The 122,552-nt window shown below is 45.3% G+C and overlaps 3 protein-coding genes across 5 annotated transcripts; 2 read left to right on the forward strand and 1 right to left on the reverse strand.

Annotated features, from left to right (window-relative positions):
* Window positions 1-74,313: 74,313 nt before the first annotated feature.
* Window positions 74,314-88,136, forward strand: LOC108925432 (palmitoyltransferase ZDHHC15B-like). Of its 3 annotated transcripts, none has more exons than XR_001965407.2 (13): window positions 74,314-74,465; window positions 74,957-74,983; window positions 75,147-75,241; window positions 75,690-75,810; window positions 76,499-76,568; window positions 77,629-77,661; window positions 77,791-77,911; window positions 78,245-78,377; window positions 79,152-79,278; window positions 79,732-79,844; window positions 86,330-86,402; window positions 86,545-86,890; window positions 87,049-88,136. XR_001965407.2 is itself a non-coding variant. In XM_018737340.2 (13 exons), exons 4-12 carry the CDS (start codon window positions 75,182-75,184, stop codon window positions 86,371-86,373), a joined length of 822 nt encoding a protein of 273 aa, XP_018592856.1. In that variant the 5' UTR covers window positions 74,410-74,465; window positions 74,655-74,714; window positions 74,957-74,983; window positions 75,147-75,181; the 3' UTR covers window positions 86,374-86,402; window positions 86,545-88,136. The 3 variants fall into 3 exon arrangements, 2 of the variants coding, with proteins under 2 accessions (XP_018592855.1, XP_018592856.1); XM_018737340.2 differs by adding an exon at window positions 74,655-74,714 and having other exon boundaries at window positions 74,410-74,465; window positions 86,545-88,136; XM_018737339.2 differs by having other exon boundaries at window positions 86,545-88,136.
* Window positions 88,137-88,227: 91 nt separating this feature from the next.
* On the reverse strand, window positions 88,228-94,517 carry LOC108925433 (uracil phosphoribosyltransferase homolog). The gene is made up of 8 exons (XM_018737342.2): window positions 94,377-94,517; window positions 93,610-93,916; window positions 92,638-92,680; window positions 92,069-92,138; window positions 91,901-91,963; window positions 91,245-91,406; window positions 89,568-89,666; window positions 88,228-89,481 (listed from the first exon to the last, which is right to left on the reverse strand). The coding sequence occupies exons 2-8, from the start codon at window positions 93,873-93,875 to the stop codon at window positions 89,375-89,377; spliced, it is 810 nt and encodes a 269-aa protein (XP_018592858.1). The 5' UTR covers window positions 93,876-93,916; window positions 94,377-94,517; the 3' UTR covers window positions 88,228-89,374.
* A 2,391-nt stretch (window positions 94,518-96,908) lies between these two features.
* On the forward strand, window positions 96,909-121,333 carry LOC114912128 (ATP-binding cassette sub-family B member 7, mitochondrial-like; the record flags this gene model as incomplete). The annotated part of the gene is given in 16 exon segments (XM_029257489.1): window positions 96,909-96,944; window positions 97,211-97,297; window positions 99,306-99,425; window positions 106,078-106,210; window positions 108,566-108,834; window positions 112,807-112,895; window positions 113,004-113,091; window positions 115,466-115,640; window positions 115,922-116,079; window positions 117,251-117,260; window positions 117,263-117,413; window positions 117,851-117,980; window positions 118,326-118,368; window positions 118,371-118,496; window positions 119,208-119,311; window positions 120,997-121,333. Coding segments are annotated over 16 exon segments (1,884 nt in total), but the record flags the coding sequence as incomplete, so codon positions are not given.
* Between the last annotated feature and the right edge of the window lie 1,219 nt (window positions 121,334-122,552).

Consider the following 122,552-nt stretch of genomic DNA (forward strand, 5'->3'; position numbering starts at 1 on the left):
CTGTTACAGGTTTCCTTAAGGGGTGGATTTTAGCCACTTTATCAATTTTAACTGTGACCAGACTTTCGGAAAGGATACGCCCGGGGAGCTGTGTGTCACGAGCTGAACCATGTAAATGGAACTGCTGCTCACCTACATTTTCTCTATAGCAACTCACAATGTTAAACAACCGTCAGTGATTTACTCACTGATACAGCTGAGTAAATTTTACTGTCAGTGCAGGATAAGTACTTTGTTCAAGGGTTCTGCAGCAAGAGGTGGGATTCAAACCTGCAACTTCCTAATCTACAAGCAGCAGGTCCAAGCACTTGCTGCCCTATATGCACCCACCTTAGATGGTGAAGTGTTAGAGTTGTAGTTACTATAGTGAATAACCACGGTAAGGAGGTACTTTAACAACCTCTACGGGGCAGTGTTTTTGGAGGATGAGAAACAACGAGGAAAGAGCGCGTGAATATTCTTGGTCCGAAGGGGGCCGCAGTCCGTCCTCAGCTGAAAGTGCGTCCGCGTGTGACGGCCTGTCTTCTCATCAGTGACGGCTTGATGCGGAGCAACAGTTGGGAGATCCGTGAGCCGTGCGATCCGTGTCAGCCATAAAATTTCGTGCTAGTAAAATTTTGATTTTAATTTTTTTCCCCGTTATACCTACATCTGTTACTGGTCAGCAGAATTTTATAGTTGACATGGCGGATTTATGGGTGCCGAGAGAAAATCTCAGAGTAGAAAATATTCCCATATGGCGAGGACCTTTCTGGACAATATATAACAAAGATAATGACCCCGGAGCAGAGCTTTCGGCAGGTTGTGAAGGAGGTCAATGTGATACTTAAAGTGACGGTACGCCTTTGATGGCTGGCAGTCGCCTCAAGATTTAGGAGCGTGTTTGATTCCTCAGCCATGGCGCAACATTTATTCTTAAGCGTTCACATGATGGCACAATGTCTGAGCCGAACACAGCACGCGGTTTTGTCAGGCCATCTCGGTGTTCAAGCTGACTGGACCTGCCGACGTGTTCCTGGTTCCTAAAGCACTTTCTCAAGCACTTCTTGGCGGATAACATGGCGGAGAATTCACACCCCGGTGCCAGTTTTTGCAACATCATTTTTCAAAGCTTCATCACCATGTGCTCTGAGGTATATTTCCTGAACAGTTTTTGCATTTATTGTTACATCCTTTCTCATATGTGGTCATGTGAATGTTATGCTGACACACTTCCTGTCAGCCATTTTGTTGTCTGCAAGATGGCGGGAAGGCTTTCTGCTTCAGATACTGTAAAAAGTAGTACATCTGGGATGGAAAATGATGAGAGTTGATGTTCCGGATGCTGGATTTGATGATATTAGCTATGTTTTAGAACAGGATTCTTCAGAAATAGATGATTGCACAGACAGCGATTTTGCCCAAGTGGAACCCAGTGCTGCTGGTGATGGTGAATAAAGATTGTAAGGGTTTCTCTGCAGATCAAGAAGAACAAGGTGGTGTTCTTCTGTTGTCAGAAGATGGTAACACTAAATTAGGTAGTTCATTTGATTGTGGATTTTTTGATGTTTGTTTTTGGTGGGGGGTGCGGTGGCGCAGTGGGTTGGACCGCAGTCCTGCTCTCCGGTGGGTCTGGGGTTCAAGTCCCGCTTGGGGTGCCTTGCGGCGGACTGGCGTCCTGTCCTGGGTGTGTCCCCTTCCCCCTCCGGCCTTACGCCCTGTGTTACCGGGTAGGCTCCGGTTCCCCGTGACCCCGTAAGGGACATGCGGTTCTGAAAATGTGTGTGTGTGTGTGTTTTTGGTTGTGTATTTTATTGATAACTTTATTAACACACACACACTTTCTGAACCACTTGTCCCATACAGGGTCATGGGGTACTGGAGCCTACCCAGCAACTCAGGGCATGGGGCTGGAGGGGGAGGGGACACACCCAGGACAGGACGCCAGTCCATTGCAAGGCACCCCAAGCAGGACTTGAACCCCAGACCCACCAGAGAGCAGGACCCGGTCCAACCTACTGCGCCACCACACCCCATCAACTTTATTAAATAAAGTTTAATTAAGAAAAAAAAAACACTAAATTAGGTAGCGTGGAACCACAGACACAACCACCTGCTGATGGTATTGCTGACGTAGAGCAACATGACAGTAATCATAACGACCGTGATGGCAGCTGATCTTGAGCAGATCCAAAGCGGACAACACCCTTGTGCGTTTGCACATGTTTGTTATTTGCTCAGTAAAAACAAGGTAACTTGCATCTGGAGCTCTGAAACAGCAAATGGTGAAAAATTCACCTGTATGTTAACCAGTGTGGGATTCCCTAGGAGGTAAAATCAGTGTGGAAGCAGAAGCAGGTCACAAATGAGCAAAGGAGATTCTGTTTTGACTCAGGTTGCCTTTTGTTGAATCACTGAACGCTTTTTTTCATTTTGGGAGGGAAAGACACGTTTCGCTGAAGGATGGGAGACGGAACCAGTGGGAAAGCAGGTGATCTGGTGACACGAAGACACGTCCTGTCATCAGGGCCGTGTGCGGGAGGGACGGAGCCCGTGGTGTCGTTGCTGGAGCGCTTACAGCCAGGCGGCAGGCGAGCAAGCGAGCTCTGCCTTCAGAGGAAATTCCAGCTCCCCGAGAATGATATCATCTGCTCTTATTTTACCTTTGTCGAGCCGCGCGCGGAAAATGATCTCCTCTGTGAGCTATTTGCAGAGCTGGATTTCGTGTTATTTTATTCCGTCGCAGAGACATAACAGTCCGGTTCTGTGCTCCGCGCAGGTGGTCCCACGGCCGCGTTCAAGGGCAGGCTGCGCGCGGGGCCCCGGCTCCCGGGGACGCTGACAAATGCATGGGAATTTAGGTAACGGTGTAGCATTTCACCGCCTGCTTTCCTCAGCCACCCCCTGCGAAGATAGCACTAATTTATTCATTTGTTTTTGCTCTCAGGGGCACAAACGGAGCTCGGCGCCGCCGAGAAGTCTTCACCTTGTTTTGCAGGCGTGTTGGAAAAGCAGTGCTTTTTGAGGAAACCAATGTACATTTGAAAAAGCTTCCCTGAGATACCAGGGCTGTGGTGGAGTGCAGATTCCCTGCATAAAGTGTCTGTCTCGAACCCCCAGACACCCACCCCATTTGGCTTCGGAAAGCTGTGGTTTGAACATTAATTATTCCAACCCCGGCTTGTGGTTCATGAGTTTCCTGAAACGTCTGATCAAATTTTACCAAGAGTTTTTAAAGCTTATACGTTTCAACCCCAAGCCCAGGATAGGAATGGCGGAGTTTCTCACCGTGTTACATCACCAGCACCACAGAAGCTTAGTCCCTTATTCTGAGCATGTATAATGCTGTGATCTCTGGATCAGCTGGAAGGAACCTGGACTGTTCATAGAGTTGTTTGTAGAGGTTAGGGTTTTGGCCATTTCTCTCTTATGCACAGATCAACGTGCTCAAGTAGTGGGATGTTCTGGAAGTTTCGTTTTGTGTTGTTCATCCCGGTATGTTGCCCAAACCTGCGAGACCTTTCAGCTTGGTGCCGCGTGATCATTGTGTCCATGACTGACAGTCCTTGATGCGGCGTTCTTGGAAAACCACAACAAGGCTTTCCGAAGGAACGGCGGCACTGTTTTTTTTCCCCCGTTTTGGCAGCACAATTTGCATGTGGAGATGAGTTCAGGGCTCCCGCTGTCACACACCACTTCCCGGTGTCTCTGGACCTCATCGCCACGCCGCCAGCTCTGGCGTGTGCGCGATGGTGAGCTCGGAGAGTGAGAAAACAGCTCACCAGTAGAGAGTGTGTTATTCTTTGTGCAACAGAGAGCAGGAATCTACCCTCCAACAGATGTTAGGAGCCCTTTGTAGGAACCTTGGCTCAGGGCCCAACTCTACCTATCTTCACAACTATTTACATGGCGATCCAGCTGCTGTTTCTTTTTTTCTCCCTCCCTCTCCGCCTTTGCATTTCACTGAGTGGTATTCTAGAACAGCACCCCCAAGCCTTTGAAATGAACAAGCCGTGTCAGACTTTCTAAGCAAATTCCAATGCAAACTGAACCAGGGTTCAAGGCTCCGTGGCTCATTAACACTGTCGGACCTGTGCGCAGTTGCACAATGGTGAGCATGCATCTTAGAATAAATTCTACAGCCTTAACACGTCTCTGTTAGTCCACACAACCTGCTTCGCGTTCACAGTTTTACTTCATCTGTTTTATTCCGGTGGCTGTATATCAATGTTGATATGATAAAAAATAAGCCCAAAGATCCGTTGAGTCTTTCATTGTTCGGGTAGAAGACTCTTCCACTCCACAGGGTCCTTTGAAACCACAGCAGTGGTTTGCCAGGCTACTGATGACTATCTGTTGGCTCGTTGCACACATGTATACGTAGAGGTAACCCTAAAGTAGATGAATGGGCAGCGTTTCGGCGCTTTCTCTCACATGTCAGACCTCAACAGTGCTGCTCTTTCACTGCGTTGTGCTGCTTTACTGCACATTAGCTGAAGCCATTAAGCCGCTGCAAGTTCCTGGATCTGGACACGAAGGGGGGGCTTGTGGGCGGCTGCATGGGGGGCATGGATTTCCCGGAGCAGGGCGACACGGCGCACAAACCTCAGCAGTGCTGAGAACTCCTGGTTCCCACTGCTGATGCTGTTGTGGTGCCTTGGCTTGTAAGGGAGCGACTGAACAATGAACAGATTGCATCTGACTGAAGAGAATGACAGGGTTTAATTAGACACCCGACATGTTTCCAATCACCTTAATTCAGAGCACTGAAATATGTTTGTAATTTGCATTTAAAACAGTAAGGCCTGTGCCCCAGGACCTGGGTCTACAAGTGATGGTTCTGGATAACATGTATTCCTTCTCCGCTTGTGTCCCTAATTCTGACCAGTTGTTCAGTTTATGTAGCTTCACTGAACCGCTGCATCTGCACCGCGGTAAACCATTTACAGCAGTTACCGAAAAGCAAGACGACAAAAATATTGGTCTTGCATTATAAATGAACTGCTTCCCTCAAAGCGACGCACGGTGTGTTCGCCGAGACCACATCCAGTGTGTTTTATGAACCTCGCACTGTCCTTTCGCTTGAGCTTGGCCTCGAAAAAGGTGGCAGTGGGGGTGTTGGGGGTGGCGGCGGCGGTGTTGGGGGGGCCGAAAGTGTGTGGATTCACCAGCAGGTGGCGCTAAAATGTCCCCTATTTCCTGAAGAACAAACGCCAACATCTTGCTTGGGTTGCCTTGAAATCATAGACTGTCAGAGCAAGACAAATGGAGACACATTAGTTAATTACTATGGAAAGTTCAATCAGGGGTAAGTCATCGTTTGAAGTTCCCTTTATTTTTAGACATTCCAGCGTCGCACAATGCGGAGCCCGAAGCAGCTCCAACCTGCCGCCTTCTGCCTTGGCCGGATCGCTTCTCTCTGCATCTTTAATCATCTGGCCTCCAGCCTTCCACCCCACTTGTGTTTTCCCATTGTTGTTACAAGTGCGTTCTTCACCCGCCGATGGCACATCACCTGCAGTCGCTGGAAGCCAGAATGATTTAGGGTCTCTGCATTTCTACGCTCCTCCATACATGTAACGGGAAAGACCTTTTGTGTCTCCTTCTCTTTACATAGAGATTGTTGCATTTCAGTGTATTGAAAAAGTGCTGATGCGTGGAACTCGACGCCGCCGAGAAAGGAAGGTTCGGCGCTGTTTTAACGGTGTTCTCAACATTTTTGTCCATTTCAGGAAACTGTGAAATTGGTAAAAGGTGGAAGAATAGAAAAAAAAAAAACTCTTAGGTGATTCTGGCAGATCAAATTCCCACAGTACATATGGCAGTTCAGTGAAAATTCTGGAAATCATCATGTCATATTCAAGAGACCTACATACCACTGTCCAGCACCATGTTCTCATGGACAGGCGAACTGTCTGGAAAATAGAGAGCATAGGATGGACACGCTGGTTGCCTCAAGGAACACATCTACATTTATTCATTTAGCTGATGCTTTTCTCCAAAATGACTTACAATGTTGAGGTTGCAATTATTTACCCATTCATACAGCTGGGTAATTTTACCTGGAGCAATTTAGGGTAAGTACATTGCTCAGGGGTACTACAGTTGAAGGTAGGAATGAAACCTCCAGCCTTCGGGTCCAAAAGCAGCAGCTCTAACCACTACACTACCAGCTGCCCCTAGTAACACACTGCGAAGATTCCAAGTAAGGTGTGATATTAATATATGGTTTAATTACAGTAAAACGATATACAGGAGATGTTCCAAACATCCTGCGAATTGCTTCAAATCGACGTACACGCATGGAATTGATGAGAGCAACAGATGAGCTTTACACTGTCCATCATGGAAAACCAGCCTTTGCTGCACATATCCAAAATACTGGGGAATAATATAAAAGAAGCTCAGACCCATATTTTTTGTTTATTGTAGAATAAAGCAACTAAAACTGGATGAATAAATCCAACAAGTGAAAAGATATGATTTATAACGGAGCGCTGGGAATCCGCTGATTTGCTGGCAGGTCGGGCTTGTTTTGGTGTCCGAATTCTTTATGATCATAACATTTGCACTTTACTGCTGTGCTCTTCTGCAGCAGACTGCTGCCATGCGCTGTTGTCCATCTTCAGAAGTACAGCATACTTAATGAAAAGTTCCCCTCTAGTGAAGGCTTATTTTGATTTAACGAAAAAGTTTTTTGAAAAATTAAAATCATTCTTATATACAGAGCTGCAGTTTAAGACACAACCTGTTGGACACGTAGCTCAAAAAGAAGCTGCCAATTTCTATGAACGTCGACTAGCTGCTCATCCTTTATCACTTTACACTTCAGGCACAGCAAGTAACAGTGCTGCCGCACAGCACCTGGGTGGTGCGAGAGGATGTGGGTTCGATCCCCACTCAGTCTGTGTGGAGTTTGCATGTTCTCCCCATGTCTGTGTGGGTTTCCCCTGGGTGCTCTGGTTTCCTCCCACAGTCCAGAGAGATGCTGTTCAGGTGGACCAGTGTCTCTAAAATCACCCATAGTGTGTGTGTGTGTGTGAGTGACAGAGAGAAAGTGTGTTTCACTGGTATGTGGATGAGTGACCCATTGTAAGTAGTGTACCTAATGTTGTAAGTCGCCTTGGGAGAATAAGGTGTGTGGATTGATAACACATTTAGTGTTCAGTGGATGTCACTTTGGAGAAAAGTGTCTGCTAAATGAATAAATACATCAAAATTTTATTATTTGCCTCCTTGAAATAAGATTTTTCCTCTGAGCTGTGTGAACTCTAACTAAACCACCGGGCCCAAAACCCAGTTTGACAATTCATTCAGTTTTGAACCCCCCAGTGGAATGAAAAAGGTTGAATCTCAGCTCTCTGAAACGATTCCTCTGCATTCAAAAGATTTGTTTTTGTGTACAACGAATGTTCAGCAGTGAGTCCATATCCAAATCTGTCCTTATCCTGTGGTCTTTTCAACAGGGGAGAAATATGAACCAGATTATGCAAAATAAGCAATTTTTAAACCACCATCTATAACCACACACATTGTTTGAACTGCTTGTCCCGTACAGGGTTGCAGGGAGCCAAAGTCTAACCTGGCAACACAGGGCATAAGGCCGGAGAGGGAAGGGGACACACCCAGGGCGGGACGCCAGTCCACCGCAAGGCACCCCAAGCAGGACTTGAACCCCAGACCCACCGGAGAGCAGGACCCAGTTCAACCTACTGCGCTACTGCTCCCCCCTCATCTGTAACCAGCTGAGAGGCTAATAGGAAAGGATATATCTAAATATATAATAATAATAACAACAAAAAGATTATTATTATTATTATTATGGGAGGGCGCAATAGCGCAGAAGGTTTGGCTGGGTCCTCCTCTCTGGGGGGTCTGGGGTTTGAGTCCCACTTGAGGTGCCTTGCGACGGACTGGTGTCCCGTCCTGGGTGTGTCCCCTCCCCCTCCAGCCTTATACCCTGTGTTACTGGGTTAGGCTCCGGCTCGCCGCGACCCGGTTTGGGACAAGCGGCTTCAGCAAATGTCTGCCTGTCTATTATCATTATTATACGTTAAATGATGAGCAACACCTGAAACTCAGCCAATGGTTTGAGTGTGTCATTGTCTATTGTTCCAAAGGCTCTCCATTCTGCATTTAGTCGGCCTTTCGGGACACGGCAGCGCAGCTGGCATCAATGAGCCCAGAGTGGAGCGGACGTCTGAGTTCACTGCTAGAAGATCACAGTCCCACGGTGGATCAGCCCAAGAGATAATGCAAACAAAGATTATTTCCCAAAGATTAGATTCCTGGAAATCTGCTGATCATTGTCTTGAAAAGGAGCTGACAGCTTGTGCTGGATTATGTGTCTTCGCGAGCGGCACAAGTTATCCCTTATTTGTTGTCTAACAAGAGCTTAACGTACTGATGTAATCGTATTCAGCGCTGGCACTTTCTGGCCCTCCTCTTTCTGTTTGGTGGAATAAAATTACTCAACTTGTAAAAGGCAGAAAAACCTGCGAGCCAGATGTTTCTGAGCAGCGATGAAAGCGCAGAGTGACGTAAGCGTTTGACAAAAATGCTCGGAGAGAAATTAATCCTGGACTTGACTTTCCATGACCAAAGCTATTGTTTTGTTTGTCTTCGGCTTATTTTTCAATTTCTCCCCTTGACTTTATTTGATTTTGAAACGTCCGCGGCGAAAGTGAGCGTTAGGCGGAAAAACAAGCGGCGCATGTCGAATTTATGGGCGCTCATGTGGGTTTGCTCTGGCGCTTTATTTTACGATACTCTTCGCCGCAGAAGACAAACAAACAAACGTATGGGACGTGAGCACAGCGGGCGGAAAAGATGAAGGCGCACAAAGAGCGGAAAGCGGATATACATCTATATACGGCAGGACGGGAATCCGATCGTCCTCCGACGGCTCTGAAAAGGCGCAGTGTGCTTCGGATTAATTGCGATAGTTTTTTCCCTCCTTTAATTACAGAACAAGCCGTGTCCTTGAAGCCCATGAAAGTGATCGACAGTATTACAAATCCCACTGGGCATGTAACATGTGGTTAGGATTTTGGAGCTGTGGTTGTCTCCCCTGCCAAAAATCAAATAATATCACAGAGCCTTCAGTATCACTGCTCTTTTAAATAGTACAAAATCTTAACAGATGGACGTTCCTCCACGCAAAGCTCAAAAGAGAGATGCGTGAAGGTTTAAGGCGCTGAGATATTTGCTCAGAAAGTCCCTCTCAGCAGAGGAGCATCCTCCCAGTTGGCATCGCTCACGGTCATTGTTTTCAAATGACCAATAAGGACTTTTTCTTTCGGCACTCTGTAATCCCCGAGGACGGTTCCGAGCGGGGTGATACCACGTTTCGGGGCCAACTTTCCCTCCAGAAAAAAACAAGATTGAAGAGGCCCCTTCAAGATTTCCGATTTCGTGTTTTCATCCCGGTGAGGTGTGATTCAGTTGTTAGTCGTTTTCAACAGATTTCTTTTTTTTTCAGACAAGAAGGTGCTCCATGGAATGGGGGTGCGGTGTCACAGTGGGCTTGGCTGGGTCCTGCTTGCTGATGGGTCTGGGGTTCAAGTCCTGCTTGGGGTGCCTTGCGATGGACTGGCATCCCGTCCTGGGTGCGTCCCCTCCCCCTTCACCCTTATGCCCTGTGTTGCCGGGTTAGGCTCCGGTTCACCGTGACCCTGCTTGGGATAAGTGGTTTCAGTCAGTGTGTGTGGGTACTCCATGGGAAGCAAAGGTTTGTGCTACTGGCATGACTATACATGGTATGGAAGATGGACTAATGTGCTGGCAAGGGTCAGTATTTCAGGAAAGAGGAGCTATCAAGAGCAGGAAGGGCCTTGGGCCTGGAAGGGAGCGATGGGTGTGAAACCATTGTCTCAGGCTGACACCACACTTGGCCAAGACTCTCTGTTGACTGGACCTGAGAAGCAGAACTGCCTGTGACAAATGAGTTTGGCATTTTAAACTCTGGAAAGCTGACGGAGCTTTGACGCGGCAGGCTGCGTGCAGGACGTGGCGGGGACTTGCCGTGAACGCGCGTGTTCCGCGTTAAACCGGCCGTGGCGTTTCACAAGCCATGACCGCAACCTGACCGAAAAGAGCAGCGCTTTATCGTCTTTGCGACTACATTTTGTGTGGAAATGCAAAAACCGAAACGCTGAAGCTCTTCCCAGGCCTGCTGTGTGGGGTCACCATGTCTGATGGGCCATGTGGTGAACGCGCGCCTGCTGTGCGCTGTCGTCCAGAGTTGGGTGGTCAGTCAGTCAACAGCTGACTTTGGGGTTTTAGGCACGAGAAAAGCCGCTCACATGGATCACTTTCAAAGGCCCAAACTCAAAGCCCCTGGGGTCCCCCGGCTCCACAAAGACACCTGTTGTTCCACTTTTAAAGGGGTATTTAAATGGATCAGTCTGTTTCAGGACTGGAAAAAAACAAATATGGACAAGATGAATAGGGCAATATTCAATTAGGAGATGTAAGACTAACTCGGAATTTTTTACCATCTTCATTTAACCGTGCGGTGCTCAGGAAGCTGGTACACCTACACATATACTCATACTGTGTACAGAACAAGCACACATACAGATTGGAGTGTATAGAAAATCGTAACACACTCTAGGGTCTACACCTCCTCACCACGCTGGTAACCCACACACGCACACATTTTCTGAAACCACTTGTCCCATGCGGGGTCACGGGGGAGCTGGAGCCTAACCCGGCAACACAGGGCATAAGGCTGGAGGGGGAGGGGGACACACCCGGGATGGGACGCCAGTCCATCACAAGGCACCCTAAGCAGGACTTGAACCCCAGACCCACCGGAGAGGAGGACCCGGTGAAATCCACCGCGCCCCCCATGCCACCCTAACCCATTCATCTAGTTACCATGACTCCCCTTCTGAACACTGAGAAAGGACTTGCACTGGAGTGAGAGACAAAGAAGGGGTAAGGCCATTCTTGTTTCCTCTTACACGGCACCTAACCTAGCCCAAGAGGTCCGGAATGAAGATCATTAAATCACAAGCCCCCAGTCATTCTCCTCTGATCCCGGAAATCAGCGCATTTGTCACAACGCCTTTTTAACGCGTTTCTCTATGTAGAAGGTCCACTGCTTTATGTATTCAGCATTGGTTCTGTCCGCTTTGGACTCTGCAGCCGACCGCAGAAAACTGGTGGTCCTTGAATGTTTCACATTATGGTTCACAGCTCATGACAAAGCAGTATGGAAGATGAAGATGAAGCTCTTTGGAAGGGACAGTACTGTTTTGATGTCCTCTGCAGAAGCTAGGATTTCCCATGTGTTGTGGAATCTCAGACCCTGTTGACTTCTGGTCTGGGAATCTTCTTTGATAAAATTAATTGGTATTTTCAAAAGTGATACATCTGCCACGGTCAGGGCATGGTGTTTGGGAGTTGTCCCGAAGTTGATGGATCAGTCAAAGCCTTTCATGTTGAGACGGTTCTCACAGACTTTATTTTTGACTGAGTGGCGGCAACAAGCACTGCGATCCGCAACAACCACACTACTGAGTTTGGATATAAGTGACCGTGGATCTAAGTGTCTGAGGACAATTTGAATATACTGGGAAGAAAGCAGAATCTAAGATTCCCTTCTGTTGTGGATCGAAGTGTGGAGGAGCGGAGATTCTCCAGCACTTGTGGCCCAGGTTGAGTGGAACCGTGGAGCTGAGCAGTAGACTGCAGTATCTCCTGGAACTGATGGGCAGCTCCCATCGACAGTCATCGACATGCCGTGTCACCCGGTCCCTTTGAACCCGCAACTTGAGACAGTCCCGTGTGAACAGTCTCGGCCAGGACACACGGTTTCACGCAGGCGTGGGCTGCGAATGCACCAGGGCCCAAATGTGTTTTCTACTCTCCTGTGATGTACAGCTCCGACCCAGAAAGGCATAGACTCGGACGTGTGGCTGAACGGGTTCTGTTCTTCGGGTGGAACCCCTGCAAGTAACCATGAAGGACAGGGATAATGGTTTGCTCCATAAGCCCCGTCTGGCCAGGCTTACATCATGCACACACTACCAGGCATCTTTACTTACTGCTGGTTCAATGTCTTTACTCTACATTCTAGGCACTGATAAAAAACTGACTGGAAATGTTGGAGTTCCGTTTAGCATGTGAGACATTACGGTTGAGTTTGCCACCAAAAGACGAGATGCGTGAAGCATCCTTTGTAGTGGTGAAGAACATAGATTAATAGTCTGAACATTGATGCTTCAAGGTTAAAGATGGATCCTCTTATAATACCCTTGAATAAGGTGCTTAAGGTACTTGGAGGAATTAACCCCCCCTCTGTCTCTCAGAGCTGCTGAATCCTTTTCAGCACTCAAGAAGGACCTCAGGGTACATCTCTTTTGTACCACCTTTTCTCCTGATCCCCTAACACCTCCATAAATCTATATCACAGCATCTGTCACGATGATCTTTGCATTTCCCGTCAATTCCACATGCAGCAATTCGTTCAATGTGCAGTGGCGAAATCGGTGGAATCGCTCAAACGGACCTCGATTCGGCAATAGTGTGTCTGCATGTAAAGCTCCTGTCCTGTTGGTGAAATGCACTTTTGTTCATTCTGAGCAGTGCATGGCTTGGGAGAAAAATGCACATGAATTAATGTTCACATAGGTGTACTGAAGCAGAATGGTCTCAGTAATATATCCAATTCCATGTGCAGGTGTTGCCTCTGGACCCAAAAGTCACAGGTTCGAATCCTGTCTCCAGCTATAGCACCCTTCTGTAAGGTACCCTGGATTTCTCTGGCTCAAAAAAAGAAACTACCCAAGAGTATCAATAGCTGTAAATTGCTTAGGAGGAATGTGAGTTAAAGTCAAGAAACTCCGTTTTCCAAGAATTACTTTAAAAAATGGATTTTAATCTTTGAAAAAGGTGCTAATTGTTAAATGGGGATGACCAATCTTGAATTTTCACAAATATTATAAGCTTATTGTGCTGGGTGCGTTCAGGCTCAACAAGTGGGGAAGCGGGCAGGGTTGCTGCCTTTCGATGCAAAGGTTGTAGGTTTAAGTCCCATCTCCTCCTGTACTATCCTTGATCAAGGTAACTGTTCCAGAAAAAAAAAATACTCAGCTGTATAACCGTAGGTAGTCAGTCGCTGCCGTCAACATTTATTTACTGACTTCCTCGTGCTCCGCATGCCGGAATAAGTAAGACTTTGAGTTGCCATGCAGATGGAGTGGAGCGTACACTTCCACATAGGACTTTTACACTGTTAATTACAGTTTTAAGGCACACAACTGCGGTCACCTTTTCCCGTCCCAGAAGGCCGTTGTCTGCAGTTTGAAAATGGCTAATTAAGAGTGACTCAAGTTTGCTGAGGAAAGATGGGATTAAGTGCGGTCTAAGCCTTTCCAGGGGAACGGACAGATATTGAGAGCTGCAGTAATTTGATAAGGAGCCGCCTGCCCGCACAAAGGGCGGCTCGGAAAAAAAAAAAAAAAAAACAGACAGGGAGCTTTGTTTAAGCGCCAGAAGGATTTATAGAATCAAGGAGAAGTTTTCATTTCCTTGTTAGAGCCAATGTACAGAGGATTAGGGGAAGAAACTGTGGAAAAAGATACAGGCGGCCACCAAAAACGACTCTTTAAGAAACCTAATGTCCTTCACCTTGGGGGGGGGGCATGTATTTCTTTTTCACGTTTTCATCATGGCGCCATTTTTCAGACGCAAACGCCGCGTTGCCTCGACATCGTGATTCTTACGCTGACAAACCGCAAAGCTTTTTCTTTTCGTCTCTGTCGCGCGTACGGTCCTTTTATCCGTAGCTACAAGACGGTGATGCCAGAACAGTGGTATTGACTAGGGCTCCTATGTGTTTTAACCCACCTCTGTTCCTCCCTTGACTTACCTTGAAAACCACGTGAGGGGCCGCTATGGGTCAGGTCTGACTCGGCACCTTGAGTGCACGCGTGAATATGTTTTATGATTGTGAAATAGAATGAGCCCCCAGTCTGCCCAGCCCTCATCGACATTCCTCAGTTGATGCTGCCCAGTGTACAGCAGAGTCTTCGTAGAGCTGGAATACGGGAACCTCTCTTCCGCTACGGCCAGAAAATAACACAAATATTACATTAAATGTTAAATTACAGAAGGGGGCGGGCGCGGTGGTGCAGCAGGTTCGGTCAGGTCCTGCTCTCTAGTGGGTCTGGGGTTCAAGTCCTGCTTGGGGTGCCTTGTGATGGACTGCCATCCCGCCCTGGGTGTGTCCCCTGCGCCCCATGTTGCCAGGTTAAGCTCCGGTTTGCCACAACCCCACTTGGGATAAGTGTTTTCAGACTGTGTGTGTGTTATATTGCACATTTTTTCTGGCTTTATTGATTCCAAATTGTTGAATGATGTCGAATAATGGATAAACCTTTACGCGGCTTGTCGTGTGATGTACCCTGGTTCACGCGGTGGAATGTGACTAACGGACTGTACTCTAGAATCATGTGTCTGCATCCAAATCTCTCCTTCCGTTGATGTTGTGTTGTTCTCTGAGACGCACCTCACTTTGGAGAAAAGAATGCTCGATGACTAAATATAAATACAAATTATAAATATAAATATATTGAAATCCATGTGCGAGTCTTGCTCACAATTTTTCAAATGATAAAGACTGGAATAGTTGGGCCTTTTGTTAATGGTAACATGCTTGTCTTTGTGTTTTTCACGTCCACTGCTAGGATAGTAGGGGGTGTGGTGGCGCAGCGGGTTTGACTGGGTCCTGCTTTCCGGTGGGTCTGGGGTTTGAGTCCCGCTTGGGGTGCCCTGTGATGGACTGGCGTCCCGTCCTGGGTGTGTCTCTTGCGTCCCGTGTTGCCGGGTTGGGCTCCAGTTTGCTGCGACTCCGCTTGGGACAAGTGCTTTCAGACAACGTGTGTGTGTACTAGTCTAGTGATACTGAACAACAACATCCATATCTGGACATACTTTCTGATTATGTTAAATGTCCCTGCTGTGTGCCTGCTGGCGCTGTCACACAGGCCGTGTGTGAGCTGTGAAACACGAGCTGCGGCGACACACCGGCCAGAGTCACGGTCCAGAACGGGGAAGTGCGCCCGCCCCAGAGTCTGAAGTTCCAGCTTGTAGGGGCCAGTGAGTGGATCAGCGCCACTTCCTTCTGGCCTTCAGACCTCATCCTCTCTGTAAACTCACAGCAGCCCACAGAGGATGAAACCGGGGCCCCGGGCTACTCTGCTTCTCATTCTACCCAGCTCTGCCTTCATGAAAATAACTGCTTAAATTCTAAGTGACCCCAGCTGATGTGTGTGCAGGTTTATGTGTAGCTCAGGCGCCCACCATATCTTATATACCTTGCTCCAAAGCAACTTACAATGTTCAGCTACTTACAGTGATTTACCCGTTTTTCAAGCTGAGTCATTTTTACTGTATGATTTCAAAGTGGTTACAGTCGCCACCTTGCGCTCATGGGATCCACTTTTTACCTGTTTACCTTGGTCGAGTATTCTACAACAGTGCATAAGAGCAAGGAGGCGACTGTAACCACTGCGCCACCTGCTGGTCGTAATTAAAATTTCAGATCTGAAGGAACGCAGCTGCCGAGGACCAGGGTTGGCCATAGCCGCAGCAGATAAAGAGGAATGCGCAGCCTTGGGCAGATGAAGCTCTGCTCAGCGGGGGAGGGGGGGGGGGGGTGTGCCACGGTGACAGCATAATGACTTTTCCATGGCTGCGGCGGTTAATTAGCCGTGCATTATGGAGGCTGAACCTTGCAACAATGCGATTTGTCTTCCATATGTCCTCGGCTGCTCATTACTTGAAGGCAGCAGGATTTTCCAGTGCGCTGATGGGATTTTCCATGTGCGAGTGGAGGAACGTTCATCATTGTTTGTGTATTGTAGTCTGCATCGGGGAACCTTTCATGTGGCTCCGCCCGGAGTCGGGGGATGCTGTCAGCCTATGGATTTAAGTAAATATTTTGCAGAGCGGCGTTTGGACTTGCCGGCATTTTCCACCTGCCACCAGCGGTCCGAGTGACAGCCTTCAGAGCGCAAGCCCGGATCTGTATCACGCATCTGGGCAGGCGGGGGGGTCCCGGGGCTACTTGCTAATGCTACTTGCTGCATAATCTTTTTCCATGTAAAACACTGTAAAAGAACCTAATTTACATTTATTTATTTAGCAGACGCTTTTCACCAAAGCAACTTCCAATGAGCTCTATGTAGTGTTATCAGCCCACACACCTTATTCACCGCGGTGACTTACACTGCTTGATACACTACTTACACTGGGTCACTCATCTATACGTCAGTGTAACACACTCTCTCTGTCACTCACACACGTCTTTGGAGTGTGGGAGGAAACCAGAGCACTCTGAGGAAACCCATGCAGACACAGGGAAAACATGCAAACTCCACACAGACTGAGCAGGGATCGAACCCACATCCTCTTGCCCCACCTTTGACTTTATTGTCAAAGGTCCTACAGTATATGAAAGATAATGGAATGAAAGTGGATACTGAGCACTCACTTTTTTGGCTATATGCACACATATTAACATCTGCGCATCTATAATACATACATCCAGCTGGAATTTATTTTTTGTTTTCAGGGGCACAGAACTACTTACGGTAGTACTAGGTAGGTATTCAGGCTTGTCTGAATATCGGAAAGACCTCCCCCCTCCCATCACCCCTGTTATGCCTAGTCTTTATTTAGTTCATACCTTAGTTCTCTGAGATTATGAATTGCGATGAAGGCATTCACTGTCCGGAGTCCGGAGAATTTTCCATCCACCACAATTGGTTTTATGATAAATATATCGGTGTTTATGGAAAGATCCAAATGAGACTAAACCTTTTAGTAAAAGGCAGGATGATTTACTTACACTTTGTCATAATTTACTAAAATGGACCTGTTAGAAACCTTTTAATGAATGAAATATTAAATGACTATTAAATAATGAACAGGTCCCCCACTATGCAACTGTGAGACTAAACTGTCATTAGAATTCCACAGACTGCCGTCAAAAGCACGTGCGACTCAAACCTCTGCTTGTATCTTCATGTGTTCATCTGTCTTTTGTACTGTGTGTACTTTGGGCTCACTGCTGAGTGGAAGGGAGCGAGAGGGTACCTCAGACCAGCATCATCCGTGTGGAAATGACCCCGCGATCCCTTCCCTGTCTCAACTGGTAAGTTTCAGCATCTACCCTCCCAGACACAACATGATGCCAAAGCACTGGAACCATCAGCTGGGCCTTCATTCTCCTTCAGCGGTTTTGGTTCTGTTGGTGGTCCACTAAAGCTCACAGTTTTGAGGCCTCCTATTTTTTTTAGTTTTAGTTTTAGTGGGTGTGGTGGCGGAGCAGGTTTGGCTGGGTCCTGCTCTTTGGTGGGTCTGGGGTTCAAGTCCTTCTGGGGGTGCCTTGTGCTGGACTGGTGTCCCATCCTGGGTGTGTCCTCTCTCCTTCCAGCCTTACGTCTTTCGTTGCTGGGTTAGGCTCTGGCTTGCCGCAACCCCACTTGGGACAAGAGCTTTCAGTGAGTGTGAGTTTTATTACCTTATTTTTCGCAACAGACAAATAGGTGCACACTACAAAGGGTGCAAGTGAGGATACCAAATGTTCCAGAGTAGGTGTGAACAGGGCCCTAATGGGCAGGAGGTGAAGACATCTACGCTGCCTTTGTCCTGTTACAGTGGATTTACTGTGCGATACAACTGATATGTTTCGGGAAATTCATAGCGCTGCTGTGTCACAGTGCCTGGACGTGGATTCAATCCTCGCTCAGTCTATGTAGAGTTTGCATGTTCTCCCGGTGTCTGTGTGGGTTCCCTCTGGGTGCTCTGGTTTCCTCCCACAGTCCAAAGACATGCTGTTCAGGTTCACCCATAGTGTGTGAGTGACAGAGAGAGTGTGTTGCACTGATGTATGGATGAGCGACCCAGTGTAAATAGTGTATCTAGCAGTGTAAGTCACCTTGGTGAATAAGGTGTGTGGGCTGACAACACTACATAGAGTTCATTGGAAGTCGCTTTGGAGAAAAGTGTCTGATAAATAAATAAATGTAAAATTTAAATGTAAATTTGAGGGAATTAGCCTTCACTGGGTACAGCCTACTTCAGTGCATTGAACCTCTGCCCCAAAGTTATCAGGTACACTTGCCCTTTGGGATTACCACGTTACCTTCCAGATTGATTCTAATCAAAATTTGACAAAAGTCAAGGGACAGTGTCCGAAATTCATTAAATCGCCTTCTTTTGGAAGTATAAACACTGCATAAAATAGCATAAAGTAGAGATAAAATATACAAAACACTGCATATCTTGGGAACAGGCCCTGGTTCTGCTGGCCCCCCTGTGTATATCTGTTTTTGCGGATTAATGATTTCCTGTTTAGAACAGTGAATGATGACTGTGTTCCCTCCTTAATCATTCTTTGCTTTTCAACAGTTGGTTTAGAAAGACAGTCGGTCGAATTTCTACGTTACTACTGCACTCTCTTCTGCCTTGCCATGAATCAATGAAACGCTGCACTGGAGCATCTCCAACTATTTTCATAGAGCCACAATTCAATAATTCAGCTTCAATGTGCTGCTTTAATAGCACATTAATCCTACTAGAAAAAGCAGAAAAAAGAAGCAACCCGGCAGGACCATGGATGGATACCCCTGCCATACACGGACAAGGCAGGATCTTCTGTCTCTAAATTAAAAAAGGCACACTTACACATAACTGTGTGACAAAATACATGTCTATTTTAGATTTATACAGATCATAATAGAGGAAAAATAAAATTTACAAAAAAGTTTTTTTTTATATGTCACTATGGTAATAAATGAACACTGTACACCCACAACAGAGGGGGAGGTGGTGCAGCGGGTTTGGCCAGGTCCTGCTGTCCGGCTGGTCTGGGGTTTGAGTCCTGCTTGGGGTATCTTGTGACAGACTAGCATCTCGTCCTGGGAGTGTCCCCTCCCCCTCCAGCCTTGCACACAGGCAATGTGTGTGTGTACACCCACAGAACACAAGTTCTTAGCAACTGAAAACTAATCTACTTTCAGTGAAGTTTGTTAAGGGAAGAAACAGGTATAGACTATTTACTGTATGGACTGATGGTTCATTTCATAGAAAATGTCATCTAAAAATCCACAACATTTCAAAGTGATGGTTTACTGATGTGTCATACCATGTTTACATATTGTATAACACCAGTTCTCAAGGTGTTATTATTATTATTATTATTATTATTATGCCCAGCCACTGACACTTGGATTTCTTCTCCCTCGATGTCGTGCCCTCCGCCTTGGGGCAACGAGGAACACCTACCACGGATCAGGGGAACGCAGCATAAAAGGGTGGCATGGAGCACAGTCAGACGCTGAACCTAGTTCAGCCCTGCTACTCGCTCGCATCTCTACAGCTTCTGTTCTTCTCCTGACCTTCCTGTCCTTGTTCCCATTCCTCGCCCTCTCTCCTTAATCCCAGTTCCCTCCTCGTGTCCCTGACCTTTTAGCTCGTACTTTTGATTTACAGTTTTGGATTCTCCTGATAATGACATTCGCTCCTTAGTGACCCACGCCTGTATTACTGACCACGACTTTTGGATTACCCCCAATCAAGGACGCCTTAGCTCTGCTGATTCACGTCCCAGTGAGAACCATGACAATAGGTTCCGCCTCGAACTTAGACCCAGCAGAGCATGCTCTCAGCCACCTGACCAGCGCTTTCCGGGACCTGGTAAATGCACTACAGTCACCGGGCCTGGCCACAAGTGCCAGCCCGGCCCCAGAGGACCTGAACCACACAGCAGCCGTCGCACCTGCACCCCCCCTCTGAACATGACCCCTGGTTGGCCACCCCAGTGAGGTATGATGGTACCCCTTCCTGCCGTGCGGGCTTTCTTCTGCAGTGCGAACTTGTGCTTGCCAGCCTCCCACAGGTTTACCGCTCTCATCAGAGCCGAGTGACTTATCCGATCTCCCTGACGGGCCGTACTCTCGATTGGGCCACCGCCACCTGGGGGAGGCGTTCTCAGGACTCATACAAGGACTTCGAAGCCCGTTTCCAGGCAGTGTTTGGACTCCTGCACCGCGATCAGGTCGCCAGCGAGCGCCTGTTGGACCTGGAGCAAGGCGACTGCACGGCCTCCGATTATGCGTTGGAATTCAGGATGCTGGCCGAGCTCAGCAGGTGGGACTTGACCGCCCTGGTTGCCTCCTTTCGGCGCGGACTGAATCGCAAGTTACAAAAGGAGCTCACGTTTCAGGGAGAGAAGTGGACGCTGGACTGGTTTATTGAGGCTGCCGTCACACTTGACAACCTCGCCCGGGACCACAAGCCCTGCCCGAGACCAGTTTCGGCGACATGTTCCCTGTCGCAGAAAGAATCTGAACCCATGCAGCTGTGGCATGGCCGCCTCACTGCAGAAGAATGGCAGCAAAGACTCTGAAGTAGCTTGTGTCTCTACTGCAGAGACCCGGGGCACCTCCTGGTTGATTGCCCAGTCCGCCCCGGGCCCCAGGTTAGTGGTATGCTCCAATGTAACCGTCTCGCTGTTTCTGTGGTGGTCTCGTGGGGGGAAGCACTCGGTGATAACCCAAACATTGGTGGACTCTGGGGCGGCCAGGTGTTTCATGGACACAGGGTTTGCGACCACACACCATGTGCCCACGCACCGGTGCAAAATTTGGATGAGGGTGAGTGCACTGAACGGACAGCCTTTAGGCCATGGGTTTGTCGACTCCCAGACTGAACCTCTCCACCTGGGGGTAGGGGCCTGCCACAGGGAGAGCTTGCAGTTTTACTTTATCATGGCTCCCGAGACCCCGGTGATCCTAGGTTTTCCCTGGCTGGTCCTGCATGACCCAATCTTCCAGTGGAACACAGGAGAATTGATGTCCTGGGGCCTGCAGTGTGAGAGGACCTGTTTAAGGCTGCCATGCAGCGCCACTTTGGTCGAGCGTTCCAACTCTCTCCCGCAGGTACCCATACCCCCTGAATATCAGTGGGAGTTCTGCTGTCAGCTCGCTCAGGCCGAAGCTACAGAACCAGAACCCCTGGTAAGACCGCAGGGAAACAATACGTATCCCCTAGTATGGAAGCGACCATACTGCAGTGGGCTCATGACCATGCAGCAGTGGGGCACCCAGGGTATAGCAATACCCAAGCCCTCCTCCAGAAGCACTTTTGGTGGCCATCTCTGCCCGACAACATCCAGGACTATGTCAGGGCGTGCCCAGTATGCGCCCAAGCCAAGCCGTCGACCCAGAAGCTGGCTGGGCTCCTTGAACCACTGCCAGTACCCAATTGTCCCTGGTCCCACATTGCCTTGGACTTCCTAGTGGACCTTCCTGCCTCGGACGGTAAGACCACTGTAATGACCGTGGTGGATAGGTTTTCCAAAGCTTGCCGTCTGGTACCCCTCCCCAAGCTCCCGACAGCACTAGAAATTGCGGAATTCTTATTCCTCCATGTGTTTCGCCTCTTCGGGTTACCGGAAGACATAATGTTTGACCTAGGGCCACAATTCACCTCCCAGCTATGGAAAGCATTCTGGCAGAAGCTGAGCGTATCCATGAGCCTGACGTCAGGGTACCATCCGCAGGCAAATGGGCAAGTGGAACGGCTCCAACAGGACATCAGCAGGTTCTTGCGAAGCTACTGCACGGAGCAGCCACAGCAGTGGGTGAGATGTCTACTGTGGGCCGAAAACACACATAATGCCCTGCCATATGCGTCCACTGGCTGTTCTCCGTTTCAGTTAGGGTACCAGCCCCCACTATTTCCATGGCAACCCGGCTCCAACGACGTTCCAGCGGTCGATGCATGGTACCAGGCCAGCGCCGAGGTCTGCCAGACCGTTCGGCGGCACCTCCTTCACAGCCATACCCAGGTAAAACGGCAGGCTGACCGCAAGAGGCGACAACTCACAATCTTGCTTGGGCAGAGAGTCTGGCTGTCCACCAGGGGACTCCGGGGGGTTTACTTCTCCAAAAAACTCGGTTCCCGGTACGTTGGGTCATTCAAGGTCCTCCGCCGAGTCACTCCGGTCTCTTATCGCCTCCAGCTGCCTCCGCACCTGAAGACCCATCTGACCTTCCACACATTGTTCCTCAAGCCTTGCGTCGCGTCGCTACACCAACCACCACTGGACTCACCTCCTCTGCTCCCGTTGCAGGATGGAGGCTCCCCCCCACCTATGCGGTGTGGGTGCTCCTAGATTCCCGCCAGAGGGTTACTGCCCGGAGGAACAGTTTGGGTGGCGGCATGTGACATTCTAGACCCGACCTGATCATGGCTTTCCACAGGGACCATCCAGATCGTCCCGCGCCCCAACCCCGGGGGCGTCTGCTGGGTCGTCGCATCGCCGCTCGTGGAGGTGAGGGTACTGTAGTGCCCTCCGGCCTCAGCGCGACAAGGAACACCTACCACGGATCAGGGGAATGCAGCATAAAAGGGAGGCATGGAGCACAGTCAGACGCTGAACCTAGTTCAGCCCTGCTACTCGCTCGCATCTCTACAGCTTGTGTTCTTCTCCTGACCCTCCCGTCCTTGTTCCTATTCCTCGCCCTCTCTCCTTAATCCCAGTTCCCTCCTCGTGTCCCCAACCTTTCGGCTCGTACTTTTGATTTACGGTTTTGGATTCTCCTGATAATGACATTCGCTCCTTAGTGACCCACACCTCTATTACAGACCACGACTTTTGGATTACCCCAGATCAAGGATGCCTCGGCTCTGCGCTTGGGTCTGGCGACTCATGTCCTGGTGAGAACCATGACACTCGATTTTTGTTTCGGAGTTTTTTCTTCCTTTCCTCCGTGGCCAGTAGGGATACTTATAACTTTATAAAAGTATTGATAATATATTATACTAGTTCTGTAGTTTATTTGTTTCCTTGTCTCATGTATTTGTTTCTTTGCCCTATGTCTGTGTTTAAGTGCTCTGTGTTACTGCATGAGAAGAGCGCTCCAAAAAAATAAATTGAATTGAATTGCATTGAATTGGGGGGTGCGGTGGCACAGTGGGTTGGGCCACAGTCCTGCTCTCCAGTGGGTCTGGGGTTCGAGTCCCGCTTGGGGTGCCTTGCGACGGACTGGCGTCCTGTCCTGGGTGTGTCCCCTCCCCCTCCGGCCTTACGCCCTGTGTTACCGGGTAGGCTCCGGTTCCCCGCGACCCTGTATGGGACAAGCGGTTCTGAAAATGTGTGTGTGTGTGTGTGTGTGCATTGAATTGAATTATTTAGCAAAGTCTGTACAATTATTTTCCAGGAAAATCTGGCACCCATAAATTTCAGCACCCCTATTGCGAAGGATTCTGTTTGCCTGTTTATTAAGCCGGCTGTGAGGCAGAGGTGGGTCAGGATACCATGAATAGGTTCAATGCCTTCGCAGGTACAATCTGTGCTGAAAATCTTCTGAAGTGCTGATGACATGATAATTTATGTCTTCCCAGAGCTGGAGAGCAGTCGGAGAGCGGTGAGGAAAGACGAATGTGGGACAGGATGGCTAAGGGAAGCAGGCCGGGCCCTCTAATCCCTGGGGCAGATAATGGCTGGGCTACGGTAGGTGTGTGGATCCACACGGACGAGGCTCACCGCACGACAGTCGCCGCTTTGAAGCTGTGGCACGAGGGATATAAAAGCAAAGGACCAGGGGGATACCACGTTCATTAAAGCGAACAGAACGAAACCAAGCGCCGTGTTAATAAGAGCCATTAAGGTACCTTTGTGTACCTCTGCCTCTCTGGTCAGTACACGAGAGACGGGCAACAATATTTCCTGCTCTTCTCCTGTTCCTTTCAAAGATCTTTTTTTCCCCATGTCAAGTATTTTCGACCGCACTGGTAAGCTTTCCGCAACCACAGACTTTACGAAACATCCACTCACACATGTTTGGCCCTTGGCTGTAGAAAATTCATAATGAAGAGAGATAAGTAAATCAATTTGCTCTAAGAGCTTAACGCAAGCTGCTTGGCCAAAGGGGGATTTTTAATGATCAGAAGATTATATTAATGCAAGCCAGTTAAAGTTTAATATAGGATCGTTTTTTCAAAGTAATAAATTAGGTCCCATGTAGAACGCAGCTTGAATCGTAAGGGGTGACCACCCATGGAGTTTTCACAAACAATATTAGCATAACCTTTAGGCCGTTCTGAAGGTATCCTTTTTTCCGGAACGGATTTCTGAATAATTCATAACAACAGGATCTTCCCAAGGTAAGACTGAAATCACACAGGGGGTGACCAGCCCCAGTGCGCTGCTCATTTGCTCAGTACCCTATTTACACTGTTTTTCTGGTGATTGTGCCCCCCATATTTCCCTTTTTTAAAACAAATGCATGAGGTGTGTACGACGATAACATGAGCGGATTTGGAAACCACATTTATCGTGTTCAGTCTCGAGGTTCACATGGTAAATCCTCAGCTTTTCGCTCTTGCTCTAGCTCAGCTTTGGAAACTGTACCTTCGTACAACACACGTGGACACACGGCCCGTCCCGTTGGGAAACGCACATCCTGCTCAACAGGTTGCTTTCCTCAACTTCTCCCACATTCTCTGATCTGCAGTGATATATTGATTAAAATAACCCCGGGGCTCTAATCCCCGAAGCACCGTTTAACATTTCTCATACTAATGCATTTATCAGACTTATCTATGGAGGTCGACTTATGCCGTTTCCGCAGTGGCCAGAGTTAACTACGCAATCAGGCGGCATTACATCTGTTTTTGAGATAAAAGCAAGTCCATTAGTTTAATGGAACTCCGGTCCTCTATATCACAGGTTCCTGAAAGAACACGGTAGCTTGTCAGACATTTTTTTTTCCCTGCGTGGCTTTGAAATGCCTATGAAAGAACAGAGTGATCTGCAGTGATTGCTCCTGTAAAGACAGGCTGTGTTTAAGCTCAGGGGCCGCGGAGCTTGGGGGGGGAGGGGTGTGGTTGGGCCTGCATCGGCCTCATGAGCTCAGCAGATGTTGCGACTTTTTATATATTTATTTCTTTCCGTGAGCGAACCGCTCAGCGGTTCTCATGGCAGCGCGGGCCTTTGCGTGCGCGGCCGCCGTGTGCCCCCCGCTGTTTACTGTTACTCATGTCAAGCTGCAGAGACGTTAACCTGCAAGGTGCCCGTAGCTGATGATGTCCAGGACCGATAGAAATATCGGTTTACATTCGAAAAAAAAATGAGGCTATTAGCCAAGGGTGTGAATTTAATGTTTGTCTTTGGAGTGCATGCTGGAACTGAAGGTTATCTATAGCTCTGTAATTAAAACCACCTTTCTGTTTTTCTCCACCTCTTTCTGGTGATTTCATTATTTTCGTCTGGCTGGGTTACGGAAAACAGATGTCCCGCAGATTCTTCGAGAATTCTTTTCCTACGCATCTGTCGATGGATGGCGGGTTGATGACCTTTTGTTTGTCTGCGAGGGCAGCCGCTTTCGAATTTATCGACTCGCTCTTCGTATCAGCAAGTGTTCGCTACTATAGAATGGGCCCGAGATGCGTGATGGAAGTTTGTGAAGTTCATTCGCATGTGCCCAGAGCGAGTCGGCACGGGACAGAATTAATCTCTACTTTAGTACCTTGTAAAAATGTTTAGCTATCCAATCAATTACAAAATGTTTTCACTTGGCGTGCTTTGCCGACATTGGGAATTACAGACCAAAATATATACGATCTGAACCAGAGTGAAAGCACAGTGTGGCTTGGAAGAAAGGATAAATCAGAAGAATCATCTCCAGCCAGAATTTCTTCCAGCAGCGTTATAAGTGCAATAATACTTCATAATAAAAATGCGCCACATTTTCTGAATATATCACACCGAGTGTAAGCTATAAACACTTAAATAATGTTAATGAGATCTGCAGGGAAACCAATGGGACAGTATAGCTGTTAACTGGGCACCCTTGACAAGTTCAGCAATGTTAGTCGTTTTGGTGGCTGGGGGTCAAATGCTTCTGCTTGTTCCCGTTCGGTCTTTTCGAGGTCTCCCCCCCGACACCATCGCCTTCCACGTGTGACCATCCGGTTGTTGCTGTTTTAATTCTGGGTGCTGTCCCTCTGCTGTCCTGGGGTTCCGCTGCAACATAGGGGTTGGACTCGGTTTGCAAAGATGAGCCAGAATCTGTCCAAAATGTTCCAGGATCCCCTCTGCACAACGTAAAAAAGGAATGAAAAAATGTGTCATAGCAAAACAACATATATACACACACATTTTCAGAACCGCTCGTCCCATACGGGGTCACAGAGCCAACACAGGGCGTAAGGCCGGAGGGGGAAGGGACACACCCAGGACAGGACGCCAGTCCGTCGCAAGGCACCCCAAGCAGGACTCGAACCCCAGACCCACCAGAGAGCAGGACTGCAGTCCAACCCACTGCGCCAACGCGCTCCCTACAAAACGACATATAATGCAGATAATTTTTCCACATAACACAGATTTTTTTATCATATAACGACCACATTTTTCCTTTAAGCAACAATGGAAAATGTTGTTAATGCAGGCAGATCATACATTAAAGGACCCAAAAGTATGCGGACCCATTTGGGCTTTCATATTTTTGATGGGGGGCACCTTAGATTCTATCTGGTCAACCTTTAATCATACTTGGAATGAATGAACTGGGGGAATTGTAAAAAGCTGTGCTGTGCTCTATAAATTTACATTTGATGCAAAAAACACACACCAAGCAACATAATACTGTAGCAGCAAAGAGCTGACATGCTTTGTGCGTTTCGACAACATGGGATGAAATGTTTGATCAGCCACATTTCATTTTCATCTTGAACTTTGTATCTGTCCGTTGCCTTAGCTGTTCAGTTTTCATCGTTATTCTAAGTGTGCTGATTCAATGTATACACCGAAGTAATAAACGTATTATATTTGACATTAAAGGTGTATGTTCCTTTAAGAAAGTCTCTCTCGCTTAGTGGGCAGGGACCATGCAAACTACATCTCACACTGGCACAGTATTTTCTTCCAAATATATTGTACGATCAAAAATCAAGCTAACTTCACGTTTATGCCTTCCTGCTACAGATTATTACAACTTTTCCTCTTTTTTCAGATGTCAGAGATGGTCTCTTAAAAAGAAATGATGAGACCGTATAGATTTCATTACACAATTATTATTAATTTTAGTAATATTTGTCATAACAGTAGTTACATTAGGAGCGAATAATTTATTCTGATCCATGTAATTTATGTCTTCTATGGCACTTGTAAGTGTTTCCATGAGTGCATAAAATTTGGGCTAAAACAGAACCTCTCACAGCAATTTGGGGACTGATTTACAGTTTTGGTAGCATTGCACAAATGAAGGAAACAGTATAATTACAGTGCTGTGCCCAGTTTCTTGTCACAGTCAGTACTGCAGGCTGAGTTAGGGCTGCTTTGTTACACTTTCTTCACAAAGGTCCACTGGCCACATTTGGAAGAGCAGAGAATGTACTGAATCATTTTTTTACCCAAATGTTATTACAATTATGGATTTATTCCTAATGTGATCTGGATTCACATCCTGGCTGTGCTACGATGGCCGCTTGGGTGACTAAGGCTGTTTCTTCTTCCTCTTGCTGCCTAGAGCAACGCTCAAGAGAGGCAAGAGTCAAGGGAATAGCGCCATCCTGGAGCGCCTTCATACCTGCCAGTGCAGCATGCAGCCCTTAGAGTGACAAGAGGAGGGTGACTCACAGCATCTACATCAGAGGCAGTTTGTTTTAAAGTTAATTTAAATTACTTCTGCCAGTTGAAATTTTTTCTGAGCTCAGTATCAAAACAAACTCATCACAGACAAACTGGTGGAGCGCTTCAAATGGTCCCTTTGTCCAAAAGGGTTTTTAGAAATCGCGTGACAAAACACAGAGGAGCGCAAGGACTGTCATGCTTTCCATGAGTTAATGCTCAGAACGCAAGTGCGGAGACCTTCTGAGAACCGTTTGAAGCACAACGGAGAAGGATCTGAGTCCAAAGGGGCGTGGTCACTATTCCAACGCGAGGGTCGAGATCCGAAGGGTCACGGGTTCGATGAAAAGGTCGTAGTCCAAAGAATCGTGCTTGTGGTTCGAAGAGCGAGGGTCCAGATGCAAGGGTCAAATAACAAAGAGAACAGGGGGAAGGGAGAGGTTTCTCGATGGGATTCCGCAATCACTGCGGGTAGGTCTCCTTCTTTTAAAGGGTGCTGTATTTAGGTGCAGATGTTTGTCATGTGTCTGGGATTAACTGATTACTTCCCGCTGTGGTCCTCTGGAGTGTTTTCTCCAGAGGTCGTGACAAGGAGTGCACTTTGTGAGTCCTTGAGTGCGATGCTTGTGACACTAGGAAAGCGCTGTATTTAGTAAGTGCGGGAAGTACAAATGACACAACAAACAACACATCCCTGATACTAACACATGACATGAGGGAGAGAGGGTCAAAATGAAACTTTGCATTGACTGACGTTTACTGCTCTCAAGGTGCTGAATAACCTTGTTTTGGACAACATCTTGTGAAAGAATCTTCTGGATGTTTCAGATTCCCTCCTCCAGGATTCCAAGAGGGAGGAAACCACTGAGGCAGAGTGGACGCCCTGCTGGAGACACGGAGACCCCATAATTCAAAGATTGATGACAAGTTATCATTGCAGACAGTCCCTTTGAAAAGCCACCCGTATGCAATGGGTGATGGACGACGGAAGCAACTCTACTGCGCCTGATATGGACACTTCGAGTTGATTCGTACTCTGAATGATGACGGTTCAGGGCGAAGGGGGCAGATTTATTCTCCACAAAGGGAGTCCAAGCCGAGCCACGGTGGGCGGCCCTGGAGGCCCCAGAGCTCCGGGTCCACTGGGAAAAGCCTGATCGCTCCAGGCCCTGCCAAGGCCTTGTCTCGCTCTGCATCACTCATCTCTGCCGATGACGCGTTACCAAGAGCCCCTTGTGCTCTGGAGGAGCGAGGCGAGCAGGAGAGGGAGGAACTCTGCAGGCTGTAATTTATCTCCATGAAACGCATGGTTCATCAAAACACTGTACAATATTGAGCCATTGGCCAGATGACTCTGTGCTTCTGCAACGCTTTTTAAACTCACTGCAATGCACACTCGGTGCATGTCGCTCACAGTCAGACATAATTCAAAACATGCGTGCGATCATGGCATGCCTGTAAGTAATGGTAAGGCACAGTGCTCTGCGCTCATATAGCCGTAGTTCGGGTTAACTTAGGGCACTGAAATCTCCGCTGATTTTCGAGGCAGTAAAGAACTGCACTCTGAAACATTAAATACATTTATTTTGCACAATTGCATGGACAGGTTTCAGCATGATGTGTTTTTCAGCTGATGCCAGTCTGCTGCTTTGTATCTATGCAAATGTACAAAACAAATTTATATTTACAGTTATCATACATATAGCAGACACTTTTCTCCAAAGCAACTTCCAACAAACGCTATGTAGTGTTATCAGCCCACACACCTTATTCACTAAGGTGACTTACACTGCTAGATACACTACTTGCAATGGGTCACTCATCCATACATCAGTGGAACACACTCTCTCTGTCACTCACACACTATGGGGGAACCTGAACAGCATCTCTTTGGAGTGTGGGAGAAAACCCACGCAGACATGGGGAAAACATGCAAACTCCGCACAGGCTGAATGGGGATCGAACCCATGTCCTCTCACACCACCCAGGTGCTGTGAGACAGCAGTGCTACTTGGTCTGCACCTTGCCACCCATTCACTGTGCCCCTGTGCCAAGTACAGTGAATTTCTGTCATACCACTGTATACATTACTGTCACGCAAAACCGACGACGCCGGGACGGCTGGACCCAAGTGCAGGATCGTTCATCTGGAATCAAGGGGTCAGATGAGTTCTTGTTGTTGGGGACAGGCGAAGGGTTGGTCTATCTGTGGTCAGAGTGAAAGCAAGGATCCAAGGACGTGGTCAGGGGTCGAAGCAAAGGGTCGGTCGATTGGCGGTCAGAGTGAGAGCGAGGATCCAAGGATGTGGTCAGGGGACGAAGCGAAGGGTCGAAAACTGGAGAATGGATACAGGAAACAAGGAATGTGGAATAGCAGGACATAGCGCAGGAGAACAGTTGTCTCAAATGAGATTCCGCAAGTGTATGAGGAGGGTCATTTAAAGGTGAGTGGTCAATCAGGTGCTTGATTGGTGTCAGGTGCTGTCAATTGTGGTGCGGGCATAGACGTGACAATCACATAGGTGGGTGCACACAGATGCCCAGTTTTTTAAAAAATTATTAAAGAGATAACATAGTTAACGTTTCTGAAAGGGACGAGTGAGTCCAAAAGAGGCGGGTTTCGAGACCCTTCTTGAATGTTGAGAGGAAGGTCATTCCACCACATCGCAGGGAGAACTGAAAAACTTTGTGCTTTTGATTTTGGACCCTTTGTGTTGGGACCTCTTTCAAATAGTTCTGTGTTCATTGATGCTGTCCTTTATCATCTCTAATAGTGTGCAAGTGAAAAATGGACACTCTCGATAGCGGGCCATATACTATCGCGGCACCATGAAATCAAATAAAGATTTGCGTGTATTGGCCAGCAAATCTGTGAATTCCACTGAAACATATTAATTATAATCAGTTGCAATTGAATAATTTCATCAGAACAGCATTTCATGACAAAAAAGCATAAATATCTCGCTTGAATGTGGACTTTTTGATTAGGAAAGAACGCCTGCGTTTATTTTCATGAACTCACAGAAAGCACTTGTCTTTAACATGTTAGATCAAAGTTTCATATGATATGTGAGCGCCGACACTGTTAAGGAACAAATTACTGTCTCAGCTCGGCTTTAATGTAGTGCGCTGTTTGATAATTGGAAAAAATATGAACTGTTATTGTTTGGTTGCCATGGGGATGCGCCGTTATTCACGTGAAATGTGTCCGACTCACAACTCGAGTTTATGTTCTATTTTCAGATAAAAAGGTAAGTTTTGAAGCACAGCGCATATCCGAGGTCTTTAAATCATGTGAAGAACGCTGAACACGCAGAACTAATTAGACAACAATTTTTCGGACTCCTCACTCGCCGGGCTTTGCGCTGTTCTCATGGGAATATGACCCCGGTGCATCCTTTCGAAAATGTGTTACTACGTAAACACCGCCACCAAAACTTCGTATGAGTAATTTATGATCCCTCCCTAGACTTTTCTCTTAAATGTTTTATTTAGAGTTAAATGAATTATTCAGTCATCTTTTACGTTCAGTTTTACAGTCCTCAGATATGCTCCTTCTGCCAGAAAAGTAGTGTTTCTCCTTATAGGAAAAATCATCAGAACTGGAAGTGAAGCTGCGAAGATTTTTTGCCATTTGCTTCGGAGAACAAAGTTTAGTAACGGGCAGTGAAATACGCTATAAACGTGACAATAAAACATGTGGACATGTCTCTTTAAAACAACTGTACAAGCAATAAATGCAACAGAAATGCAAGAGAATGCGTTGTTTTGCTGCACTCATTTTTCGGGATGCCATTTACTATGGTGCTGGAAGCAGACATGTGCAGCCTACACAAGGCGTACGGTCCTGCCAGCCGCATCGAGAAGCTAACTAAGAGGTTAATAAGGAAATGGCTGTGATAACGTGCTACTGTTCAGGGAGAAGCCCTTTATTATTATTCTCACAATGTGCAAAAGGCTCTGGGTTGGACACTGGATGACCTTAACTTTCAAGTGTCAAGGGAAACAATTAAAGTACTGAATTGTGCTACGTTTCCTTCCCCCTTCTCCCCACCGCACAGAGGAACCGCAGAATTCCCACACCTAGGAGAACAGGGATCAGGAAGGTTTAGATTCCAGCTGAAGTCATGGGCAGCTGCAATGGCTCGGCCCTAGGGCCTGGAGGTCTGGGGGGCAACGTGGCAAAGCCAGGGCTGGCCCACGGTAAGACATCAGGTCTGAGCGTGAGACAGATCATCATCCCACAGCTCAGTGCCACTTGGCTTGCGTGCGATAAGGATGAATGGGGCTGGCCAAGTGTGCAAAGGAACGCACATCACGAGCTGACAGGGGCAAGAATAGCTTTTGGGTCTCGGAGGAGATGCACTAGATCATTTTATACGGTCCTACAGTAGTCAGGGGAGTAGCCTGTGTTGTGTGTTCTACACTCATCCTTAAACATTTACGCAGTGTAATAACCAGCTTGGAGTAACAGACCAAGCAGTGAGAAGCCCATTTACCAGTATCATGAGCTTTGTTAAAGCTGAACATCTATGAATGGGCATTGGCATTGAGCATCTTCAGCCTCCAAACTGCTCCGTGCTAGATTTTCCACCTGGGCATTAAATCATCTTTTCATCCTGTGTATATTAATGAAAAATCTCAGATGAGCCAAATTAATTGCAACCTTCTATAGCAGTAAAAATATTCTTAAACACTGGAAAAAATAACTGCCTTGAAGTTAATTTTCCTAGTAGAACGGAGGAGTTATTTTTGAACGGCTTGCTATATAATTCCAGAACAACTCGCTTTAATTCAAATTACATAGTATGACTTACACTGTGCTGACACAGAGGCGAGTTAAGACCAGTACAGGTCTAAAAGTTTGTTTTTCATTCATTGTCTTTTTCATATTAGTATGTGGAAGCATCATAATTATTTTTATCTGTAATTAAAAAGAAAAATATTGGGGTGTTCTTTTTATGGTCTGCTTTGGAGTATATAAAATATTAAGTGAATGAAAGTCACCTCCTTTTCAAAAGTGGTCGAACAGAATTGATAAGAAGCTTTTAAAACTTAAGAATATTACAAGATTACTAGATAAAAGTCACAAATTTTAGAAGCTACAGTATGTCAAACTGATCCTGTAAACATTTTAGACTGTCTGCTTTATTAGGTTTAAGCATCTGCTAATGCTGTTATTTTACCACTTGTTTTACTGGCCTGTTTTGATGAGACAACCTGGGAAATTCAGCTCAGCACTTTGTCTTTTCCAGGCTGCCTTCACACTTTAATGCTTGAAGTATTTTCATTTGATATCAAAAAAAGTTCATCCTTGTCAGGGAGTTCAGAAATATTATCAAAATTTTGCCATAGATTTGGGCAAACATACATTTTTAAGACACCTTGCTGACACATTCATTTATTGATAAATACTCAAATATTTTCCAATATTAAAAATGTTTCTGAATTTTGTATAGGATAAGGCCAAAGAAAATATCCCTGGGAGAGTCACAACAGCATGTTCCTCTCAGCGAGATTTTTTTCCCTTAACATTAAAAAATTAGTTTTGTGTAATTTATTGCCCCTAGTGGTGAGACAAAATATTCACTCATTAAAAAGAAATAAAAACATCTTGAAATCGATAAAATAAAAGGTTGGCCTTTCAGATGGTAAAGGGCTAAAATATTATGTCGAACATCACAAAACCATTATCCTGTATTGTTTTCAAATTGAGATTTTACTTTTGTTATTTGCTTTTTCCTCTTAAAAACAGAAAACTAATTAGAAAAAACTTAAGGTGAAAGTTGAACTTCAAAGTTTAAAGCACCACGACAGGCAAGTTAAACAAAAGATAAAACTGCATATAACTGAGTAATTTAAAAGTACATCTTTTTATTATTTTCTGTTTTCTGGCATTACTAAGCACAACTGTGTCAGTGCTTGTAACTTTTATCTCAATACAGTTCTTCAGATAACCTGGAAAAACACACAAGAAGTTAAACAAACAAAACCGATATATTCAGTAAATACATAATATATTATTTAAACTATGAACAACTGAAGACACTATTATACTCTTTACTGCTCAAACATACTGTCTATACACAGTATATGCACCTAGGCCACTAAAAATTTCAGGAAAATTCCAGTTGTGTTTTAATGTGGTTGTTTTTGAGTATTGGCTTCCACCGCCCATTCTTCAAGAAGTACCATCTGCTCTGCAATGTATGGTGGTGGCAGCATTATGATGCGGGGCTTCTTTTCAACAGCAATAGCTGGGCATCTTGGTGAAACAGAAGGAAGATTGACAAGAAAATACGAAGAAATACTACAAGGCAGCCTGCTTCAGTCTGCTAAAGTGGTGGTATCTATAGACAGCAATCCCTCAATTTGTTCAATTAAACTGTTCCTTAAACAATCCAGATACCAAAATTTTCGGTACCAAAAAACTACTTTTCATTATTTTAATTGGGGAAAAATAATAATGAATTCCCAACCCATCCCAAAAACCAATACAAAACCTTTCCTTATTATCAAGCACTTAATGAGGCTATTAATGAGTGTGTTTCTGAGCAGCGTATTTTGGAAACTAATTGTGTTTTCCTTATATCCTGTAGACAGCAACAAACATTCAATAATAAAATTTATTTTAACAAGATGAGTGCAGACAAGGGGGTACGGTGGCAGAGTGGGTTGGACCGGGTCCTGCTCTCCAGTGGGTCTGGGGTTCGAGTCCCGGTTGAGGTGCCTTGCGGCAGACTGGCGTCTCATCCTGGGTATGTCCCTTAAGCCCTGTGTTACCGGGTAGGCTCCGGTTCCCCAAGACCCCGTATGGGACAAGCGGTTCCGAAAATGTGTGTGTATGAGTGCAGACAATAATTTAAAATAAACAGACAAGGCAATTTACTGCAATGAACTGTTGACACACTCACCGAGTGAAGAAAGGGACATTTATATTTTCATTTATTTATTTAGCGGACGCCTTCTCCAAAGAGACTTCGAATGAACTCTATGTAGTGTCATCAGCCCACACACCCTATTCACCAAGGTGACTTACACTGCTAGATACACTACTTACACTGGATCACTCATCCATACAGCAGTGGAACACACTCTCTCTGTCACTCACACACTATGGGTAAACCTGAACAGCATATCTCTGTAGTGTGGGCAGAAACCAGAGCACCCGGAGGAAACCCACACAGACATGGGGAGAACATGCAAACTCCAACAGTTGACTGGGAGTTGTGGTGCGTGGAGGAGTGTGGAAGACTGACAGTCATTCTTGCACTGCCACTGCACAAAAACAACAAAACAACGTGAACAGGAAAACAACCGGAAACAACTGATTGTGCACTGACGCCAACCACAGAACAATACTGCACTTTCACTTCACTCGCACAATGTGTGACTGTCAAATTTTTTTGGACACGTGGTGGATAAATTTTTTCACACTGATTCTTCATAGATATAAAAAATTGGGTATCAAAAACCAATATCTGTTACTCTGAAAACCTGGATAAGGAAAGTTTGTAAATTGAGGGATGCTTGTATATGGCATAGAGATATACCATTCCCAGTGATATTATTAAGACATTTTAAAAAACACAGCTCAGCTTTATATGCATTCACACTATGCTGTTGGACTCCTTTACAGGAGATTTTCCTGTAAATCCAATGTTTTGAATTTACTTAATTTCCTTCTGTATGCTCCAGGACTTTTATATCTGTGAAAGGGTATCAACAGCTTGGTTTGCCTATGGTGACCTTGGAAGTTTCCATCTTTATCATGGTTGTCATGTGAGATCTTTGCTTACATCATGTTTACTCTGTCTCCTTAGCTAGCTAAGACATCAACTATTGTCATCTTCTTACAGGGTGGTCAGGGTACCCAACCCCACCCATGCACACACACTTCTGTGTTGACATGTTGAAGAAATGAAAACATTCCTCTCAGTTGCTCTGAGGTGCTTCTCCCTTTGTTTTCAGAAGTGCCCTAAGGAGAGCAGCAGGAGGCCGTGGAAAGGAGCTACCTGTTGAACAACCACAAAACTTAATCACCGGTAAATCCCCCCTGCTCCAATCATACCACATAGCGTGGAGGTAGCCTGGTAAGGTAAGTCTGAGCTAAGCTGTGATCATTGACAAGAGAGGCAATTGCCTCATCCAACCCAGGCATGGTCTGTTCTTCAAATCAAAGCGGGCTATTATATGGACTTCTTTGTATGCGCTGTGGGAAAATCTAGCGTCATAAGACCCGAAATGAATGGATTTCTGTGCACGGAAAAACCAAGACAACTATCTAAAATGATTCTCACAATAATAGTCATGCACTTACGAGAGCCTGATGATGTTAGAACAGGACGACTCGTTATTGGAAAAGGGAGGGTGCTGAACACATCATGGCTGAAATGTACAGACCTTTTGGATATCATAGCACTGGTACGTGAATCACGAAGAGTTCAACCTGCAGGACACAGCAGACTGGTTTTCAGTGCAGCTTATTTCATTAATCACTGTCACTCCATGACAAGTCTATCCACAATAACCCAGATAATGCACCTCTTCCTGAGGGTCCTACAGAAGAAAGCCTCTGAAACCTCGGTTAGTAGCCTTCACGTTGCAAGTTTGTCGGACGAGCGCGGCGCCCGTTTTTCCTGGCGGTCGCCGAATGCTGGGAATGTCTCTGACGGTCTCTACCCTGCTGGATGTCCGGCTTGCGACTTGCACGTCAGTCGTTCCTTCTAGTCCGAAGGCCTGCTCAGAGCTTTGGTCTTCGTCTTGACGCCAAGCGGACAAGCGTAGTCTCAGGCCCGCTTGCTTCGCTTCACAAGGACAAGCTGATCTGAGGGCCTCTGTAAGGCTGCCTTACACAGCGTGCAGAAGAGAGGGCAAAAAACAAGTCTGAAACATTTTAATTGGCTTTGGAAAGACAGCTGCGGGACTGCTGTGCTAAGTCAATTAGAGCAGGCGGGAGACTTGCCGGCCTCCTGAACCGCCGTTTCTTCCTATTTTCGCTCGGCCCGACCTGCGAGAACATGCCAGAGAATGCCAGAATATTTTTAGCTCATTAAATCTAACAACTACATTTCACCAGCCCCTGTTCCTCATCTGTCCTTCTGGTCGAACGGACCCTGTAGCTTGTGCCGCGGGAAAAGTGTGGCGCAATAAAACCCAAACACGAAAGCCTTCTGAAATGGTTCTGCGAGACATGTTAGACAGTAACTGTGAACACATGTGCTGGGTGTTTCTCCACACATTGCCCATGAATGTTGTCATGGGGACTATTGTTGGGCCCATGGCCTTCTGCGGGGTCATGGTCGTACCAAGTGCGAATGTGTCACAGCTGGGTGTTCTGCAGAGTTGGGGTGAAGTTGCTGTCTAACCTGAGCATCATCGATCCCACTCTGGTGATTAGAGGGACACTAATCGATGTCACACTTCAGAAAGTATAGAAAGCAGTACAAAGAGTCAAAATCACAGCGGTCAAATACGGAGACAAATCGTCCTGGGTGTTACACATTCCAGAGTGGCAGGCGTAAACTCCAGATTCTCTCATATATTCCTCGCAGTTTTCATATATATCTGTAAAAATATTTTTTAAAAAAAACCCCACTCTTTGGTTCTTTAATCCCAAGGCTTTTATGATTCCCAGGAAGTGCAGAGTCGCCATAGAAATCCAGCGTACGAAACACCAAAACAAAAAAAAACGAAAAAATTAAAAAAAAAACGCAAAATGCATAACGGAGAGAAAATGTGGGAGAAGAAAGAAGCAGGGAAGGGAACAATTGTGAACACTCTCCAAAGGTCAGGGCTGTTGGTGCGGAGAGGAAAAAAACTCACCAAAGTGTCAATGTGGAGCGTGTGACGCATGGGCGGAGCAGGTCTCGCCTGCCGTCGCGAACAGGTCTCGCGGGCTCTCTATTTCTCAAGCCTGACTGCAATTTGGAGCGCGGTAACCGTGGTCCTTCGCGGCCGACTGCCAGCAGCGATCGCGCGTGGGCGGAGGTTCAGCAAACGAGATCTTCAGGATGGACACCCTTGGCCATGCTCAGTCCCCGGGTCTCACTGTGAGGGGTGGGGATAGGGGTGGAGTGGGAGGGAGGGTGATACGCTGTTTAATCGCAACTATCCTCAGTTTCCATCGGCTCAGCGTCGCTGCCTGATTCACCCAAAGGGAGGGCTGGGCTTCCATTGATAGACTAGTAAAGCACTTTGACAAGAAAAGTGTTTTCAATGAATTGTGGCCATAGAAACCAACAAATCAAGACTGGGAGTGAGAACAAATTGAGCCTGAGAACATCAAAGATTCTGCAAAACATGGGGAAATTATTAACACTGTGCTACTCCCGTCTAACAGTAATGGAGTTTTGTTGGTTCTACATTTACATTTATTTATTTAGCAGATGCTTTTCTCCAAAGCGACTTGCAATGAACTCTATGTAGTGTTATCAGCCCTCATACCTTATTCACCGTGGTGACTTACACTGCTAGATACACGACTTACAATGGGTCATTCATCCATACATCAGTGGAACACACTCTCTCTGTCACTCACACACTATAGGTGAACCTGAACAGCATGTCTTTGGACTGTGGGAGGAAACCAGAGCACCCAGAGGAAACCCACACAGACATGGGGAGAACATGCAAACTCCAACAGACTGAGCAGGGATCAAACCCATGTCCTCTCGCACCACCCAGGCACTGTGGCACCGTGCCACCCCATTTTTGGGGGAATGTTTCTTATAATTATTAATCAGAGCAGTTGTGAGGAACAGTGTAGACTGCAGCAGACTTTCTATGGATAATAGCTTTGGGAAAGAAGCTCTTCCTGGCTCTAGTGGTGTCAGCCATTGAATACTATATCTCGGGTCTCAAATTTCTCTTTTTTATTGAATGATGAACACCTTGCATCACTGTGTCAGTTCATCAGGCAGGCAATTACTTGGCGTTCGCAACACAGATCATTCCTTCGGGCATGACGGTCCATTGAACAACTCCTGTGCTCATGCTCACCCCCCATGAGTAAATTGCGGTTCCATCTCGCTCAGCAGTTTCGCACCTCTGTCTCAGAGCTCGGCTTTCCATCTACGCTGCCCGTGAAGAACATTCTCGGTGAAAGTTTATAAGGCTGTTTATGGCACTGTTTTCCCTGCCGGGATCCTGAAGAAGCTGGGCCTCGACTTGCTTTAACCACCCATGAAGCTGTTTATTACTTAATATACTTAATGCATTTTAATTTCCTCTTTGGCGTGCTCAGGTCACACTAAATCACCTCCAAATAGAGAGCGACGGTTTGTTACCCTATACCCAACCGTGACGGCTGCCATCCTGCTGAGATGTTAGAGCCGTTGCTCACACATTTATTTCTGAGCAAGTTTTCGGGTGGAATCCGGTGTAGCTGCCACAGGCTCGTCAAGTTGCTCAGATGAAGACCCGCGCGGCGCTTGCTTTTGCTCCGGTGCACGTGATGACACGAGAATCACTTTCGCTGCAGATGTTGCCAGCCACCTGGCCTTCGGGACGGTGCTGTTGATAAGGGAATTAGGGAATCATATTTGTCGCTGATGAAAGACAGCGCTTTGTGAGCGGGGAGGGACGGCACCGAAAGCCGCGGTCGCGGTTGCGGTTCCACTCGGTCCTGAATTTACGGCTCCCGCTCGCGGCTGAACTTGAGAGCCGTACGGCACTACCCGTGAGGCTCTTCGCAAAGAGCGAGAAGCTGTGGAAACAATGCGGTTCGGCAAAAAAGGACAGAAAGGGGGAGGAAAAAAACACCTCTGGCAAGTGTGGAGAACAGGTGGGTGACTGGGTAGGAGGCTAATAAAGTCATGGTTACCCTGTGTTTTCATGTTCTTATTGCTCGCACTCCCAGAGTTTCCATTGTCTGAAGCCACTGTGGGAAACATTAAGTTTGTAGACCTTTGTTGCTGGTATTTTTCCTCCTCTTGCCTGTTTTTTTTTTTTTTTAAAATACAGAATTATGGGAAACCCTTGCTGTAATAGAACAGTCGGGGGTTGGCTGCGAAACCGAGGGCCGTGGTTCTGTCCCAAGCAGGACTCAGATGAAACGGGGGATGGGGAGAGCTGTGAGCAAGTGTCAGGGAGGGGAGCGCCAGGGAGGTGGGGGGAGCATGAAAAGCCACCAGGGGCCCATCAATGTGTTGCCCTGCCCCGCATCAACGCGAAGCCTCGTCTGTCACCGTGTCGGCACCGGTCCAGCCAGAACTTCTCTTCTCGTGGGTTCTGATCAAGGCAGGGGTGTGCAGGTGTGAGGATGGCCTGGGACGGAGTTTCGAGGGTGGTGGAGAAGCAGACCCAGGTTTCCCTTCGGTCTGCTCATCATCCCATCCACTCCCACCCCGCTCTACCTTTTGTTATACATGGCGGCTGAGAAACCCGGCATCCGTGGAAAGGGAAAAGTGCGGAAAAGTGACACACTGAGCACGCGTGGCGGTAACCAAAACTCAGCTCGCCTTCGTAATCAGACTTGGCAGCTCTCAAAAGAGACATCACGTCTCCTTTCGGGGCGGCAAACACATGAAAAAATGTATTAAACGCGACCGCGACGTTTTAATTTTAATGGCCTGTTTTAGTGTAGCACGTGACACTAATGTGCGAATGAGGCAATCGGTGTCGAGTCACACGGTTCCGCATGAACATTGAGGTGTAATGGGTGTTTGCACACGCCAAGCTGCTGAAAAATTAACTGGAGACTGATGACGTCCCTATGGCCGGTCAAGTCATCGGTACGAGGACACAAGCCTGGGTGTTCAGACAAGTCTTCTGGGCCGTGAGTGCCTTTAAAACAAAGTATATTCAACCACTGCAAACAACACTGAATGACAATAGGTTCAAAGTTTCATTCCTTCACATGTGGGGGTCGCAGGATAAGTGTCTCAGTTAATTACAGTTTTTTTTTTTTTTACTTCCTGTGGTACCTCACTCATTGATCTGCTTTTGTACCCTAGTAATTTCCCATTGCACGTAGCAGACATTTTCATCCAAGAAACATTCTGTGATTACAGTGGTGCTGGAAAGTGTGTAAAGCCTGTACAGTTTTCTGTCTGCATAAATTTGACCTAACATGTGATCAGATCTTCAGATCTGTCATAAAACAAATAGAACCCAATAAAACAAATAACAAACAAAAGGTTATATTTTCATTATATATCATCATGTTAATTCATTGATGATTTCAGTCATTGATTAATGATTGATTTAATGATTTAACGATTGTGGCACAACAAGTAGCACTGCTGTCTTATAGTGCCTGGGTGGTGCGAGAGGACGTGGGTTCGATCCCTACTCAGTCTGTGTGGAGTTTGCATGTTCTTCCTGTGGGTGCTCTGGTTTCCTCCCACACTCCAAAGGCATGCGGTTCAGGTTCACCCATAGTGTGTGAGTGACAGAGAGAGTGTGTTCCACTGATGTATGGATGAGTAACCCATCGTAAGTAATGTATCAAGCAGTGCAAGTCACTTTGGTGAATAAGGTGTGTGGGCTGATAACACTTTATAGAGTTCATTGGAAGTCGCTTTGGAGAAAAGTGTCTGCTAAATAAATAAATGTAAAAGATCCATAAATAATGCAAACCAGTACATATGTGACACCTTTATCCAAGGTGATTTATTATGCTAGATACAGTATAGTCTGTACAATCATTCACCCATCTGTGCAACAGACTAGTGTAATCCACACACTCACTCACCCAGTCACCACTTTACCTGCCTGTGGACTGCGGGAGGAACTAGAGCACCGGTGGAAGCCCAGGCGAACATGGAAAGAACATGAAAACTCCACACAGACTGCGCCGGATCCTAACCCGTGTCCGAACCCACATCCTCGGATATTTGAGGCACCAGCACTACCTGCTGTGCCACTCAGTGAGTAGAGTGTCCTGGATTTTTGAGATTCGGCTATAGACGTAACTGCAGACAACATAATAATGGGTTGTAGTTTCTCTCAAGACGGAACCCAGTCCGGTTTAAAAGGTGTTGTTTCAAAATGTTTGGAAAAGCTTATCCCCTGTGCATGTCACACAGTTCTCGTTGGAAGCATAAAATCTTATTAGGTCATTTATTATCTTATTAGCTGATTTATCAACTTATTAATAAGCTACTTTATTAGCTTATTACTTAATTTATTAGCCAGTTAATTTATCATATTAGCATTAATCTTATCACTACTGTATTAGCAGATGGGAATACTTTTGGTTTCAAATGCCTGATGCTGATGCTGCGAATCCTGTCCCTAAGTGTGGATGATCTGTCTTCTAGAACTCCAAGAGATGCCCGGTCCCACACAGCTCTTATGACCATATTATTTTGAACAACTAGTATTTAGTTGATGCCTTTTCCCAAGGTGATGTAAAAAACCAGATACACAGCTCTACAGTACATTAAATGATCTACCCCTCTCAGCTGCAAAGTATAAATAACATTTAACGGCTATACAAAATGTACATGTGACAGCTCAAGAAGGCTTTTCGTGCGAAACCTCGGCGGACCCCGAGCGAAGGGAGACCGGCCTTGTGCTTTATGACAAACAGCCGTCTCACGTATCATTCTTCCAAAACGGAAGAGGATTCGGCATGAAACAGAGACTCACTTAGGCGTCAGCGTTAAACACGCTGTTGACTAAAACGCATGGAACGGGTAACCGTGTCGAAGCAAGCAAAATTCCAGGAAACTCTTGCTGATGCATTCAGAGAATACCTCGAAACTGGGTGATCCCGGGTTGAGCTCCACCTTCTGCTATAATACCCTTAAATAAGTCACTCACCTTGAATTGATACAGTATAAATGACCATGTTGGCTTAATCAATGTCAGCAGAGTACTACTGTATATTGAATTTTTGATATAAAATGTACAAACGATCAATGTAGAATTGAATTGAATTGTACATTGAATATGTCCGCGTCCACGTCCTGTCCTGTGTATTTATTTACTGTCTTGTACTCTGTTTTGTGTTGCACCGTGGTCTCCAGAGAAACGACATTTCGTTCCATTGTATACAAGCTACATAGAGGAATGACAATTAAAAAAAACTTGAACTTGAATTGTAATTTTCGATGGAGAAAAGGACGAGCAAACTCGATAAATGTAGCGTTTGACATGTTCCAAGGCTAAGAATGGTGGCGTAGCCTAGTCATCGACTAAATGATTTAATGTATTAGCACAAATTTATTCTAAGGGGCGCAATTAAAACATTTAGAACATCTTGTTATTTTCCCTATTGGGATGCAGTTCTTGCTCAGTTAAAACTAACTTGGCTGCACATGGTTGAAAGATGGAAGCAAGTTCCCAGCTACCACATCTGGATGACTGTCCTCTCAGTCATGTGATGCATTCAGTCAAAAACCCTATCAAAGCTGAGCAATTAAAAGCCTGGCTGCAACGAAAACCAAAAATACCAGGATTTCCCACGCTTGACCAAGACCATTTTTAACACTTTTTTCCTGACTAAAAATATTTTTCCCAGACTGAAACTCAGATTTAAATTTGAAATTGGGTGTCTATCACTCATGGCACTTTAGGGATGTAACATCATTATTTCACCTTTATAGAAACCAGTAACACTGATTTATATTAATTACCTTTATTCATTTAGCTGATGCTTTTCCCTGAAGCAACTGACAATGCTAAGGTTACAACTATTCACCCATTTATACAGCTGGGTAATTTTACCAGAGCAATTTAGGGTAAGTATCTTGCTCCAGGGTACTACAGCCAGAGGTGGGGAGTGAACCTACAACCTATGGATCCAAAGGTAACAGCTCTAACCATTACATTACCAGCTACCCCATAACTGCAAGCCAAAAAGCTGAATCACAGGGTGCCAGTTGCTTTTTCCACGTGTGTGTGTGTGTGTGTGTGTGTGTGTGTGTGTGTGTGTGTGTGTGTGTGTGTGTGTGTGTGTGTGTGTGTGTGTGTGTGTGTGTGTGTGTGTGTGTGTGTGTGTGTGTGTGTGTGTGTGTGTGTGTGTGCCCCACTAATACTGCAAAACTCCCAAACGAGTCTCCATAGAGTAGAGCCTCCGCAGTGTCTGCCACTATATAACCGACATAACAGCTATGTAAATGTGCAAAACAGCTGTGGAAAAGGGCTTTATGCACTTTTTTTTTGCTAGAATGTCCCCTTAGAAATGTTTTCCTACTTTTTCTCTCTTTTTATCAGAAGTATAGAAATACCCACCCACTTCTGTCATGTTCGATTGGTTCCCCTCCAAGTATGACATGATACACGTCATCTGGTTCTAGTTAGGGTGGGGCGCCCTGCAAAGATGTGAAAAGTGAATATGAATGTCATTACCGAGCTGATCAAGCCTTATTAACATGTTTAGACACATGTGACACACACGAGAAAACGAACAGCTAGTTCAGATGGACCTGCAGCGGTGCAAAGCGGCGAGTGTGTTTGTAATATATCGAACGTGTGCTCGGGTTCAAGAGGGAACGACTCCTCCCGGTCCCACCCCCTCCTGCTTCTGTTACTGGTATGGTGCTAGTGAACCACATGCTGCACAAATTTCAACACCATTAAAGCGCCCTCTGGTTCCTCTCCAGCAATAAAGCCCAGATTGTTCCGGCAGGGTGGGGGGGCAGCCTGGTCACCCATTGTCCTGTGACCAGGTACGGTTGCTGATGATCCCTCCCCACGCCTGATGCTGTCCCAGTGGGTCAAGCAGCATGGTCTCTGGACCCCCCACCTTTCCCAGAGTATAGAGACCGTACATTCTGAATAGCTGTGTTTCACCAAAGGAAAATCTGTTTTGTTTGGGCACCTGATGAGTTTTTAAAGTCTGACCCATGAATAATGGTGATTATTATCATTATTACTGGCTGAAGCCGCTTGTTCTGAGTGGGGTCGCAGAGAGCCGGAGCCTAACCCGGCAGCACAGGGCACAAGGCTGGAGGCGGGTGGGAACACACCCCAGACAGGAAGCCAGTCCATCACAAGGCACCCCAAGTGGTACTCGAACCCCAGCCCCACCATAGAGCAGGACCCAGCCAAACTCACTTCACCACCCGTATTTTTATTCTTCTTCTTCTTATTATTATTATTATTATTATTATGAACACAGTTTACTGCTCTAAAAAAACCTATGTTCTTAACAGACAACATGTTTAATGACACTGAAGAAAACATTTTAAACATTATATGTTCAAATGCCGTCTCGCAGAAGATGTTAGCTGACGGCTTCTGTAAGAAGCTATTTATTAACCACCCAAAAAGCAACAATATTCTATTTTTTTGCATACAAAAATTTGTCTTCACAGAAATTAATCCATGTGTAATATTGTAATTTCTTCCATAAAACCCTGGAAATGCACATTCTTATTCAGTGTTTTTTTGTATGTATCCTGCACTGCACTTGCATCCTGTCCATGGACTGAAGGGATCAACCCACAGCAAGATCACTCACTCACTTTCTCACACACACACACAGTCTGAAACAGGGTCATGGCAAGCTGGAGCCTAACACGACAACGCAGGGCGAAAGGCTGGAGGGGGAGGGGACACACCCCGGACAGGATGCCAGTCCATTGCAAGGCACCCCAAACAGGACTCAAACCCCAGACCTACCAGAGAACAGACACAAGCCAGACCCGCTGCGCCACCACGCCCCCCCAGCAAGATCCCACTACTGACAAAGTTGCCGAAACATTGTTTATATGCAGTTTCCTCATGTCTGTTCTCGGTGACTCTTTATAAGCCAGTTTACGTTAACCACTTACAGATCAAGTACCTCTATTCCTTCATAGGACATGGTGATCTTCATGAGGTTATCATCAGCTTGCCCTGTAGCATCAGCTTCATCCTGTGACGAATTACAGATGATTGCAGTGCCCTGGGAAATAGGAACCTGTCACGTAAGCAGTTCCTTTTTTGGATTTTCTGCTGAATTTTCACTCTCGGTCTCAGTTCATTGTCCCAGTTCTCATCATCAACTCAGAGACAAAAACATTTTTGAAATACACCTAAAATAACTGGTCTCAAAAATGTATGAAACATGTATTAATTTCAAGAAATATGTAGATTACTAGAGGGGGGCGCATTGGCGCAGTGGGTTGGACTGGGTCCTGCTCTCCGGTGGGTCTGAGGTTCGAGTCCCACTTGGAGTGCCTTGCGATGGACTGGTGTCCCGTCCTGGGTGTGTCCCCTCCCCCCCCAGCATTACGCCCTGAGTTGCCGGGTTAGGCTCCGGTTCCCTGTGACCCCGTATGGGACGAGCGGTTCAGAAAATGTGTGTGTGTGCGTGTGTGTAAATTACTAATATTGAAGATCAACATAATATTATTGTTAATTTTGGGATGATTTTCATATATGTAAATATGAAACTATAAAATACAAGGCAGTCCCTCTGGGAAAACCTCAGAAATGTTTTTCCCCCTATCTGAGTGGATCCCTTCCATTTCTCCTTGGCTTATAGCATATTCAGGGATTGCATAGACTACAAGAAAAATCACAGGGGGACAATGGGAGCCGGAGAGTCTACTGATTGGGTGTCTGCAAAAGCATCAGGTGAACCAGATGGGCGGGGTAAAGGATGGCACAGTGGCAGAGTGAGTAGTGCTGCTGTCTCACAGTGCCTGGGTGGTGTGAGAGGATATGGGTTTGATTCCTGCTTAGTCTGTGTGGAGTTTGCATGTTCTCCCCATGTCTGTGTGGGTTTCATCTGGGTGCTCTGGTTTCCTCCCACACTCCAAAGACATGCTGCTCAGGTTCACCCATAGTGTGTGAGTGAGAGAGAGAGTGTGTTCCGCTGATGTATGGATGAGTGACCCATTGTAAGTAGTGTATCTAGCAGTGTAAGTCACCACGGTGAATAAGGTATGTGGGCTGGTAACACTACATAGAGTTCATTGGAGGTCACTTTGGAGAAAAGTGTCTGCTAAATATATGTAAATCGATGTAATGTAAGATGAAATCAGTTTTTTAAGACGCAGACTCAACCTGTAAGCTAGTCAGCTCAAGTACCTGCAAGCCCACTGATATTGTACTCTGAAGAACAAGACTTTTTTTTTCAGTTAATAAAAAAACACACAGAACTTGCTAACTTATCAATGAATATAGTCAGCTAGACATCAGGAGGCAAGCAATAGCTTACTGTAATACGTAATTTACAGAGAGGATGAGGAGTTCAGCTCGGGGCAAGAGCTTTTCTCAAGGGTACTGCAGCAGGAGGTGGAGTCCGAATCTGGAAGTCTATCTACACTGAGGCTGGGAAGAGTAGTTGTGTGTGTGTGTAGCCTGCATATCTTTCACGGTAAGGGTGCGTGTGTAGCCGGTAAAGATTATAGATCAGGGTGGATGTGTAGGCAGTGTACCTTTTAGGCTGGGGAACCCGATCGCTATTTCCAGAGGGATGTAGTGGTGTGTCACCGGGAAGAGCAGCGCTAAAGTGGAAAATAGATTGCAGCTTCGCTATAATATTACGGAAGTGTGTTCACAGTACTTGGAAGTTACAGTCAAAATTCATTTATAGTAAATGACACACACACACAGTCTGAAACCGCTGATCCCAAGCGGGGTCACGGTGAGCCGAAGCCTAACCCAGCAACACGGGGCGCAAGGCTGGAGGGGGAGGGGACACGCCCAGGATGGGACGTCAGTCCATCGCAAGGCACCCCAAGCAGGACTCGAACCCCAGACCAGCCAGAGAGCAGGACCCGGCCAAACCCGCTGCATCCCCCTAAATGGCAAATACATTTTCAGCATTAATACTCAAAGATTTACTGTAACATTATCGCAGGAAAATAGTTTTTACACAGCCCTGGGTGGACACGGTGTTCAGTTAGTATGAAACAGCGTCCCATTCACCCAGCATAATAAAGTGTGTGCGGACAAAAATAAGCAGCGCACAAAAGGTAATAATTAAAGTCTGCAAACAAGAAAGCTAGATCTTTCATTATTTTCACTGTGTGCACTGGTTTTCAAACATAATTTCATTTTTTAATGATGTTTCCAGAATATGGTCTCCTCGGTTTAGATGGCACACACCCTGAGTCGGGGGAATCCCTGACCACCTGACTGCTGGCTCTCGCATTGTAACTTAATGTACTGTTTATCTTGTTGCTGTGTGGTTCAGTAATATATCATTTAAAAATTTACTTAAAAATTTCAAAATAACGATCTCATACTAAATATTCAGATGGTGAATTTTTTTTAAAAAAATTCATTCAATTTATTGCTATAGATGAGTGCTTGACTCTAGGTAGTGTACTGTACTTTAGTGTATCTAGCACTGTAAGTTACACTGAATGAAAAGGCATCAGCTAAATACTAGAGTATTTTTTGCAAGTCACTTTATATAAAAGCTTATTCTAAATGAATGCATTTAATTTAAATGTAATTGTAAACCCCTTATGTAATGTAGTTTAAATGCTTTGTGTGATGCATCATTTCATTTTTTTGATGGCTTTTGTAAACAGCACTGGGGGGGGGCACGGTGGTGCAGCGGGTTTGGCCGGGTCCTGCTCTCTGGTGGGTCTAGGGTTCGAGTCCTCCTTGGGGTGCCTTGTGATAGACTGGCGTCCCGTCCTGGGCGTGGCCCCTCCCCCTCCAGCCTTCCACCCTGTGTTGCCAGGTTAGGCTCCGATTTGCTGCGACCCTGCTTCGGACAGGTGGTTTCAACCTGTGTGTGTGTGTGTTTTACGAACAGCACCAGGTCACAGCAGCATACAGGCAGAGACGATACGCTGTGAGATCGCGAATGTGTCCACAGGGTCGAAAGATTACAGTATGTCTCAGGTATGATCGCATAGCACTTTATAATAACTTCCATAAGGGTGTCCAGACATTCCAGAACTCATTAGAATTGTCACGTAAATCAAATGTCAATTTTTCAAGTGGGAGAAATTTAAACACTTCGGTGATCCACACGTTTACAGGGAGAAAGTCTGCTTCGACGACAACATTGAGATACATTTCTCCACCAAACGTAAGAGTGGTTTGTCTACGTACCATAACATCATCAATAGAGAAATCTGGGTTGTGATTTAACAAGAGAATAGTCGGGGAGAGATCACATTTTTTGTGAAAGCTTTCTTGGATTCTTGTGTGTACCCCAGTCCAGCAAACTTGTATCTTATCGCATTCCCAGAATAAATGTGTCCAAGTGCTGGGAGAGGCTTTGCGTATAAAACGCAGCTGAGATGTAGTCTGGAACATCACGCGAAGGTGAAATGCAGTGAAGGAGGTTCTGGCTCCAGGGATGGAAGACTTTAGCACGTACAGATGACCATTCATCATCACTAAAAGACAAGTCATTCCATTTTTTTTTTAATTTTTAAAAATTTTTCATTTCGTTTTTAATCATGAATCAATTTTTAAAAATGTCCAGGCCATGGTGACATCCCATCTGGACTATTGCAACTCTTTCCTGTCTGGCCTTCCAGCTGCTGCCATCGCACCTCTGCAGCTGATACAGAACGCTGCTGCATGAGTCGTGTTTGACCTCCCAAAGTGTTCCCATGTATCTCCTCTACTCGTTTCTCTGCCTTGGCTTCATATAGCTGCCCGGATCAAATTTAAGACCCTGGTTATGGCCTACAATTACATCAATAGAACTGCTCCCAGCTATTTATAGGACTTGATCAACGGCTACACCCCAGCCAGACCGTTATACTCCTCCACATCTGCCCGCTTAGTGGTCCCACACACGAAAGGTAAAGCGCGGAGATTCTCGGTTCTGGCTCCGTTGTGGTGGAACGACCTCCCCCTCTCACTCAGAACTGCTGAGACTCTGTCCACCTTGAAAATGGGTCTTAAAAAACTCACCTCTTCCAGACTCACTTCGCCCATCATCTCTTAAGTTCATGTAAGACATAAATGTTCATGCACTATAACTTTAAGATCGTCTTCGATTAAACCTTTACACAGCTACTCTTGTAATGTAACATAAATCTTTATATGTCTCTTCAAAAAAATTACTAGGAAGATGATTTGGAAGCATGGATACTAAGTTGGATAAAGTTTTATGCAGCTACTCGTGCGAAGAACATTGGTTCATATGGTGGAAAGTAACAAACTAGCTGTACTTTAGAATCATGCATCTGCATCTATGTCTCTCTTTCTGCTAATATGATGCTGAGATGTACATCGTTTTGGAGAAACGTGCCTGCTGAATGAATACATGTCAATGTAAATCTCGTTGTTTTTGACTCGCAGTGTACCTATGGGGGGGGGGGGGGGGGGTGCAGTGGCGCAGTGGGTTGGACTGGGTCCTGCTCTCCAGTGGGTCTGGGGTTCAAGTCCCGCTTGGGGTGCCTTGTGATGGACTGGCGTCCCGTCCTGGGTGTGTCCCCTCCCCCTCCGGCCTTACACCCTGTGTTGCCGGGTAGGCTCCGGTTCCCTGCGACCCCGTATGGGACAAGCGGTTCTGAAAGTGTGTGTGTGTGTGTGTGTGTGTGTGTGTGTGTGTACCTATGGCCTCATGTTCAGCCAGTGAACACAGCAAGAGTTTGTACCAGTTCTCTCATTGTCCTTCAGGCAGCTCCATCACATACCTAGTGGCTTGGTAGCCTTTGCTCCAGAGTTACCTGGACAGGTGTGTTAGCTGGATATGCGTGATGACAAAACTCTCGAGCGGGCGAAAGATTCTTCACGCTGCAGAAAACTGCCTCCTCACTGGAATTGCAGTTCCCTACAAGTCAAGAGATCCAGCAGGACCAGCATGTCAGAGGACAAGTACGCAGACTCCAAACACAGTTTACTTAATCTTATTTAGTTTAAGTCATGTTTTCTGGCTTTCAATGGTCCGATTTTTCCTTGCGATTGTTATCATTTATCATTACCACGTTTTCGGCTGACCTCGCGTTCGCGCCAGAAATCTGCAGTCGAGCGGAATCTTCGGTTACTCAATCCGAAACAGGCCCTTGCTGCAGCGTTTGTCCTTGTAATCGTTTATGCAAACAGACATTAAGGCATGATCTGAATAGCTGACATTTTCCCCGCGTCTCGTCCGATTACGTGCGAGGCGAGCTAACAAGAGGTTTAAAACTTGTTTTTCGGGGCTCCAAGTATGCGAGTTCAATGCGAAGCCCGTTGCCGTTCTTCCAGACGCCCTTTGATTCCAGCAGAAAGTAATCACTCTAATTGACCATGGCAACACCGATGGGACGTGCCAGCGAGCGGGGGGAGAGCACAGGATTGGAAATTTGAATCAATATCATTAATCATGCGCAGGAATCTTGTATTATGTGGATCTGCTTCTCATTACCGGTCCGACGGGTGTGTACGCCGAGAGGCCATCACGGGGACAGGCGCACGGCAGGCTGACTCGCCCCTACGGCTGACCGTCTTGCCGATGTCATGGGTGGGGCACCTGCTCTGTGAGCATGAGCGAGTGGGCTTCCGTCCAGCTGGGCAAGGCTAGGGTGGACCACAAGTGCAGGCGGGTGCAGGGGAGGCAGGAAGAAGCTAACGGATACCACCGCCTGCTTTACACACCCTTCCGGTGACCCCAGGTTCCACAATGACAGTGGTTCTACTTGGACTCCGTGGCACGACCATCTGGAGGTTTCAGGTTTGAAACACATGTTGTCGACTCCCCGTATGATGATTTGGCTTGTCTTTTGTCTTTTCATAACTGACAAGAAAAGAATTATTTCTGCAATGAAGGAAGCATCCGTGTCAATATCTGAAGGAACATAGTCTTGATGACTTTTATCATTATCTGCACCGAACTTCTTTTTAACTCACAGTATACTAGTCTTTTTTTAATATTTCTTCTCAAAAGCTTGTCTAATGCAGGGTCGGGGTGATCCAGAGCACATCCTACAATCATAGGGCATGGAGCGGCATACATCTAGGCTGGGACTGCAGCACTCTGCCGGGAAAATACACACAAAGGTCACTTCAAAGTCACCAGTTCACCTGAAATACGTGTCTCTGGACTGCGGGAGGAAACCAGATCACCCAGAGCAAACCCACAAAAACACTGAGAGAACATTCTAATTCCATGCAAACTGTCCCAGAACGAAACCCAGAACTCTGGTTCCAATCCAAGTCACCAGTACTACCCGCTGCGCCACCATGCTGTCCATATTATATATTATGTGTTTGATACGGATTTGACATTGTTAAGTCTGAAAGCATAATATCTGAATGCTGGCCTTGGCACTGCTAATGTACTGAGCTGGTGCACTGCACAAACAACAGCCCGACTGCTGAGGGAAATATGACCAGACATGGATGGTTGGGGTTAGAGTGGTGGGAAAACCAGTGCGAAATCCTCCCAGCAAACAGCAGCACTAACACGCCCAGGTATGAGCGCATTGACACGGCCCTTCGGCGAACGAGTGTCCCAAGTGTCCATCCCCTCGTTCATCCACTGCTCCTGACGTCGACCCCTTGCAGGACATCCGCCACCTCCTTTCTACTCCGGTGACCCTCTTGCTCCCTTGTCCTTCCTGTCCCTCTGTCTGGAAACTTTAAAGGCAAAACAAAATGTGAAAAGGGGCTGTGAGACTGAAGAACTACCTCAAGTGGAAAGTTCTTATGCAAATGCAGTGCGGGGCTGCGAAGGTGGGGGTCTCACGCGGCGATCGTACTGAGTAGCTGCTGGCCGCCGCCACCACGCTGTGTGCTTTGGCAGGAGGCGCGCGCACGGGAGCGGGCCGGGGGGGTTGGGACGTCCCGCGTCTGAAGCCGTGCTGCTGATGTGATATTTTTCTTGGCCGCGTCACCCTGGTGGAAAATACAATGTAACGGCGTTCTCATCGCTGCCCGACCACTCCACTTCTCTTCTTGTTTTTCGCAAATCCCCACCTTTAAAGGCGGCACGGATGGCTCACAACATCTCCCGGCTTCTCTAAAGCCTCCTAAATCCAGTGCTGCCGCTGCTATGGGATGGGCTGCGGCTGTCCACACCTCTGGATCCAAGGTGGCGTAGGGGCGGATGTGTGCTTTTCCTAAGTCCGTGCCGTTGCGTCACCGAAACGTTATTGTGAGTCGACATTATCAGTCATCTCCTCTTATTCTTCGGCTTGGGCATGCGGATCACTGTCAGGCGTTTGGGGAACTTTCCACAGGTGATGCTTGTAATGGACACGTTATCTGGGCTTTAATATGGATTATACCCTCGTTTCATTTCGCAGGAGCCAATATCACTGTTATACCCCTGTCATTCTAGACTGCAGCAATAACTACTGTGGACATAAATATTTCATCTGTATAAGTAATGAGAGAAACGTACCGGGTTTTACCACAACATTTCCCTTTAGACCAGACTAATTCTCTTGTGATATCCTTTTCATATAAACTGTATGTATATACATACATACATACTTACATGCACACACACATTGGGTTATGTTTTAGATGGGATTTTTGTTGGTTTTTCTATTTTTTTCCTTTTTGTTTCTTTATTCTATTTGTTTTGGTTTGTAGTAATACACGCACACACACACACACATATTGGTTGAAACTGCTTGTTCTGAGCAGGGTCACAACGAACCAAAACCTAACCCGGCAACACAGGGCGCAAGGTTAGGAGGGGAGGTTACACACCCAGGATGGGACGCCAGTCCATCGCAAGGCATCCCCAATTCTAAAGCTGAAAAAAAAAAGACTTTAATAGACAATGATTTATAAAAGCGATGCGGCCCATGTCATACATGACAGGGTACGTAGACGTTCCCTAGATGTGCTCATTACGCTTGCAACAAGGTACTTTGGATGTCAGCGTCCAAACAGAACTGTAAAAGCTACGTCACCAACCTTAAAACCATAGTCCTGGAGAGGATTATGTGACATTTACATTATTGTTATTTTAAAAGGCTGAAACAGAAGGCTGGGATTAATTCGACATTACGCATGTTACTGGGACGACTAAATCCAAATTAAATATAAACACGTCTCTTACACTCTTGAAACTTGCAAACCATTTCAGTAACTGTTACCTTTTTGCATTTTGGAGTTCAGTACAATGTGGATTGAAACTTTTTGAAAAATAGCCAGGCATATGATGAATTTTTGGAGTCTTTCAATGAGGAAGTTTTAACCGTTTGGCTATAACAGTCCATGCGGAGAACACAAGTCCCATGTCAAGCTCTTCCCCGTTCTCTCGGAGCAGCCCTTCTTCCAGCGTATTTCAAAAAAGGTCCAGCCTTGAGCCCTGAAACAAGATGAAGCGACACAAATAAAGCGCACAGTCATAACTACACACACAAAGGAAGCAGAGTTGGTTTACTTAATTTGTTATGAAATGCAGTGCTGCCAGACAGTCGCTTAAATGCGGTACCCAAGAGCAACAGCGGGTGGTTGATTGAGTCTTCTTGTGTTTCCTCTGTGTGGACGCACTCTCGAACCCCAGACACGTTAGCTCTTGCTATTCTAGCAAGATGTCACCGGATACGTTATCGCATACCCGGGTTACTGGAAATAAAAGGGTTTGGACAACAAGGGGACATAATGGATCTTATTTGGCCCCGTGTCCCCCATGGGCTCATAATATGAAACCTAATGGTAGCAGTGTTTCCTTTCACAACTCAAGACTTCTGTTTATGTTTGCCAAAAAGTAAAAAAAAAAATAAAAATGCTTTCTTTCTTTCTGCCGAATTGAAGAGTACACATGAAAAAGAAGACAAATGATGTGTCACCTTCATCTTTTATCGCGTCACCCGATCCGGTGAATTTCACAACTTGGAGCGATTACCTCTCCCAAGGACAAAGGGTTCACAGAAATCAAATTGTCCATCAACATGCTGACAGTGGATGAGATTTTGTAGAGAAAATTATTTTTGTGCTTCTGAGTCATTTTGGTTCTTTTTTTTTTTTTTTTTTCCAAAACTCAAGAGTTTAAAAGTAGTTTCCCTCTCAGGATTCGATCCGTTGGCCACGTGTCCAGTCGCTGAACTACAGCATCCATTGTTTGTAGGAAATGGGAGAGGCATTTAGCTCACTGCAGAGCTCAGACTCCTTAGATATGTCATAAACCTCAAGAACACATCTGTCCTTTTGCCGCTGACACGTTCTAGAGCTCAGGGGAAAGTGCTCTACCTCCCACTGGGTACAGAAGTGACAAGTACCGTCTGAGGTGCCATATACTGGAGCTGCTAGCAGTGGGCTGCGGGGTGTTTATGCTGCTAACTGGCTTTTGCAGTCCAAGAGAAACACATTTCTGCCTGCTGAAGAAATGATGTAGTCCATCTTTAACGCTGCTTCCCATCAATGAATCACACACACATTGTAATGTATTTGTGTTTAAATACAGTTTCCTTCAACATGGTCCTGACATCAGCAGTTTGGTTTGCGGTGGTCTTTGGAAACCGCTGTGGTTTTGTAGGGCGTGATGGTTCCTCAGTGGAGGTTTAGCGGCGAACTGGTGGAGAGACACGGAAAGGAGGCATGGAGTCCACCAGCAGGAGAAAAGTTGTGCTGGTAATCAATCTCCAAAAGCCAGAATCCCAGTTGAGTCAGGGAGGCTCATCCAACTCAAGTGGGTGCCAGCTGCTTCTTGACAGCTGGTTCCCTCAGCAGGAAGACAGATATGACTTTATGGCTGGATGTGACACAGGTGGCATAAATCAGTGGCAAAGGCCACTGCAGTGCTAGTAGGATGATGCAGAATTAAAGATGCCATGTGTGAAGTGTGTAGGGTGGCCTGTACTTTGACATGCATGCCAGGGGCCTCTAAACAGTGGCCTTTTGTGAAGGCGTTCATGGGAGTCATGTAGAGCAAGAGTAAAGTCATGTTGGAGAGTGCTCTTCAACAAACTCTAGCAGGATACTTTTCCTGTGGTTCACATAGAAAATGAGATCACTTTATGATTTCGCTTAAGGTCCCTTACTAGTCTGATTTTGCTGAATGCTGGTCAAGTAGGGCATTTGTGCCATGTGCTGCAAAACTGTATGTGGAACCCCATGTGTTGCATCAACAGCGAGAATTAAAATGAAGATTAGATGTTCTGGTGGTCTTGACTTTGGACCCATTAGCCTTATTACTTTTGAGTCCCAGCATTTGGTTGCAACATCTAATGATGGCCACTCCATCTGCTGTACCACAACATCGGCTGGCTGCTTTGCCCAAGGTACCCATGTTTGTCATGTCTGGACTTCAGCTGGCACCCATTGTGTTTTGTTTATTTTTGACCTACAACAAAGTCAATTTTCAGTCGGGTCAACAGAATGGAACCCCATGTTAGATGAAGGACCATCGGCATATAGAATATAATGTAATATGTCACAACAAAACACTGCTGGGTAAGGATACATTAACAAACTGATGAAGAAGACTGACTCTGTCCTTGGAGTTAGGCAGCTGGAGGAATGGTAAAGGAAGCAACTCTTTACAAACAAGTTGTCAGTCAATAAAGAGTTTCCCTACCTATATTCATACTCGCATTAGATGGGTTGGGTACCTGCCATCCTGAGACCAGACATCACACCCATTGTTTCTGAGATAGGGGGGTGCGGTGGCGCAGTGGGTTGGACTACAGTCCTGCTCTCCGGTGGGTCTGGGGTTCAAGTCCCGCTTGGGGTTCCTTGTGATGGACTGGCGTCCCGTCCTGGGTGTGTCCCCTCCCCCTCCGGCCTTACGCCGTGTGTTACCGGGTAGGCTCCGGTTCCCCGTGACCCCGTATGGGACAAGCGGTTCTGAAAATGTGTGTGTGTGTGTGTGTGTGTGTGTGTGTGTGTGTTTCTGAGATCATATGTTCCAAAGCATGCCTTTACTTGTCAAGATATCCTGATGGAATGTTTAAAATTTGTTCATTCAGTTGACAATCTTGTCAAAAGCAACATTTACATGTTTAGCTGACGCTTTTCTCCAAAGTGACTTGCAGTGTTGAGGTTCCAATTATTTACCCATTTACACAGCTGGGTAATTTTACTGGAGCAACTTAGGGTAAGGACCTTGCTCAAGGGGACTACAGCCAGAGGTGAGGGTCAAACCTGCAACCTTTCAGTCCAAAGGCAGTAGCTCAAACCACTACACTACCCACATACATACATACATACATACAACTGTTTGCCAGTTTATACAATTGAGCAATTTTACTGGAGACGTTTAGGGTAAGTACCTTGCTCATGGGCATGATAACAGTCGGTGAGATGTGAACCAGCAGCCATCGGATCTGAAGGCAGTAGCTCTAGGTACTACCGTCATAAAGAATCGCTGCCTGTCTATATATCTGTGGTCTTTGAAATGCAGACTGCAGACTTCAGCTGGTCTTGGCCCAGCTGTAAAGACATGCCAGGTCAAACACTACGATCTGTCTACCCCCCATGTTTATTCCTAATGCATCTCTCAGATTCCTCCACAAGTAGCACAACCAACCGCGGCGGCTGCTTTATTGTAGTAACCCTGAACATGAAAACACAAGGGCATCCGAGAAGGACTCTAATGCAGAGAACATAGCGCTCTATTAGTGGTTTACAGTCCGTGGGCACAGCAGCCTCTGGCTGCCCTCTCCCATTTGGACCGCTGAAGGCCGTTAGCTGGACCACAGATGACCCTGGATTGTGTCTGTATTTGACTCGGCACCCCTGGCTCCTGCTGTGCTCTATCACCATCTTCAACAAGCTTGTACTCTTACCAGTGACCTCACTACCCACGGGCCACCCCTACTGCTGCTGACTCCTACAGCAGGCCTCCTCTGAGCCCTGCGCTCAATAACAACCCTTCATCATTCTCCTGCTCCTCTTCCTCAATTGATATCCATCAGTGAAAAGCAGAGCTGGGGAAAGGCAGCAGAGGGGCTGTAACCTTCCTGGTGAACAAAGCTGGAATGTCACTCAGGTCACTCAGCTGGATCCACAGGGTATTTATGACCATGTAATCTTGGCTGCCAGAGTTTTGTGTGTTTGGTTCAAACGGGACAACCGTAAATTGCCAGAAGCTGTAACTGTGTCAGATGTATTGCACGACTTGGGCCAGTTTCTCCACAGGCAGTGCTGATGTGAGCCCTTCTGTCCTTTGCTTAGAGCTCTTGCCCTTCCCTCCTTTGGCAGACATGAGGACAGCAATGTGCTTCATAACTATGACTCCCCCTGAAGGCCAATAGAGTTGTCTCTTTGCATTAGTGTTTGCACTGACTAACTGAGCACAGTGTTCCAGGGTCCCCTCACACGCACTCTGCACCCCTGGGTAGTGGCTCAGGGTTCCTAATGGCTGTACCCAGCATGGCTCCAGCATGTACCTCAAATACACTCTAAATACACCCAATACGTTCCCCAGATACTCCAACATGCTGCCAACACTCTCTTGCTCCCTCGATGTGAAAATTCCCATGTGAACACACAGAATTCACCACCAATATACACAACAATACACACACACACACACACACACACGAGATACTTTTTATCATTTAAGTTCTTGACAGTGTTAACAAATGGTTCCAGTTTGTTCCAGTAGTCTACAGTGCATAGTTATAAATCATCATGGAAATGTGTATGTTACAAATATTTTGAGTTCTACAAAATGATTCCAGGTATTTATGGTCCTCATTTAAGAGATGTGGCCAGGCCATACTGTTAAGGGCTGAGCAAACGTGAGCATCAGTGTGGGACTGATGTGGTCAGCAGACTAGACATTACTCTGAATGGGTATGTGTCCCCACAAATCACACTCGTTTGCCTTTGCCCACTCTTGTGCGTTGCATCCCTGTAAGCGGTCCGTGAGTGCCAGATGAGTTCTAGTGATCCCAAGCTCGGCCAGCTCTCGGCAATGACCTCACAGAGTAATACCCACTCTTATTTTCTCTGTGGCACCAGACTGGCAGCAGGGCTCCTTGACCTCCCTGTGTGCTGGGTGAGATCCTCTGGCACTTTCATCATGCATTGCATATAAACACGCTGAAATATAAATAACTTCTGTAATTTTGGTAGTATTCATTTTATTTGCCCATCCTTGACTAAGTGAAAAAAGAAAAACAAACAGAGAAGCAGACAGGGAAATAGAAAAATAAATATCAATTTATATAGATAAATAGATATCAATACTTGGAGTAAAACATTTTATAAGAAATATTATATAAAAAAATTGTACTAGAATAACATTTTGAAGGTGGTATGTGAAAAGATATAATTAAAATACTTGACATTATTTTCATATCATAGCCGTTATCGGCACTATACTGTATCAACATATGTCTTAATTTTGGCTTGACGAGAGCCTGGTATAACATCTCCAGAAGCAGACAGTTAAGAAAATAAATATAAAAACAAAGTGGGAAAAATAAATAAGCATCTTGCTTAAAACTATATTTGTGTGTTCATTTATAAAATGCATGTCTGGGTTCATTCATAAATCTAAATGACCTCCTGATTGTACAGAAGGCCAGTGTTTCCAAATTCACTACATTTACTAGCAGTAAGGGCATCACATACACAGCAGCAGCTCCAGCTGTTACACCTTCACTATCTGCACAAGGTCACCTGCAACCTGGGGACAGAGGGATCCCTCTGGACATTTTAATTCCCCGTGGCTGTGGTTCCTACTGTGGCTTCCGCCTTGCAGCATCACGAGGCACGGCACCAGTCACAGAGAATCCATGAGTCAGCAGTTTGGCACAACAGGGGCCTATTGGTGTGGTAAAAACTACAGGGTTTAGTGTAGTACATACTCTGCTGAATTAAGTGTCTATGCTGTTACTGAGTATTTTGTCCATCCATCCATCCATCCATCCATCCATCCATCCATCCATCCATTGTTAACAACTGCATGTCCCGAGTGGGATTGCGGCGAGCCAGAGCCTTACTCAGGAGCACAGGGTACAAGGCTTAAGGGGGAGGGGACACACCCAGGACAGGATGGTGTATTTTATCATCAAACACAATTTAAACATATAGATATATATATCTCCCTCTCACCTCTACATGGGGTGGTGTGCGTGATTCCCTCAAGCTCAGGTCCTCTACCAGAGGGCTTGGAGTTTGAGGGTTCTGCACAGTATATTTGCTGTTCCTAGGACTCCACTCTTCTGGACAGAGGTTTCAGATGTTGCTCCTGGAATCTTCTGGAACCACTCTCCCAGTTTGGGGGTCACAGTCCTGAGTGCTCCTATTACCACTGGGACCACTCTGGACTTCACCTTCCGCATCCATTCCAATTCTTTCTTCAGCTCTCGGTACTTCTCGACCTTCTCATGCTCCTTCTTTATGATGTTGCTGTCACATGGGATTCCTCATCACATTCCACATTACACTCTTCTTCTCCTTGTTGACCACCACTATGTCTAGCTGGTTGGCCAGAAACTGCTTGTCACTTTGGAACTTGAAGTCCCGCAGGATTTCAACTTGAAGTCCCAACTGTCTGCTGTTTTCAACCACCTTTGGTGATGTCTCCCATTTGGACTTGAGGACTTCCAATCCGTAATCTTCACGGATGTTCCTGTACACTAACCCAGCCACTTGGTTATGCCTCTCAGCGTACGCTGTCCCAGCTTGCATCTTGCACTCCGCTACTATGTGCTGGATTGTTTCAAGGGTATCTTTGCACAGCCTGTGCCTAGGGTCTTATCTGCTATGGTTGACCCTGGCCTCTATGGATCTGGTGCTTAGAGCCTGTTCTTGTGCTGCCACGATCAGCACCTCTGTGCTGTCTTTCAGACACGCCTTTTCCAGCCACTGGTAGGATTTCTTGCTGTCAGCCACTCCTTCTTTCTATTGATGGTAGAGCCCGTGGAGGGGCTTAGTTTTCCACAATGTCTCCTCTTCTTCCTCATCACCCTTTGTCTTCTGCTGCCTGAGGTACTCACTTGGTGGTTTGTCCTGGGGGGCCATCTTCTTGATGTACTCTTGGATGCTCCTTATTTCATCCTGGATAGTGGCTCTGACACTCATCAACCCTCGCCCCCCCCTTCTTTTCACTTATTGTACAGCCTCAGGGTGCTGGACTTCAGGTGAAGCCCTCCGTACATTGTAAGGAGTTTTCGTGTCTTGGCATCTACCTCCTCCTGTGGCTAACTTATTATTCCAGCTGAGTATCTGATGACTGGTAGGGCATACACATTGATGGCTTGGATTATATTCCTACCACTGAGCTGGCTTTTCAGGACCTACCTTACTCTCTGGAGGTATTTGGTTGTGGCTGACTTTCTTGTTGCTTCATCATGGTTCCCATTGACTTGTGGGACACCCAGGTACTTGTAGCTGTCCTGTATGTCTGCAATTCTAACTTCTGGTAGCTCCATTCCTTCAGTCCTGATCACCTTCCCTCTTCTTGCTACCATTTGACCACACTTATCCAGTCAAGATGACATCCCAATGTCATCACTGTATATCCTGGTGAGGTGGGTCAGTGAATCAATGCCTTGTTCACTCCTGGCATGCAGCTTGATGTCATCTATGTAGAAGAGGTGGCTCATGGTTACTCCCCTTCTAACCTTGTATCCGTATTCACTCTTTGCAATGATCTGACTGAAGGTGTTCAGGCCTACGCAGAACAGTCCATCACCTTGATAAATGCTGCACTCGATAGTTACTTGTGCCATGGCCTTGGCTTCTAGTGTTGTTTTCCAGAGCTGCATTACATTTATTTACTTAGTAGATGCTTTTCTCCAAGATGACTTCCAATGAACTCTGTGTAGTGTTATCAGGCCACAGACCTTATTTACCAAGCTGACTTACACTGCTAGATGTACTACTTACAAGAGGTCACTGATCCATACATTAGTGGAACACACACACTATGGGTGAACCTGAACAGCATGTTTTTGGACTGTGGAAGGAAACCAGAGCATCTGGAAGAAACCCATGCAGACATGGGGCAAACATGCAAACTCTACACAAACTGAGCAAGACTTGAACCCCTGTCCTCTCACACCACCCACACCCTGTGGAACAGTAGCACTACTCACTGTGCTGCCTGGTGCACCATAGCACAGTGAGCTCTTGAGGAAGGCTATCAGTGTCCCGTTGGCCTTGTATAATGTCAAGCACTCCAGTATCTCTGTGTAGGACATTGAGTCATAGGCTTTCTTGTAATAAATCCAGGCAGTGCTCAAGTTGCTCTGTCTGGTCTTAGAGTCTTGGGTGATTGCTCTATCCACCAGTAGCTGGTGCTTTGACTCTCTGCTGTTTCCAGTTCCTTCTGAGTTTCGCTCATGTACTAACTCATGTACCTGTTCAACATAGCTGCTATGATGCCTGAGAGGAACGTCCATGTTGTGGAGATGCAGGTTATTGGCCAGTAGTTTGAAGGTGTTGTACCCTTGTGGGGATCCTTGCGGGGATCCTTCACAATTAAGGATTGTCCTGACCAATGTTAGCCAGTCTGAATGAGATCCTGATGTTAGCAGTTCATTCATTTGTGCTGCCAGGCATTCATGGAGTGCAGTTAGCTTCTTCAGCCAGCAGGTGTGGATCATGTCAGGTCCTGGTGCTGTCCAGTTCTTCATACTTGACACATGCTGTCGGATGTCTGCCTTTGTGACAATGACTGGTACTTGCTCTGGGAGGTTGCTGTGGTCTGCTCTCAGGTCCACCAGCCACTGGGCAGTGATGTTGTGTGATGCCTCCTTCTCCCATATATCCTTCCAGTATTGCTCAGTATCAACCTTGGGTGGATCTGCTCTTGTGCTGTTAGGGTTAGCAGCTGGCAGTACGCTGCAGATGGTTCTTTGGAGAACAGGCCATTTATTTTCCTGGCCTCTGCTTCTCTAGTGTATCTCTTCAGCCAAGCAGACAGAGCTGTGAGTCTTTGTTCGGCAGTTTCCAGTGCCTCAGTTATGGACATCTTGCTGTACTTCTTTCTCATCCTGGACCTGCCTTTCATCGCACCTTTCTGCATCTCTGTTAGCCAGAGTCACCTGTCTCTCCAGGTTTACTTGATCTTGACCTCCAGTCTTGTTCTCGATGGGGGGGCACTCTTGGAATCTTGTGATCTTGATCTTACAGTCGAACATCTCCAGGATTACTGTTGCTGTGGCATATACAAGTTCATCAGTTTCTGTGATAGTGAGCAGAGCTGTGTTGATGTCTGCGAGCATCTGTTCTGATTGGAGTTTGTCAGTGAGATGGGGGAGTCAGGTCCGGGGATTGACTGTATTAAGTCTGGTCATGATTCTCGTGGATTCGACTGTCATGGTCAGTAGGGTTGTGTCATTTGGTTCTGTAACCCTGCTCTCCTCCATCAGGGGTTGCCCTTCATTTCCATGCTGCTAAGTACCATGGCCATTCTGTTGGAGCTTCTCAATCTCCAGTTCTGGGAGTAGCTTTCTTGTATTGATGTCTGAGCATTGAGCTACCAGGTGCTTCTTGGTTAGTGTGGATGTTGGTCCTCTGCTCATCCATAGTTCCCACATACGGTGCATGTAACCCCTTTCCTTGGGTCTGCTGTTATAGTAGCACTCCATCAATTCCATGCTCTCAGTCCGTGTCCATGAATGTCTTGTTCCAGTAGCCCACTTCTCATCAGGTTGTCCTGGTTCCCCAACACCTGATGCGGACCTTGTTAATCCGGGCGACATCTGAGCCGGTATGGCTTCAGTCAGTTTGGCTCCAGGCAGCATGGTGGTGGAGCAAGTAGCGCTGTTGTTTTACAGCGCTTGGGTGGTGTGAGAGGACATGGGTTCAATCCTGCAGTCTGTGTGGAGTTTGCATGTTCTCCCTGTGTCTGCGTAGGTTTCCTCCCACACTCCAAAGACATGCTGTTCAGGTTCACCCATAGTGTGTGAGTGACAGAGAGAGTGTGTTCCACTGATGTATGGATGAGTGACCCATTGTAAGTAGTGTATCTATCAGTGTAAGGCACCTTGGTGAATAAGGTATGTGGGCTGATAACACTACATAGAGTTCATTAGAAGTTGCTTTGGAGAAAAGCATCTGCTAAACAAATAAATGCAAATGTGGTTATATTTCTCTTGCTCATTTTCCGAGGTAGGCTTGTGCATAGCATTAGAAGTCTAAGCTGTATACAGTATAGTACAGTATAATTCTGAACACAAAGAAAAAACAATTGAATTGCACTTGATAAGTGCTTTCAGAATGAATTAATAAATTAAATATAAATAATTACTGTAATTTTAGTAGTATTAGTTGTCTTTAGCCATGCTTGACTATGTCAAAAAAGAAAAACAGAAAGGGAGACGAGAAATTGAAACAGATAGAAATGAATGAATGAATGAATGAATGAATGAATGATATTTTACTTTCCAAATGAACAAAATATTGAGCTCCTCTAAAATGTTTTGTGAGGCAGATATTATTTTTTAACGTAGACACATGCCTACTTTTGGTCTTTTCATTAATCATTCAGCCAAATCATATTGTCGCAAACCACTTTGCCATAAATTTTGCTCAGAGAATTAAAGAAAAAGCCTGAAATAGTGACTTTTATATTTATTCATTCAGACACTTTTCTCCAGAGTAACTTTGTTGTTTTTAGCTGACACCTTTTCATCTAAGGTGACTCACTATGCTAGATACACAATGATACACAACAGTAGAACACATGACCTACAGCCAATCGTTCATCAATACACTAGATAATACACTGTTACAGACACTATGGGCATTTTAGACTCACCCATTCACTCCTTTGGAGTGTGGAAGGAAACCAGAGCACCTGGAGGAGATCCATGTGAAGACGGAAAGAACTCCCAAACTCCACATGGACTGAGCAGGGAGCCAGCATTGAACCTAAGTCCACTTACACAACTTTGGAGCTGTGATACAACAGCGCTAACTCACTGCATCACAATATAACATGCTGATAATGGCAAAGCTGGAAATGTTTTGACCAGACAGCTCAAGATGTGAGCACTTGGATCAGAGTGACTAAAAGTGCATGGGATACTTGGGTGCCCTTTAGACACCACACACTGAGCAGCACAACTTCTGTTAAAGACTAATGCAGTCTATTGTTGTGAAACAGTCTGAACATCACTCACGTTTCCAGTATCAGAAGGCCACAGATGCGGAGGTGGATGTGGAGGGAGACTGTCAACACGGATGCAGTGGAAAGTCACGGGATCTCTGGGATGACAGCAGCGGAAGCATCTCCTCCCTGAGAAGGTGCTCATTCTCTCAAGAGATGTTTTTCATGTGTACGTTTTTTTTTTACCTGTCAAGAACTTCCTTCTCACTCAGTATAACCACTCGGATGTGAAGTATTTCTGGGAACTTGATCACAGGCGATGAAACCACAATGAAAACGCGAGGATGTACTTTTACCGCCCACCCCATCCCACACCAGATCAGAGCATATTTATAGGATATATTTTTCTGTTGCTCTACTTACTCACAAGCACATGGTTAAATTTAGACTGTGGTCCAATTAAACTTTCCGTGTGCAGAAGGTATTCCAAGCGCCAGGCTCACGAAGAGCATCTCCACTTTGATCCCCCATCACATGTCACTTCTTGTTGGCGCTAAAACGGATTTTCGCTCACGTTTGTTCAGGAATGAAAGTGGTTATGTGCAGCGTTGAGGGATTTGATGGACACTGCATCCACGTGTTGTTCAGCCCTCGCGTCTACACAGCACTTCTGAAGGAGTTTAGTTAACACTGAAAGGGAAGATGAAAGTTCTTAACAGGACAGACTACTGGCTTGTTAATGATGGGAAAATGCATGTGCAGGTGTGTGGCTCAACATGTAAATTTACAGCAGAAGGCAGGGTTACTATGGTGCAGCAGGATGATGACAGGCAGACAAATCTTTTCCAGTTGCTGTAGTTGTCTGTTCAGAGAAGTTTAATGCAATTAAAATTTGCATTTCAAGAACCTTGAATTTCTAGGCATTTCCTAAGATAGTTTCTCTTTTTGGCTTCTCTTTTCAGCAGTCTTGAATAATTTCCTCAAAGTACATTTTATGATACTCTAGGATCAACTTTGAATCAGTAATCATAAACTATCTAGCACCTATTCTAGAAGCTAGAAGCCTTGAAGTGATTCTTCTTTGCTCGAATAACTCCATCAGTTACCTTGTGCAGCGTTAAAATTGTTTAAATTGCATCATATCAGTTGGTGTTTACCCCTCCTTTAGCTTATTCCTTAGTAAAAGTGGGCCTGGACAATGTCTTCAGCATCTGTGGACTATAGCTCTTCCCTGATGGACATTCTGGTCTTTATACAGGCATCCCTCAATATATGTACTCTCTTTATCTGAAATTTCAGCATAATGGCTATTGGCATAAATTTTTGATTTATGTTACAAAAAATCAATAAAACAAAATTTATTTGAAGCAGATCCAAACAAAAAAAAAACACTGAAAGTCATGCATCGTGCAAGCGAAGCAGAAGTCTAGTAATGTACTGCAGTTGGCATGTCTGCATCTAGATCTCCATCTCTTGCTGTCTTAACAATATGAGAGTGTTGCTTTAACAGAGTTTGAAATCATGAGAAGTGTATGAAATTCCCCAGGAGTTCCTGTTGGTCATACTGGGTGAGCTATTTACTTGTATGATTGTAGAGACACCAGTGCAATTTACAAGGGAAGTTTAACAGATGGGGTTTTGGGTATGTTTGCACATTTTAGCAACAGTGTGCAGTTTTAGAAAGTAGTTCACAATAAATGCCAGCAAATCTCTACTTGGTTTATTGCTTATTCTGCAGAGAACTCACACACATTGGCTAAAGCTACTGGTCCCAAGCAGAGTCACGGCGAGCCGGAGCCTAACCCGGCAACACAGGGCCGGGGGCTGGAGGAGGAGGGGACACACCCCGGACAGGGCGCCAGTCCATCACAGGGCACCCCAAGTGGGACTCGAACCCCAGACCCGCCAGAGAGCAGGCCCCCGCCGAGCCCACTGCACCACCCTACCCCCCTGCAGAGAACTGATCAATTAAAAAGCAAAGCGGGAATTACCCCAGAGCTTTAAATGTGCAAGTGTTTTATATTGTGCTGAAATCATTGATTGCTACAGGTTTTTTACAGTGTTCTAGTGATATTTGGGAAAACTGGTTTGTGTTTTGAAGGGGTGCGGTGGCGCAGTGGGTTGGACCACAGTCCTGCTCTCTGGTGGGTCTGGGGTTCGAGTCCCGCTTGGGGTGCCTTGCGACGGACTGGCGTCCCGTCCTGGGTGTGTCCCCTCCCCCTCCGGCCTTACGCCCTGTGTTGCCGGGTAGGCTCCGGTTCCCCGCGACCCTGTATGGGACAAGCGGTTCTGAAAATGTGTGTGTGTGTGTGTGTGTGTGTGTGGTTTGTGTTTTTGAGTGGGTTGAGAACACATTATCTTTCTCCTGTTTAAGATAATTGGAAAGAGGGTGTGAGTATATGAAATTTCCAGATTCACATCATTTTCAGGAACAGATTAATTTCGTAAACTGAGGGATGCCTATGCTAGACTTGTCCACACAGGTCCACTGTAGTCACATTAGAATGGCAAGGACAGGTGGGCAGTCACTGGTAGTTAGACCCCCAGAGGTTTATTTTTCCCTCCTTTTTTACAGATGAGAATTTTTTTTTGGTTTCTCTCCTCAATTGCCAGCTGTCTTATACAGATAGGTTTCTATGTGTCGCCACACCAAAGCGATATTTATATTGTACCGTTTCCATCTCTACTGTACCATTCTTGAAGCTGCGTCACACTGGTGAGAAAAGCAGTAAATAAAAATAAAAAATAAAGTGTCTAAAGGCTGTGACGATAAAAAATCCAGCCCTACTGAAAAGTCCATGACAGCGGAAGACACACTCCACCCCGAGACTCATTTATTTTCTCCTGCACTGGATGAGGCAGCAACCTACCCTGTCATTGTTAATTCTTATGCTCTGTGTGAATTTTGGCAGAAACTGAGTAAGAAGCGCGAATCCGTCAGTTTGGAGGCTTTGAATGCTGTAACGACTTGGGTTTAATAGTGAGACATTTCCAGCCAGATGGAGATGCGCTGTCTGAAAGCAGCTGCTCATCTGGCCCATATGAGTAAGCGCAGTGATATTCTGAAGTCCCGAAGAGTCGAGGCGTAGCTGGAGTGTTGGCTGCTGGTGTGTTTGTTGAGAACCCTATAAAATGGAGAAATGTCATTTTCATAACACCATTCTCACTCGTTCACTATCGTTCGCCACTTGTCCAACTGTGGATTACAGCAGTCTGGAGCCTATCCAGGAAATATATGGTGCACCCTGGATGGGACACCAGTCCATCTCAGACTTGGTGCTATTGTTTTTATATGCTTCTTTGGAAATACTGCTGACATCATGCAATAAACCATGCGCAAACCCGACTGTTTTTAAAAATGTAAAATTTGTTTGTGTCATGATGCCTGAGAAGCAGACTCAGGAGGGATGTCACCCTGGGGGTGCTCAGTTTACATTTATTTATTTAGCAGACACTTTTCTCCAGACCTACTTCCAATCAACTCTATGTAGTGTTATCAGCCCACACACCTTATTCACCAAGGTGACATACACTGATAGATGCACTACTTACACTGGGTCACTCATCCATACAGCAGTGGAACACACTCTCTCCATCACTCACACACTATGAGTGAACATGGACAGCATGTCTTTGGAGTGTGGGAGGAAACCAGAGCACCCACAGAAAGAACATGCAAACTCCACACAGACTGAGTGGCGATCAAACCCACGTCCTCTTGCACCACCCAGGCACTATGAAACAGCAGTGCTACTCACTGTGCCACCGTGCTGCTCAGTTGCACCAGAACACCAGAACTTAATGAATACACTACAAAAGGAATGAAGTACAAACATCGAGTTGTGGATTCGTATCAGCTTTTTACCGCATTTCCCAGGATCCTCATGTAGATTTATTCCGTCACTTCCAAAGTCCCATTCTCACAGTGTTTGTGTTCCAGTCCCGAGTTGTACTACTGTCTGCATCAGTCCTCTGTCCTCTTGTCCCGGTCTCGTGTCCCAGCCCTGACTCACATTATGTAAACACTCAGCACACCTCTTTGCTCCGTATTCCTCGTATCGCATTGGAACTCCATCCTTACTTTGCACTGTGCACTTATATACTATCTATATCCACTCTGCACGTGTGAATATCCCCTTTTTTATGCATTTGGACACACAGCAATACAAGTCGCAATCCGCACTACCACCGGACGTGACAGCGTGATCCTATTATAGCATTCTTGGTTCTGTTGCTCATGATATGACATTAAGTTATTCTTTCTGAATTTGCTTCTGAAGAACAAAGCCAGACATGTATCTGTCTTGTACCTGCTGCTTATTGGTTGATATGCTAAGGCAGGGGTTCCCAGTGGTGATTTTCCCATTGGGCACTGGAGGCAGAGTGCCGAGGGCTGCGAAAGAGGAAAAAAATTAAAAACAAGAAAACATGACCGTGAGACAAATTTAATAAAGCTTAAAACTTCTTAGTTGTATTTCAGAAGCAAAAATTCAAGAATTGTCAGGTATTTGCTAAGAACGTTTCTTTCTTCAGTTTCTCCATCAGTCACATGGTTTAGGGTTATAATAAAGTCCATCATGTCAATGGACATAATTCCATTAGAATTTACCTGGCTTTTTTACATATTTCGGAGGGTTAGGGCTGCAGACACCAGAATCTGGTTCTAGTAATTCCCAAATGCAGGGTTGTGACCTAAATGAGGGTCACCTGGGTATTCCTCTGGGTTACAAGATGTTCTCAAAAAAGAAATATTATAGCGTTATAAAGAGATTATTTCAACAGCAAAATATGAAGTATCATTAAAACAGTGACTAAGGTGGAATAGTTTTGGATTACATTTACATTCATTAATTTATTCAAAAGCAGATGCTTTTCTTCAACGTGACATACATCTTCACAAAGAATACAAAAAGTGCATTACAATAACAGAAAGAGAGATTTGGATGCAGACAGATAATCTGTGAGTACAGCCAATTATAGATTACATACTTTGGTGCATGGTATAAATTAGATATTGATCATATTTACAGTTATTCATTTAACTTATACTCTTCTCCAAAGCAACTTACAATTATATACCCATTTATTCAGGTGTGGTTAATCACTTTGCTCCAAGAGTAGTGCAATAGGAGGAGGGACTCAAACCTGTAACCTTTGGGTCCCAAGGAAACAGCGCTAACCGCTATACTACCAGCTGCCCCTATAAATTGCACCTCTATATAATCCATTATTGTTTGGTATAAAGGGGCATGGTGGTGCAGTGGGTTTTGGCTGGATCCTGCTCTCTGGTGGGTCTGGGGTTCAAGTCCCGCTTGGGGTGCCTTGTGACGGATGGGTGTCCCATCCTGGGTGTGTCCCCTCCCCCTCCAGCCTTGTGCCCTGTGTTGCCGGGTTAGGCTCCGGCTCGTCGTGACCCCAATTGGGGCAAGCAGTTTCAGTCAATGTGTGTGTGTTTGATATAATAATGTCCAAGTCCATTTATACTCAATACTCATACACCAAGCAGACCAGTGAGGGCCTGCTCTTAAGAAACACTATTATTTGAATTATTATTTGAATATTTTATTATTAGCATTTTGATTTCAAATAAAATGTTTAACTTCCATACATTCACAACTGTTCTAGTTAACAGAGCAGGTACTAGTGCTCAGGGTTATCAGGCTAGGAGAGGACTGTGTTTGGGGTAGTCTGGGAACCACACTCTTAGGACATGAGCTGAATGTGACGTTTTAATTATGAAAGTATATTCAGTATTACACCATTTCTGGGACAGAGAAAAGGGGGTCATGTGTTTATTCTCCTGGGTTTTCTCTGCCTGGAGTTCTCACCTTGTTTCTCTGCTCCATCAAGTCTTAAAATGAATGTGTCTCACTTCTGGAAATTGAAATACAAATGCACTTTAATTGCTAGAGCACACATGATTGTCTGTCCAGTGTGTGTGTCCTATGTGACTCTGTCAAGGAACTGCATGTGTGATCGAGTGCTCATGGAGTTAATGAGAAATGAAGAGGAATGAAGGAGGAATAAAGAGGAATGAACTTGGAATGATGGAGGAATGACAGAAGAACAAAGAAGAATGAAGGGGAATGAACATGGAATGAGGGAGAAGTGAAGGAATAATGAAGAGCAATGAAGGAGAAATAAAAAGGAATGCAGGGAGATGAAGAGGAATAATGGAGAAACGAAAGAAGGATAAAGGAGGAATGTAGCGGAATTAAAGTGGAATGGAGGAGGAATAAAGGAGAAATGGAGGAAGGATAAAGGAGGAATGCAGAGGATTAATGTGGAATGAGGGTGGAATAAAGGAGGAATGAAGAGGAATGAAGGAGGAATGAAGGAGGAATAAAGGAGGAATGAAGAGGAGTGAAGGAGGAATGAACAGAAATGAAGAAGGAATAAAGGACGAATGAAGAGGAATGGAGGAGGAATGAAGGAAGAATGAAGGAGGAATAAAGGGGGAATGAAGGAGGAATGACACACAACGAAAAAGGAATGAAGGAGGAAAAAAGGAGGAATGAAGAGGAATAAAGGAGGAATGAAGAGGAGTGAAGGAGGGATGAACAGAAATGAAGAAGGAATAAAGGATGAATGAAGAGGAATGGAGGAGGAATGAAGAATGAATGAAGGAGGAAAAAATGAGGAATGAAGGAGGAAAAATACCTACTTGAACGATGAACCTTGGTGCAGCAAGTGGTAGGTTACAAATTAGGTTTGCTTGAGACTTTCATGTCTGCAGCTATGTCTCCTTCTCTTAATGTAATGCATAAATTGTACTTTTGCTGAGATGTACGTCGCTTTGGACAAAAGCATCTGCTAAATGAATAATGAATAAATGTAAATGTAAATGAATGAAAAGAAATGAAGGGGAATGAAGAGGAATGAAGAAGGAATAAAGGACGAATGAAGGAGGAATGAAGAAGGAATGAAGGAGGAAAAAAAGGAGGAATAAAGAGGAATGAAGGAGGATTGAAGAAGGAATGAAGGACAAATGAAGAGGAATGAAGAGGGAATGCCATATTCCTGTCAGAAAACAACCATCTGGACAGTCCTCTAGAGACGACTACAAGCAGATGGGAATAGAATGTCTGGAAATGTAACAGCATTCATGCAAGTGCGTACACACCACTCGCGCACACACACACACACACACACACACACACACACACACACACACACACACACACACACACACACACAGATTACTTCATGGAAAACTGAACCTTTACAGGACTTTTAAAAAATAATCAAGACTAGTGCTGAATCTTAGTGTTCGCAGGTGGACGACCAAATAGCAGAGCTGGAGATGATTAAATTTCCCTGTTTTCAGTGCTCTGTCCTTTGTCCTCTCATGACATTTACGCCGACATTGATTCTTTCAGCAGACACTTTTCTCCAAAGCAACAGTTAATGATTACATATCTATACAGCAGAGCAAGGTAACACACACCATGGTAAGTGAAAAAGTACTCCCAATAGTGTTTATCGGCAATAATTCAGTTTGTACATGCCTACAAACGGGCAATTTGGAGACACCAATCCACCTGAAACACATATTTGGAAACCAGAGCCTAAATTCACACAAACTCCATACAGAGTGGGGATCAAACCCATGTCCAGCTGCACCATCTAAGCACCCACTTCACCACTGTGCCACCTAAATACAGACCTCAGGCAACGCTGTAAAGTAGAAAAGTGTTTAAGTTCCTTGCACTTGGTGGACGACACACACATCTGGCGCACGTCTCCATTCCAACCCCAGGTAAAGAAACACATTTTACCGTAGATGTCTTAGCTCTGGTGTAATTTTGAGAATTGAAGCTAGTAGGGCTGAAGCTATTCACCTAATCTGCCCCCTCCCCCGACTGACGGCAGAGAGCGTGTCCGAGAATAGGGTCTTCCTGGGGGCATCAGTGACCGGACCCTGTGTCCTCAGGATGCTGCCATGCAAGAGCACTATTACCTCCTGGCTCCCGGCGCTACCGCCACACATGACTTCCGCCTAACCTGGCCCCCTTCCAGTCTCGGCAGCCTGGAATCTGTGGGAACACGCTTCCCCAGCAGCCGGCCTTGGGTTGCGTTCAAACCTGTTGATCTGAGATGTTTGCCTTTCTACATTCTGAGCCGATGCTTTCATTTGGAGACCGTTGCTGTTTTTCCACTCGCGATTGATCTATAGCAGAGCGACCAGCAATGTGCTGATGGACAGCCCATCCCTCTGCAGAGGTGGACAGCTGTCTCGAGCAGAGCAGTCATCGTGGGAGATGAGCTTTGGCAGTTCATTTGTCTCATCGAAGGCTTACCTTGGGCAGATTGGGCTGAGTGGTATGGTGCTCACCTGTGCGGGTGCCTGCGGATCACCAGGCACTGCAGTGTGTGCCAACCACGCTCAGCAAAACAGGGCAATTACCTTGTTTTATGCTCAAGGTGGGGAAATAGTACGAGCCCCACAGATGTGGACATCACACAGTAAAGACGTTTCCAAAAAGGAAAGCGGATTAACTTGTGTGCCAACGCAGGAAACACCCAAGATGACACAGTAATTACCTGGAGGAAGATGCTTATGACTTCTAAACCCTAACTCTAAATCCCGTTCATAACCCCTAACCCCTAATCTTCTCCCTAACCATTAACACACTAACCCATCTGTAATCCCTAACCCTAACATAACCTGGATCCTTAACCCTTAACCCAAACTCCTAACTCTAACCCAACCTCTTACCCCAAACCACCACTATCTGTAAACTCTCACCCCTTCAAATTAACCTTTGACCCTAAGGCTACCCACTAACCCTAACCCCCATCTCTAAACCCTAGCCCCCAAACCTAACCTAACCCCTAATTCTAACCTCTAACCGTAACCCCTAGCTCTAACCTTAATCCATAACACGAACCCCTACCCCTAACCCCCAGCCTAAATCATTGTCCAAGAGTCAGATCATCAAAATAAGAGGCCCACAGGTTTTAAAGTGAAGGATCTCAGAGATGATCTGATGACCTGAAGAAGAGGAGCTGAGCCGATGTACATACCGATGGCACATGGTCACAAAGAGGCCATTGCGTTTGACACCAGCATGCTTACGGTAGATCACGGGAGCGTGTGAGTGCCAGGGCGACTGCCCCGCACCTCTGCACCGCACAATAACAGAGTTTCTCCTGCACCACAGACCTCACGTTCCTAGTCTTGCAGTGACACCTCTTGGTTTAGCATGGCCTGCTATCTCAGGCAATGTCGTCAACTGCCCTCCAAGCGAAGATCGTTTTTTCTTTTGTGTGTGTTTAAAGCAAAAACAGAACAAGACTTTGTAGTCCGGGCCAACCAGTGGAGCATGAACAGTATTTTCGAAAGTTAAATCTTTCCACGAATACACATTTTTCTTTTATGGGCCTCATCAAGTTCGTAGCTATTGTCGGGGCGGCAGGTTCAAAGGCCTGATGTCATGCAGGCCGAGCAAACCGGCACGGCCGGGAGGGGAGCGGGGATCGTTACGCTAATTTGTGCTTTTAAATGCTTCTAACTGGTCATGATGTTTTATTTATTTGTATTATCTATTGCGTGATTGCTTGCATTTTGATATGTGCGCAAAAGAATGACATTTACAAGCGGTTTTACGAGAACCCCGCTGAACTGTTTAAGCTGCATCTGTTAGGCTTTGATGAGATTGGGTTTGTCCGCGGGTTTGTTTAGGATGTGGCAGCAATTTGTCTGCTGTTATTACCTGTGTTATTATACGTTGTGCGGAAACCATATGTGTGGCACTGCTGAGTAATAAACACTTGAGACGATGTGGGGGTACGACGGTTCCCCCAGCGCCCGACAGAGGGAGCTCTCGCAGAGCCACCGCGGCACCTCGCGCTCCCGCTCCTGCCGGTCGTACCAATAGAACGCAGATGTCGCTCAGCCATCAGCCTTTGTAATCGAGCGCCGAGAAGATGGTCGCCCCCGAGGCGCTGTGAACATGGCTCTGTCGGCAGGTTTGAGATGCTGCCAAAGAATATTCTCCTGGATACCTGTTGTTATCATCACGTCTATAGTCTTGTGGTCTTATTATGCCTACGTGTTTGAGCTCTGTTTGTGTAAGTATTTGCACATTTCGGGCTTCATGGTATTTGTTTGGGTGGTACACTGTTAGCTTCATGGCTACGAGCAGGAAGTGTGTGTGTGTGGGGGGGAAATCACTATTAACTAGTCGTTAGCGGATATTAACGGCAAAATTAATCTTTTGTAGTGCGAAGTTTAAAAATTTATCAATATTAATTTGTCAGTGAGTTGAAGGCGTTGTTGGACGAGAGAAAATGAGTCAGCTAGTCGAAGAAATGTCACAAGTAAGGAGTTTCACCTTTTAAAAGTGTCTGAATTTGCCAAATTATTTGGTAGCTATGCACAACTTTTCTGTGAAAATATGTCCAGTATGTTTTTAATTTTAATGTATGAATACCTTCAGGGGGAGCAGTGGTGTCACACAATGCATTTCCTGAAATTTATTTAAATAATTTTTAAAACTGTAATGTCTTGGCAAAGAATATATATATATATAATTCCCCTGAATTGTCTCCTTTGTTTGCAGTCACCATCAGCCACACACTGGAAAAAGGTGAGCTGTTTTTTTTTTTTTTTGGTTCAGCATAAATGGAGGGAAGTGTTTTTCTTGATGTGACGGGCGCTTCTGATGTTTTCGTGCGGCTTTGTGGTGTTTCAACAATGCTGCGAAATGCTGGAAACTGGATTTAGTCTCTCTTTTTGCTTCCCTTCTGCAGTGGCCTACCTCCTCGTGTTCCATGCTTGCTTTGTTATGTTTTCCTGGACCTACTGGAAGTCTATATTTACACCTCCTTTCTCCCCATCAAAGAAGGTAAGAGTACTTCTTAGAATTGGGATGATTTTATTTGAAACATCTGTCAATATCTCACCTGTGTAGTGTTACAAGGGCCTGCACAGCACTTGTGTTACAGTACAGCAGGTAAACATGGCTAATATTAAATGAAGAGGTTGGAAACCTTGTGAGCCTGAGACGTTAGGGTGGCACGGTGGCGCAGTGAGTAGCGCTGCTGTCTCACGGCACCTGGGTGGTGTGAGAGGGTGTGGGTTCGATCCCTGCTCAGTCTGTGTGGAGTTTGCATGTTCTCCCCGTGTCCCCAGTTCAAGGAGATGCTGATCAGGTTTACCCATAGTGTGTGAGTGACCGAGAGAGTGTGTTCCACTGATGTATGGATGAGTGACCCATTGTAAGTAGTGTGTATCTAGCAGTGCTCCCAATATCAGTGTTTGCTGTTGGTTATCTGGGCTGCTTCCTGTCCCAGTTTCAGCTTTCGTACTTGGACAAGGAGAGGTATGAACTGGAAGAGAGGCCCGATGTACAGAAGCAGATCCTCATTGAGATAGCGAGAAAACTTCCCGTCTTCACACGCGCAGCATCTGGAGGCAGGTGACCTCGAAAGAGCGCGGTGGATGATGCTATCCTGACGCACCCTCACTGCATGTCTGCGGAGACATTCTTTTTCCCCCACACTTGTGTAGCCCTCATAAACCTCAAAGGGGTCAAAGAACATTTTAAAAAGTACCAATCCTTTATGTCTCAATTTTATTTCTGTAGCTGCTGAATCAGTCTCAACTTGTAACAGCTTCATTAATCTTGCCATTTTGATGGTATGTATTCACACCAGTGTTGTTTGAGTGGTGTCTGTCATTTTGTAGATGCCTGTGGTGACAGTGGCAAAGGGGTTGTCAGATTACAGTAACTGAGATCCCTAGTCGCTTTGCAGTGATCATTACAAATCTAAAGTATTCTTCACATAATCTCCTCAAACTGTAATCAGTCTGAAATACGACACCACGTTTTCCCTCTGAAACTTTTGGGCCTGGACATATATGCAGCTGGGCCACAATCCTGCTTTTTACTAAATGTTGTACATTTTGTTTGGATCGCACTAGTACTTTTTGGCACTGACAAATATAGAACTGGAACAGCTGCTGGACTGCAGCCCACCGATGGCAGGAAACAGCAGAATCTGTGGCCTGAACACCAGTGATTATGGTTAATCTGTGTATGTAGAGCGAGTAGGTGATGGAATGGCCCCTGCTGGCAACTCACATTCCTCTGTATTTCCAGCTATCAGGTTCTGCGACCGCTGCCAGGTGATAAAGCCAGACCGCTGCCACCACTGCTCTGTCTGCGAAACGTAAGTGTCTCCTCCTCATCCACACCCTCCTGCTTTCATACTGCTCTGTATATCTGAAGAATAAGGGTTGGTGTGCATCCATTTCTTCATGGTTGGTTGGCACAGGGTGACCAGAGAATGTCAGAGGAAACAGGGACTTTTGAACTGGGCGGGTCTGAATCTGGGCTTCGCTCTTGAAGATGACTACTGCTGGTCGAAACCCAGAATTACTCATCGTTGAAAAGCTCAAGACCTTTTCTGTGGCATTTTCTTAAAAGCCAAAAGTGGATTATTGCCTGGAACACTATCAGACACAAGAAGCATTCACAGATCAGTGAGATTCTGGTTGCTCTCTGTCACTGCAGTATGTGACCCAGGCGTGGGCAAGGCAGGCTTTGTACTGCTGGCTTCGGGTGATTTCACTCCTGGAACAGGAACTGCAGGACAGTGATGAAAAGCACAAGGAGTCACTTGTCATATGATAGCCCAGTTAATAATGTGCTCCCTGTTTTCACTGTCCGTCTGGTGCGATTTGGGCTCACTCATGGTGTGTACCGTTCCTAGGTCTGCTTTCCCTTCGCTGTTACCTGTGTGTAACAAGAGAAAGTCATAAAAGCGGGGGTCTTGAGCTGGACACGTATTCCTCATGTGCGACTACTACGAATAACATTGCCTTTTTTTTTGGCAAACATAAGTAAACAGGAAACCATTTCGCAAGACCAACGGTTAAGCCCTGTCAGCCTTTTGAAAGAATCCTGAGCCATGTGAAAGGTCTCTGGATGACTTGCACTTCAGTAGAGAGTTTGTGTCTAGGGTTATCCTTACAACGAAGCACTCATACTTTATTGTAAACGTAACCATGTCCTGTGTATCGACTGTTCTGTTCTGCATATTTAGTGTCCTGCACTCGTCTCACACTGTTGTGTATTTGCGCTTTATGCAGTCTTGCATACTGTTCTGTGTCGCATCATGGTCCTGGAGAAACATCTCATTCCACTGTATACAGGCTGTAAAGAGGAATGACAATAAAAACCCACTGGACATGACTTGATAACAAGGATGTCAAATTTGTTTGTTTCAGGTGTGTCCTCAAAATGGATCATCATTGTCCATGGTAAGCGGTTGTCTACTGTGTGCTGAAAATAGAAGCCTTCTGATCATGTTGAAGATGATCTTTTGCATTCAGGTTGTCTGCACCCCCTCACCAAAAAAAAAAAAAAAAAAAAAATTTCTTCCCTTTTAGGGTAAACAACTGTGTGGGATTTTCCAACTACAAGTTCTTTCTGCTGTTTCTCGCATACTCCATGGTGTACTGCATCTTCATTGCTGCAACATCCTTTCAGTATTTCCTCAAGTTCTGGGTGGTGAGTGCTGTTCCCTTTTTCTTCTACAGTTCACTGTTTGAGAGCGTGCCACGTGACTCAGAGCTCAACGTTCACGTGGTGGATCAACGAATGAAAGGGGTCCGTGAAGCTAATACCCTCATTAGGCCAATGTGGTGTACAGTATTCTGCTGTGCCTTTTGAAGAAAGGGGAGGCAATAGTTAGGCTTTCTTTTAGTGTAATTAAGTTGATTGTATATTGATTATGTCTATATAAACCAGAGGGTGTCGTGACTAGACGGGTTGGGTTAGCTTACCGAAGGTCCTACGTCTGCCTTGATTCTAATACTCACCTCCACCTCCCAACTGTCACAGGGGGAGCTGCCCAATGGTCCGGCCAAGTTCCACGTACTCTTCCTCATGTTCGTGGCCCTCATGTTCTTTGTCAGCCTCATGTTCCTCTTCGGCTACCACTGCTGGCTGGTGGCCAAAAACAGGTCTACTTTGGGTGAGTGGGGAGTGGTCTCTCAGTCTGCCAGCGAGGGGGCTCCATTGACCCCACAGGCTTGAGATGAAAGCTCAGAAGATGCTGGACATCTGAGAGTCTTCAAGTTAAAATAAGCATTTGTTAGAGCAGTGGGTTTAGTTGACTACTGCAGCTTTTAAATATTGAGGTTTTCAAAGTGGTGGCTTGAATCCATCGAATAATACAGAAAAAGTTAAAATTAAGTCAAACTTTTACAGCTATTCTACTTAGGAACAGTTTTCCCACCGTTGTTGTATTTATGACTTTCAGCTACTAAATTCAGCTACTCCAGGTAAGGGGAGAGTTTTGCCCCAGGTGGAGGAGTTCAAGTATCTTGGGGTCTTGTTCACGAGTGAGGGAAGAAGGGAGCATGAGATCGGCCATAGACTGGGAGCAGTGGCAGCAGTTATGCAGTCGCTGTACCGGTCTGTAGTGGTGAAGGGGGAGCTGAGCCATAAGGCGAAGCTCTCCATTTACTGGTCGATCTACGTCCCTACCCTCACCTATGGTCATCAACTCTGGGTGATGACCAAAAGAATAAGATCGCGGATACAAGCGGAGAAATGTAAAAACTTGGGGGCTCTGAGTCAATTTTGCCCAGTGCTGTCCAAAAACAGGCTCAATTGGATGATTTTTTTTTTTTTTTTTTTTTCCCCTTTTTTTGTGCAGCAATCGCCAATACCTGCAGTAGCACAAGTTCACACACGCTAAACTTAACATAACTCTGTGTTCTGACACCCCCCCCCCCCCCCCCAGAGGCCTTCTCAGCTCCCTTTTTCCAGAGTGGACCTGACAAGAATGGTTTCAATCTTGGCTTCCGTAGCAACCTGCTACAGGTCTTTGGAGAAGAGAGGAAACTCTGGCTCCTTCCCATTTTCACAAGGTACGTCTTTTCATTTCATTGTTCCAGCAAAAAGTGTTCTTCATGCCTGGAAGCTGACAGGAGCTGACCTGGCAGGAGATAGCCACAAGTACTGCAGCTCAAGAACTGTATGGCATAGTTACATACATGTTTGCAGCATGTAATTGTCTTTTACCATGATGTAATTTTAAAGCATTGCTAGGTTTTGTTCAGTAATCTCTAAGTTCTAGCCAGATCCCAAAAGCTGAGGCTTCATTATGCTGTTTACTAGATAGTAAAAGGTTCATCTTCAGCACAGTGAGTGTGGGCTGAAGGTGAATACAGGGAGGTAGGAAAGAGTTCACCCTGAAGGGGTATTATGCATCTGTAGACCTCTCCCTTTCATTATGTGACTCTTTGGAGCCACTGTGATGGGACAGTCTCTCTTTGTCTAAGGTCAGTGTATTCACTCGCATATCATCGCTCACTTGGCAGCCTGGGTGACGGTCACTACTTCCCCATGAGGAGCCAGAGTGAATCCCGCAATCCTTTATTAGCTAATGAGGAGCGCTGGGAGGAGGATGGCGGATCAGATGAAGAGGGTGCCGGTAAGTGGAACCTGCCAGCTGGGGGAAGACAGATACTGTTTGGGCCATTTGGATCAAAGGTTCATCTTGCCTGCACCTATCTACCTGAATACAGTTAGTTTAGATGCGTGACCAGAAGCCCTGCTGACTAGAGGCACCCAGAATCTAGCAGGATCATGTGACTGACGAGCGATCTGAGCAATACAGGTGCAACTGAGAAGATCCCACTGCACTTCACATCTAGAAAACCATAAGCATATGTGGGTGCCGAGAGGTCATTGTCCTTCCTCCAGTGAGAGATGTTGGCATATTAGCACATATAGTACATAGGCCAAAGGTGAGACCTTCATATGCTGGTGCTTGGCTTGATTCCTGGGTTCTCGTCACACAAATCTATTGCTTTAGTACTTGCTCCGCGCCGCACATACACAACCCCCCCAAACCTCATAGCAGGTCCCATACAACGAAAACTGATACAATGGTTTGAGAAAACATACATTTTTTTCATCTGTATTATTTAGAAAAATGGCATTTTTGCCTGTTAAGCGGTCATTGTGTGTCCATAATGTGTATTTTATTCTTTAGAACAGCTTAGAAGGTTTGGAAGAGAGACACACACTTGGTGTCACAGATATATATAAAATATATATATGTGTATAAATATATTGGTGTGTGTGTGTGTGTGTATATATATATAAAATTATGATTGACTTTGTGGTTTGATGTACTGTGCTTTTAATGCAAAGGATACTTTACATATATATATCTGTGACACCAAGTGTATCTCTCTTCTATATCCCTCAGTGATCTGTCAATTTTGCTATTTCCTTGCAATTTAACACACTCTTTTACTCTTAACAGAGCAGCTATATATTTCTCACTTCCTATGACAGTGTCAGCCATTCACAACCATCCATTAAGATCAATCTAATACCACAACTAAAGTAAAAATAGTATTACTACTGTTAATTTGTTTAGCTGACACTTTTCTGCATAGCAACATAGTTTTAATCTTCTTACAGTGATTTCCCATTTATACAGGTGGGTAATTTACTGCATCAATTCAAGGTTTGTACCTTGATCAAGGGTACTACAGCAGATGTGGCATTTGAACCTGACTTCTTTTGAGTCCTTACGGAGAGAAACTGCACATGGAATGATTAACTTGATTTAAATCGTATGAACAGCTTTAATAAAATGAATACCCTTATGCTACTGTAAATAGATCTTGCTGTCAAATCAAGATCTAGAGTCATTTGTTAGTAACACTACACAGCACCTCTAATGCCTGATTTATATAATTTTCTTAACCTTCTTCCTGTAGACATTTAGAAAATATCGTTTTATATTTTGAGTAACTTGTTCATATGGAACAAACTAAAAATATTTTTATATAATATACTTTACTCATATATATACTAGGGTCCCCATTGCCTTTGACTGGTCATTCAACACATTGTTTCCGTAACTGAACAGGTAACTTAAATGTCTGAACTGGTGTGACACAAATGTTTAATGTGACAGTGAAGCTGGGTTTCAGCTGTCCTGTATAATGTGTCTTCAACAAATTGAAGACGTATCGCCTTCCTTCGTCCCGTCTTCGAGTACGGAGAGCAAACCTTGAGCTCTGATTACTAAGTGGATCAGTGGCAAGACATCCCTGTGAATGAGTGAGGGGTTTAGAGATACTGAAGTAAACCACACCTCTTGTTTTTCAAGGGGCACAGGTACATCTGTAAGCCTCTTTACAGAGCCTGCTCCTGTTTGAGATCTGTAACTCCGGATTCTGCTTAACACAATCTGCTATGTGTAGTGTAGCAGGTAGCCTAGAGGTGAAGGATGTGTGGCATATGAAGTATACCAGTTCAAGTCCTAGGAAGGTGCGAAACAAAAATGGCTTTAGTTAAATACACACCTGTATAAAGAAGTGGTGCGTTTTTGGATAACAGCCTCAGCTAAGCAGCAAACATGAGGCACGTTGCAAGAATCTGTTACCCATGCAGGGAATAACTGCTCCTGCAAATGTCATTTGTGAAGACAATTATCTAGAAGAATTTCCTTGAAAGGCATTAAAATTATGATTGACTTTGTGGTTTGAATATACTGTGCTTTTAATGCAAAGGATACTTTACCAGTAGCTCAACAGAGAGGGGTTATAAGCATTTACCAATCTGCAATTGAGATTTGCCACATGAGTGTTACTATATCTTTATATATCACATTTAAAAGCAGCTTCTCAAAACACTTTAAAAATTAATGCAAACAGAGAGAGAACATGCAAAATCCCCACAGACTGAGCCAAAAAACTTGTGAGCCACCAAGGCTAGTCATTGTTCTGTCCAGGAGCAAAATAAAGTGACGACAAGATGATGAAAAGGGATATTTAAAGGAGCACACAAAACAATTTTGCAGAAGCAACTTTGAACATGTGGGTCTTCACCCTGGATTTAAAGTTGTCCAGACTAGTTATTATATTCTGGACTTGTTTTCAAATAGATACGGCAGGAATTTTGCGTGTTGTGTGGAGGGTGGGAATGGACTAACCGTTATGGCTTAGGGTTGCTTTAATTTTTTTCCTCATTTAAATTAACGGTGCTTTATTGTTCTTTTTCTGAGAATTGTCTTCATGACCGGATCTTCAAGAATGAATTTCACTCATTATGCAAATATAATTATTCAATTCACAAGAGATGTCAAGAAGGCTAACAGTGTAAAAGATAATCATGGTCTTCATGTTGTTATAGGAAGGCATGCAATTTGTTTGTGGTATAGTTTATTTCACAAATATTCCATGTAAGTAAAACAAGGGGAGAGTATTTTCTGGACTGCCTTCACTTTTCAAAACAAATCAGAGTTAAACTTATAAAGGTATAATGGGGATAAATAATGATCATCTTTATGCAATTCTGCCTCCCTCTAGTGGACATTTACCTCACAGTGGACTTAAAAGGCAAATTTACTTTATCTTCGAGCGCTAAAAGAGCTTTATAATAACTAGATGTCAATGAAAAATTGTTTTGATTATTCCTGAAATGTGCTTCATGAAAAATGCACTGAAACCTAAATATATTAACTGCATTGTATGTCTTCACAGTAAATTTTAAGCCTTAAAAATGCATATTTTCCAGCTCTACATTGTTGTTCTGAAATTTTCATAACGAGTTGTCGACTCACACTTATATGAAAAGCCTTATGTGATCAGAAATTTCTATTCAAAGTACGAGTTTTGCTGATGTTGAACATCACACAAGCGGAGCCTCTCCTGATCAGGTGTCTCATAGCCCTGTACCTGCTCCGTAGCATCTCAGATTTTGTGACTTTTTCCTAAGAAAAAAATCTATTAAAACTTGAGCCCTAAAGTAAAAGTTTTAAAGGAAGTGCTGAAAGAACTTGGAAAAAAAAAAACAAAAGAAACTGTTACATGTCAGTTTAATCGTAATAGTCACCTATCATAATATAAGCCCTAAAGTGCTGAAAAGTTGAAAAGGCAAAGGAAAACCTCACTTGTCTGTTTATTACTTAGTGATAAAAGCTATGCCTTGTATTACTTAGGTTGGGACTAAGTGATAAAAGGTGTAGAATTCTCTCCAAAGGCAAAAGACTAACTTTGCATAATTTGATGTTGTGTATATATTCATCACAAATGATACTTTAAGAGCCTGCGATGAACTGGTGTCCTGTCCAGAGCGTACCTTCCCCCCCCCCCCTCAGCTTTGTGCCCAATGCTCAGTGTGGCTGTGCTCAGGACAAGCGGTTACTAAAAGTGGATGGATGGATGGATGGATGAGAATAAGAATACTTCAATGATTAAAGAAAGTAATTGCTTTAAGTATGGTTGTATTAAACTATTTTATACACTGCATTTAAAAGCGGCTTCTCAAAGCACTTTACAAAAAAGAAAATGCGGTTATAACACTATAGCAATTTAACATAAATGTTGGCATTTAAAAAAATCACTCACTGATCACTGTTGTCCTAATGCAGGGGGGCAGTGCAGTGAGCCTATCCCAGAAGTGCAGGGTACAACCTGATTGGGACACCAGTCCATTGCAAGGCTCTAAGTCCATCTCTCTTTTTTTTTTTTTCCCAGCACACATACACACTAAGACAAAACAATTTAGTTTAACCGGTTCACATGAAGCGCGTCTGGGAGGAAACCAGAGCACTTGGAGGAAACTGACATGAGCATAGCGAGAACGTGCAAACTCCACAAGGGCTTATGAATATATGTACCCTTTTTTTATACAGTGGGCTGATTCGGTATGACACTTTAACCTGATTACTAAATTTACTTCACTTAGTTGTCTCTGACTCAGTGAAAGTCTGTGGATACTGTACTTCTACCATAATAAAATCAACTGCCTATAAGTCTTTGCTACTTCCTCTCACATTGATCGTGTCAGCTAATCACAACCCTCAATTGGGCAAATATATGAAAAAGGAAACGGCACATTCAATATTATCATTTAGATGACACTTCTCTCCAAAGCAACTGTTAAGCTGCTTACTCTGATTTGCTCGTTTATAAAGATAGATCATTTGTGCTGTATCGATTTCAGGGTAATAACCTTGCTCAAGGGCATCATAGCAGGAGATGGGATTCAAGCATACCAACATTTCCTTTAACTTCTAGGAGTAGCCTTGCATAATACATTATTTGTGCACCATAGTAGCACGGTGGCACAGCGAGTAGCGCTGTGTTCGATCCCCATCTGTCAGTGTGGAGTTTGCATGGTCTCCCCGTGTCTGCGTGGGTTTCCCCCCACAGTCCAAAGACATGTTGTTCAGGGTCACCCATAGTGTGTGAGTGACACAGAGTGTGTGTTCCACTGATGTATGGATGAGTGACCCATTGTAAGTAGTGTATCTAGCAGTGAAAGTCACTGCGGTGAATAAGGTGTGTAGGCTGATAATACTACATAGAGTTCTGCTAAATAAATAAATGTAAATGTGCAAGAGTTTTAACCATAAATTGAAATATGTGGCATTATGAAGTTATACAATCCATCATAGTATAAATTAAAATAATAAAAAGAAACTGCATCTCTGAAAACAGCTCAAAAGTATAGTGACTTTATGAGTTCATGCATGTTCTGTTATACTGATCTACCTCACCAGGGCAGGTAACCATCAGGCAATTTATACTGACTGTCAATTCCATTAAATTTTTTATGATTGGAAAACTGATGCTTTATACACGTGCTCAATGTTTTTCCATATGCGCATGGTCAACAAACAGTGCGGGCACACAAGCACATACCTTAGAGGGAGCGCTGCTCTAAACCACAGCAAATTGGCACTGGACAAGCGGTTAGTGTTAATGAATGAAACACAAGCTACAAATAATCAGACACTGTCTAAAACGGCTTGTTCCAAGCGGGGTCGTGGCAAACCGGAGGCTAACCCGGCAACAGAGGGCACAAGGCTGGAGTGGGAGGGGACACACCCAGCATGGGACGCCAGTCCATTGCAAGGCACCCCAAGCAGGACTCGAACCCCAGACCCACCGCATAGCAGGACCACGCCAAGCCCGCTGCACCACTGTGCCCCCCTCACTACAAATAATTTTTGATGAAAATTTTTTTAAATATTTGGGGTTATTATTGTTATGCAGAAAAATACATTTTTTTTGGTGCACTTGTGCCGTATGAACATTGAATTTGTGAATTCTCAAAGATACAAAGATTTCCAGGTTTTTACATTCATTTTAATTGCATTTTCTTCACTGATCTATTTCTAAAACTTGTCTGTTGGAGGTCAAAAATGGCCTTCATTTCTGCCCATCTCCATTAAAGGAAGCAGAACAAACTCTGATGTTGAATGGATACTGAAGGGGCATCGGGTCGCTTTTCGAAGGACACACTGCATATTTTTCATTTATTATTGCTATATCGGAGTTGTACAGAAACCACCCAGCAAATAAACTGAAGTATGTTCCTATTATTACACTGTTTTGACAGCAAGGAGATGATTTATATGCTTTCAAACATGATGTATCAGTTGCTTCCTCAGTACTAGATTTGACATTTACTGTGAAAAACACAGTATAAGGTGAAACACCTTTTTAAAACCTTGTCCCCATGCACTCCTCCATTACACTGCAGCTCACCCTGCTTTTACTGCACTGTCTGATTCTCCCATTTTGTTTATTTTAACTTATGAACATATATTTAGAGACAAATTAAGCTTGTGTCACTAAATATTTAACTGCTGTCAGGAAAAGTGTTTTTAAAAAATGGTGCTCATATTGTAATCACAGGGGCTAATTTGGTTGTGAGTAGTGCTGTGCATTTAAAGGCATGTAACCTTATGTGCAATTGAGATAATGTTCTAAGGGATCAATTTCCAGTATAGTGTCACAAGAGTCTAGATGTGGGAGGAGTGAATTTCCAGTTTAAAGACGTTAATGTTAAACTGTAAGATGTTTATTAAAATATGAAACGTTATCTGTTGTGGTGTGGCTGTGTATGCATGCCTGTTCAGCTGCTGTATCTTATCTCATTCAGCCATTCAGAGGGACCCTTCTGTCACCATAGAGATGGATTCCTAATAGGCTGGGGTGCATTGTTTTCAGATCAGGTGAGTTTTGTTTTTATTTGGCATGTTTCATAAAAGGAGAAATACCTGTCAAGGTGAGCTGTAGATGTCTCTTTGCACACAAGGACACACCCCCTTCTTAGTCACCTGTGTAGACCATTTGTCCCTTTCTCTGATACTGCAGAAATCATTCAAGATGAGTTCAGCATTGAAGCAGTGCAGTTAGATGAAGATGATGATGCTGCAGCTTCTAAGGACTGTGCAGAGTTCAGAAGAATTCCAGACAAGCTGAGAGATGCAAGAAACCAAACGGGTCAAACAAGTACCTTGCTGGGATTGTTCGTAGGGATTATTGTGTACCGGATGTGTTAATACCCGTTCAGTGTCCGCAAAAGGATGAGTATGTGTTTGCGTGTCCTGTGTGAAGGAATACAGGATATTCAGGAGCACTGCTGATTTCCCGTTTCTCTGTACAGGTGAAGCAAACTTGCGTCGCCGTGGACATGAGAAAGCATACTGTATACTGTCAGGTATTTGAACTGTATTTCATGTCTAGTCAAATACCTTCTGTCACTGTTCCCCTTATTATTTTTCCTCCTAAGTGTTCATTTCAAAATAACTGGATTTCTGTGGATGGCTGCAATATGAAGCCAAAACTGATTAGACTTTTGTGATGTGCAATCATCAGACTGCGTGATGCCCAGGGTGTGTGTGAACTGAGCATTGCGCTGACCACACAGGGAGCCCTAACTGCTGCCTCCTGTACTCCTCTCCACTCCACACCGGTGAAGTGCAGCCGACCGCGCTGCCTTCTAGTAGAGATGAACGGGAGTACAACCACCTCCTTCAGTGTCCATCTCAGCCCTAGGGAATTGTGGGATTTGAGCTTGAAGTCATTTCTGTGAGAAACCACCACACTCCAGTCAAGCAATTTATTAGAACATTACTTATGAAAATGATTTAATGAATCGTAAAGCGAGGTCCTTATGAAGAAATGTAAGCCTGGAACTTTTATAACCCATTTCTGTCTTATTCTGAAAGTGGTTTATGACCATGCTTTTGCCATTAGCCTAAATGTTGGAGATGGGTTTTTTCAGTTCATCTCGGGAAACAAGTTAATTCGGTGTTTTTGCAATTTCCTTTCTTTAGCTACCTTAATGTTTATTTTTATAAATAGATGTTTGAATGACCAATGGAAAATTGAGTATTTCTATTTACTAAATACTGTGGCTGTATGAAACGCACATTTTTGACAGTGCATTGCTTTGTTGGAAACGCATCTGTATTAGTGTAAATGACTGCAAAATGAAACCGGGGTAAAATATTCAAATGGAAATGTATTTATTGATAATGTAAATGGTTTTAAAAGGTTGCCTGGTAAGAAATATTACAAATATAAAGTTGTTTTCCTGTATTTTAAATTTTACCTGTGGGATTTATTTACTGCTTTCCTTGTGGTGGGAGATTAGAGCAGGGTTATAAAGAAATTAATAAAGTGTGTATGATTATTTGTAGTGGTGTTTAGGAAAAGGCTCTTCTAATGCATCCTTCCAGATTTTTGAAGCTGTTTTTTTCAGTACTCAGTCTACATGGTTTTACTCAACTTTCTTGAATAAGAGCTGGAGCAACTACAATGTGTATTGTCATTCAGGTCATCTGACGTTGCTACCCTGATGGAAAGGGGTCATGTTTTGGGGTTTTCTGTTTCTGTTGGACGGAGGGCCTGTGTATGTTTACTATGTGAGGCATGCTGGCAGTTGTCCTGTGACTCCACCCATAGACCTAGGGCAGGGGATGCTTTACAGAAATACTATGTTGGCACTGTCTCACCAGGTTCTCTTGCAGCATAGAACATTGGTCTGGGCAGTTATTTGGAGTTCTTTATTTTCAGAACATTTTAATTCTCGTATCTTAATCTGCTAAGAAAACCATTGCTATCCGCAAAGAAAGTTAAATTTACATGTACCATCCATCCTCTGTGTAAATATGATTTGTAATAACACAGATATAGTTTACTGGAATATACAATTATTTTATTTTTAGATTTTTCAATTCTCATACTACCAAATGTTAGTCACAGCTGCTATTGCCATGCGTAGGATTTTAAAGTGTTATTTGATCATGAAAAGTTACTTAAAATATTACCCTTTTAACACAGCTAGATATTTCCCTGGAAATATTTGGGTTAAAAAAAACCTGCTGAAGGGTATAAAAGCAGCCCATCTCCTGGGATTTAAGGGTCCATTTCTTTAACCATTATGTTTATTCCAGGGGAGGATTGCTGGAAGTGATTACGATGAAGGGTTGAGGTGTTTCTTGGACATCTGGTTTGCCTCGTTCTTTGTTTTCCATGTGTTTTGTGCAATGCCACAGGAGTATGTATTTACCACAGAAGCACTTCTTGTCTCTCCTGATTTGGTTGGTTATACATGTTTGTTTAGATGAATTTCCTGTCTGTGTGTTACAGATGCAATTATGTATGATGGCAGTAATTTGAAATACTCATACTAAACGTGTGGAACTTCTGATTTGGTACACAGCTAGTAAAATGCTAACAGATGGAGCAAGAACATTCTGATGTACTTGCCACATCTTTGTATTTATAAAATAAATTTTGTTGCTTACACAATTGTATATATACTTGTTACCTGGAGTGTCTGAAACCCACAAGTTCTCATCTGTTGACAGCTAAGCTACATTCGAGGAAGAGAGCAACGCAATTCCCTCACTGCGATGGCGGAATAAAATGCAACGTGAATTTTATTCAAAACCGATTAAATAAGATGGTTAGCCACATTAGCTAGAAACAACCACATCATTCCCAGAAAGACCTGAATGGAATGTGCTTTTCTTTGTCGGAGCAATACTTGGCGTTATCATTGAACAGCTCACGTGATCAGGCATGTAAAGTGGCCGAGGCAGATACTAACCATGCAGCTCTTAGCAAAAAGGGAGGATGCTGCCGAAAAGCACACTGGCAGCAGTTCCTGTAGCGCAGCCTAACTGATGGACAGTTAGTCTGTCCCAAAATACTTCTGTCCAAAGTGGGTCGGAGCCACCGGGTGCACCTCTGTAGTCAGTATAGTGATGTCCGGGAACTCCTGGACGATGGAGGCGGCCCCTGTCGACACAAACACGATGAGAGTTCTGCAGCGATTTCAACCAGACGATGCCTTAGGACAAACAGTCTAAGGGGTGGTGGCCTACCATGGGGGGTGGAGAACAGGCTGAGGAGGATGATGTGTTTTGGCTGGAGGCCGTGCTCTATCAATACCCGCGCTGCTTCAATCACTGTATTACCAGTACCTACAGGAACGCAACCAGAAGAGAGTGAAAGGCAGAGAAAAGTTTACTTCTATGTATCTCACGAGCACAAAAACAAAACTGCTCCACCGCGCAACTCAGAGTAAAACCTTCAAAGGTGGCATCCGTTGATGAAAGGCATGTGGGAGATATAAATTTTTGTCTACGCTTGTTTTGGTCTTCAACATACGACAGCCATCCTGTCAATGTTATCATTTTCAAGTTGTGATGTTTGGTCATGTTGTCCACGGATGAGTGCTCCATCTGCTGTACAGTAACGCTGGCCGCACTACCGCAAGGCACCATATTTCTTATTGACTCACTGCGTTTTATTTACGAAAACATGTTGTTTACAAAACGTTTCCTTTGTGATTGCATTCAAGTTACTTTTTATTTACAATGACTAGCAAGCAAAAACATTCTGGTAGAGCAGAAACGAAAAAGCAGAAGAAAACATTCAGAAACGAAAACAGCGCAGCACAATAAATATTCTATATTAGTATTAACACAATGTGTGAAATTAGTGGAAAATCATTGTTTATATACTGTATTCTTACACTGCCTGTAATGCAGTATCAGGGGGGTTTATGACTTACAACAAGGTTCATCATCAGAACTGAACCCAGCCTTAGATCGAGGACCACCTACAACTCAAAATGCGAGTGCAATATTTCACGTGCTTACTCTACAACACCGTGATGCATTCTGCGTCTGAAATACGCCCATCGTGACTGCTCTCGCAGCAGTTTACGGAATGGTAACAGTAAAGTGGATGTACATTAGAGACAGAAAGAAGTAAACGATAGCCATTAGTGTGCTATTTTTGGTGGACTTCATTATGCTATTCATCACCTCCATGGCTATTGAGTAGGCACTGTACAATTTCCTTCAGAAAGCTGTAATTATCTTCGATGGTTAAATGATGCTGAATTATGTTGGGAAAAAAAAAATGGAAAGCACAGCACTGGTCAGAGTGAAGGAAATTGAATAGTCTGGCAATTTCCTTTTCCCCCCACAATGCTCTGGAATTGTGAAAAACCTGCAGCAAATAGGTAAACGTCCCAGTTCTTTTGTTAGAAAAGTACACCCTGCATTCCCAACGCAATGTCACGGAAAATGATGTGCTCTTATTGCGATTACGGCAATGCCCGGGAAGGGTCTCCAGGTCTTCCTGATTCATACCAGCTCACTCCCATCCATCCAGCGGAGCACAAGTACGTACCTCCAATAATCAAACACGAGCGCTCGAACCCTCTCCGGTGGGTCTGGGGTTTGAGTCCTGCTTGGGGTGCCTTGCAAGCGACTGGCATCCCATCCTGGGTGTGTCCCCTCCCCCGCCAGCCTTTCACCCTGTGTTGGCAGGTTAGGCCTCGGCTCCGGCTCCCCGCGACCCCGTATGGGACAAGTGGTTTCAGATGACGTGTGTGTGTGTGTGTGTGTGTGTGTGAGCGCTCGAACCCAAGAGTTAGTTACTCGGAAACCACCAGCAATACATACTGATGCACGACAGGTTTAATAGAACTGGAAAGCCGCAGAAAATTCGATTACTCGCATCCACTTGAGGCCACACCCTGCACTCACTGAGTATGGGGTACATGAGCAGCACCTTCCTCCTGTAGATATCAGGGGGGAACTTGGCGTAATACACCTTGGCCTTTTGGGTCTCCTCGTCACTCTGGATGAGGATCTTGCCGATGCGGATGGACCTGCAGCAGTCTCTCAGGCCCTGTTCCATGGCTTCCCCTGTAGGTGTGCATAAAATCTGTGCTCCAGTCCGCATCGATGCATCTCAGCTTCATCTTTTTCTCCCAAAACGTTTTTTTTTTTTCTACAAAGCTGTTACAAGGTGCCCGGTAATCAATATTCCACATGGGACCAAACATCAAAAACTGCACAACTGTAATACAGAAAAGCAAATATTTTGTATTTATAATACATAATGCCTCTATTGCAGATAGTTTGTGTTGAACGAGCATCTTGCTTGCAAAAGCGAGACACAAAACAACCATTCTTGTCTACCTGTCAGGGTGTTTCAGAAATATCCTCTGACAATAACGAGCAAACACTACACACCTCCTCTGGTTTGTTCCATAATATCAGTAAAGTGTGTGATGCTGTATGGTTTGTCACGCAGTTTGAAACGACAAAATCAAATCTGGCTTCCCAGAGGCCAACGCTGCTGCGCTGATTCGAGGTGGAATTAAAGCCAGTAAGGCTGTTTGCAGCATGATTCTCACCACTCCTCATGATGCTGACGCCACAGTTGCCCTTCTCGAATTTAACTCCGTCATACTTGTGCCCTAGAGGAAGGCCAGGGAGGAAAAAATAAACGCTACAACCCGGTGCTTCAATCCCGAATGTGCACACCCACCCTGCAACCCGTCAGGAAATGGGGTGTGGATTACCTGTGGGTGTAGTCACTGTGCACTCTGAATATGGCAGCTGGTTGAGTCCCTCCTCAACCACAAGTCTTATCTGTATAAAGAGAAAAACATAAGAATAATGTACTAATCACACAAATGCAACGAAACTATAGCTGACATTAAAACACGTCAATATTCGGAGGATGTACAAGCATTACTGTTATGTTTACTGTTTATGTTCTTGTAGCTTAACAAGTGGCATCTTGCCAGCTGCTATAATGTGTAATCTGACTGACAAGCGAGGTAATAAGATTAATGATACTATGGTCAGAATTGAAAGAAAAAAAGTGGTAGAAAGGGGTGTGTGGTGGCGCAGCGGGTTTGGCCGGGTCCCGCTCTCCGGTGGGTCTGGGGTTCGAGTCCCACTTGGGGTGCCTTGCGACAGACTGGCGTCCAGTCCTGGGTGTATCCCCTCCAGCCTTATGCCCTGTGTTGCCGGGTTAGGCTCTGGTTCACCGCAACCCCACTCAGGACAAGCGGTTTCGGTCTGTGTGTGTAGTGTTAGAAAGTTCAGATGCTCCAGAAGTTATTCATTCTTGCCCCATTCTTACCAGTCGATCTGCGCAAAACACAAAGTCCCCCCTGCTGGTTGCCCTGTTGACAGAAACACATGGATAAAAACCCCTCACAGTGCTGTCTTCTTTATTATGGAGCCAGTGAGTCAGCATACATATCACTGAAATGACTTGATGACAAATCACTTTTATGGCAGTTCATAACTGATTCAGAATTCATATATGGACCCATTTAAAGAGACCCAACACCAGGAACGCCATGCCAGTGGGCACAGTCACACAGACATTGGAGAGGCAGCTGCCAGCCCTTGGTTAAGAAAGCAGGAGGTGGACTGATGAGCGGGGGGGGATCGGACTGTTCACAGCATACAAGTGGTCCAGCAATACAAGAGCAGTAGCGTGTGAATCCGGGCTGAACAGTTCACCCATCCCGATAGGTCGCCCTCTCAAAATGCTCACTCGCTACCAACTGTCCATTCCAACAGCTCACCCATCCCCACAGGTCGTCCTCTCAAACCGCCCCCCTCGCCCCGACAGGTCATCTGTACCAACTGTCCATTCCAACTGCTTGCCGTCCTGACAGATTGTCCATTCAAAGAGCCCCCCTTTGCCAGGACACACATGCCAACAACTCTCCCATCCCAAGTCATCCGCATCAACGGTGCCCATCCCGAACGGTCATCCGTGCCAACAGCTCACCCATACCGCCATGTCGCACGTGCCGACAATTTGCCTATCCTGGCAGGATACCCATGCTGGCACGTCGTACATACCAACCCCGTCCACCTCACGCGTCATCCATCCATGTCATCTGTGCCAGCAGCTCATACGTACAGCTGAGAATGACATCAGATCTCTCAGCAAAAAAAAAAGATCACAGTAGTCATTTCCAAGGTCGTAGTCATAATGTCAGTGTGTGTTCAAGTGAAACTCAAGAGATTCCAGGACCACTTGGATCACTCTCTAAAGCAGAACGTCAACTTGACGGTCAAGTGCTCGTGGCCTTACTTGTCTCTGATGATGGTCTGCAGCTCTCGGATTTGGTCATTCAGAGGTAGGAGCTTCACCTGCGGCCCCAGCTGCCACTCACACGGCTCTCCGTTCACCCCATCCACGCCGCGATCACGCGCCTCTCCATCCGCGGCGTTGTGCGCGAAGCGGACCTGTTTGTACGCGTGCTCCGAGTCAGGTTGGCTCGCGCTCTTCAGCTGCTGGTTGTGGCAAGGCATGATCGTACTCTCTGTCGCGATCCTGTTGCCCAGAGCTGTTTCCATAGAACACGTACGGATATCTCGTGGAAATCTGCACACCTTCGCTGAGGACAGAGAGAAAACAAACAATTAAACCGTTCTCTCTGCCATCCGCTTTCCTGCGTAGGACACTGTAGTTGCGCAGCAGCTGGCTCTAGTCTGACTCTGGGTCGTGTTGCCGGACGTCATTACGCGCATGGCGCATGCGATGCGCGATTCAATTTTTATCGACTGCTACACTTCTAGATCATGTTCCGGATACATTTGGCGGATATATTTGAAGTTATACAAATCAGTGTACAACTTCGCTTTTATTAATGAACATTATAGTATAAAAAGTCACGTATATATACAGACATACTGCATAAGATTGTATGTTTTAACACAAAATAATTTTAAGAGTAAACAGTCCCACCAGACTTAGAATCAGAGAATGTGCAACAGACCCACCCAAAACAAACGTGAACAGATTTGAACTTCAGGCAAAAAAAAAAAAACTATCATCATTAAACATCTCATTCATACCGGCTACAGGTCCGTATATCAGAATCTTATGAAGTCTTTCTTAAGCACGCAGCAGAGTAATACCAAGGCCAGCGTGTTACAAACGGACGGTGAAGATGGCAGCACTGTTGATGTCAGTGAGAAAACGTGCTTCTCAGGAAGGCGGGCTGATTCCGGATGTTTACGTCATCAAGGGGCGGGTCGATCCTGGACGGGACGTCACAAGGGGGCGGGGAGAACGTAGAAGCCGCGCTCCATTCAGGGGGCAGAACGAAGCAGAAGCGGAAGTGGTATGGGAAAGGGGGCGGGCTGAACCCGGACGTGATACGGCGGCAGGGGCTTAGCATTCGGCAAACTTCGGAAGCTGTGGGACTTCTGTGTCTTTTTCGTTCATCATGGCGCCGCTGCTTATTCCTTTGCAGTGTGACTTCCACTTGCAGAGACGAAAACTAGCCTTTTTACTTAGACAGGCGAGCTTGTATCACAGCCTGAGACACGCGGACGACAGGAGCGAAGTTCGACGGAGGAGGTGGTGCCAGCAGCAGCAGGTGGGTCACTGGCGGGGAGAGCAGGAGCCGGGTGGCAGCGCACAAGGACACTGACTGCGCGCTGCCGGCGAGCTGTTGTCACCTGAGGGCAGCGCAGAAACCGGCTGTGTTTGGGTTTCACGCGACGGATTGTTGTCCCGGAACGAGTTGGTTTAGAGACGCAGACGGAAGAAGAGCGAGTGGAGCGTAGCCGCTACGCCGGGCAAGCGCGCGGGCCAGGCGACCGAGTCGAACGAAGCCGTCCTCAGTGTTTTTATATATAGATTAGATATAGTCAGGGCTCGTCACGTACGTAAACAGACCTCGGCTATTCATTCTATTGATCGTAAACAACTTTAGTTTTCTGCCCAGGACAGGTCACGGTGGTCTGTTCACGTGCAGGTGAGCCTCGACGCCCTCGTGAGGTGAGGTGAGTGGAGGGCACGCGCTGGAGCCCTTCTTTGTTCACGGTTGGTAGAGTGTGTTTTTTTTTTTTTTTTTTTTCTTTTTTTTTTTTTGTATCCGGAAAGTCGTGGTACTTCTTGGCTGATGTTGTTTATGCCGGTACAGGAGTACCGGCGTACGCAGTTAGGACCTACGTCACACACCAGACCGCGTACGACTGTTTTTACGGGTTTTATTGCTGTTCTTTTTAAACAAACTTTATTGATAAAAAGCAACAATTAACAATTACATAAGTTAAGCGGTGTTCTGTATTTTTGTGTTTTCGTGACCGTTTTGGTCACGTGACACCCGGTGGACAGGCGCATGCGCTGTGCGATATGGGACCTCGCGCTACCAACCCCGTGACGTGCTGCTTACGCGCAGCAAGAGGTCAGTCCTCAGGTAGTGATGTGCAGCCTCTCTCGTGTGGTTGGTACCCTTGTGTGGGACAGATACCATGCATGATGACTGCAGATGGACAGCAGGTGGCGTGGCGGTTATGGACATCGACGCGTAATCTGTGGATTGTAGGCTCCAGTCCCGTTACTTTCTGCTGCTGTCGTGCCATGGAACCATTTGCTTACACCGAGTTTGTGTTGATGAGTCAAAACACTGTCGGTTGCTTTTGACAGAAGCATCACCTAAGCACCAAATGACAAGTGACAATAGAAAAATGTAACTCCTTGAGGTCAGTGAGGTAGGTGTCAATGGCGAGAGTCGCCAGTGTGTTTTTGTCTGTTACTCCTTGTCTCTTTTTCCACCTCGTGTGCAGTCCCAGATGTGCAGCTTACTTCATGGGGCATGTTTAAACAAAAAGAAAAATCTTCCTCCCCCACAAATGTTTAAAACGAAGGTGGTAGTGGTAATCAGAAACTGACCCCCCGGTCGCACCAGTGGACTTTGCCACCACAGTGACAGAGCCGTGCAGCTGAGTTTCGCAGAAACTTCAGACAGGAATAAAGTGCACACATGCACACTGGCTGAAGCCGCTTGTCCCAAGCGGGGTCGCAGCGAACCGGCGCCCAACCTGGCAACACAGGGCGTAAGGCTAGAGTGGGAGGAGACGTACCGGGACGGGACGGCAGTCCGTCACAAGGCACCCCTAGCGGAATTCGAACCCCAGACCGACAGAGAGCAGGCCCTGGCCAAGCCCGCTGTGCCACCATACCCCCCAAGAATAAAGCAAGTGTATGCTATTAGGCATGGTGCTAAAGTTATCTCATCTGTGACTAGACTGATACAGCACAGTTAGCAACTAATCTGTAATGATCGCTTTTTGAAATATGCATTGTATAGTTAAACGATTGCTTATTTTGTGCCCAGTTAATTAATCCTGCTTGCAAAATTTCATGTAAGACTCTCATGAGTTGGTTATTTTACAGTCGTGCTGGTTTCTCTTGTTTACCTATTGATGTAAGCTGCCCTTGACAGAGGAGTCAGCTAAATAAATGTGGCATTTTGTTGCACCACAATTTTATTTGTACTAAAGCACTCCACTTGTCCTAAAGCTTTGCTGCTCTCTACAAATTGTGTCTTGCAGTTAGGCACAGGTGGGAGGAGTACTGTTTGGACGAAACCTAGATGTGAAAACAGCAGACGGATATTAGACGGTGCTAAGGTAAGTCTGATGTCTGTGGTTTGGCTGCTGAGGGTTATATGCAGTATTAAGGATACCTTCTGGAATGTTACATTTAGTTATGAATAAGTGTTTTATTAAACTGCGTTTTTACAGCATCACCTCAACACTTGACAGTAGCTGCAATACGTGCTGGTTGCTTGTATTTCTTGGATGTGCAGCATGTCCTGGTTTAGGTTTAGAATCTATCACGGGTGCATGAGTGATGTGAATGGAGCCAGCGGTAAGCGCGTCTGCGTGTCTTTCAGGACCTGCACCTGTGGCAGCTGACGGGGAAGCGGACATGTTGGCACGGTCATGCCGGTGGGGGTCTGAACGCAGATCCCAAGAATGTGGTAAGGCTTCCCAGCCCTCCTCTGTCCTGTATGTCAGAGGCTGCTTAGTTTCTGCTAATCTGGTAGAACCAGCAGCCATGTGCTGTATGTTAAGCATTATCAGTATTTAACATCATACTCAATTCTGTGGTTTAATGCAGTTTGATAATTGTGTATCAGAAAATGTATAATGCAGTAACAAAATGGTTGCAGAAAGGGAATGAATTGATTTACTAGATGGGTAGTGTTACGGTGGCTTTTATATAATGATATGCTTGAGGTGAATAACCCTCTATATTTCAGTGATTATACAGTGAGTACTTCTTGAAATATTGCGGTAGTTTGAGAGTTCAAACTTGCAGATACTAAATGAGGCATGTCAACAAAAGTCACATTTTCATCTTTATGTGAAAATAATCTCATGGTGTCTTGTGGAATGAATCACTGTGAGGAGTGTAATCATTGTACTGCTTCCCTTTGTATATTAAATAGGTAAGAGATTTCTTCTGCTCCCACTGTTACATTTTATTGCACTGTTACAGTGCTTCTGTATTATCAGCACACCCCATATTCACTGAGGCAGTTTTTTTCTTCCTAGTTCTGTCTATGGTTTATTTCCCGTTTATACTTGTTATATAATTAAGGTTTAATTTATTTGATACATTTTAATTGGTGTTTAAAATTGTGCGCACAGTGTAATGAATATAAAACAAACCAGTACACATCTTGGTGAAGTTACCCCAGCGCTAACTCACCCGTGATCCATAACTGCATAAAAACTGTAATCGGAGAAGGAAGGTAAAACAATAATAGAAAATACTAGTAACTGTATATGAATGTATTTGGACTAACATTTGGACAGACACTAAAGCAAGCAAAGAGGAAGGGGGTCGAAGGTGAATAAATGACAGAAAAGAAAAGGAGAAACGGGAAGATAACCAATAATAGATGACAGAATTTAATTCAGCACATTATTATGAATGGAGAAGGAATAGACAAGAGATAAGAAAGAAAAGAACAGAAAAATAAGGCCTTTTTAAAAGATTTTTCAGTTATTAAACTGAAGCTGTAGTCCAATCTGAGATTGTCTTCACTGAAGGGGAAGAAAAGGAATTGTTTGTTCCCGAAAAATGTGTTCTTGCCGACAAGACTAATTGAAATGAGTCGACATGGTTATTCGAACAATTAAAACACGGTTTTGGATTCCACAGATGAGAATTGATTATATGTGAATGACTGAAGTACTGATATTCACTCTTCCATGTAGGATGCAGTCTGTAATGGTATTCTTTCTTTTTACAGATTAGGTACTGTTTGTTTACAACTGGATTAAGCCAAAATGCAAAACAAATATGGTTTTTGTCATTTAAGAGGCATCTGAAATAAGGGTTTTAGTATCATTGGTCACGGTTGAAAAGCATACAGAGAGCTGGTAATGAAGCAACAGCAGATTCTTTGGAAACTTATAGTGGACTTTGCGCATTGTTTGAACTTCTGTATGATTGCCCGAGCCTGTCCTTCTGCTTCATCTAGTCCCATCCTCATCATGTGTGCTTCTTACATTTGAGCAATTTGCTGGCGCATCTGAGAACATCTGTGCAGCTACAGGGACCAGGGGAGGATGACGATGAGGATCAGAGAGCTTGTTCCACTGTTGCTGTAAAAGGCTTTGGAAATGACCCGTGCCAAGATGATGGTGGGCAGGGCCACACGGTGACATTTGTTGTTTCCTGTGCCCTAGTGCTGAGATAGCAGCAGCACTGTATCCGAAAATAGTATACTAGTCACAGCTTCAGGGAGAAATGTTAAGCCAAAAAATACATCAGTAGCACCATACTATTGCTGCTGCTAACATCCGCCTTTTTCCATGCCTCACCGCTGCTGTGCTTTTAGACTTGAGGATTTCACTGTAGAACAGAAGACCCCGTACTCTTCCTGTCACAGCAAATGGGAAGACCTGAAAGAGGTTCAACGCAGGCTTGTAGAAGGCCGCTGTCCATTAACGTGCATTGTGATTTTCTGTGAACAGCTGAAAGAGGTGGACTCCAGGAAAATCCTGGCGGCGATGCTGTCATACGTGTGGCCCAAGGACAGACCTGACTTACGGGCACGAGTAGCCATCTCTCTGGGCCTGCTGGCTGGAGCCAAGGTAGGAGCCAACCGTCCTGTTTGTGGTCATACCTGTTTCAGATCTGTTCACCACTTGGCTGTCTGCTTTGTGCACTTTTGTCCCTATCCATTTTCCTTCATTTACATTTTGCCCTGTGAAAAGTTCAAATTTGTACCGTCTTGGTGATGTCACTCTGCATGCAATCAGTTACGTTGATTTAGTTTCAGCATAATCTCCTTGTAACTTTATTTGCGCTCCTCTCTTGCTGTAAATACATTATAAGTAGTCGATTTATAACACGTGCGACTTGCAACAACTCAGGCTTGTGACAGCTGTCCCATAAATCTTATTGTATAGTTTCTGAGTCTCGATGTTTGGCCTTATCGTCTAACAACAGTGTTCCATCTGCTGTACGATAACATTGACTGGCTGCAGTGCTACAAGATGCTGTTTAACTCAGTTGGTGCATCTGTGAGCAATTGTGTTTTAATTCCAGAAACATTATTTTATTTACATAGTGTTTTTTTCTTTGTGATTCGCTTTACTTTTATGTAAAATGTCTAGGAAATGAAAACAGGAGTGTTCTGGTGGTGCTAAAAGGAAAAAGCAAAAGAAAACAAATTTAAAAATGAAAGGGAAAATAGTACTGCAACACAAAATATAATACTGTATATGTACTTTGTTATTCTATGTTGGTGCTTTAACATGAATAACATGAAATTTGTGAAAAAGCATTACAAACCTCGTTTTCCACAAGCATTCATGCATGTTGTTTATATATCCTTATGGTTCAAATAATACACCAAAAGGGGTTTGTGCCTTACAGCAAAGTCGACTTACAGCGAGGTTTTCGGAACAGAACCCTGTCTTTAATAGGAGACCACCTGTATGGCCATTAACTCAAGTCTTTTCACACCGCTTAAAGTGTGGCACCCATGGGGTGAACCAGGTGCAGACTTTAGTGGTGGATGCCAGCCACTTACAGAGCAGTGCTGTTCCCTCAACTGCAATGACAACTGTGTAAGTGCCTGCTCGACCGCAAGCGTCACCATGAATGATGTGAGGGAAAAGCAGATCATAGAAGCCAGTTTGTGTTCCCCAGGCCACCCCAAAACACAGAGTTGAAGCCCAGCTCCTCATTGAAGGGTACATGGTAGTTTACCTGTGTGCAGCTAAGGAGCTCTGCCATCTACTAGTAATTAGTTTGTCCAGCCCCCCTCCTGTCTACACAGTAACACAAATCAGCCACAACATCATTTTCCATCGTGAAAGTAAGGGCCGTACCATTTCTGCACTCCAGCGTATTTGTTTTCTTCCCTCAAATGGCTGTATATTAGCTGGAATCGTTGACCTTGAGATAGTATTTCTGAAGAGCTAAATTGATTTCACTTTGATGGCGGAGGCAGCCCACGGTCTCAACAAATCAAAATCTACTGCAGTTCATTGCCATGAAGAAGCGTGCCTTGGACCCTGTAAGCACACAGTCTGGATTTTCTAAGTGCTGCTACTTTCACATCTGACTGGGAGGGTCTTTTCACTGCAGTTCACAGCCTCGCTCTTGTGAGTATCTCAGCGTTCTGCACAGAGTCCAGGAGGTCGCACCGTGATTATACATAATGACATGGTAATTCAGGACAAGAGCTAAGAGCGCTTAAGTACATCTTGTCGGTAATGTGCGAGTCGGCAGAATGCTGTGTGTTGATACCATGTGTGTTTAGGGTGGCGTTCATCAAGCGTGGTCCCGGTGCATCCCTGCATGGTTTTTATGAGCTGTTTGTTGAATGAATGATAAGGCTGATATCACATTAAAGTGAAAGCATGAGCTAAAGACTCTAATATGTATTAGTCACCGAACTGGCATAATGATGAACAGACAGTTAAATGAAAATATGTTGCAGGCTCCAAGTTTGGCCCCACTTCTCTGAATAATACGTGTACGAATTTGGGGGAATATATATCTTGTAATTAATATTTGTGAATTAATGGTGAGTGAGCTTTGGGCCAACAGTGTACATTTTTGCAAGGCTTGATTGAAAGGTGTTGGGATGATGCCTCTCATTCCACATCTGAAGACTGCTCAGGGCTGCTGACCTTCTCCTTCGCACACCATTATGTGCATGCACGCGCACACACTGCCTGAAACCGCTTGTCCCAAGCGGGGTCGTGGCAGGCCGGAGCCTAACCCACCAACAGGGCGTAAAGCTGGAGGGCGAGGGACACACCCATGACGGGATGCCAGTCTGTCACAAGACACCCCAAGCAGGACTCGAACCCCAGACCCACAAGAGAGCAGAACCCGGCCAAATCCGCTGCGCCACCACGTTCCCCCACTCCATTGCAGGGATCCAAAAATTTCTCAGAAGGAAAGCTTTTTTTTGTTTGTTTTCCTTTTTGTCATTGTCTTTTTCACCCTTCTCATTAGATTAAAAATCTTCTCCTCCACATAATGTATAATCTGCTCCATATGCTTGGTTGAATATTTCAAAGGTCACTTGACTGCTTTTCCTGAGCATTCAATCTCATATTTTGCTAAACAGCTGAAGGAACATCACTCTCAAGCAGCTGTCCCAAAATAGGGGATGAATTATCGGGTATGATAAGTGAATGACTAAAAGGAATTCAATCCTAGCACTGCTGAACAGGTAGACTGTGACATTTGTGGTGGTGGGGTGGAGTGGGGGGGGTCATCATAATGTATTTTTCTGTGTTAAATACTGGGTCTTTTACCAAGCTTTGTGTCGTATTCTTAACAGCCGGTGTAACGTGAATTTCAGCGTGTTACCAGCCCTCTTCCGTACAGACTGTGGGAAGCATAGATGCAAGATGGTACACATTTTATAGACAAAATCTGTCAGAGAATTGGAAAAACTACGACTGTGCTGCTATTAATTAGTTCTTGGACCGGGTTTTCACATGGGGCCATATTTCCATCTATTTTTCCACATTCTCCCAAGGCGTGGGGATTTGTGGCCCTTTGCGTTTTATGATCCTGTATGTGCAGGATTAAGATAAAGATTGGCAAGGCGGTGCTGAAAAAGGGCAGATAAACTCCAGTTTTATCATTTAATCAAAGTTGCTCTGTCCCGCTGAGCTTTCGGTCTCAGTTGCCCCATGCGGGGGAACACGCCTCCGAGAATGGGCACTTAGCTCCTATTGCTTTGCGTGGACTGCCTTCTAATGTTTCACGTGGATTCTCCCCTCTGTCGTTTGCTAATGTGATAATTTGAGGACTGCATTCTGTCCTCGTCACCCCTCCTTGTGATGTGACGCAATAAGCCATAACGTATTGTCAAAACACTCTTGATGCACTTTAGTGTGATTACAGCACAGCTGTCTCAAGTCTGCCTACAATGGGGTAAACAGTCATCCTAAGGCAAAGAAAGTATCATTTATGACTGTGGAATCCTGCTTAGACACAAGGGTGGCACAGCAAGAGGGCGTTGATTCGATCCTCGCTCAGTCTGTGTGGACTTTCCATTTTTTTCCCCCCATGGCTGTGTGGGTTTCTCCAGGTGCTCTGGTTTCCTCCCATAGTCCAAATACATGTTGTTCAGGTTCACCCATAGTGTGTGAGTGACAGAATGTATTCCACTGGTATGGATGAGTGACCCAGTGTAAGTAGTGTATCTAGCAGTGTAAGTCACCATGCTGAACAAGGTGTTTAGGCTGATAACACTACATGGAGTTCATCGGAAGTCGCTTTGGAGAAAACTGTCTGCCAAATGAAGTAATGTGAACTTAGGCCTCACTAATTTACATTTATTTATGTACCTCATATTTATCTCCAGAGTGATTTACAATGTTAAGCTACTGACCATTATTTACCCATTAATAAAATTTTTTTACTGGAGCAATTTAGGGTATGTATTGTAAAGGTACTGCATCCGGAGGTGGGATTCGAACTTAAGTCCTTTTGAGTGGAAGCCGGTATCCCCAATGCTCAAAACTTCTTCCTTATGAAGTCAGTTGCTTAGTATATCTGCTGCCTGACGTCCTTTGTGGCTACATAGCTTAGATTGCTGGAAAAAAAATGAACGGAATGTGTGTTTTTTTTTTTTTTTTTTTTTTTGTGTGTGTGTGTGTGTCAGTAATTAGAGCCTGGTACACTGCTGTGTTGTACACGACATTCTGCAGTCAGTTTACAGCAGCACTACAATTTTCTAGTTGCTCGTGGCAACCTGAACCACTTGTGATATCATCCATAAATGAAGCTGTCAGTTTTAATACCCTTTTATTGTGTCATTCATTTTTTTATACTTTGCATGCAGAAAATATGCAGATTATGGTGATAAGAGAAACTAGGCCCCCAGCCTAGTTGTAAGCAGGTATAGAACAGTGGTTAAGGGTATGAAGGTTCCCAGTTCAAATCGTTTCTCCTGCTATTGTGCAAAAGCTAATTGCCACCAATTACTTGAGTAAAAATACCCATCTGTACCAATGGGTTACATACCTTTTTAGAAAGTATCATCTAAGCTACGAGTTCCCCATTGAAAAAAATAGGTAGCAACAACAGTAGCACCTCTTTGATGTCTAATTTTAAAAAATTAGACATTTGGAAGTGTATCGTTTGTAATTTTATCTTTTAGTACTTAATTCATAAATATCTCATGTAAATTTTTGTGGAAAATACCATAATGAATTGTCATTTCTTTGTTGCTACGTGTTACATTTACATTACATTTATTTATTTAGCTGACAATTTTCTCCTCTCTGTTTTTCTTTTTGACATAGTCAAGCATGGCTAAAGACAACTAATACTACTAAAATTACAGTAATTATTTATATTTAATTTATTAATTCACTCTGAAAGCACTTATCAAGTGCAACTCAATTGTTTTGTCTTGGTGTTCAGAATTATACTGTACTATACTGTATAAAGCTTAGACTTCTAATGCTATACACAAGCCTACCTCGGAAAATGAGCAAGAGAAATATAACCGCATTTGCATTTATTTGTTTAGCAGACGCTTTTCTCCAAAGCGACTCCCAATGAACTGTATGTAGTGTTATCAGCTCTCACACCTTGTTCACCGTGGTGACTTGCACTGCTAGATACACTACTTACAATGGGTCATTCATCCATGCAGCAGTGGAACACACTCTCTCTCACTCACACACTATGGGTGGACGTGAACAGCATGTCTTTGGACTGTGGGAGGAAACCAGAGCACCCGGAGGTAACCCACACAGACACAGGGAGAACATGTAAACTCCACACAGACTGAGTGGGGATCGAACCCATGTCCTCTCACACCACCCAGGTCTTGTGAGGCGGCAGTGCTATTTGTGAATTCAGAACACGTCTCTTTAGTGCTCACTACTCTCTGGAACTCCTATGTACTCCATAAATTTGCGTTATAATATCAGTCACAATTACCTTTATGGTTCCTGTCAATTCTACATACTGCTACTCATATAATGTTATTGTTAATGTGATTTTTTTTTTTTTTTTTTTTATTAAAAATGTTTTCTCCACCAATTTTACATGCACCTATCTGTGTAACGTATGTAGATTTACACACTGGCGTCAAACAAAGTGGCTGTATGTAAAGAATTGCGTGTCTCTATCTCTGTTGGGGAACAGATGTAGCTTTGGGGAAAAGCATTTGCTTTAAATGAACAAATGTGCATGAACATGGTCATTAGACCAATTATGGTTGTCATATGAGAGGTCCTTAAAGGTCACCTTTATTTTAGCTGCCATTTTAGTGTCATTAAATGACAAATGGAACATGTTGCAAACATTTCTAATTTTTCTTTAACAGAAGTACGTGCATAAATATGTGGTGTTCTGCCACATATATCTAACAGATTGTATAGTTGTCACTTGTGTACCTGGTGGGTTTGTCCTTTAGGTTCAGGCAAAGGAGCTGACTGGGGATGGGGTGGCAGTAGCAAGGCAGGAACGGGTTCAACAGCAGCCTGGCACAGACGGGGAAGGGGAGAGAGTGACGGACGGACGGACGGACGGGTGGGTGGGTGGGAGGGAGGTGAGAATGAAGCCACAGGTAAAGCTGTGCTGGGTCGCACTCTCCGTGGCAGCCCCGGCTCCATCACAGTAATTGGCTATTAAGTGAATCGCCAGTCGGAGCAGAATTGAAATGTCGCCGTGCTCTCGCACTCCGAAAGGTCACCTTGCGACAGAGAAACACCTTGCTCGTCCTGATTGGCTTCGCTGTTCACAAGCGTGCCTCATGGCGCTCTTGCTCCGGCTGCTTTTTTTTCCGGCTAGTGCATGGCGACGCTTTGTCAGCTTTTTTTTTTTTCTTTCCTCTCTCTCCTCAAGTGTCCTCAAAGAATGTCATTTCGGTTATGTGTTTTGTTAATGAAAGATCATGTTTTGCTGATTGGCCGTCATCTGTATATGGCACATTTGGAGCAGCATAAAACTGTTTATTATAAAGACCAGCCGTACTTTCACGGTGAACATGTGACCTAGAGTCTGGGACAACCCCCACCCCCTTGGGCATTGTGACCAAGTATTAGTGCAGTTTACTCGGTGTACCCAAGCTGCTGTGCTTTGGACGGCTGCACATGCACCCGCACCCATCACAGCCTGCTGATTGGATGAATCCATTCCTGCACTGTTATAAAATTCCCCGGCAAGCTTTTGGTCATCATGTGGAAATGGGAAGCGCTTTGCTAATTGTTTTGTATCTCTCTTTCGATCCCTCACCCACCCACTCCCCAGGTTACCAACATCATGGTGCCCTTCATGTTTAAATATGCAGTGGACGGCCTGAACCAGATGTCGGGAAACCTGCTGAACCTGAGCGAGGCACCAAACACCGTGGCGACCATGGCGACGGCCGTCCTCATTGGCTGTAAGTGCTGCCCCGCTATCTCCTGGCAGGTGTTGACTTCTTCCCAGAAAGGTGAGCGTGTATTATGTAGAGGCTGACCTTTCGGAGCACATTCATTTTAATGTCACTTTTTTTAATCCTCTTTTATTTTCTGGTGATTTCCTTTCTTTCGCCTCCACAGTGGATGCAGTCCAGCTCTCCTGTTTGTGTTCTTCATTAATTAATTTTGCGCTGTTGCCGGCACCGCGTTGACAGGCACAAAGCCAAAGGCTTGTCAGTAATGGGCCGACCATGAAGACAAGATTAGGGGCTTTGTTGTCGCACTGTCTTGCTGCACAGGGACCCCGGTACAGAGTGCGCCTTTGCTGTGCTTTCTCGAGCTGTGTGCCGGGGGTTGATTTGATCAGGCTTTTATTCAAGCTCCGGTAGCGAAGGCCTCCTGCTGTGCGCGTGTGTGTGTGTGTGTGTGTGTGTGTGCGTGCGTGCGTGCGTGCGTGCGTGCGCGTGTGTGCATGCGCACAAATATGTCTGTGCGCACTTAGGTTTCAGAACGTTGCCTCTAGCCTGCGATTTAAGAAAGGGATGGGGAACGAACATAAGCGGTGTCAGCAACGGTAAAATGGAAACCACAAAATGTTTGCCTGAGATTTTCTTTTGTCACGGCTGTCCCTTTGATTGGTTGATTGATTGATTGGATCCCGCCTAATTGCTCTCGGAGCAGCTGAGGGGCTGCGCCCGCTCGACTTGATGTGCTCTGCGCTAGTGGCTATCCTGCTTTTAAAGGGCTATTTTTGCCTCCTAATGCCTACTTTTCTCTTTTCCTGCAATGGAGCGCTGTGTGAGTCGGCGTCAGCGGGGACCTCATGCAGTTGTACACATGAATATGAAAGCTTGGCCCGATTTGTGAAGTTTGCCGTGTTAGTTGGATGAAAAGGAGAGAAAATCAAATAAACGCTTTGAGCAGTTCATTTCGGCAAGCAAATCTCCCTTCCATCGGGTGGAATTCGCTGGCGCGTCAACTTCCTCAGGAGCTTCATACATTTAATGAGCCCGTTTAAGGGTGCCGTACAATGCGGATGCAGAATTAATTGGTGTGAGGGGTGAGTTCAGCTCCTGTGGCAAGCAAAGGGGGGGGCAGACTTTTGTGAAATGATAAAAGTCAAATCGGATTGGTACGTGGTTCTTCCGAAGCAGTCTGTGCCCTGACACACTTTTAAGTGTTTCGTACCCAAAGGGCTCCTCGGGGTCAGTTAAACAGATTTTTGCCAGAGTTTCTTGGCCATGACAAGTGGCACCGTGTTTGCTTCTTGAAGGCCTGAGGCCACACGCACCGCTGCTTGCGTGATCGCAGCGAAAGCGACACTTGTTTCAGATATGTTTCCGTAAGAAATCTCTCGTTTCCAACAGAACGGCAGCTTTGTAGTTAAGGAGGTGTGCGAGTGAGACCTGATGTCTGTCACCTCGAATCGGTCATTATTTTGTGCCTTTGCAACCGGCGTCGGATTAGAACCTACCGCCGGACGTGCAGCTCAGGCACTGCTGCTCCACTGTAAATACACAACAGTAAAGCGGCAGTAATTTTAACTGCTGAAGTGGGGAAATGCGATGCGGAGCAGATGAAGACGCTGACACCCAGCTGAAAGGTAGTGTCACTAGGAAACGGTGCTGTTTGTGGTCTCCGATGTGAGCACAGCACCAAGGTACGAGGGCAAGATAACACTGTAAGGCTTCTTTGTGTAGAAGTCGCCCTGCTGTTTTCTTGTCAGCAGCTAGAGGCCTTTTCCTGAGTTCTTGCGAAAAATGTGTGCGCCAACACAAGGGATGTTGGTTTCAGGAGAGGAAATACATGAATAAAATTCACCGTAAATCTAGTGATTCTAGTGAAGTACCGCATTCTGTAAAAGGTGTGTAGCTATGCTAACTCTAGATCTATTGTATGAAGCCATTTTTTTTGCATTGCATACGTGGATACACCGGTGTGTTGTGGGAGTTTGCAGTGTTTGGGGAGATGAACGTGAGCGACATACAACGATTATAAACTAGTGTTTGTCTGACACCTTTATCCAAGGTAACTTAGTGTTAGATACATTGCACTGAACACCCTACAGTTGTTCACCAAACTTTACACAATGTAATACAGAAACACACGCTATGGGCAGTTCAGTCCATCTGAAATATGTCTTTGGATGGTGGGAGGAAAGTCGCTTAACGTGCAGAGAAAATGCAGACTCCAGACAAGCTGAATGGGGATCAAACTCATGTCCCTTCTTGCAGCCCAGGTCCGGTAAGATGCCAGTGTGATCTGCTGCGCCGCTGTGCCACCTTTACATTCTCTTAAACGTGTGCCAAGTCCCTTCTGTCTTGTCTTCCTGTCAGATGGGGTGTCACGAGCCGGAGCTGCTCTCTTCAACGAGTTGAGGAATGCTGTCTTTGGGAAGGTCGCCCAGAGCTCTATCCGCAGGATAGCCAAGAATGTCTTCCTGCACCTGCACAGCCTGGATCTGGGATTTCACCTCAGTCGCCAGACGGGAGCGCTGTCCAAGGCCATCGACAGGGGCACACGAGGCATCAGCTTTGTGCTGAGCGCTCTGGTCTTCAACCTGGGGCCTACCGTCTTCGAAATGGCTCTCGTCAGCACTATTTTGGTAAGAATATTCCACATCTAGTAGTAAAGCTGGAATGTAAAGTAGGTTGTGTTTGTCGTCTTCAGTTCTGTCGTGTGTTCTCTGCAACCATTTCTCCCTAAAAAAAAATCGTCCCTTAGGGAGCCACAGACAACAACCCTAGTGAAGTATGAAATGTATCTTTAGTCTTACGACCAAAATTAATCAGCCTTCTTAGAGGCTATGAGAACCAGTTGAACATACTGAACATTATCTCGTATCTTGAGGCCAGTGTCAGATATCCCACGTTGCTCCGTAACTCCATTCCATAAGCTATTTTACTTCCTGCGTAAGAGTTCAGCTTCATTGTTCCCAGGAAAGCTTACAGAGATTTAAGTTTAGGATCAAAGTCTTTTGTCAGGCCTTGTTTTCTCTTGCCCTTGAGGGCAAAAAATATATGGAGGGGAAAAGAACTTAAACTTAGGCCTAATCAGGTCCTGCAGGTTTTTGGAGCAGCCAAGAACAGCGTGTGTAAGTGTGTTTCTGGCCTCCTTTCAAATGAAAAGGAACACAGCAGCAACTGTAACGGTAAGAGACTGCTGTAACGCCAGGCCTTTTCATGTCAGGGTGATGGGATGCTCAGTTATGAGAGATAAAGGCTGTATCTCAGATGCTTTGTGGCTTTGTGGAGCTGCCCTTGGCTACAGCACCCTGTCCGTAATCCAGCAGCCTGGGACTCTCAGCGTGCCTGTCCTTCTTGCTTAGTTGCTGCTCGCCTCTGATTCTGGGAGTGGCACAACAGGCTGGAAGGCCAGGCCTTGTGCGTCCCGTCGAACCTGCCACCTTGTAGGTTATGCTGAAAACTCCTGTCTCCATGCGTAGGGGTGGGCTTTGTGCTCATGTAAATACTCGGTCATCTGTTGCCCGGTCAGCCGATTCTCTCAGGTGTGGCAAAAGTGTGAGCACCTGATTCTGCTGGGTATGCTCAAGCACGAAAGGTAGCAGTGTATTGATTACAGTGGGTGTGGTCATTGTGCAGTTAACACCGTACGCATTCAGCAATGGCAAACTTTATAAATAGTTCCATTTTTCGACCATGTTCGCTCGTGCTCAAGTTAGAGACCGCTCTGATGAGTACGTTTTCGTTAATGCTCATCTCTGGTGCCGAACCTGCGTAATCTGTGATAAAGATTGGCCTCTGCGCAGGTGGCACAACTTGTGCATGTGCATTGCTTAGTAGTGTGCAATGAATAAATGTTGATATTCATTAAATATTTGGTAAGACGGACCTAAATTGTACATTATAATCTATCCCTAAGTTTAAATAAAAATGGATTTCCATTTTTTTGCTGAAGGGCAATAAAAATACAGTGGAAATTAATTGTAAAATAGATAGTACATGTATGTTCTCTTTATATTTTATGCTATAGTGTGTTGCTTATTTTCTGCATCATGTGGCTTTATGGACACAGGTAAGAAATAAGACATCGTCTCCATCAAATACTATGATTAAAAAATGTGGGTCAGCTGTGGCTGACAACCCCAGAGGGAGATGTGATTGTGCTCTCGTGTTCCTCGAGTATTTTAGGTTTTTTAATTTTATTTTTTAAATTATTTTCCCTTAAAATGTTGCATTGAAATGGCAAAAATGGCTCATGATGAACCAGACTTTGCATCTGCTTTGTATTTAAACTTATTCACTGGCTTCTGCAGTGATCTGACTTCATGTGAAATGGACTTGATGTACATAGCTTTCAGCTGAGTTTATTTTATTGAGTACTCTTCTAACCAGAGCGAACCAGGGTGCTGAAATACAGATATAACACAAGTAATTTGCAATAGAGTAAAACAGTGGAGAGGAAACAACAAAGTCGCAGACAAATAAAACACCGAGGGTCCAAGCAGCAGTGGCTACCCACCCCTTGTGGGCATTTTACTGTGGTGACAGGGGACCTGTATGTTTAGTAAGTATGACTGTCAAGTCTATGCTGTAGTCCATAGATGCTATAATTTGTTGTGCAAGTCCATGGTTTTTGGTCTTATTGGTCGTGTTACTTTATTGGCAAAAGCCATTCATAATAATGCCAAGCATCCTGGGTCGGCGGTGCCTCCCGTGCCATTGCAGAGTACTGGTAAAACAAAAGAGAAAGGGATAGCAGCAAACTCTACAGCTCTGGTAAACAACAAACAAGAGTGCAGTGAATAAACTGAGTATCTCTACAGCTGGTAAACAAAGGAAAAATCCAGGCCGAGACAGAAGGAGCATTCCTGATGCTGCCTGGCAGGTTATTCCAGAGTTTGGGTGCTAGAGGAAGTAAGCTGGAAGAAGGCCATTAACTACCTAAGGATTTCATGATCTGCTCTAAATTTAAATGGAAGCCAGTTTAGCGAATAAGGAACCAGAGTTTAATGGTCATATTTTCTGGTTCCATGACAATCCTTGCAGCAACATTGTGAATCAACTGCAAGCCGGATATGGCCCGATACGGACAGCCCATTTAATAAAGCATTACAGTAATTGATCTGGCTCGAGATAACTGCATGGACCAGCTTTTCCGCATCTTGTCTTGATAAAAAGATCTTCAGTTTACCTATATTTTTCAGCTGGGGGAAACAAGACCTAGATAAAGCAGCAATGTGAGAGCCGAAGGATAGATTGGTATAGAACAAAACGCCCAAGTTTCTAGTGCATTCAGAGCAGTTAAAATGTAGTCTTTAGTGCAGAAATGATTGGTTTGCAGAGTACAGTATTCCCACCAACCATGAGTATTTCTGTTCTTTCAGCATTCAGAGCTAATAAGTTATTGCCCGTACATTATTGTAATTCAATGGAGCAATTACCTAAAGACAAAGCGTGCAAGGCCTCATTTGGTTTCACCGAAACTAGAGCTGACTATTGTCAGTGTGAGAATGAAAGCTAATATTTTTCCCCCCAATAACATCCCCAGTGGTAGCAAATAGAGCGAGAATGGTAACGGACCCATCACTGAACCTTGGGGAGCACCATAACTAACCTTGCACAAGAATGAAGAGGTACCATTTAGTTTTCTGCACAAATTGCTGACAATTTGATAAGTACGAACGGAACCACTGAAAAGCACTTCTTGATATTCCAACCAAATATTCAGTCCTACTGATTAAAGTATTGTGGTTAACAGCGCCACTCATCAGACTTAAGTCCAACAACATAACTGAGGTATTTCCAGCATCAGAACAGATGAAAATGTCATTTACATCGGTGGAAGCTATCTCTGTGCTATGACCAGGGCAGAAACCAGGCAGAAATTATGTTGGTTCACTAAATGTGATGTACTGTAACGTACCTCATAGTTAAATATTTTTAATCAACATCTAGTGTCTTGTGCTGTCTCCCGTCTAACGGGAGATCTGAAAGAGTCGCACAATATCATTGTGCTTCAAAAATGGGTAATTTCTGTTTGCGTGCAGGTTATTTCAATGGGTTGCCTCTTCCTGTGTAAATTCACTGCTCTGAACTCAAAATGGTTGCAGTGTTCTTCCTGTAGTCACAAGTAAAAGCTGTGAGAACCTTGCGTGTCCTGGGAACGTTATGATGACGCGCTCCTCACTCCAGCTGGTCCAGTAACACAAAGTCGCGTGTTCCCTCAATAAGCTGAGCACGCACGTTCCATTCTGTATTTATTCATCTCCTGATTTTCCCCAGGCTTGTCATCCAATAAGTCATATGACCTCATGAAATGTGTCATCCAACCCCCCAGCTCCCACAAGTGAGTTTGATTGTGATATTTCCCTTGGTCAGTCATGTAATTATCACAGTCAGAAACAACTGTCGCAATGCCAAATTCCAAAATACACAGTATTACATAAATCAACATCTAAATTCTTGCTGTGGAGCTGGAGTTATGCAGGGTTAATAATATGAATTATATTTTGTTGCGAAGGCAGTGCTTTTCTGGAACTGCTCCTTAGTATTTCACTGTTATGAGCATGTGGCTGTTTAATTTCTAAGGGTGCTGTGCTTCTCTTCCTCTTCAGTATTATAAGTGTGGCGGCCAGTTTGCCTTGGTTACTATTGGGACCCTTTCAACGTACGCAGCATTCACCGTTGCGGTCACACAGTGGAGGTAAGCCGTTTTCTGTGCCGTTTGCGTGCATTGGTATTTGCGTGTGCCCTGGAGTTTGTGTTGGATCGGTCATTCAACAACATTACTGACTGTAGACCTCGTCTTTAGGACCCGTTTCAGGATAGAAATGAACAAAGCTGATAACGACGCTGGAAACGCTGCCATCGATTCCCTTCTGAATTATGAGACTGTGAAGGTGAGCCCCGGTCAACCACCCCACCGTTTGCGAGGCACGCACACTGGTGCAAACATCAGCACTGCCTACAGAAAAGACCAGCCTCCAAGCAAGGTGTCGCACATCAGCGTTTTCGGTTTTTCATAGGTTCACCGCGTTTGGCTCTTTGTTGTACTAAATATCAGACATGCCTGCAGAGAAGTTTCATTTTATGAAAATTAAATCTTAATCAGAACCATCATTCCCAAAATCTACACTACATTATATAGAGGAAATGACAAACCCTCATTTTCACTACCTTCGGCATTTGAAGGTTTTAAAATGGCAATTATCTTACAGTTGAGCCATTCACTTGTAAATGCAGTTCACTGCAGGGCATACATGAAAATATGAAAATTAAAAATTCTTACTGTGTGCCGTGTATATTCAGCACCAAGTGGTGACATTTCTTAAATAATTGAGCGTATTTTCTTGCTACATCTGTGTTGCTGTTTTAAAAAAAAAAAAAAAAACTTTCCCTGTTAGCCTGGAGTGGAGACGTATGTTTTGTGCTGTTCTTTATTTGTTGTCACAGATGTGATTTGGTGTTAGCGCAGCTTATTTTAGTATCGCTGTAAGTCAGTGTGCATATTTAATTGGATCTCCTCCCACTCAAAATCCGTTTCGCCTGCACAAAGGCTTCCGCTGGATCCCGACCGGAGCGTGCGTCCGTGTCGTTGACGTCACAGTCGAGCTCGTCGCCGCCGCACAGCGCCCGCCCTTTGATCACTCCTTCGTGTTTGTAGCACGCGTTGCGCTTCACCCGTCTGCGGTGCCACGAGATGACTGCAGCGTCCACAGCACTTTCTCGCCTCTGAAACGTACTGTTTTGCGCTCAGCCCCTGCGTTCTCCGCAGTGGGGCGCTGTGTCGAGAGCCTGCTGTTCAGTAGGTTAACGTACTTTTTAACGCCGCTCAACTGACACGTGTTAGAACTGTATTTCTTCCATCTGTTTCTGTAACGAGCCAGGATGGAGGAAAAGATGGAAGAAATCTTGCATGAGTCATGATTTTGTTGGAGTGTACTTACTCCTTTCTCAGTTGTTTATTCTTTATCCATTATTGTGGTTATTATTATGGTTTACTTTTAATTGCACTAGGTTTACTGTTATTGTTTTCACTCACACGCTCACTTTTGAGAACTGCTTGTTGTGGTCAGGGTCACAGGAGTCCAGATTCTCTCTTGGAAGCGCTGGGCTAGTGAGGCCCCTTGGAGCCAAGCGTTCATTTACATTCACGTAAACCTTTCTTACATATGGGTGGCACGGTGGCACAGAGAGTAGTGCTGCTGTTTCACATTGCTTGGGTGGTGCGAGGGGATGTGGGTTCGATCCCCACTCAGTCTGCGTGGAGTTTGCATGGTCACTCTGGATGAGTGACCCACTGTAATTAGTGTCTCTAGCGGTGTAAGTCACCTTGGTGAATAAGGTATGTGGGCTCATAACACTACACAGAGTTCATTGGAAGTTGCTTTGGAGAAAAGCGTCTGCTAAATAAATGTAATGTAAATGTAATGTGTTTGAGGCCCTTTTTCATTGTTGAGAGAGATTCAGCAGTTCTGAGTGAGAGAGGTCATGCCACCACATTGGAGCCAGAACCAAAAACCTTGGTGCTTTCCATAGAGCCTTTTGATGTAGAGCCTCAGCACTATGTTGCGCTCCAACTCCCAGAGCTGGGAGTCTGACAGCCATGCTTTAAGATAATCCACACAGATTAACACTAACCCAGATGCTTTTTTTTTCAGTACCCTGCTTGCTGAATAGTCCACAGGTTGCTAGCTGGAAACATACATTTTTTATGATGAAAATAAAATTAAAAAAAAAAATCCCTTACTCTTAAATTATGGATCTGTGCAAGTCGCCTTCTTGTAACAAAATATGGACTGACAGAGAAACAGAGGACTTGTTCTCTTTCAGAGCCTTCGCACTGAACGCTTATTATATTGTTTCATCCAAAGAGTTTGTCCCTTGTCGATGTGTCACTTTGGTACAATAAGTACAGGATGAACGCCCTCGAAAGTGAGGCACAGACAAAGCCATATGACGTAGCGCCAAGGATTTGCCTGGTGCGCGTCCGGGAAAAGGCTCAGGCAGCAATGTCAAATGAAGCTCTGGTCCCATTCCAGCCGCACACATCTCTGTAGGGCATCTTAAAAAGGCGGAGAGTGGAACAACTCAATCGCGGAACACTCCCCGCGCCTCGGGGTGCCAGAGGGAATTAAGATTTAAGCCACCGTATCTCTCGCTGCAGGTTGAACTCTTCCCCCCCCCCCCCCACACAGTTTTGACAACGTGTTTGCTTTCTGGCTTCACAACCCCCACATGCCACGTTACCCATCCCCCATGCCCCCCCCCCAGTATTTCAACAATGAAAAGTATGAAGCAGAGAGGTACGATGGCTTCCTGAAGACCTACGAGTCAGCCTCCCTGAAGACCACGTCGACGTTGGCCATGCTGAACTTTGGGCAGAGCGCCATCTTTAGCATTGGCCTGACCTCCATCATGGTGTTGGCCAGCAAGGGCATCATGGCAGGTAGGAAGCAGCTTCCCCCAACCCCCGTTGCCCAGGTACACCAGCCGCAGCTGCTCGCTGAAACCACTGACCCAAAAAGGACAATTTTTCCAGTTGTAATATCTGTGAAATAATGTAATTTATGCAGATGAGACCATAGTTAATGAATGATAAAGAGCTGGTTAGTCTTCTAGCATTCAGCAGTTAAGCTTAAAAACTTGTGGTATAACTATTGATTGTTTATCCTGTACAGCAAAGACAGCCCTGGTTTATGACATTCTGTGCCCTCTCGCTCTGTTCAGGCACCATGACAGTTGGGGATTTGGTGATGGTCAACGGGCTGCTCTTCCAGCTTTCGCTACCTCTCAATTTCCTGGGCACTGTGTACAGGGAGACCAGGCAGGCCCTCATTGACATGAACACCCTCTTCACCTTGCTCAGCGTCGACACCAAAATCAAGGTAACCGAGACATGTCGCCCTGTCGTTGTGCTGGTTTGTCAGCTCGCTCGTCGCTTTGCCGTTAGCTATTTCTGGTAGAGCGACAAGCGGAGGGAGGCGGTTTCCAGCGCTAAATAAAAACTGGTTGGTGCCGAACCAGAATGTCAAAAAAAGTTGTGATGACAGGAAGGGTCCTAGACCCCCGCATCCCATCACAAACGCATCTGCAGATGAAGCCCACAAGCCAGCTTTGTTTGTAAACGATGCTCACAATCAAAAGAGCGGCGTGGGCATTGACATTTTGGTTTTGTTCGAGCAGACGATTGCAAGGCGCCCGCTGCATGTTCTGTGATGTCGAAAGGAGAAGGCGGGTTGTGACGCCGGTCCTAGACACCCCTCAATTACGTTGTGAAAATCGGTTCGCAGCGTTTTCCTGTTTTTAGCTGTTATGTACTAGGGCTCTGGAAATGGGAAAATTATTCAAATGAATGAAAGCTGTTTAGGTCGTGAAAGCACAGACGCCAGCTGTAATAAGTATATTCCAGACACGGTCAAAATGGCTGTACTTCATTCCACTTAATCCAGATGGTCACGCAACTGTCAATTAGTAGTCCATCAATAAATTAAATCAAGAACACACTGCTCTCACAGTGCCGCTCCGGGCTTTTACAGAACGTCACGCAAAGTCTTTAACTCCTCGCACTCGGTTGCTCAATCGCGTACAGCTATAATTCACTGAAGTATCCAGTATAATCTAGTGGACCTTTTTATTACAGGAGGCCTTTAGAAAACATCAGGATGGGAGGAAAAAAATTCCATGCGATGGCGAGGTGGCCGAGCACATTTGAGCTTGATGAGGCTCACTTTTCACGCGGCCCATTCGTATGCAACCTGTAATTACCATTATTAAAATCTGTCCAATTGTTTCCAGCAATCGGTAATGGTTTTCATTGTGCTTCTCTGCATGACAGCACAGCATATCAAGCCATTACTGACCCGCTAATATGATTTTGAATTAATGTAGATGTAAAATGAGTGTAAATTCCACACTGTTGCGCCGTATAGGCACTCAGTGATGTGCGTGTGGGATCGTTTCTGGGTGGCAGATGATGCCGTGTTCGTGGCGATGGTGGTGTTGGGGTGCGAGGGGTCCTCCGGATGCCCTGACTACACCTTGTGCGCTTACTCCTAGGAGAAAGACCTGGCCCCCCGCTGGTGGTGTCGGCCCAGGAGGCCACCATCCGCTTCGAGGACGTATACTTCGAGTACCTGGAGGGGCAGAAAGTGCTCAACGGGGTGTCATTCGAGGTGCCCGCCGGGAAGAAGGTCGCCATCGTAGGAGGCAGTGGCTCCGGGTGAGAATTTGCCACATGCCATGTGCTTTAAACTGTTGGAAGGACTGTGGTGTGACCTTGCAGCGCAAAGCCCGTGCCCCCTGGTGTATCCCTAATGGTCTCTCCCTTTCATGTGGACATTGGCCAACCTCTCTGGTTATATGAAATGTCACCAGCTGCTGTCTCTACCTTTAAGTGAGCATGCTGCGAATGCTGCTCCCTCTCATCACACAGGCCTGGGAGATCAATATGCCTTTCTTCCACAGCGGTCCCTTCATTATGTGTATAATAACCCACCAGTGTCGCATCTTTGTGTGTCCCAGTTTAGGGTCAGTAGACCCCCAGTCTGCAGCTCGCCGCTGTGTGGTGAATACGGAGGTCAAGTTGTTTTCTTTTTTGCATGTTCCCCTCCACCCAGAAATAAGTGTCTGTCCCTGTGCTTCCTGTGTCTGTTCCAGGAAGAGCACAATTGTGCGCTTGCTGTTCCGCTTCTACGAGCCCCAGCAAGGCAACATCTACATTGCGGGCCAGAACATCCGTGACGTGAGCCTGGAGAGTCTGAGGAGGGCCGTGGGTGTTGTTCCGCAGGTCGGTGAATAGACTGGTGCAGGGAGTGGGTTTGTAAAAGGCACGCAGGCAGGCATCTGGGTTCACGTCTGCGAGTGTGCCTCTCTGTGGAAATCCCATTAGGAGAGCTCCTCGGCTTACTGTGGCAGATGATTCACGCTGATGTTGCATCATTTAGATCTGATGGAACGGAACCATTTTTGCTTTTCCCCTTCACTGTGTGAGCCGGTAAAGAGGTGTGCTTAAACACGCTGCCCTTTGACACACTCGCCTTGCCCCCAGTGCATCATGTAACAGGACTGCCTGCCTGCAAGGCCTCTGTGTGATAGGATCTGTGTTTTCTCTTCCCCACCGGGTTTCTCGCAGGATGCCGTGCTCTTCCATAACACCATCTATTACAACCTGCTCTACGGAATGTCCACGCCTCCCCTGAAGAGGTGTACAGGGTTGCCAAGCTTGCGGGTATCCATGACGCTATCCTCAAGATGCCCCATGGGTATGAGACCCAGGTGGGGGAGAGGGGCCTCAAGCTCTCAGGTGAATGGAGGTTCCTGTTTTGGGTGGCTCACCCCAGCACAAAGGTGCTCTCTTTGTCTTTCAGGTGTAGTTTATGATTTACACTGAAAAACGCATGGGTATGATGGGCTTTAAGAACGCGTTTCTTTAACGAACGCGGCTTTTAAAGTGTGGCTTATGCTAAACGATTTTCTTTCCTTTTACTCTGCCTGATGAAAAGGTAGCAGGAATAAATTAAAACTTTTAGTTCACATTAGGAGCTCATTCCCCCTCCACCCCCCTTCACGGGGAAGGCTGGAGTTTTTGCTGTACAGGTCAGACAGAAGCAGGGGTGATCGCAACCTGTTCCATGGCGAGGGCTATATATATCAGCCGGAGGCAGGCTGTCTCCGTCAGAGAGCGCGTCGTGTCCGCGCCCGGCGGCTCACCTACAGCTGAGCCAAACACCTGTTACACACGCTTCTGTTCCTCATTAACGGCTCGAGCTGCTGAGGTCAGAACGCGGTCGTTGGCTGCTGAGCCTTTACAGAAACCTGACTTACACTGAGAGGCGGAGGGAGGCAGGAAGCGGGGGAAGGAAGGGAGGAAGGAAGGGGAGAGAGAATGAAGAAATGCTACTCCTATCGTTCATGGTTCTCTCCATGTTCTGTGCGTGTTGGTCCTACCAGGAGTCACGACAGGTACGCGTGTCAGTTCCGCTGGCGCTCAAGATGCATTTGTGTGTGCTTTAAGGGGGGGAGAAGCAGCGCGTGGCCATTGCCCGGGCCATCCTGAAGAACCCGCCCATCCTGTTGTACGACGAGGCCACGTCTTCCCTGGACTCCATCACCGAGGAGGTGAGCAGTGCCCTGTGGGATAGCTGTCTCCTTAAGCATGCTTTTTGCCAGGCTCGTTGGAATCGGTTAACCCTGTTAAAGGTACCCTGTAAATCAGAGGCAGTGAGGGAAAAGCTTAGTTCCTAGAGATGGAATGAATTTCTCCAGCACTTAGTATATATTTTCCACACTCTTTCATTGTTGGTTTTCTTACTCTGTAACCTAAACTTCTGGAAAATTCTGTGTGAATTTTCTATTATGCGATTTTAGATTTGTGTGTATTTAATATATATATATACACACACACACACACACACACACACACACACACATATATATATATATATATGTTACCATACATCTGCGTGGAAGCACACACTTTTTTATGTAGATAGTGCTACTAAAGTTATTGCTAAAGCAGAACTTTATTTGCTTTGCTAACTTGGACTCTTTCTCCTCTCAGAAGACATTTTTCATATCAGTGCTGTCAGTCACATCAGTATTTGCAGTTGCAGAGGAAAATAAAAGGTTTTTTTTTTTTTTTCTTCCTCCAAAGCCAGGATGCTGCTTATTAGATATTGCGCGGCAATTCCAGCAGGGCTAGCGAAACCTGGTCAAGGAACGGTGTGGTGCTGTTGTACAAAGGCATTGTTGGCATTCGTTGTGTTAGAACTAACTGCATTTATACTCCTTATGTAGCTACACTTGAGTAATCTTTCAGCATGCGGAGTCTGCAAAGTAAATTCAGATTAAAGTCCAGCGAGAGATGAACACATGGAATGCAGAGTCATTTGCACAGACATATGTATATGGGGTGGGAATCCTGAGTACCTGCTCAACACAGCCCACTGGCTAGCTCCGTCAGCACCTCCACTACGCTGCCCGCGGTTTGACCACTTTCCACAAAGTCAGATCTGGGCACGTGTTCAGGCTGGTGTTCAGTAGGTAGGCAGCATGGGGTGTAGTATATAGAGCTGTCACATTGCAATCAGAGGACCCGGGTTTGAATCCCACCTCCTGCTGCTGTACTCCGAAGCAAAGTACTCACCCTCATTTGATATAGTAAGAATTGCCCTGCTATAAAAATGGGTAAATAACTCTCGGTGGTTTAGTATACAAACATAAGATTGTAAGTTGCCTTGGACAAAGGTATCAGCTATAAATTAATAAATAATAAGTTAAAAGCAATGTTTATCTGTCATGAAGTGAGACAGACTTGAAATAGTTGGCTTCAATCCGTACATAAATTTTAATTTTCACATGTCCCGGGGGTGCAAAATATGTGATTCTTCTTTCTTCCCCTACCCCTTTTCAAAAAATTTTCTATTATTAAGAACAAAAAATGTGTCACTTGAATTATTTACCTTTAATTAAAATTCAGAAAAAGAGCAGCACAGAGCACAAGATGTCTTGGGGGTTTGCCATTGTGCAACACCTTAAAATCCACCTTGAATTTGGTGGGTGTTTTCCACTGTGACTTAATCTAAGAACAACATTACTGGTGGGGAAAAATGTGACAAATATGATAACAGCAGTATGTTTAAGATATCGACTCCCCCCCCCCCACAACTGAGTCAGCTTTAACAGATAACCTACCAGGAATGATACGTAGGCCTCATTCAACGGACAGTTTAACAGCAGTGTATTAAAAATAAAACGTTGTTAATTTGTCACACCTGAAAGTGAATTTTATTATCTCCTTGCAGAATATATTGAGCGCCATGAAGGAGATGGTTAAGGACAGGACGTCTGTCTTCATCGCCCACAGACTGTCCACCATTGTGGACGCTGATGAGATTTTAGTCCTGAATAAGGTAAGGATAACACTCTTTGCTGTCCACGATATGTACCGGTGTAAACCTGTGCCATGAAGAGCAGAAAACCATATTTGGTGCGGATGCTATGGACCTGTCATCTCAACTTCTGACCTCAGTTTGCTCATTTGCAAAGGTCACATGGCCAGCGTCAGTCTGCCTCCTTCATCACGGACCAATCATGTGCTGCTATGGAGGATTGGTAATTACCGATTGGATAGATAACCCAACACCCGCCCTGGCAGCCAGCAATTGGCAGGCAGTTGTGTCAAAGCCAGCTGTGATAGGCTGTCGATTGAAGCCCCACCTGGTCCTTGAGGGGAGCAGCGGAGATGTTGCACGTCTTCTGGTCACAGACAGCGAACTACATCCTGGCTGCAGCTGGTTCGCTCTAGTTGTTTAGAGGTTCTGAATATAGACAGACTGAACTTTCTCCAAATTTGACACTTGTAATTGGTACACAGTAAATTAGATTGTTCTGCCCTTCATGTCAATTGACAGATTTAAATGTTTCATTAGTTATGTTTCTCGGTTTCCTGCATCATCGGTAAATTAGCTTCCCTAATCAAATTAATGTTACTTTATTTTTAAAATACTTCTAATAAAGTAAGGGTAAGATTATTTAGAAGATGCCCCACAGTCAATGAATACTGTATGTTGACTGGTAATTATATAATCCTGGTTTCATGTAATTGTCTACAGCAAATTTATTAGACTAATTAAGCAACTGTGGAATTGGCTGAAATGAGGATGAGCGTGCACTGTGGCTCCTCATGAGCTTGACTCACCTCGTCTAGCCCATACGGAGCTCTGCGCCTCAATTAATTCATCTAAATTCATTATGATCACACCAAGGAGTGAGTGCTTCCTCAGTGGATCTCACCGGTGCGACCGCATGTCCGCGATTGCGCACCCTCCAAGATGTCACAGCACAGGCAGCAGTTTTTCTTCTGCGTCAAAGCCTCTTTTGAGCACTGCATCCAGCTGGGAATGACACGTTCACATGCAGGCCAGGAGGTCACTTTTGGAAGCCGGTGTGAAGTGGTTTGCGATGGGTTAGCAGGCACAGCGAGGTCCAGCAGGGCCAGCAAGGTAGCAGTAGAATAAGCATTGCTGGGCAGGGAGTCTCGAGCATGCCAGGGATGTCGGGAAGCCTGACCACCTCTCATTCCGCACAGCGTGCAGATTCGTCAAAGACAGCCTGCAGTGGCCCAGTGACCGGGGGGCGGGCACAGCTGAGCACTCTGCTGTCAGTGCTCAGAGCTCACTCGGAGCATGTGCAGCGACACGGACGCCTGTTGTCCTTAAATTCACTCCCATTTCCTCAGCACTCTGATCTTCATTACTGTCTGTGCCTTGGAAAGAGCGGAGGGTGGCAGGAGGAAGCGGGTGCCCATGCTGGGGGTGGATCTTTCGTCTTCCAGGCTGCAGACGCCAGATGCTCCAAA

Source organism: Scleropages formosus, chromosome 13, assembly GCF_900964775.1.
Source record: "Scleropages formosus chromosome 13, fSclFor1.1, whole genome shotgun sequence".
NCBI classification, from domain to species: domain Eukaryota; kingdom Metazoa; phylum Chordata; class Actinopteri; order Osteoglossiformes; family Osteoglossidae; genus Scleropages; species Scleropages formosus.

Coding starts and splice junctions, on each gene's coding strand:
- LOC108925432 (XM_018737339.2), top strand. CDS start 74,348: ATGGCTCTGTCGGCAGGTTTGAGATGCTGCCAAAGAATATTCTCCTGG. Junction 74,466..74,956: donor CGTGTTTGAGCTCTGTTTGT/GTAAGTATTTGC, acceptor CTTTGTTTGCAG/TCACCATCAGCCACACACTG. Junction 76,569..77,628: donor CACTGCTCTGTCTGCGAAAC/GTAAGTGTCTCC, acceptor TGTTTGTTTCAG/GTGTGTCCTCAAAATGGATC.
- LOC108925433 (XM_018737342.2), bottom strand. CDS start 93,875: ATGGAAACAGCTCTGGGCAACAGGATCGCGACAGAGAGTACGATCATG. Junction 92,139..92,637: donor TGTTTTGCGCAGATCGACTG/GTAAGAATGGGG, acceptor CTCTTTATACAG/ATAAGACTTGTGGTTGAGGA. Junction 89,667..91,244: donor GCTCATGTACCCCATACTCA/GTGAGTGCAGGG, acceptor GCGTTCCTGTAG/GTACTGGTAATACAGTGATT.